This window comes from Orbicella franksi, chromosome 3 (genome assembly GCF_964199315.1).
Source record: "Orbicella franksi chromosome 3, jaOrbFran1.1, whole genome shotgun sequence".
NCBI classification, from domain to species: Eukaryota; Metazoa; Cnidaria; class Anthozoa; order Scleractinia; family Merulinidae; genus Orbicella; species Orbicella franksi.
Genome location: NC_138147.1, coordinates 6,215,845 through 6,327,459, shown reverse-complemented (window position 1 = coordinate 6,327,459; position 111,615 = coordinate 6,215,845). Strand labels below are relative to the sequence as shown.

General features: G+C 39.6%; 11 protein-coding genes and 2 pseudogenes across 12 annotated transcripts; 6 read left to right on the top strand and 7 right to left on the bottom strand.

Moving 5' to 3' along the window:
* The first annotated feature begins 3,134 nt into the window (after positions 1 to 3,134).
* On the top strand, positions 3,135 to 8,352 carry LOC145480928 (peroxisomal membrane protein PEX16-like). The gene has a single exon (XM_081459271.1). The coding sequence runs from the start codon at positions 3,745 to 3,747 to the stop codon at positions 4,915 to 4,917; it is 1,173 nt and encodes a 390-aa protein (XP_081315397.1). The 5' UTR covers positions 3,135 to 3,744; the 3' UTR covers positions 4,918 to 8,352.
* A 3,959-nt stretch (positions 8,353 to 12,311) lies between these two features.
* On the top strand, positions 12,312 to 15,600 carry LOC145480927 (prostaglandin E2 receptor EP2 subtype-like). The gene is made up of 3 exons (XM_081459269.1): positions 12,312 to 13,292; positions 14,032 to 14,532; positions 15,105 to 15,600. The coding sequence occupies exons 1-3, from the start codon at positions 12,993 to 12,995 to the stop codon at positions 15,459 to 15,461; spliced, it is 1,158 nt and encodes a 385-aa protein (XP_081315395.1). The 5' UTR covers positions 12,312 to 12,992; the 3' UTR covers positions 15,462 to 15,600.
* Position 15,601: 1 nt separating this feature from the next.
* LOC145480925 (5-cytosine rRNA methyltransferase NSUN4-like) lies at positions 15,602 to 20,728 on the bottom strand. The gene is made up of 3 exons (XM_081459267.1): positions 20,528 to 20,728; positions 18,730 to 19,233; positions 15,602 to 18,378 (listed from the first exon to the last, which is right to left on the bottom strand). The coding sequence occupies exons 1-3, from the start codon at positions 20,726 to 20,728 to the stop codon at positions 17,857 to 17,859; spliced, it is 1,227 nt and encodes a 408-aa protein (XP_081315393.1). The 3' UTR covers positions 15,602 to 17,856.
* Positions 20,729 to 20,820: 92 nt separating this feature from the next.
* On the top strand, positions 20,821 to 26,189 carry LOC145480926 (uncharacterized). The gene is made up of 5 exons (XM_081459268.1): positions 20,821 to 21,064; positions 21,171 to 21,254; positions 22,047 to 22,217; positions 22,704 to 22,859; positions 23,064 to 26,189. The coding sequence occupies exons 1-5, from the start codon at positions 20,821 to 20,823 to the stop codon at positions 23,624 to 23,626; spliced, it is 1,218 nt and encodes a 405-aa protein (XP_081315394.1). The 3' UTR covers positions 23,627 to 26,189.
* A 467-nt stretch (positions 26,190 to 26,656) lies between these two features.
* Positions 26,657 to 39,296, top strand: LOC145480922 (tyrosine--tRNA ligase, cytoplasmic-like). Its single transcript, XM_081459265.1, has 21 exons — positions 26,657 to 26,930; positions 27,298 to 27,444; positions 27,940 to 28,041; positions 28,873 to 28,946; positions 29,150 to 29,195; positions 29,746 to 29,829; positions 30,630 to 30,710; positions 31,026 to 31,077; positions 31,188 to 31,228; positions 32,090 to 32,146; positions 32,654 to 32,747; positions 33,076 to 33,161; positions 33,368 to 33,418; positions 34,101 to 34,185; positions 34,461 to 34,555; positions 35,264 to 35,315; positions 35,662 to 35,766; positions 36,535 to 36,577; positions 36,942 to 37,042; positions 37,366 to 37,415; positions 37,739 to 39,296. The coding sequence occupies exons 1-21, from the start codon at positions 26,766 to 26,768 to the stop codon at positions 37,844 to 37,846; spliced, it is 1,719 nt and encodes a 572-aa protein (XP_081315391.1). The 5' UTR covers positions 26,657 to 26,765; the 3' UTR covers positions 37,847 to 39,296.
* Positions 39,297 to 40,146: 850 nt separating this feature from the next.
* Positions 40,147 to 41,723, bottom strand: LOC145480923 (tropomyosin-2-like). The gene has a single exon (XM_081459266.1). It carries the CDS (start codon positions 41,314 to 41,316, stop codon positions 40,411 to 40,413), a length of 906 nt encoding a protein of 301 aa, XP_081315392.1. The 5' UTR covers positions 41,317 to 41,723; the 3' UTR covers positions 40,147 to 40,410.
* Positions 41,724 to 42,245: 522 nt separating this feature from the next.
* On the bottom strand, positions 42,246 to 48,685 carry LOC145480921 (monocarboxylate transporter 8-like). The gene is made up of 3 exons (XM_081459264.1): positions 48,092 to 48,685; positions 44,735 to 45,300; positions 42,246 to 44,618 (listed from the first exon to the last, which is right to left on the bottom strand). Exons 1-3 carry the CDS (start codon positions 48,309 to 48,311, stop codon positions 44,043 to 44,045), a joined length of 1,362 nt encoding a protein of 453 aa, XP_081315390.1. The 5' UTR covers positions 48,312 to 48,685; the 3' UTR covers positions 42,246 to 44,042.
* Positions 48,686 to 49,447: 762 nt separating this feature from the next.
* Positions 49,448 to 54,505, bottom strand: LOC145480946 (uncharacterized). Its single transcript, XM_081459295.1, has 3 exons — positions 54,141 to 54,505; positions 51,273 to 53,117; positions 49,448 to 50,316 (listed from the first exon to the last, which is right to left on the bottom strand). The coding sequence occupies exons 1-3, from the start codon at positions 54,150 to 54,152 to the stop codon at positions 50,116 to 50,118; spliced, it is 2,058 nt and encodes a 685-aa protein (XP_081315421.1). The 5' UTR covers positions 54,153 to 54,505; the 3' UTR covers positions 49,448 to 50,115.
* A 1,332-nt stretch (positions 54,506 to 55,837) lies between these two features.
* Positions 55,838 to 64,101, bottom strand: LOC145480962 (uncharacterized; annotated as a pseudogene). Its single transcript, XR_014048573.1, has 4 exons — positions 64,025 to 64,101; positions 60,146 to 61,383; positions 57,155 to 57,353; positions 55,838 to 56,641 (listed from the first exon to the last, which is right to left on the bottom strand). The product of XR_014048573.1 is annotated as an uncharacterized LOC145480962 (transcript).
* LOC145480948 (uncharacterized) lies at positions 57,334 to 59,665 on the top strand (annotated as a pseudogene).
* A 1,563-nt stretch (positions 64,102 to 65,664) lies between the features above and the next one.
* On the bottom strand, positions 65,665 to 76,293 carry LOC145480941 (uncharacterized). Its single transcript, XM_081459286.1, has 12 exons — positions 75,997 to 76,293; positions 74,610 to 75,215; positions 74,135 to 74,314; positions 73,298 to 73,340; positions 72,539 to 72,603; positions 71,768 to 71,882; positions 70,834 to 70,913; positions 70,089 to 70,132; positions 69,777 to 69,916; positions 69,093 to 69,142; positions 67,148 to 68,833; positions 65,665 to 66,661 (listed from the first exon to the last, which is right to left on the bottom strand). Exons 1-12 carry the CDS (start codon positions 76,291 to 76,293, stop codon positions 66,410 to 66,412), a joined length of 3,558 nt encoding a protein of 1,185 aa, XP_081315412.1. The 3' UTR covers positions 65,665 to 66,409.
* Positions 76,252 to 99,474, top strand: LOC145480944 (uncharacterized). Its single transcript, XM_081459290.1, has 26 exons — positions 76,252 to 76,337; positions 76,460 to 76,532; positions 77,117 to 77,222; positions 77,892 to 78,231; positions 79,243 to 79,853; positions 80,183 to 80,207; positions 81,059 to 81,124; positions 81,585 to 81,623; positions 82,153 to 82,313; positions 82,521 to 82,652; positions 82,993 to 83,029; positions 88,254 to 88,306; positions 88,970 to 89,084; positions 89,577 to 89,653; positions 90,004 to 90,041; positions 90,146 to 90,213; positions 90,670 to 90,766; positions 90,855 to 90,971; positions 91,520 to 91,636; positions 92,380 to 92,472; positions 92,917 to 93,010; positions 94,602 to 94,765; positions 95,128 to 95,193; positions 95,661 to 95,748; positions 96,420 to 96,488; positions 96,790 to 99,474. Exons 1-26 carry the CDS (start codon positions 76,316 to 76,318, stop codon positions 96,919 to 96,921), a joined length of 3,000 nt encoding a protein of 999 aa, XP_081315416.1. The 5' UTR covers positions 76,252 to 76,315; the 3' UTR covers positions 96,922 to 99,474.
* A 2,424-nt stretch (positions 99,475 to 101,898) lies between these two features.
* LOC145480920 (uncharacterized) lies at positions 101,899 to 108,245 on the bottom strand. Its single transcript, XM_081459263.1, has 2 exons — positions 107,442 to 108,245; positions 101,899 to 104,074 (listed from the first exon to the last, which is right to left on the bottom strand). The coding sequence occupies exons 1-2, from the start codon at positions 107,496 to 107,498 to the stop codon at positions 103,799 to 103,801; spliced, it is 333 nt and encodes a 110-aa protein (XP_081315389.1). The 5' UTR covers positions 107,499 to 108,245; the 3' UTR covers positions 101,899 to 103,798.
* Positions 108,246 to 111,615: the final 3,370 nt, after the last annotated feature.

Sequence of the window (111,615 nt, the reverse complement as noted above, 5' to 3'; positions counted from 1 at the left end):
TTTTATTAACCATCCTTATGACACTTTTTTCTTATTGTACGGCATGTTTTCTAGTGTTTGTATTGCTTTGGGCCATTAAATTGTCCCAAACGAATAAATAAATAAATAAATAAATAAATAATAAATAAATAAATAAATAATAAATAAATAAATAAAACACGTCACTCGTGGAAGCTCCACTCGCGAACCGAACTTAACAGCAGCCCTTGTAAAGGCTCCTTGGTTATTTTAAGTGAAGTACATTACTTCAGACTACATGTTATACGAGCCTGAATTTGTAAAAACTAACTGACGTTCATAGAAAACGAGGGCCAGCAGTGCCATTGTTTCAGTTGACACACTAAGGAATTTCAGTTAAAAACCTCCGTATTTTATGTATTTCTAAGCTAAACCGTTAACTCGAGAAAGATGTTCCCTTTGAAGGGAAAATGGACAACAGTGGAATAACTTACTTACAAGTTACCAAGCAGATTCGCGTATTTCCCAAAGAAAACTCATTACCATTGCATTTTATTTTTGCAAGAAAGGATAATGTAACTGGGTGCTTCCTTTAGTCTCTTCTTATGATCTTTGTTCGGCTATTTTTAGAAAGATGCTTGACTCGTTAAACAACTTCACGCATTACGTCAGACAATGCCAGAATCCTGTCTTTTGCTTGATATTTTACTGTGAAGTCGCAGAACAGCGATAAGAAAAAAGTCTGGATGTTGCCATGGGCTACAAGGTCACGAATACGTGATATATATAGCATGTACCACATGTTACTAAAGTAATAATAAATTTCAGAAAATTATCACAGGGCCCTGGGAACATGTCTGTGGAAGATTTCTATGAAGATAGTACTTATGGATAAAGTTTAACATTGTTATCAGCTGTTGACAGGTGTTGCTTATTATGCGAATCTGACCTGGATTAAAGTTGCTAATTGACTTAAACAGACGAATCGAAAGACCTATTATACTTTGTTAATTAGCATGATACCAATTACATTACGCATGCTGTTAAGTCCTCTTGAGACTAAAATTTAATTCGTGATCATCGACTCTTAGTAACATTGGGTGGGCAGTAATATATCAATGTAACAGTGTGTAATAAGTCTTTAAGTGCAGTCTTCATATCAGAAAAAACAAAAAGTAATTTTAACGATTTTGGCTCTTGGTTCCGATTGAATTCATCGATCTGTTTGTTAGAGCGGTTTTCAATTGAATGTCGTAGAACCAAAACCAAACCAATTACTTTTCAATTAAACTACTCGGCAAAATCTCAAACCTTAGTAAAACCAAAACCAAAACCAAAGTAATTGCCTGATTACTTTCGACGCTGAACTGAAAAAACTGCTGTATTTTCAGCTTAGTTTGTCGTTTTGATAGAACGAAGCTCGCATTGGTAGAACAAGCCCATGATGGTCACTTGGTTTCAAGAATGGATTAGAATCTTATTTTAAATGCAGTCTTTGAACTCGTAGAGAAAAGACTGAAATAAGTGCTACGTGTAAAACATATTTTGAGTAGAGCTTACGCAGGTTCAGCAGTTTTCCGGACGTAATTAGATTTTTTTCCAAATAGTTGTTTATAAAGTATCGAGAGTCGAGAAAGTGTTAATAGTTAGTTCGTTCAAAATCAGTCACGATGTGAAATAAATCTAAAAAGCCTTGGCAAACAGCTGTTCCTGCAAGATAATAATGCAATTGTAAGAACTGAGAGAAAAGTTAATGGCGTGTTGTGTTGTTTTCTGATATTTATACGGAATTTGTACCATAAAGAAAGCGCATATTGCACGTTTGACGTGACTTATTTTTGTTAAAAAAAGGATTCATTGGGGGGAGGGTTTCATTGGGCGGGGGATTGCAGTTACACCCTTATTTTTATAAAAACTCTTTTTGTAAAAATTTATTTTGCGAGAATGCTGATTAAGTATAGTAAATAAAGAAGAATAGCTATATGAAGCCCGGCAAACTTCAAACGAAGTAACAGAGATGACAAGATGTGTGTTGGGAGATCCACAACCGCGCGTGCGCAAACTTTTGTTTTCGGCTGACGTAATATGCATGACAAACGTAACCGAAACCGTTCTATCGGTTAGTGGCTCTCGCGGGCATGCATTGTCCATTGTGTTTTGTGCACGGTCATGGCCACAAGAAGCGAACAAAAACATACAACAAAAAACTTTTTCTGGTTTCATCACAAAACCAATCCCCTCTGTCACTGAACTATGATCAAAGTTTTCAAGAACATGCTAAGAAATCATTCAAGTTAAGACAGCCAAGAGCTATTAAAAAATACTTCAATTAAATTTTCCTTTCGAAAAATATGTAAAGCAAAAGTTAACATTTACACAAAAGTAGATATATACCCAGGTCAGCTGAGCCCTAATTGTTTAAATGCATATTTGATAATAGTAACCACGCAGAACTTCAATTTCAATATATTTACATTGTTAAAATTAGCAAGCAAGTTTTCAAATATTGTGGGACGTAAGAGCATGTTAAGAATATTTTGAGGCTCAAATCGGAAAAAAAAAAAATAAAACATAAAAACCTCGCTTTCTCTCGAAATTGGTTATTTCGAACTCCAAGCTATCGACTTCGTCTGACCCCAATATCTTGAATAATATCAGAGTTGACAAATTACTCCTAAATCAGTTTTTTTCTCCTAAATGAGAAATTTCAGCGCTAATTTGCAATTTCACATGTGAAATTACAAAATTGCCATGCCAACGTTTGGCGCGAAATTTCTCAATACAATAAACAAGTCGCAGCAATCATTTGCCAGGATTGTAAGTGTAATTTGTCATAATAATAATGATAACACACATAATAACACACTTCATAACACACACTTATTACACACACACTTATTACCAAAATAGACTGAAATAAAACAAGTTTAGGACATTCTTTTCTACAGTATCTGTAAATGTTTGTTGGTTCAGTTCAGGATATTACAAGATCATCAACTAGTATACTCGTGAAATTATTTCCTAATTTCACTCGTTACCATTGATTAACCTTTCCGGCTAATTTTTATTTCTCTTAAGAGCTCGAGATAGCGGTGTTCTATTGTATTTAATCTTTTTTGGCCCATCGTCAGCTGTCATTTTTCGTTACCTCTTCAATGTCTTAGCAGATGTTCTGCTTGCCGTTTGTGAATGTAACACTATAACTTCATAACACACACTTATTACCAAAATAGACTGAAATAAAACAAGTTTAGGACATTCTTTTCTACAGTATCTGTAAATGTTTGTTGGTTCAGTTCAGATAATCAGTCGCCTAGATAGCCAAAGAAAGTTTCAGATGTTTGCATTATTTAATTTTCCGGCCGCCATATTGGTGGAGCACAGAGCTCCACCAACATGGCGACTCCGTACTGGGCTCTAGCCTGCGAACAGGTTCCCGGTGAGCCCGAACGAAGCCCCGATCGCTTTGCTCTCCGAATTCTTCTGTTTCGTCCTCGCCGAAATTTTTTTCCGTCCTCGCCGGTAGCCTGTTCGCATGCTAACTGGGCTTTGTAAATTTGCGCAAAACATTTCGACGAATATCCGAAGTTTGGGAAAACGCGAAGACCCAAAACTTGGAGAAATGTCTTCTTTACCTATCTCCTATAACATTACAATTTCTTGACTTTATCCACTGAATAGTTTTCGATTTATTTTTTCGTTTCGTGACAGTGGAAACCATCTATTCGTGGACTTCGGTCGGATTCGTACCCAGGTTCCAGATGGTTTACAAGAAAATCATCCGTCATGCGCAGAAGGTCACTCAAAATCGAAAGTAAAATGGCGGACGGAAATGTGAGTCTTTCGAATTTGCTCCAAAAAACGCAAGAATTGATAACGCTGGGAACATCACAAGCAATCGTTCTTCAGAAGAAGTATCGAAGATTTGTTCTACACAATCCAGAGACCATTTCGAAGATCGAGTCTGTTTTGCGTGCGCTGTCGTACATTCTTTCCGGACGGTTTGGAGCTTCAGAAGCATTGTCGGAGCTCGTGTTTTCAGCCTCACAGCTTCTTACTCTGTTAAACGATGGGATATTTCGTGAAGGGAAAAGCAAGGTTACCTGTGATGTGACTTGTGTTAAACGACACCGCATCTTGTTATGGTTGACTGTGGTTGAATATTTAGAAGTGTTTATTGAGTTGGGTGCAAGCCGCTTGTGGGGAGAAGCAGGCAAATGGATCATTGTCGTCATCTTGCAGATCGCAAAGGCAGCTTTGAGATTCGTCCTGCTCTTCAAATATAAATCGGGCGTTCAGAGGACGCCTCTCATTCCTCCCCTTGACCGATCTAGCCTCTTGAAGCGCGAGGAAGCAGTTGACGAAGATTCAACAAATGCCGGAAGTGGGGAAGAGTTAGAAGAAGCACAACCCGAAGAAGAAGACGAACAAACCGACGTTGTTCCCGCGGAGTCAGTTTGGAGAGGTGCTCGGTCAGGAAGACTTGTAAGGTCCCTAAGTGCCACATCGAGTGGCTCCTCGCGTTCTTGGAAGCTCCCAAAGGAAACTTCTGAATCAAAAAGAGTATTTCAACCAACAGATCTGTCCAACAGAAGACTGTTCGCAGAAAGTCTGTACATCTGCAGACCTCTGATCCACATCACAAGTATGTTTGTGTTTGGACAAGCTTCATGGAAACCTTGGTTGCTTTCTTGCGGAGTTGATGTGACATCATTAGCAGCTATGGGTGACTCAAGCGACTTCAGTGAAGAGGAAAGATCAGAGCTGTCAAGAAGAACACTTCTTCTTCTGTTTTATCTTTTGAGGTCTCCATTTTATGATACCTACTCAAAAACAAGGATTCTTGGTTTCCTGAAGTTCATGAGTGACACTGTTCCAGGATTATCTTTTGCACTCAATCCACTGTTAGACTACCTTCCAACATGGCAGAAGATTTATTTCTACAACTGGAGTTCCTAGAATTCTTAAGAGGTTTGACTTGGAGATGGAGCAAAGGCAAGTTTGCATGTACATTTTCCAACTGTTATGTATGACTGGGCCCAAATTTGTTGAGAAAATGACTTTGTGGATAAACATTGGCCTGTTTTGTAATAATCTGTTAGAGTAATGTTTATGTTTTTGGTACTACTAAGGCAAAGAAAAGTCAGCCAATTGATTGGAATGACAAATTGTATCATGTTAATCTACATGTACCATAAACCATTGTGATTTAGATCACAGCATTTCAACTGTATACTGCTACCCTCACTAGACAATGAGGTTAAGTGTTTACCTGTCACAGTGGAAGCCTGTTAATCTGGTCACCAATGGGCCACAAAAATTCGGCCATATTAACAGGGTGGCTGTATTAAGGGGTTCTTGAAATATGAAAATGACTGACTGAGCTTTTGCTCTGACTGGAATAAAGTGGCCATAATAATGAGGTGGTCGTATTGATGAGGTGGCCGTAAGACGGGGTTCCACTGTATCCACCAAGAACTGGTTGGTTTTCAACAGCTCTGATTGGTGCCTTTAGATCCTCTCTGTTTCAGTGAGTCGTTCCCTCAACAAGGGAACCACAATTAGCCTCTTAATTCGTGGAAAAACATGCTAATGATTAAATGGAAGAACAGAGAAACTGAAGCAGTAATATTTTTATGCTCTATGTTAGTTATAAGAATTAGAAACAGATTAGTATATTTTAATCAGGAATTACTTGGCTGATACATGTATATGATTACAGATGAATTTTCTCAAGAATAAGTATGTTGCTGACTTCTTAGTTCAAGTGACTGCCTGGCTTGGGATTCAGTGAAGAAATTTTTCACTGATTTAATTCTTGAATCATGGATAAGACAGAATTTGTGTTTAGTTTTCGAAATAGATGCAGTGGCCTGACCAGGTACATGTACATGTGCTAGCTGGGTCACTGTTCAAGATTATGTGTTCTTCAGCATACAACTTCACACTTGCAATGCTACTCTCCATGCAGAAGCAGAAATGGGTACCGGCAAACTTTTACGGCAAACTAACAAAATGCTGAGGTTTCTCATCCAGGAGGAGTATCATCTCTCCCAGGCACTTTATGCTATGGATTACCTTCACTTTTCCAAGCAGTACTCTGAAATAATACGATCCAGATGAGCCTTGCTTTGATGGAATATGCCCTGAGAATGTCTACATGTACATGTATTGGAAATTAATTAAGTGAGCCGTAATTCTGATAAATACGGGAATACCTTCTGAAAGATTCTTTCAGAGCCCAGTGGCAAGAGAAAGTGGTGTTTACTGACTGTCCAGGAGTACTCTGTCTGGATGGGGTACTGGTCTACTCTAAGGAATTTCCCAACTTGGGTTCATTAGCTACTCTTAAATCAAGGACAGAAAGGACCTTTAAATTGATACAGTAAATTATTGAGCTTTATTGTTTAATACAACTCAGAAGCTGCCATGTAAATTAACAACATTCATAGGAAGTTATAAATAGAGCACTTGTTTATGCAGCTAATTATAATGTGATTGCTTTTAAACCTTAGTCATTATGGTGGCTTTTGTGTTAAATATCTGTTGTATTGAATAGTCAACTGCTACTTATAAACAGACACTTTCAATTAGTGGACTCTCAGTTATGCTCCTGGCCACAGGAATTAAAGGAGTCTGAGCTGAGCTTTTAGTAGTCTTTGGCGTGTCCGCTTATTGCAGGTTTTGTGCAACAAAATGGCATAATATTGGTGTCTGTGTCCGCTTAACAGAGGTGTCCACTAAATGCAGGTTTATTTTACAGTAAATGGGAGAAGGACATTTAGGGACTCAAGCTGGTGTCCAGTTAATAGAGGTTGTCCATTTAATATGGGGTCTGCTAATTACTATAGGTTTCACTGTAGTTTTAAATACAGCACAGCCAAGTTGGCTGTTAATCTAGTTTTTGATAGGTACAGTGTACCATAATGTTTTATAGCAACTGCAAATTTGAAATGAAAATTCTAAAAGGAGGCAGTCTACTAATCACCCCTGTTAGTACTATTGTGATTTCCCTTGGAATTGTGTGTCAGGGATGGGGGAAAGGGGATTAATTTAGAGTAACAGACTATAGGTAGTAAATATATACAATAAGTAAAGCTTATAAAAGGCATCACCAGTCGTTAGAATAGTTACAAATAATATTTATTAAACTTAATTACATTTTATTTACTCCGTCCTGAATGTGTATGATGAAGGTCTTGTTAACATCCTTAATATAGTAGTGCTTTGATTCTCACAGCTTCATTATGTCCTCTCTATAACCAAAACTTGACATCCACAGTACATTATTCCATTTGTTATCCAAAGTTTTGGAGGTGAATAATGTTAGAAATATTTGTATGTGGAGAGGTCAAAAGCTTCTCCGATATCTAGTGCCATATTTAATATTGAACAGCAGCCATCATTAACTGAGGAGCTCGATAAAATCATGTTGCCAGAAATGCACTTTCTTCTTTGTTGCATCATGCCATTGGCATCCATTCCCATTTCCTTCAAAGATTAGTTCCCTGTTATTTGAAAATTTGATTGACACGGATCTAGGATTTATGAATTAAATTAAATAAATTTAAAGTGCTTTCCATTGCTAATGTTTTAGTTAATATAAAAACTGGAGGATAGGTAATATAAACCGCAAACCTCTGAAAAGTTATAAAAACTGAAATCCCAATTCTGGGATTAGCTTCATCTTGATGGCCCTTAAATCTTTACCCTTCCCCAGAATGAGCCCAAGACGAATAAAGGCTCTCTCCTCTCTAAAAGAGGGTTGAAACCTTCGCTTTAGAAAGCCGCCGTGCGAGGTGAGTGCAGGCGCAAAGTCGAATGGGTCTGTCCTCCACGTAACCCTGCGCCTGCACTCAAGTTGTTCAGCGGATTCTTGCCACCCGAGGATACCCTTGAGCCTCAGCAGAGGAAGGAGTTATACTGGGACAAGTAGAGAGCTCCTGGGGGAGGGTGTCAAGAGGATGCCCTCAGGGCTCAGCATTTGGCCCATTATTATGGAACATTTTCCAGAGTGATTTAACTTGTCACATTAGTACACACCTTAGCATGTATGCAGATGATCACCAGTTCTATGATATGGGTAGTAAATACCTCTTGCTAACCGAGTTCGAGGTCCGTACTGTAAGTTACGGACCGAGTTTTTTCCCTTTCGATTTATGTCCCAAGCGCGAAGCGCGCGGGTCATAAATCGAAGGGGAAAAAACGAGGACCCGTAACTTACAGTACGGACCGAGATGACAAGGTTAGTTAGACATTTATTATATCTCTACTGTGATCTTGACGGGTTCGGAAACGATTTCTATTCACGCGGACTCGGAAAGGCTTCAAATTTCTGACGCACCTCGAAAGCAAAACGAGTCAGTTTGACACTGTTTTTAAGTCGTTAGCACGCTTTATTACATAATTTAGAGTATAAGAAAGTTCTAAACTTTCACTCGCTATAAAAGTTAAGAACACTTATTGATAAATCGCGAAACAGTTTGGCAACAAAACCAACTTTAAATTTTAGCGGACCGTACAGAAGAGTACGGCCTGCTAAATTGACCAATCACAGCGCGCGTACTAACTGAGAGATATAATAATATAGAAGATGTTCAAGCTAATCTGACAGTAAGTGCTAAGTGGCTTCCAACCTTAACACTTGGTAGAAAACGCAACTTAACTCTATAGAATTTTCATTGATGAAGAAGAAGTTCAATCCACCGATTGCCCGAAACTGCTTGGGGTATCAATAGACAAAGATTATTAACACTATTTGCAGGAAAGGCAGCCAACGTGTAGGAGTTCTAAGACTTCTAATGAGACTGAGGAACTTAATACCCACTAGCACTAAGCTGAACCTGTTCAAAGCTGCCATTCTACCTTATTTAACTTACTGTCACCTTGTCTGGCATTTCTGTCGTGCTAATGACAGAAGAAAATTGGAAAGAACAAAGGAAAGGCACTCTATTGCTATTTACCGTGACAATATGTCCAGCTATCACAGATTACTAGATATAGCAGATCTATGCACTCTACAAAACAGAAGGCTGCAGGACTTAGCTATTCTCATGACATGTACAAGGTTAAGAACAAAATATGCCCCAAGTATATCGCTGGCCTATTTCGAATATCCGAGAAGGAATACGCCTCGGGAAATAATGAATATTTTACCCCTAGATTTAGTACGTAATAACATATGGGAAGCACACTATCAGATATACTGCGACTAAGTTATGGATCTTGTACCAAGGAGTATTAGAAGTTCACCGACATTGTCAGCTTTTAAGAAAAGCATTCGCAAACTTGACTAGGATAGTTTGACTTGTAGTTGTGTTAGTAATTGCACTTTATCCGCTTCATCTTCTTAATGGCTTTTATGTAATTTTACTGATCTTAGTTATGCATTTTTATCTTATTTATATTTTTATATTGTAAAGATCTTTGATCAGTTTTTTAAACATAATATTAGATCTTGTTATTTTAATCTTTTATGTCAGTTTAAGTTTCCCCATTTAGTGGTTTTAAAACTGCTATTTTAGCCTGACACTTTTATAAAGAGAATTTTAAAAAGGAGGTGAACCTCAGACCCAAAAATCCTGCCATTAACAGATCTTATTAAGCCCTCGCGCACATAAACCCATTGGCTTATATTTAGTTTTAGCTCTTAAAAATATTATGAATTAAAGTACTTTTGACTATTAAGACCTCCACTGATCTCTACTGTTGGGTTGTTTGCTACTAGATGTCTTATTTTGACGGGTTAATTGCCGGAAGAACATTTGGCCAGTTATGACGTCGCATTCTTCTGCACAAGGAGTATCGCAATAGCTTCCGCGTGTCTCTTGTTTATCGTTCCTTTGCTCAAAAGTCGGTCTCTGTCCAAACAAACAGAGGTTGTTCAGTTGTTGGAACGCTCCATGTGCGACAAGGAAACAGTCGTGGGTTATATAGGTATGTGCGGCACCAAACTGGCCCAAAGGGTATGGTTTTTCAGCCGTTTTGGTCATAAATAGGGTATCGATTTTGGCCATTTTGGTCTTAAATAGGGTAAAGTTTTAGCACTCTGGTCTTGAATTGGGTATGTTTGTTAGAAGACGCTACTTTTTCATCATTATCAATAGGACCGTTAACAAAAGCCCTTCATAACTTATGCTTAGGGCAACTGTGCCAGCCGCAGTGGTCATAAATAAGGTATCAAATTTTTGGCCAGGTCATAAATAGGGAAGCAAAAATCGCAGATTTTGGTCATAAATAGGGTAAGGGTTTTGAAAAGTGGGCCGCACACCCCAACCCAACTTTTCTGGGAGTACCTCCGGGGTTTTTAGGGAAACTGGACATAAGATCAAGCAACTCGCGGTTTTCATTGCGTTGAATTGGTACGGTTTTTTTTTCCAATTAAAAGTTTGACTTCTTGTAAGTGCTACACGATAAAGCAGTTAAAACGCTTGCTATTTGTATAAGTCGCGACCATGAGCTCCTGTAGCGACATATTACTGTATAGAGAGTTAAGATTTTAAGAAAAACTATTAGTTAAGGATTTTTCCCGTATAACATTATAATAAATTATTTCTAACTCGGGGGTGAAATAAAAGTTTTTGTTGTCGTTGTCGTGTCGTCATACTGCTATGGGCATTTTTAAAAAAATTTGGTCATTAGTTAACCGGCTTTCACTGAGCTACATACCATAGTGCTCCAATCTAGTGCCTTAGTGACTGTAAGAGGCCTCCTAAATTAAACACCACTCAGTCAAGAGATTTTTTATAAAATCGTAATGAGTTGATTAGGGCTCTCTTACCAATAAACACCTTGTAATGAGCGCTGCAACTTTAATGTCGTAAGTTTTAATTATCGCTCCTAGTCCAATAGGCGCCTCCTACAAATAGACTGATTAGACAAGTGAATTATGTATATTCGGCTTTCTCAACGGAACATTAAACATATTGATTTGGAATTAACGAGACTGATTCTGATTATGAGAATCCCTATTGTTACGGTATGACGGTCTTTAGAGGTTAATCGAGTCATTTGGGTAACGGCCCCCATTCTAATAAACGCCCCCTAATTCTAATAACATTACTAATGCTGGGAGCAATCTCTCTTTAGCTCAAAAACCGCGGATTTTGGAGCTAAAGAAAGACTGCTCGCAGGCTACCAGTGTAGCAAATTTAGTTTAGTTATGGACGGAACACGATTTGTTTTGTTATTTTACGCATTATTTTTGTTATTTTGTCCATTCAAGCAGATTTACCCGAATTCACAGCTTGAAGCTGAACACTTTGGAGATCGATTTCAATGATAAAAATAATAAGCTCCCTGCATGTGCCGGCGAAATAAGCTCTGTGTCTGCAATGAACGGCTTCCCTTGGGATGCTAAAACTTCATTAATAAGGGCTTCACTTGATGTTTACGATAACTTAAATGTTGGCCACTACTAATTTCTCGGTTTCTTATAGTAAACTAAGGCACAAAACTTCGTTTAGCCCTAAGGGGTGTATATGTACTCCCGTAAATGGCGTATATGGGGAGGTGCTATCGGATAGTATAGTTTTTGGCCTCTCTGTCCTAAACAGGCTATATAATTTTACTCCGTTCTGAGCCCGGTCTAAACAGGATATTGTTACGCAATTGTCTTCGCCGACTAAATCCAATTGTTTATACTGTGTAATAGTAGTCCGAAAATGTTGTCGATTTATCATTGACGAAAACCCTGCGGGAAAAAGAAAAGAAAAATAAATAGCATGACAAGTAATTAAAACATCCGGCGCTAATTGAAAAGTGAATTTGCATGCCAACTATCAATTGAACACGCTAAAAACCTTTCTTGGCTTGGATTGTTTGAGGGAATTTGGTATTGAAACTGTGTGTATGTATACTTAAATATGTATACTAAAACTACCCAATATTACTTTGAAAAAGCTTTGAAATATCAGCAAAATCTTGTATTTTTTTTTCCTTATTTTTCCTCGTCTTGTCTTGAATTAATTCTTAATTGTTTACTTTACATTCCTAGAAACAAATACGAAAGCTCGAATCAATTATTGAGCACAACCCATTAAGCAGAAAAGTAGTATCTCTACCCAGATTCGGTGCAATTATGTTTTACGAACGAAAGGTTCACAAAACAATAGCCTTCAAGACTTTAATACGCAACTAACACGTCAGAAGATGTAGGTCGTTAGTGCTGTCATCTAATGATTTATGAGCTGCCAAAGCGTGCCAGTCAAATAAATTCCTTGTGTTTTAATAGCAATGTAAAAGTTACCACCATTGTATATATATCTATATACCCACTCTTTAAAGTGAGGTTGTGATCACCGGCAGGTGCTTTTTATATCAAATAACACCGTGCTGACTCTGAAAATGACTTGGGTCTGTATTTAGATATTGTTCGCTGATTTGCTTAAACTTATTAGTTGAACCGAAGCGGAAGATCGTTTCAGCTTAGAACACAAACGTGACGTATTGACAATATCGGGCTGATATGATTGGACGAAAGGACCACAGCTGCAAGTCCTTTATTTGCTTTAAAAAGTGAAATGTGTTATAGTTGGTTATATCTCCTTACATGCCTTTTTGGTCCTAAAACTCTCACTGAGGTGTGAATTGAGATAAAGTTGTCCGCCTTGGTGGCAAATTCAGTAATCAAGGCGAGGATTTAATAGCCGGCACACCTCGGTCTCTCTAAAAGGTCTGACTTTGTTGTAGTTTTTTCTTCGTTTGTAATTTTAAGGATCATTTAATTTTGTACCATGGCTGGATCATGGACATGTATATTTGTATGCGGATCGAAAAAATCTAAAGATGGCCCTGAAGACTTCCATTTCAGATAATGGGCATAGATGAGTGAACTTAAAAGAATCAAGGAAAGGAAAAAGCTTCAAGTGATAGTGGACGTTACTCGCACGAAACGGACAATAGCACAAGAACTTTCAAGTATTTTCAAGCAGTTTTAAGAAAAGCACTAGAGCACTGCTTATTTTATTTTATTTTATTTTACTATTTTTTTTTTTTTTCAATTGTGGTTGGAAAAAAAAAAGTCAATAACAGGAATGGCAAATTTAACCGTATCTCAAGACCTACCAACAAATGAATCAGCTGAGCAAACACAAGAGAATTCAGCCAACTTCATCGTCGGAATTGTGCTGCTTGTAAGCGCGTTCGTCGGCTGCAGTTTGGCCGTGCTAGCCCTTGGAAGAGACTTCTTTATCGGCAAAAATCCTCCGGTGGTTTTTGTGGGCGCTTTAGTATGGGTCGATTTTATTGGATTGCTGTCAACGGTAGTCCTTGTTTTCCAAGGCTTTGTAAAAGGAGGAGAATGGATAGCGAAGTCACCACAATGTAGCTTACAGGTTTGTAAATATGATAAAAGAGCGCATTTTGTTTTTGCTTTGTTTCGTTGTTTTTTATTCTTTTTTCAAAGTTTTCTTTTTTTCTACTGGTTCTTCCTTTTTTCCTTTTGTGTTTCAGCGGTGCTCCCCGTGCTGTTGGTAAAAGATGCAAAATTCTTAGTATTTGTTTTTTTCTCGGTACTGATCTACAATAAACAAAATATAATAATTTCAAGGGGCTACTCAAAGGGATTCGTAATTACACTTGCTTTGTTTTAGATCCGTACTCGTTATACTTTTTATACTTCAATCAGCGGGCATTTTTCACCATATTCAAAACAATTCAGTCGCCTCTAGGTCAATTTGCAGGAGCGTTCAAGCATAGTTAGTAGAGGAGAGGTTCAAGTTACAGATGTTAGCTGACCTCGATTCACAGCGCGGAAAAAATGACAAGACCCGGAGAGACGTTACTGAGGGTACCTCCTTTATACGAATTCTAGAGTTAATTCGAAGGCTGATACAGTGGAACCCCGCCTTACAGTCAACCTGCTGATACCATCACCTCGTTATTATATATGGCCACTTTATTCTGGCTCGAACAAAAGCTCAGTCAGTCATTTTCTTATTCAAAGAACCCCTTTAATACGGCCAGTCCGTTAAGACGGCCGTGTTTTTGTGGCCCGTTGGTGACTGTATTTGATTCGAAATTTTCCAGTGAAGTATGAAGTTAATTGGAATCATTTTTATTTTCCCTTCACAGGCGTTCTTTACCACTTCGTTTGGTTTATCGTCAGGCGCTGTAGTCACCCTCATGTCTTTAGACCGTGTGGTGTCGCTTTACAAACCTTTCTTCTATAAACGACACGCTACTCCTTGCCTTACGCGGACACTTTGTATAATTCCCACGCTGTTTTGTATGACATTGGCAGCCCTCCCCTTCGCTGGTATTGGGCAATATAAGTTTAATCAAACTTCTAGATCTTTTTGTAATTTTGACTGGTTCCCCACCACTCTCGCAGACACAGTTTACATCCTCGCTATAGCTGCATGTGGAGTACTTCTTATATCGCTCATGACGTTATCGAATATCGTCGTGTTTGTCATTGTAGTAAGGATACGAATGCGAATGGCTGCGGTTTTACCATCGGAAATAAATGCCCGGCGCCGAGCGCGGAGGATTACTTTCTGCCAAGAGGAGCGCATGGCAAAGTTTGTGGCTCTGGTATCCATTGTTTTTCTCGTTACTTGGTTACCATTAACGGTAAGTTCATGTGCAATATGTTGTCTTGGAAACCATTTTCATACATTCTCGTCCCCAGAGCCTCCGTTTCTTTTGGTCACGTGGTCGACGAAACGGAGTAACGAAATTGTAAAACGAGTAGCACTGGTATGGAGACGAGAATTGTCGCTAGACTTGTGACTGCAAGATTATGCCTAACTCGTGTCTTGATTCAAAACCTTCATCGCATGCTCTACCTGCTCGAGGAATCCGAAGCCACGAGTAGTAATAAGGTATCGTTCATAAAATGCAGTGGGGGATCTTTAATTCGTCGCAGCTCCAGGACTTTTTCCTATATCTAATGTAGGGAACGTGGCTACGAAGGTTAGTTGATTGGCTAACTATTCGGTTAGTCAAAGGGGCCGGGGTGGAGGGGAGGTAATGGGGAGGTGAGATTTTACATCGCAGTGACGTTGAAAGCCCTCTGGTCATATTTTTGAAAAATGATGTGCCTTTAACTTGCTTGAGTCCACAACTTCCACTCCAATCAGCTATTTTTTACTGAAAAATAATAAATGTAATTTTGCATCCTTTTTACCATCTTTCCTTGACAGCTTCGCCTCTTCTGTAATGTATTCCGAGCGTATCCTAGCAACTGGCTAGACAATTTCTGCCTCAGACTCATTATAGTCAGTTTCTTTCTGGATCCGTTTACTTATGTACTTTTCAAGAAGAATTTCAAAAGGAATTTAAAGCGTTCCATCACTGACTTGGCAGACTTCCTCAGCGATGTTGGATTTAATAAGAGCCTCAAGAGACAGATCACACGAGGGGATAGTGAGGCCGGAACTGAAATGCCGGCCAACATGTCTGGGTTTGGACTCGGAAAGATTGGAGAAGCAACGGTGATTGAAGCTGATCAGCCTCGCATTTTAGAGACTGAAACTCCTGTCTCTAAATCAACAAGTTGAAAGATCTAATAGAAATAATAATTTAAAAAAACGTGCGACGGACTCATTAATTAGCACGTTCAATGCAAAGCAGTTTTTAATTTGAAAGAGAGAAAAGAATAGTATCGTTCACGTTTAAAATTTTGAAATTTAAAAAAAAAATTAATAATAATGTTTATCTTAATAATTATATGTATTTTAGCTTTTTATCTTAGGAACTAGCTTATAGTGTAGGACAGATGAAGCTTAGAGTAGGTGTAGGTGTCATATATTAGTACGGACTTTTAGTCGAGCTAGAATACTATGACACGTGAATAAAGTTGGATTGATTGATTGATTGATTGATTGATTGATTGACTGATTGATTGATTGATTGGATGATTGATTGAATGATTGATTGGATGATTGATTGACGTTCTATAACCTTCTTGTACTCCTCCGCAAGTAACTCTTCCCAGAAAAGGATTCATCTCAATATCAGTCATACAAAGTCTATTGATAATTAAAATAACCTAGTCTTCAACGGGCCTCCATCTCCGCGTACTAGCACTGGAAAGAGGAGGAGGAGAGAGGGCCTGAATTCCTTCATTTCCCTTTCCAGTCAGCATCTGCACATAGGCTCATAGGCTCACCGGTACAGTGCTCTACCAACTGAGCTATCAGCCCAACTGGTTGTAAAGATGTCGGTGAAATATGTATGGGAACAGGGCTGTAGCTAGTAACAAGCAAACTGAGGCAGTCATCATAAACCATGCCTCAATCATAATTTTTCATGGACCTTCCCTCAGTGATAATTTTTCATGGACCTTGCCTCAGCCAAATTTTTTTCTGGCATCGGTCCTGTGGGAAATAACAAAATTAGCTGTTATGGTAAATGCAATTTCTGACAATTGAGCGACGAATTAGTCAGAAATCATTATTCTGACGGCGCGATGGAGAGGCACGCAGGGTGTCATGGGGCGTTTAGGGACTATTTAGACCATTTAACAATTAGACCCATAGCCCGCAATAGCCCATGAGGCGAAGCTGAATGGGCTATTGACCCATGGCCCTTGAGGGTGAAGGGTCTAATTGTTTTAGTATCACCCAACTAGTCGGACAGAAAAGGCAACAATAAAGTTAGCAAGTGCAAGTTGAAGAAATATTTATTTGGGAACAAAGCGAAAGAAAGCGTCACGCTTGATTGCGCCAATTTTGCTACTCGAGGACTATTACTAATAGTCCTTTGGTAGCGCAGCTAATTAAAATGCAGGATTTGCATTAGTCCACTAGTTGGGTGATACTAATCTAGGTTAGTCAGTCTTTGTGTTCGTCCTCTTCTTTTATTAAGCTTTTGTTATAACAGCCTGTATGTATAATTGTAAAATTCTAGACTATTGAGTTTGTACTCTTTCCTCGGGGTCTCGTGCTACTGCATTAGACGAGGAATACGTTTCCACGTATTGTTTGGCCACATCTAAAGTGCCTAAAGGGTGTTTTTTTTTATTGGGTTTTCGTTACTGGCGTAGCATAAGTTCCACCGATAATTTTTAGAACCGATAGTTGTGATTTCCAAGGATACAGACTATCTTACAAGACGGAATACATCTACATCAGATGACTGACTGATGCATCCTCAATAAACTATTTACATTGAACGTCTCCGGTCTTAGTGTAGTCAGAATGTTGGGTTTTACATTAATTGTTTTGGTGCGGTTTCTGTGGTTACTTAGTTATCGGTTGTGCAAGCAAGATAGTACGCAACTTTTCGGAAGTTTTCGGAGCAATCTCGTGAGACCGAAATATCACAGTGACTACTTTTTACACGACAGGGAATTTTCAGAAAATGAAGAGAATTTCTATGGAAAATATTGCTGGAGAGAAAGGTCTTGTTCCCCAGCAACTTTTTCCTTGCAAGTCTCTTTAATTTTTAAAAATTCAAGCCATAATATAAAATCTCATTCTTTAAGCCTCAAAGTTAACCATTTTGATATTTCCAACTAGCTTTTTTCCATTTCTGGCATTCTTAAAGTTACAGCCCATAATTTTATGAAAAGTAAATCACATGATGGCCCAGCTGCAAAGGGCCTATTTCTTAGTCAACATCCTATAAGATTGTGCACGCTCAAAGCCGTCATTCCATTTAACAATTGGATTATGAGTTCGAGATTTCTATGTGGATGAAGGCCTCATCAACAATCACCTCATAGAAATCATGAGCGAATAATCTAATTGTTTAAATAGCAGAATTCTAACTGAAATTAATGCAAATTAACCAGCAATAAAATGAGGAGTTAAACTGGACTCTGTCCAATGCAAATTAGTTTAGGGTACAAGTTTTTTGAACTTTCAAGGAGAAATTTATTGCTTATAAAAAGATTCAGAAGACAACTAAAATGCTACAGAAGAAGAACTACTGTGGAACTTAGACTTTGAACTATAAATCATATTCAGATTCCAAACCAACCCGTTGCAGCTTACAAAAATACATTGGGCCCCAGTTCTTTGCCTTTGAAGGTAGTACCAGAACACCGTTCTTCGTCGTTCTGTAATTGAACATTTCTGCCAACACATGATTTGTAAACTGTGAATTCACTACTTCAACGTTGAGCTGACTGTTCTCAGAACATTTTGACAAAACCTCATCTACAACTCCGTCATTTTCTAATGGTGACATTGAACAAGTAGAATAAACCACTATTCCACCAGGAATAAGTGTTTGTAATGCAGACATGAGCAGTTTCTTCTGCACATTGGCATTTGCCTTGGAGTGTTCAACTGACCAGAAGCTGAATTCAAAGTTTGTTTGTAAATTGTGCCTTTCAGATGAACATGGTACATCAAGAAGGACTCTGTCATAAGTGCATGCTTCATATTCGCCATATTTGAAGCCAGTCAGGTTTCTAACTTGCACCAAGTCCTTGGTTTTGGAAATCTTTGGTATGTAGTCTTTAATTACCTAGCAGATGACAAGTGTTAATACAAAAGATGGTCAAAATACACACCAAGACAATGAATACCGGAATGAAGGTTATTTTGGGGTCCTGAGTGGCAAAATAATCTTGTTTAAATAATTAACTCAAGCATATTTAAATTCTCATGGTTGAGTGCCTGAGAATAAATTGAGTACAGCCTTGACAAAGGCCTTTGTGTACATAGCTTGTTTCCCTTTCAAGAGGTCTTAACTCATGCAGAATTTGCCAGGCGCACTCCCTTGAGTAAATTAAAATCCTTGGGGTTTATCTTGGGGAAAGCATGTTCACCTTGCTGTAATCACGGTGATATTTCAATCAAATCTGGTCAAACCTACCTTAATGAGATTTGCCCTTCTGTGGTTTGCAACTTCACTAGCAACAAGACAACCTTTGGTTGACAGGAACTGTGATATGAGGACACTTTTACCTCCAGGAGCAGCACACATGTCTAGTACTGTGCTTTTAGGAAAAACGTCAAGAGCTAAGACAGGCAGGAGAGAGGAAGCATCCAGAAGATAATAATCAAAATATCTGTTATTTGTTTCTCCTTGTTTTGGAAATCCAACATTTTCTGAACTTGGAAAGTAACAAGGCAACTGGAACTGATTTTGGCTATCTTCAAGTATAGGTGTTTTGTTAAAAGATGATACGTAATGAAGCTTTGCTGCCACTGAAGAGAGCTTTTCGTGAGCTTCCTTATGGGCAGAAAACTTGTTTACTACCGCACAATGCTGGGTTGGTAGCTTCAGTGACTCAAAAATTAATGGCCAGTCTTCACGAAATTGCTCTGAATAAAAGGTTTGGAAGTTCTCCAAAGATGATGCCTTTTTTCTTTGCATCTGTCAATCAATGAAAAATACTCAGAGTCAGTTATGAGTATAAATTGCTAGAGGTGGTGTGGGTTTGTGGTTTAGCACTGGATTTGAAATCTGGAGGCCCATGGTTCAAAGCCTCTGTTTTCAAGTCACAATGTCACAAATAACAGTGTTCTCTCTTAATAATAATAATAATAATAAACAATAACTTTATTTAAGTATCGAATGTATTTAGCACCACTGTGCTAATTGGGGACACTGTAAAATAAGTAACCAAATATTGCAAATAGAAAAACTATTAAGAATCCCAACTGGTGCAAGGCTCACCAGTTGGCTATTTACACAACACAGTCAAGGAATTGAACTCGGGACTACCTACAACAAATCCAGACAGCAGTAGGGTAGAGGATTTGAACCAGGGACCTCCAGATTTCAAATCCAGTGCCCTAAACCACCGGGCCATGCCACCTCCCTTGATGTCTTCTAGAGCTTCACTATGATTTCCCAGTAACTTTTTCATATGTCCTCTACCCCTCCTACATGTTGTCAAATTCTCACACAAGTAAGAACCCCGGAGGGAGGACACCCATGTAAAAAGGACAGGGGTGCTCATCAGAAATTTTGAAAAGAACCTCTAAGGTACCAAGATCCTGTTTTGTGGACGTGTGGCTTGAAATTTTTCACCCCTAAGAGGTACCAACTCTAGAACAAAACATCATCTCCTGTCATATTTGTTCCTCTCGATACTCTAGAAGGTACCGCAAAAGCTCCCGCTCTGGTTCCTATGAGGCTGAACAACCTAAGACATATTGAAACCACTATTTAAACCCCTAAAAGGTACAACAAGCACCCCCATCCTTTTCATATGGGAGTCTCCCCCCCCACCCTCCCCCCCCCCAGTAACAACCTCTAACATCAAATTTATGAATATAGCAAAGTTAAAATACTAAACAAAGGATTACACCAAATTTGAGGTTTGTAGCTACTCTGAAAAGCGCCCAGTCGCGTTCTTTAATTTTCCAATTACTTGTCTATAATTTTTTTCTGCCAATTTGTAAGCCATGCTACTTCGCTGGAAAAAAAAAACAGCAACCATAAGCAAAATGTATGGAAAACTAACCAAGCGACTGGACCAGCACAGTCAGTTCCTTCAAATTTGTTTACTTCAATTTTTTTGTCTAGTATCTTCACCTTGAAATTTATAAATTGTCCAGAATTCGATTTTAAGAAAATTACCGGTATTTTTTCATTGGATTCCCATTCGAGGGACCCGGGATTACTGTACAAAAAAAAAACTTTATAAGGTCTATTGTCTCACCTTCCATGATTTCTTCTTGTAATACCTCTTAATGAAAGTCCGGCAGGGAGTTACAAAACTATTTTGTGAAGAAATTCGTCGAAACATCCTCTTGTAAAGGTGGTCGATAGCAGAAATAACAAGGCGTTCTTTGAACTGCGTGAGGACTAAGCACTGTTTTTTCACGGTGCTCGTTTGAAGACTGGAAGCGAATGAAGTCATTCCCAAACTGGAAGAAGCACGTATTGAAAAATTTTCGGTAAGGATCTAGAACAGGGAAATAATTCTCTGCTTCAAGATTTCATCATCCAAAAATGAATTACACTCCAGAAACGTTCTCTATTGGTGTACCTGGAAATAGAGGGGTGAATTTTGTAGGTGGGAATGTGGATCTCAGTGGAACCCTTATAATCAAAGCTCGTTTAGGTGATGATATACGATGCATACCAATTCACAACGAAGATCTGACTTATGATGACTTGCTGTTGATGATGCAGAGAGTATACCGTGGCAAACTTAGTAACACGGATGATATCACAATTAAATACAAGGATGAAGGTACCTATTCGGATGGTTTGTAGCTTATAAAGTAATATTCTTTATGAGGTTGCCCTTTAACAAGTTTCTAGGTCATTGAGCTAATCCAGCTTTGTACTTGTTTCAGATGGCGATCTTATAACGATTTTCGATAGTTCTGACCTTGCCTTTGCAAGAACCGTTTGCAGAATATTAAGGATAACTTTGTTTGGTAAGTTTGATTAAAGCAGTGTAACGTAATGTAATCTCTTATCATAAAACATGTCTTCAGTTGTTACTGCACAATTAAGTTAATTAAGCCAAAGTTAAAGCTTAATTAGGTAAGTTCTGAAAACTGTGTTTATTATCAATCATGTCTGCTAGAACTAAATGCTGTACTTTGGTTGTAAGAATTTTTGTTCAATACGTGGGACTAAATGTAGTATGTACATGTCGTCCTGTTACTTGAGAAACTGATGACAAGAAGGTAAGTGAGTGAGTGTAACCCAGCAATGGTCTAGCATCCCATCTAGGATGGAGTGAAAATACTCCTACTCACTTCATGCTAAAGAAACGGAACAAGCTCCAGCCTGATGAGCCACTTGGCTCACGTGCAGACTTTACCAGTAGATATCAAGAGACCATCATCTGGTTGATAGACAGTGTCACTCTGTGTAGCCAGTCAGATTTTGAGTTTGCCAATAGTCAGCCATGAGTAATGCTCAAGGGTGATAAATAAACAATAAACTTGTTACAAGTCAAGTACAGGTTATTGTGATCCTTCAGTTATTAACTATACATCACCTCTTTTGCAAGCTCGTTAATGTTGATACATGTAGTTCAGCATTAAAAAATATTTAAACCTACTCTGTAACATCACTTGAGCGAGGTAACTACCAGCCACATTCACCTTCTCTTGACCTTGTTTAGTCAAATGGTAGTATGATTATTATGATTATTTATTTTAATGATATTTGACCTGTCCTATTCTGTTGGCATAATATATAAATTGAATGTTTTTCAGTTAATGGAGTACCTCGACCTCCTGAACACACCCTTGTTGCAGAGTTTAGAAGAGAATTGACACAGATTAGGGATAGGATAAATTATCTCCTAAATAGATTGGAGATAAATGATGAAAGTGACCAGCCCAAAGGTGGACAGCAGCAACCAATTGATAAGCAACCTACACAAGGTTTGTGGGTTACTTGCAGTGTCATAGTATAACTTTAAGAAATATCTAGTACAGTACACAGTATAAAGTAAAAAGTATGAAGATTTACTTTAAAAAGCTGTACTTAAGGAAGTGATCTATGCTACTATCCAAATAGTGTTCTTCATCTTCTAAAAAGATGCACTGAGAAAAATATATTTTATGAAAATCTGATAGATTATAAGATGGTAATAGCTGCATGCATGTGGAAACTAGTTGGTGAATCATCCTGGGTCAACTTGTATAATTGTAAAATGACCTCATTTTCTTTGCACCCTTCCCTGCCTTAGAAGATTTCTTTGAGTAATACTATTAGCATACAGAAATACCATCTGCTATGATAATTACACATTTACAAGATCTCTGTTTACTTCTTTTTATGTGCACATTTAGTTCAAAAAGGCTGCTTATCATGTTATCAGAACAAGAAGTAAATAAGTGTAATATATTATCAATGGTATTCTTTAGTTTCTACTCAGGAGGGATTGCCATCTATACCCGTTCCTCCCAAGCCCACCCCAGAGGTGACCATGTTTGATCCCCTTGCCAAGGATAAACAGCAGCCAGACAGCTCCACTGCGAGCATCTCTCGACAGCTATACCCCAGCAGCCCTGCTGATGGAGGTCAGATTATTTTGCATTTTAAACTGTCAAAAGTGATATAAAGCTGCAGTGCAATCTGGCAGTATATCAAGATCTTATCGAAAGTATTGTTAACTATTCAAAATTACACTTGATCCAACGATTGAATATTGATCACATCTCACAAAGATATTTAACAGGATGTAGGTACAAACCGAAATTGTTCCAAATATTTTGCACCTGCAGGTTTAAAGAACCAAGATCCAAGTTCCCAAGGGTATCCCCAACAGTCCAACCCTGCGTCACAGCAGATGCAGCTTCCAGGACAACAGAACATTGCGCCGTCACCACTAGCAAACAAAGCACCTTCAGCAGCTTCATATGCACAGCAGACCCAGTATCCTCAGCAGGCTACCCAAGCTGGTCAAGCATCTTCACAAGCTTATGCTCCCACTTCCACTCAGACCCAGTCAACCTACCCTGGTATGACCAGCTCATCTTCAGCATATCCCGTGAGCCAAGCTCAACAAGCCTATAGTCAAACTAGTCAACAAAGTTACACTCCGCAAAGCCAAAGTTACTCAGCTACTGGGGTCGCACCTTATTCTGGAACAGGACAGGCCCAGACACAGTATCCAGCGGCTTATCCACAGCAGCAGCAGCAGCCGCAATCCCAACAGCAACCTGCTGCACAGGGTGGTTATGGTAGCACTCAAGGGTATCCAAGTGGTCAGTATCCACAGCAACAGGGGTACAACCAATATAGCTATAACTATCAACAGCAGCAACAACCATATCCAAGTTACTGAGGTGTACCTTCAGCCTTGTTAAGGTACATTTGTAATCGGCTGGGACAGAACTCAATGTACAAGCAGGATTGTGCACAGTTTTGCATTTTCTAACTGCATAATGTGCTATCTCAGTACCAACAGAGCTTGTTTCAGTATGGCTTAGTTAAAAATTTTCTTCATGATTTGTGTTAGCAGCTAAGGACAATTTGTTTTTTTAAACAGGGGTTTCATTAACCTTTTCAGTAGGAGGGCAACTGGTTTTCACAGGCCAGCAAAATTATTTGAATGGAAAGTCTTCTTTAAGAAAAACTTTCCACTAGATGGTCAAACCAGGTGGGCAGCCAGCCAATTTGTTCAGCACCCAGCCCTTATAATGAAACCCTTGGTAAACATTGTGGTAGGGTGACGTGTTTGTAAGAAAAAAGTAAACAAAACCATTATTGTACAGCTTTCTACTTGCCAACCATTGCACTGAACAGTTTTTCAGCTTTAAGGTGGTTAGCTTGCGAGTTTGCAGCATTGGCTACAATGGATCCTGGGCAATAGTCATTAGAGGGCCATGGCACTGATTAACTTCTCTAGACTGGTCACAGCCTCTCAATTTTTCAACGCATACAAAAGAAAAAGCAAGTGAATTGAGCGTGAAGCATGCGGTGGTGGGGGTGAGGAGTTGAGCAAAGCGAGCCCCCTACCCTGTCAAGTCTCCCATTTTGTGCTGGCATCCAGTTCTCTCGTGATTCTATCCGCGCATAAAACCATCAAATAAAAATACAGGAAAATAGAGAGCAGTGAACAGTCTATAACTTCTCCCAAGACTATGAGTAAGAAACTTCATGATGCATATTTTACTTTCAGGGCTATAGCCAGAGGAAAATTATGACTGGGCTAATGCCGATGATTAAATTCTCTTCCTTTTTATTTAGCGTGCCTATGATAACTATAAACAACTAAAACGAAAAAATGACTGAGACAAGTGCTTGGGTTTGTCTGTTATAGCTATAGCCCTGACTTTGTTAAAAATGTATATATGTTTTTAAAAATTTGGTTCTTTTTGTTGGCTAATGTTAGCATTTAGTGTCGATGGCTTAGAGATTATAAAATTTGTCAGTTCATTGTACAAAGCTAAGCGTCGGGGCTCATAAAAAGGCCAAAATAAAATCAAGCTGTAGTCTGGGTACCAGCAAGAACGAGAGAAAAGTTATGCTGATGCCATTAATCAGTGAATCACAGGAGAAAACTTTTTCTTAAAGAAAAAAAAACTTGTTTCTGTTAGTAGAGAAAGTAACAACTTTTGTAATTCACAATTAACGTGTATTTTGCCAATAAACACTCGGGTGAGATTTAGTTGTCAGGCAGATAAATGATAAGAGTTTAGCAGATAATTGTCCTGATTTACATGTAGCATGAGAATTGTATGAATTAGAATTGTATGCATTCGGTAAGAAGAAGTTACTCGTTATAGTAGGACTAGTAACAAGGTCGCAAACACTGGGTGCAAAAATGTGGCAATGAGACATTGCTTCCGGGGGTACTGCCTTTTAATATGTGGCTAGCTCCGTGAGTGGATACAAGGAACCAAGTCTGGCCTTGTGATTGGCTATCCAAGCGGGCAAATTCAGGCAAACGAGATTACCAGCTGTGTTTCGCAAGATAAGTGTGTTTGACCCGAGGTGGCTCGATGTTAACCTCGTCCTTTTTTGCGCGTTTGTGGACCTCGGTCACAACGTTCAACTACAGCAACAACTTCACTCTACTACCACAACTAAGGACGGGTAGCACGGGAACCCCTGTTTGTGGGGTCACTGCTCCTGCCGCTCAACGGATGTCTTGTGATTTGTTGGCTGTTTTGTTAAATAAAGGAGAAGGACGCTTTCATCTGAGAACTTAAGCAAGCAATCGGAATCGCTAAGTCGTGACACCTGCGTGTCTACCCTTAAGGGCCTCTTTACACCACTATGTTTACACTAAACGGGATTTTTGATACCACTCGGATAAAATCGGTACTCTGATTTTTCGTGAAATAATAAATTACATTTTGAGAGGAACGTTCTTGAAACGTTGTTTCAAAGTAGTGAACCAAAAATTTCTCTCCGTTGTCTCTACAATGTGCCATGATAGATCCCTGCTGCTAAATTTCGCGTTGGCTAAGTGTATGAAATAAAGAGACCAATTTTTATGTAAAAAAGTCGGAACTTTTCATGTTTTCATGGAATAGTGAATTCTAGCTAAAGAACACACACTGAAGATAAACATCACAGAGGTAAGGTACACAATTTTATTCATCATAATTCGTTCTTTAATCGCTAAACACTCTTAATTTCCATAGCAACCCGTATGCCGTTAATTTCCAAAAGTAACGACCCTCCTGAACTTTGCTGGTTTAGCAGCCTTGCTACTTTTTGTGTGAGATACCCGTGGTATCCCACACTATGGTCATCGGCTTGTGTCCGTTAATGCAAATGAGGTATCTCACACATGTACCATTTGAGTACCTATTTTTGATACCTAGTCGGCGGGTCGCAACTGTTTGGCTTCTGTAGATCCTAAAATTGGCACGACTTGGGCACGACGTCTGAATCATAGTCTTGTTGTTTTTTTTTTTTTTCCACAAGGGGCGAAAGGGACCCACCACCGACACCACCACCCCACTGAACTACAGAAGGAATTGAACAGATTGCCTTTCATGGTTATGCAGTGTCTATTACGTAATGACGGTGTCGCAAATAATAGAAAACATAATCAGAATAAGGGTTCACGGCGAATGAGACGTTTATTTCTCATTTCATTTTGAAAAATCAGGGTTCACAGCCTGAGGAGCGCATATCATGGGCTCCCATTCACAGCCCAGTTAAGTTACGAACGAAATCCTAATTCACGAGAAAAAAGCCTAACCATTTCACATCTAACGGGAAGAAAGGCCATCCACATATCACGAACCTTCTTCTCGAGGATATATTTTGGTCACATAATATTTTTATTCAGAAATAGCCAGGCATTAGGAGTTAATTCTCCCCAGGCCCAAGATTCTTCTAGAAAAGGCCAGGCTTCTAAGTGATGTCCATGTTTTGTGTGGCTATTGCGTGAGAAAAGTGTATAAAACTTGTAATACACGTGCAAGGTGGGGTGAAAAGTACACCATCTCTTGTTGTCGAGTTCTATGCTACAGCGGCTGTTTATCTCAAGGCAACGCTTTAGCAAGTTTGGCTTGATTCAACCAATAAACAGTGCTGTAAGACTCTATCGAAAGGATACCGGAAATATGGCTTCGAATGCATCGTCTTCTGCCGACGACAAATTCAATTTGATCACAAGAAATTTACAGGTGAGGACTTGACACTTTCAGTTTAAATCAGCGTACTTACGAGGTCAATCCTTGAACTATTTTTTATGCTTATATATAAAAATGTAGTGTTTGATGGTTGAAATTAGTTATACCCCGGCCCTTTTATATCTTGTGACGTCACATAAGCTTACATTTCTTTTGTTCTGTAGTTGGGCCAAACTTAAATTTTTACTTAACTGTAAAATTTGTGCCTTAATTACTGGTTGAAGCGTCATCCATTTTGATTTAATTACTAAACTGTTATGGCACCTGAATGATTTGTTAATTACTTACAAATTTGTTCAGAATCTTTTTAAAAGCTTATTAATTGGCTGGGTACTGCTAATTAGATAATGCCATCTTACAGGAAGTGATTGGTGAAGATCGTTTGAGAGCAATACTTCAGGAAAAACATCTCTCTTTGTACTGGGGTACAGCAACCACAGGGAGACCACATGTTGCCTACTTTGTGCCAATGACAAAAATTGCTGACTTTTTGAAAGCAGATTGTGAGGTATGTATATAAAATAAACCCCTTGTTGTAACATGAGGTGTGGAGTATACGAATTTTAGTTTTAATTTCTGATCATTTCTGTTCTCTTGGACTCGTAAGTTTGCCTGAGTGCACCCAAGATGTCAAAAAATCCCTTTCACTAATTCAGGATGATTTTAACACTCGTGGAGGTTGTCTTGACATATTCTGCTGCATGATCTATTCCACAAACATCTGTCAAAAAATAAAGCCTTGGAGCAAGTCTTTAAAGCGCAGTTAATGGAGCATGATGCTCTAGGCCCTACTGGGTCAATTTTACCGTTATTATAAGTGCAATATATAGTTAAATGTGACACAACAGATTCTTTTGCCTTTATTTTCTTGAAGAAACAATGAACACTTACCCTTTCATGAATACATGTTGCAGCACTGTAGTAAGAGTTACTTTGTACACCATGTTCTGGTCAAGTCTGTAGTAAGAAAATTACTACTGACAGTAACGGTGTATTTCTTTAGGTGACAGTTTTGCTAGCTGACCTTCATGCCTATCTGGATAATCTGAAAGCTCCTTGGGACCTTTTAGCTCACAGAGTCAAATATTATGAGGAAGTGATCAAGGTCGGTCATAAATACAAGTAATATTATTGTTAACAATTATTACTGGATGAGGGTGAGCAAAATATTGTGATTTTTCAGTGGCAAGCAGATCAATTATTTGCTGAAGCCAAAGGCTGAGGCAAATAATTGATCTGTACGACACTATCAAATCACAATAGTTTGTGAGTTCAATAAGAATCATATTATCATTCAATCACCAACTGAAGTTTGTTTTCCATATGTAAATCACTCTCTGACGGCTCAAGGAAGTGATCTGCCATTTTTCACACAAGAGCATTATAATTGCACATTATTTGCAGCAAAACACATTTAGACAGTATTACACATGAGCAGACCATTATTTTTAGGCGGTTATTTTCAGGTCACATGGTGGGCTCTCAGCCAATGGAAAGGAAGGAAAAAACTGTATCCAGTGATAATGCTTGTTGTTTCTGCAGAGTAGCCTGCAGCTAATCTCTCAGCCAATAATTCTCAATAAATCTCCAACTTTATGTTTTTGTGCTGTTAATGTCCAGTACAACTAGCATCAATACTTGGAGAACTTCCTTGGGAAACAAAACTTACAATCATATGATGAATGATCCAGAGGGATTATTTAAATTGTTTCCCTAAACATTGTTTCTAAAGTAAAAACATTGTGACTCTATTAAGGATAGATCTAGCTGATTTTGAGAGATCAGTGATAATTAATATAAATACAAATGATATAATAATTGATAGAAGTACAGATTTACAGCTGCCGTTAGTAGATTTCCCCTTTTCAATCAAAAGTTGTTACTTTTGCAGCAGCCATGCTTTATTTAGCTTGACTTGTTTTATTCTGTTGGACAGGCAATGCTGGAATCAATAGATGTACCCCTGGGTAAATTGAAGTTTGTCCGAGGAACAGATTATCAGCTGAACAAGTAACTTAAATTATATAAAGCATGTTCATCTTCATTTTCTAGATGTTTTACCAATAATTGATTACTACAGTTATTGTCAAGTTTGGTGTAGCTGTTATTTCAGCATGTTTGTTGAGTGTCAGTCCTGTTATCAAAGAATTTGATTTGAACAACCCTTTTGGTAACAACCTTTTTTCTCGTACTGTTTCTTTTTATTCCCCCAGAGACTATGTTTTGGATATATTCAAAATGACTACAGTGGCTACTGAGGTAATTTGTGCCGATGTTGGCCAACCTAACCTGATATGCATCAGAAACTTATTTGTTTGATGGTTCAACTAATTGGTTGTTGCAAATTTTTCTTGTTGCTCTTTGAAGTTTAACCTACATACAGTCCATAAATTACCAATATAAAAGGCATAATTTGAGTGCCCTTGAGTTTCTACTTCAAGAGTCAACTAGGAGACCACAAGCAATTAAAATATATACTTGGGTATTGGGTATTCAGGCATCCTATAGTTTTCGTGGCAGTGGGATAGAGGGAAAATAAGGAATGTCCTGTATACAGTTATTAGATGGGTTATCTGCTGCTCCCAAATTAAGGTTTAAATACCTGCAAAGTCATGTGTTAAGTGAATCTGGACTTGAATCTTCCTTGGATTTCAACCTTTATTAAAAGCTGTCATAATGCTATGAGCTGAGGGCTGATTTTTCCTTCCTCCCACTACCATGAGAAAATTAGTACACCAATTGCAGGTTATACCAAAGTACAGGAAAATATATTAAAAATTATTGTATGTACACTATTATTCATCATTAGCATGATGCCAAGAAAGCGGGAGCTGAGGTTGTTAAGCAAGTTCAGCATCCTCTTCTTAGTGGTCTTTTGTACCCAGGCTTGCAGGTTAGTACTTTATTATGCATTTACTTCGTACTTAATTAGTTCTAGAGTGTTGTAGAAGTGTAACGAGGACATGTAGCTAGCTTCAGTACTGCTCAGAGATGCCCAAACTATTGAATGTGTTTTAAACTTGGCGTAAACTTGTTTGTGTTTAGAACTAAACTCGTTTAAAGGTTTTCACATTTACTTTGGTAGTCAAACACAAACACAGGAAAACATGTTCATGATTCTCATTAGCACAGGGTTGCCACAGGTCAGGAAATATGGTTAGGGAAAAAAATTCTTCAAGGTCAGGGAAAAGTCAGGGAATTTTATTTTGAGTGAGGAAAAATTGACATTTTGAAGAAAAGTCACTACAGGGAAAATTGAAATAATTTGACACAGCTGATTTAATATGTACCTGGAAGAAACATTTGGGGTCACTGTGATCTTAACGATATTTTTCCTTAATGAAGAAAGAAAATTTGTTGAAAACTTATCCATCTCAATGAACAAGTAGAAAGGATGGCTGTAAGTTCACACTAGAAGCTGCTACCAGATCTGAAATTTTGTATTTTTTTGGTCAGGGAAATGCTATTTTTATCAGGGAAAAGTCAGGGAATTTTGAAAAATGATGTCTGGGGCAACCATGTAACAGATCACCCAACAAAGTCAGTTTGTATAACAAAAGACTTAATACATAAGGCAGGCTTTATCCAAGAGATCTGAATGGCCATTGATTAGTACCTACCTAAAAGCAGTAAACACGTAGGGAATGAGGCCGGCAGGAATTTACCAGCTGCTAATAATCACTTGTATTGTAGGCCCTTGATGAGGAATACCTCAAGGTAGACGCACAGTTTGGAGGAGTAGATCAGCGCAAAATATTCACTTTTGCTGAAAAGGTTAGATTTTTGGTTTACTTCATCCTGCCCCAATTATCTGCTGGTGGGTCTCTAGCAATGATACTGCTTAACATACACAATTTCAAAAAATAACAAATGACCGTACATTGTACAGTGTATGTGCTTTTCAAAAATAAAATGAGGCCAGTGCTTCAGGTAGCTACAGCCTTGAATAGGGTTAAAACATGACAATGTTACAAAAAGTACTACCTTGGCTTGCTTCAACCCCTCTGATCTTCCACCTCCTCCCAATCATCTTGAAAGTTGTGTAAGAAGACAACTGATGTTTTTCCCCTAACACCAAATATTCTTCAGTACCTGCCTTCCCTAGGTTATGCCAAGAGAATCCATCTTATGAATCCCATGGGTGAGTTACCAATGAATGTATTGTTTTCAAGACATCTGTGCAGTCTTTGACATTTCTAACCTTTCCGCCACTGAAGAGTGTTGCTGAATATGAACGTTAATGATTCTTAGTTCCAGGTCTTACAGGCACAAAGATGAGTGCATCAGATGAGGTGAGCTGTTATGATGAACATAGCAGAGCAGTACTGTAGAACTGATTATCAGCTTGTCTACAGTATTCAAGTTTAGATATGTACAGGGAGACACAGTGGCCTCATGGCTAGTGTGTTCACATCCAGATTGAACGGTCCAGGTTCAAGCCCAGGCCAGGGACAATGTGTTGTGTTCTTGTGCAAGACACTTCACTCTCACAATGCCTCTTTCCACCCAGGTGTATAAATGGATACCAGTGAATTTAATGCTGGGAGGTAACCCTGCGATGGTCTAGTATCTGATTTAGGGTGGAAGTAGAAATACTCCTAGTCACTTCTTGCTACAGAAACCGGAGATAAGCACCTGCCTGATGGGCCACTTGGTTCGTATGCAGACTTACAGTATATTCACACACACTCCTAGTTCAGGACTCAAAGGCTTGTGACTGAGAAGTCTTAGTCAAGTTGATCATGTAATAAGTTGTTCACACAGCCAGTGGGAAACTGATGTACATGAATGTAGATGTACTGATCAATGTACATGTAGTCCATCACAAGGTTAGCCCTGGTTACCCCCATTTATACACCAGGTTGGAGAGAGGCACTGTGAGAGTAAATTGTCTGGGTCAAGAACACAACACAATGTCCCTGGCCAATGCTTGAACCTGGACAGCTCGATCCAGAGTCAAGTGCAATAACCATGAGGCCACTGTGCCTCCACATAGAGGCACGTATTTTGCCTGGGTATTGAGCACAAAAAGGATTCGATTTAAAAGTGTTTTTCAAAGTAATGGCAAACTGAAATGATTAAGCCTGGCCATACTTGGCCCAGTTAGGTGCTGAACTGTTGAACCTAATGTACTTTTGTTTTGGTTGCTCAAGGATTCAAAAATAGATCTTTTGGATGGTGCTTCTGCTGTTAAGAAAAAGTTGAATAAGGTCAGTTCTGAATCATGTGAAAACATGTCGTAGATCATTATCCCGTACTGTTGCATCAATCCTGCCACAAGGAGATTTTTATGTTTGTATTAAAAGTGATCAGCTAACTGTTAACTGACTAAGTGTTAAATATGTTCATTTCACGCTGATTTGACTTACTGTGCAAGGCTTTTGAAGTCATTTTGTGTACCCAGTAACTGAAATCGTGATGTAGTATCACTCAACCTTTAATTTTGGTCAAGGATAACAAGCAGCAAGCTGATACACGTTGTGGAATTTATGCAACACATCCAAATTAGGTACCCCTCCCACCCCTTCCATATGGCACTTACATTCCCAAGTCCTCCCATGTGGTGATGAAATTCCCCACCCCACCAGTCATCATCAATGTCTAATTCCTGGCTTAAATCTGAGTACTGTACTTGCACATCTTACTACATGTGGTTTCCCATTCAGTAGATTGCTTAATGTTGTTGGTGTTGTTTTGTTTTGTTTTGTTGTCAACAGGCATTCTGTGAAGAAGGAAATATTGAGGAAAACGGAATTCTCGCTTTTGCGAAGTTTGTTATTTTCTCAGTTTTGGAAACTAGACATCAAACAGGTTAGTAAGAGTCAGACCATTGCAAACATGTTTATATGCACAAAAAATCTACATTGTCTAACTTCGTACTACAGTGGAAACCCTTCATATGGTCACTCTGTTATTACAGCCACCTTGATGTTGCAACCTCTTTATTCTTTATTCTGGCCCGAACAAAAGCTCAGTCAGTCATTTAATACACAGTGGGCTACCCCATTAATACAGCCAGATTTCTGTGGTGCACTGGTGACTGGATTAACGGAGTTCTACAGTAGCTCTGTTTGTCTTCTTGCAGAGAGTAAACAATTTATGCAATGAAAAATTTAATTTTTATCTTCCTCTGTTGTAGAATTTGTAATCGAAAGAGCAGAAGAAAATGGCGGGAGAATATCTTTTAAGGACTATGCATCTCTTGAGCAGACATTTGCCAAAAAGGTGACAGAGTTGAACTAAAGCTGATCACAACATATTTTCTCCTCATTTTGATAGTTATATCAATGTGGTGATACTTGTATGGAGAGTTTCTGCATTCTTATGACCTGTCTGTGTGTAAATGTTCTGTTGATGTAAGAGGAAATAAGATTCTGATCACTCTTGGTTATATACAGCGTCAGTGATCTGTAATTCTTTTGGCTCATCAGGAACTTCATCCACTGGATCTGAAAAACGGAGTTGCAAACTTCATAAACGAGGTATGTTTGTGCATGTTTTAGTTTTTCCTGTGCCTTCTAAGTTTGCAAAGTTCAAAACTGAAAATATTATAAAGGCCTAGTTCATACTAGCGACATAACGACACAAACGACATAGTGGCTTATGTCGCAGTGTGAACATCGACATAAATTTATACATAAGGAAAAGTTCAGTTTGTCTTTTTAAGTTCATGCTGTTATGTTGCCATTATGCCATTACGTCAGGATGTTCACACTGCAAACATGACGACACAACGTCCTTCTTATGCGGTTATGTGGCCAGTGTGAACTAGGCCTGACACTTCTATGTTGGAAAGAAACGAAAAATGAACGACTTAGTAGAGGTCATACGCTTGGGTGATTTGCGCAATTCAAGTTAGAGCAATCAGCGTAGTAAACAACACCATGTGAAAGTGCTGAGAGCACTCAGTAGCTGTCATCATCCACAGATTTGAAAATCGGACCCACTTTCTGCAAAAAACAATACCACGTGAAAGTGCTGGTCAATAGCTTTCATCTGAATAGGCACACACTGAGCTGGGCTTTCACCCACAAGCTAACGAAAATCACAATCATCGTGTACAATGTGATTAACTGTACCGCGTCAAAATCCAATGATACAATATGTGTACTGAGGTGCAAAGCTAGAACTGCAGAAATCAGTAACTTTCTTTTTTCTCCAAAGCTTCTTGAACCCATAAGAAAGAAGTTCCAAACTCCAGAACTGCAGAAGTTAACAAAACTTGCCTATCCTGAGCCCAAGAAAGCAAGTAAGTGTGTAGTTCATAGGCATTTTAAAATGTCTGGCATTCTCGTGGGCATGTGTGTAGAGCTGATTCAAACTATCCTTACAGTGTATGTTGTTACCGCGTCATTTCCGCCCACGCATCATTTTGATTGGTCAAATTAAACGGAACCAATCAGAAAGTTGTAAGATACTTTCTATCCTTGCTGCGAGTAGATGCAGTAAACAGATGGATTGTCGAGTTTGAACTGAAGTTTCAAGCAAGGAAGGTTTTGATGATCTGCTATTTTTGTCTTCTAGAGGGTGGCAAAGGAGGCGCAGCAGCTGTAGCTGAGAGAGCCGTTGATCCGTCAAGATTAGACTTGAGAATTGGAAAAATACTGGCAGCAAAAAAGGTGAGCGTGTTGAGGCGTTTGAATTTTGCCAGTGGGAAAATCATCTCGAGAATTGATTTCCTTTGTAAATCGCAGTTGAAGTGTGCTGCAAAGATTTTATCCCAGCACTCTTTATTACATTTAAGACTTAATTTATCGAAACTTATTTCCTATTAGTCGAAGTGAGGGAGCCGTAGCATGAGAATATGGCTTGCGACAGTGCCTTGGGCTACAGAAACGTTCAGCTCCGAATATTAACCAATCATAGCGCGTGTACAGCTCTAGTAATATAATGATCAGAGATATAACCAACTAGAAGGCTTGAAAGTCGTTCCATATCTGCTGAAATGCGGCGCTCGAATTGTTCGCCCTTCACCCCTTCTCAGGAGCATCGGCCATCAACAGTCTCTTTCCATAGCGTCCTGTCCTGTACATCGTTCTCTGAGTCCTCTCTAGCGGATACCAACTCTTGCCTATGGACTTGACCTCTGCCTCTAGTGAACGTCTCCAGGTGTTCCGTGGACGACATCTCTTTCGCCTCCCTTGAGGATTCCAGGTCAAAGCTTGCCTGGTGATGCTACAAGTAGGCTTCCGCAGGGTGTGACCGAGCCATGTCCATTTCCTTCTCCGGCGCTCAAAGTGAAAGAAATCAAAATGTTGGCAAAGTACTTTGAACCGTTGCAAATGCACCGAGTGATTTTCAGTAATTCTTCTTTTTTTCTGTTACAGCATCCCGATGCAGATTCCTTGTATGTTGAAGAGATTGACGTCGGAGAAGAAAGTATGTGATGTAGTTAACACTACAACGTTCATTTAAATAATTGCCTTCCAACGTAAAGATGAATTAAGTCATATAAAGCGTTGGTATCTGAAACTAATTTTTCTTCTAAAAATTGTTCTTGTTGTTGTAGAAGATTTTCCAGTAACAAAGTCTGACCAGAAAAAATCTTATGTCTATACTTACAGCTTGGATTGATACAAATTTTGTATTCGACTGCTTGGCTAAACGTTTTTCACCACGTAACGATGCAGGATTCTCATTGGATCTATGTTAAGCTTCTCTGTAATAAACCAGTACATGTACTTATATGGGTAAAATTTACTATAGTTTGCATATTTTTTTTCAGAACCGAGGACAGTAGTGAGTGGTTTAGCTGAGTTTGTGCCATTGGATGAACTTCAAGACAGGCTTGTTGTAATGATGTGTAACTTGAAACCTGTCAACATGAGAGGTGTGTATTGTACATACCAGAAGATGTTGACAAGATTTAATGGAAAGTGTTTGGCAGCGCTGTCCACACTACGCCGGAGAAATTTGAAAACGTAGCTCTATTTTTACGGTTAGGCCTACCGTCCAAACTAATCCGTCACGAAAACGGAGCTTTTCGAAAACGCTCTTCAAACCGGAGGAATTTGAAAACGCCGGCTTTTCGTTTTCGTGTGGATGGAAAACATTTTGAAAACGGAGATTTTCGAAAACGGTGGCGTCACGATAATCAAATAATTTCCCTGTTCGAACTTTCCTCAAACACAAATCCAAAATGGCTGGTTGTTGCGTTTTTAAACTCCTTCAGCATAGTGTGAAAGTGAAACATTTGATGCGTTTTCAGAGTGAAACCTCCGTTTTCAAATTCCTTCAGCGTAGTGTGGACGTAAAAACGTAGCTGCAAAATTTAGCTGCAACAATTAATGGGGTTTCCAGTCAAATGCCAGAATGCAGACTGTTCATTACTACCTGTTATTCCTTACTACTGTCCCTTCCCTGGCATTCCAAGCACACCAGCTCCATGCCCCTTCCCCCACCTTTAGCAGGAGTGCACGAGCAACAGAAATTGTTTCTTAGTCAAGATAGCTTCCCTTCTGTCTCAACTCCCTCCCTATCGTTTCACTACGTGTAGACCCCAAGACTGTGTAGGTCTGATGATTCATGATTAAATGTTTTGTGTTACCTCCGTTAGCCTCTGTTGATGTAGTAAACAGTATTTTGTTGTCTATTTTAGGCATCAAGTCAGAAGCGATGCTAATGGCAGCATCTGTAACGGGGTGAGTTAAAGTAGATCTTGGTTTCATTCATTCGGCGTGTACGTTTTGATCAAATATATTAATTGTTAAGACAAAACTTTAAAGATGAACTCCGATTTACACGCTGAATTCTACACAATGTACAATGAGGACTTAGCCAGTAATGGTTTGTTTCAACCAGAGGCTTATAATCCAAGAAAGCAAAGTACAGTATGGTTTACAGTAAACTTTTTATGGAGAAAAGCAACAAAAGCAAGTAGCTAACGGTGGCCGCGAACTCGGACGCCAAGGATTTCTTTAGCACGAAACCCTTTTGGACATGTTTTATCATGATATAGCGTAGAAGCAAACGAAACTGATGGAGACGTGTGTTTCTGTTTTATAGTTCTGATGGAAAGCGACAAGTTGTCCCTCTGTGTCCACCGGAAGACTGTAAACCCGGTGACAGAGTGGTAGTACAAGGATATGAGCATGAAACAGCCGGAGGTGAGACAGCACAACACCGATCTTAATCTTCTCACAATTGTTCTTCGTAGCAAAATAACACTGTTTTTGTTGAAGCAGGTGACAGTTTCTTAAAGGAGTCGTGGTTTGCGCATCTTAAAAGTTCAGCCTAAGTGTTTCAAGTTTGTTCCCCGTAATTCGTGTTAAACTCCTCCATCCTTAACCATCCTTGTTCCTTTATGGTTTATTATTATCTCGGTGGTGTTTTTTTGCTTCATAACCATTCCTTCGCTCTAATAACTGTGATCCAGCTGAGATATGGAATTAAATAAAATAATGATTCTTGTCGTCTTGTTCTCATTCAGCTCCAGATGACCAACTAAATCCGAAGAAAAAGATTTTTGAAACAATGAAGGTTTGTTTGATTTTACTTTGCATTCTTTCAGCCTTTCAAACCAAACAATTTGTTTTCCTTTTAGTTGAAAAGTGGAGGTTGAAGAAGAGTTGTACGATTAGAACGTGGAATGTTTTCGCGGTCACGATCAACGAACTAGTGATTTTAACTTCTACGTTGAGAAATTAACTGGAAAAGTTCCTAGAAAACCTTCCTTGTAGAACAATGTCAGTGAGCTAACATAAATTGTGCGAAACTTGTCAATTCCAATTCTCATTTATCTACTTCAACAACAGCAATCGTTCTCAAGTAACTCGTATCTATATTTTCTCTGTTTCTTTCAGCCTGACCTTTGCACCTCCGAGGAAGGTGTAGCTGAATACAAAGGAAGCCCTTTTGTGACATCTGCTGGCCACATCACTAGCTCTCTCAAGAATGCCCAAATTAGTTGACGACTGTTGTAAATCCAATGAAATGTTGAAATCGTTTATCACAGTCAATAGACAGCAAGAATTGCCGTCTAAATTTAATTGCAACTCAATGCCTAGTTAGCGAGTTATATATATATTTTCTTCAGATCTCATGTGACGAATTTTACGTTTGAGATTTTCCTCTTTTCACGAAACTTTTAAATTGCTGTTTACTTAAAAAATAGGAACACATAACCTGCCTTGCCATATGTCTGGAATCATGTAGAACGAAGAACTGAGAAAACTGTGCAAGACACATAAAAAGTAAACAAGTAGGAAACCGTCTTTTCCACTCCCTCTGCTCGCAGTTTTTTATATGGTAGGTCGCCGTTTATTTGTTGTTGTTTTGTTTTGTTCTTGTTTTTTTGTATTTTTGTTTGCCTGCTTTAAACTTGGATAAATTTCCTAGAAATATAATACATTGTTCCGGTAAGGTCAATAGAAATCGTCACAATCTTCAGACCCGAACTCTCAAAGTACTGGAATTAAAGCTGAGTCAAGAGATACTTCACCTCAAGTGACAAATTATTTTATCCTAACAATCTCTTGCACCAAACAATTGAAAGATTGGAGAAGAAATCATATGCCGATAAAAACATCAATAAAACGAAAAAGACATACAAATCAACAGGTAGTGACCACTGCATCAAGTGGCACGTTTCCATCAATGAAAGTATCAACGAAGAGACATTGGAGGGGCGCTGCAACTGGTATTCTTAAAGTCTTTTAAAGATAAGGCAAAAAAACTGGGGGTGGCTAACCCTTCGGATTTCACCAAGCCGTTCCAAGTCAGGAGGCCCGCTAGGTATCTCCCATTCGCTACGGCTTTAGTATGCGGGATCGGGGATCCCAATAGCCCTTTTTTCGACGCGCTATATTAATGTTTCCGTTTACTCAGCGTCATCCATATGGGATGTGGCAAATAATTACTCAATGACTTGACTTCTTAGGGAGGTGTGTGAAGGTTTTTGATACTGGTGGTCAATTTGGAATACGTTGTTTTTAAACATCCCTGCAGTGGGAGCTAGCGATAATCAAAAGTTAAAAAGAAATGGTTTTTTCGCGGATACGCATGCGCGTTGTGGGTCAATAAGGCGGTCTTAGCTAATTAATTATGCAGAGAGTTTTAACTTCCTAAACCTCAAAGTAAAGCTCACTTTTAATTTTCTTGCACTAAATTTGTTTTGGGGTTGAAGATTTTTCTCCGCAGACAAAATTATTACGCGAAACATTCCCATTAACGTTGCCTCTTAACATATGGGATTTACCGGTCGGGAGCCCTGTATTCATGGAAGTCTAGCACTCTTAAACTAGGAATCCAAAGTGTCTCACGTATAAAGGAAAAATAATGTATGAAGAAAACAGTTAGTTACATCCTGTGCTGTCCTCACTTGTCATGCAAACGAAACTATTGCCGTCAACTTTCTCAAAATTGTCACAAGTCATTATCGACTTGTTGCTCTTTACTTACTACGAATAAATTGACTTTTTCCTGTTATTGAAGCGTTTTTGTTCGAAGCGAGCCTTGAACCTAGTTTGCTTTTCACGAAACATAAGTTGTTTGGCTGCAAAGACTTGTAACTATAAAAAGTGATTATGATGGCACGGATTGGGAAACTCATCCTATCCAGAAAACTACAACTGATGCTAATAGTGGCCGTGACAGCACGGCCGTTCATTGGGTAATGGGCTAGTTTATATATTTTTCTCAGAGCAAGGTCACCTCCAGCCTTGCTTGCATTCATAAGCCAAGTAACTGAGGACACAACTGTAAAATGGCCTATTGCGGTATAACCTCACTTTAGTGAGGTCAGAAGAAATATTTGCGTATCGCCTGATAGAACATTCCATACATTGCATAGCTTAAAACGCCCCATTGCTTTTATGCTACGCAAAGATGCCGCAAGATTTTAAAGCTTTCTGTTTTGTAAATAACAACAACTTGAGTAGGATCGAGACTTTGGAAATTAAGATTTTGAACAAATGCTAGCAAGAAAAATTGCGAAGCTTCGAAACTTTGTAACTTCGTGATTTTCGCAAGCAGAACGTTGTTCGTGTCTGGCCGTGTTACGCTTCGGTGATCTTGTTATTACTCATCACGCAAAGAAAATAAACTATCCTTTCCATTGCATCGTTGAACGGTCAATCACAAAGGATTTAAACCACTTGATCCTATAAAAATGTAGAATTTTATTCCAAAAATATTGACTAAACGAGAAGTATTAGTTAATAACAGGTAACATTAATTGATCTGACAGACAATCAAAAACACACTGTTAGCTAATTTAATTCGACACCTACTGGGCTTTTGTGCCCGCCTTGAAATCTTAAAAATCTAGTTAATGAAAAGTGAAATAATCTAACTGCAAAATGGAAATTTGAACTGCTCAAAAAATGAGTTCATCGAAGATGGAAAACTAGCTAACGATTAAAGAAATTTGAAATAAAAACATTCAAAAGTGGTGAAAATCGATTTTCTGTAAAACAGCCCGCATTGTCAGAAACTGTCAGACTTACGTAACAAAGTCACTGAGAGTAAAATGTGTTTAATCTTCCTCTCCTTCGCTGGCCGATCGGTCGTCTCGCTCTGCCTCTGGCTCTGGTTCGGGATCAGCTGGTTCGGGCTCCGCGGGTTCGGGTTCGGGCTCTTCCTGATAAGCGTGGTAGCGGTCTGTCACCTTTTTAGGCTCATGGACTTCAACGTCGTCTATGGATTGCTCCACCATTTCCTCCATATCCTTCATCTCTTGTCGGATATGTGCGATTTTTTCCTTAATCATGTCGTGTTCTTGTGTTAGGTCGTCGATGACGCCCTCTTGTGGCTGTACCTTACGTGCAGCTTCTTCGAGGCGCGCCACAGCTTCCTTTAGCTGTTCTTGTAAAAACTCCAACATCTCGTTTTTCTCTGTTTCGTTCTCAGCGTACTGGGCATCTTCGGTTTCCATTTCTCTCAATTTGGTACTATTTGCGCTAATTGTTTCTTCCAGCTCAGTGGCTCTGCTTTCCAATTTTTCAACGCGTTCCCTGGCCTTTTCTACCTCAGCTAAAGTGACTTTCAACTTTTGCTTGGACTCCTGTAGCCGCTCGTCCGACTCCTTTGCAGTTTGCGTGGCTTCGGACACGTCTAGTTCCAACTGCATCAAGCGTTCGTCGCTTTCGCGATCGTCTCCCTCCAGTTGTTTGCAAGCGCATTCGTGCTCCATTGAAAGCGCCTGAACTTCGGCCAATCTTTCCTCCTTCTCCTTTACATGTTCGTCACATTTTGCTAGTTCATCTCGTACGAGGGTAATTCTTCGCCTGAATGAATCTGCCTCATTTTCATTTTTGTCGCAATCTTCTTCCATCTCACGATGTTTGGCTTTGGCCGTGATCTCCCTCTCTTCTGCGCTCTCGATCTTATCCTTCAAGCCTTGCAGCTTTCCTTTAACTTTACCCATTTTAATGTCGGCCATGATGTACCCTTGTACTTGCTCGTGAGAACAGAGATTGCAACCCACCGGCGTACAGCTGCACTGTAGAGAATAAAGCAAAATGTGATCTATGGAACGCTGTCTGTGTTGTTTTAGTAAATGCAAATTATCAAAAGCTCCTGAGGTGTGGGCCTCTTTCACGAGCGCAGATTGGTGGCCGCTCGGCACCTTATCAGTTCAGGTTTAATTTACGTCCACCTTATACCTGTTGAAGACCCAGGAAAAAGTAATTTTAATTCATGTTCAATTTTTCACGCGTTCGGTGAAGAATCTACGCAGCAGTTGAACTGTCTAGTTTTTCCGGTGGATTCATTTTGTTGTAAGAGTTTTTCAACCCGCAGATGTTTCAGCCCCTTTGTCCGCAATGAATTGAACTTGATCTGATCAAAGCTAGCATTGTTGCAGACAGCCCGACATAACACTTGACTTCTGAGTTGCGTGACTCATCTCGGTCACCCGTTACGCCCTTTCCCAGATTTGAGTTTACGCCTTCATGTTTAATTAAAGAAATGTATATCTTTCTTTTGCGCAATAAAACTATTTGATCTGTCCGACAAATTTTATTTGAATTCGAAAACGTTTAATTGTTTTTCTTCCAAATGAAAACGAAACAGCTATGTTGTCCCTTTTCAATTTAAAAATGTTCATGGGTCAATAATATAATAATTAAAAGCATCGCACACACTGTAGTCTGCCTATGATTTTCGATTTTCTTTTTGCTTAAAACATAAACTAACCACAGATTGGATTTTACAAGAGCTTAGTAGTGGTACACCCAGACTTCTCTATTTCTACTGTTCATGAATAAATGCATCTCAAATGAACAGAAATCTTGAATATGGTTTTAAATGCATGGCTCGAATGTTTTCTGCGGTCGAACAAATCTTCCTGGTATGTCAGTAGAGGGGGGAGGGGTAAGGGGAGGGGAAGGGGGAGGGGGAGGGGGAGGAATGAACCTTTCAATGTCCTAGAGGAACTTCTCTTTTAATACTAGAGTCACGTGACTTACGGCCGGACATTGACAGCTGTTTGTATTTCATCCGACCGTCCATTCGTTCGTTGGTTCGTTGGTTCGTTGGTTCGGTTAGACAGTCAGTCAGTCAGTCAGTCAGTTGGTCAGTCAGTCCCCCCTCCACTCCGCCACTCCTTCCTCGCTTTTATGAAGAAAACAAGTCTGTCAAAAAAATACCAAAATAAAATCCCCAGATAACTTAAAGCAGGGTTGAGCAGGGTATAAATCTGTTCATTACGGAATTAAATACTTGCCAGGTCTGATTCCGTTGGCAAATAGATTGTCAGGGTAACAGAAAATATGAAATGAGGAGCGGGTGACATCGAGGAAAGACTCCCATTCTATAGAGTATTTTACATAACGCACGGAGATACAAATTTTATCTTTAAAGATGGTATCTCTCATGGTATTCCCAAGTGGCCATTTAATCTTCTGGATATCTAATATTTAATCTTCTCGAAATCTAAGACATCTCCGTATTTGCACCGAAAACAGTGGTCACTTCAACTGAGGTCGGGAATATAATTCGCATCCCCGCGCGGTCATGTAATATCCTCTATGTAAGATGTGAGAATGTTTTCATCTCATTGTTCCTAACTGCCAACGTTGCAATCTGTTGGGCTGAGCTATCAAACGCTATTGTAACAATAGATTTTTTTCTGTCGAGGTTCCATGTAAACAATAGCCTCCATTTCGTACGAAAATATGCTCGGATATTTGTCTGCGGACATAATCTGTTCAGAGAACCGAAAACTGAAAGCTCTGAGGTACAGATAATGTCAAAGGACAAATATCCGATCATATTTTCGCGCCAACTCACGGTGGCTATTTTGTTTAATTTATTGACCTACAAATATTTTTCAAGCCCTCCCCCCTCCGGGGGAGAGACTCCCATATGAAAAGGACAGAGGTGTTCGTCATACCTTTTAGCGGTTCAAAGGGCAGAGATAATGTTTTGTTTTAGAATTGATACCTCTTAGGGATGAATAAAAATTCAAGTGACGCCCACAAAACAGGATCTTAGAACCTCTTAGGGGTTCTTTTCAAAATTTCTCACGAAATTTTCCACGAGCATCCCGGCCTTTCCAACACGCGTGGTTTGGGAAATTGGGGAATATCACTCAACAGTTTTAGCTGAGGAATATTCAGTCATGTGACGCGTTTAGACCAATCGCGTCCGAATGATAGTATTTGATGGATTATAAGGGCAGATCGTGTCTCTCCGCCAATACTAAGAATCGGAGAAAATTAAATGGTGAGCTATAATGTCTGAAAGCAACCCATAGATGGACACTCTATAAGGTAATTGAGCATACCACGTGATGAGTTTTTGTCAGGGACGAGAAAGGTAACATTTGGTAGTGAACTATAACTGCCAAGGGGTTGGAGGTCGTCCGCATAATTCCCCGGCCGGGGACGATGCTTCGGGGCACATTAAGAATGGACATTTTTACAAGGTAATTCACTTCCCCGGAAGTTTCAAAGAACAATTCAATCCACACGCGACTTTCGACTTGAAGAAGTTTAAAACTACTATTGTAGAAAGAATTAGCAACCGTTCTTTGAAGATAGTTTAATTAGTGCTCCAATAATTAACAATAAGATTGTGAGCTCAAAAAGAACGTATAATTGTGCTCTCTGACAATATTGACTCTATGTTATTGCAACAGGTGACGTCTCTTCAGTATAACTGTAACTACAAACAGGTTTCTTTCCCTATGATCTCTTCGTTGTTGCACTCGGAACGTACCACGAGATGAACAAGCTCTTTACTTCTGGAGAATGAATTAATATTCGTTCTAAACAGTGGAACCATTAACAAAATACACGTAGAAACCATCGCAAATCCCCCTGCGCAAAAAAACGCCACGGCATAACTGTCAAATGTGTCGTATATCCAGCCCGCGATCGAGGGGCCAGCGGTTTTAGGGATAGAAAGAAGGCAGTACAAGGTACCCAGGGCAGACGCCAATTTGCTGTCTCCAACTAAGTCTTGTACAATTAACGGCAAGGAAATTAAAAAACATCCCTCTAGGAGACCATACATAAATGCATAGGTTGCTAGCCATTCGTAATTGGTTGCTATGGGAACAAGAGTCGTGAAAACACTGATTAAGAGAAGTGTGATCTGTAGAGTGGTTAAGCGACTGACTCGAGGCAGGTCCAGGAATTTGCCAAAGAAAGGACGAATTGTTAACGAACCAAACCCTAAACAGCTAACCAAAAACACTGCTCTGTTGGAGGTTTCACCGGAATCCTTAGCAAGTCGAACCTGATAAAAGAAATAATCAATTAGTCAGTAATAAATTGTGAGCTGAAAAGAAGAGCAGAAGGGAAGGAGGGAGGATGAATGAAAGGACGAAAACAAAGAAGGATATGTTAACTTACTAAATGCACATAAGGAACCAAGTAACCAGGCATAAACATGCACAGGGACGCCACAAAAACCATGAAGCTTTTGTTCTTGAATATCGACCAATCAAAACTAGATTTCTTGATATTTTTCAACTCAATTTGGTCAAACCCAAGTGAAAGAATCGATCTTGTAATAAATCCACAAAGCACTAAAACCAGCTGCACTCCAGCTAAAATTCGAAAGGTCTTTGCCAATCCCAAGTAATTGAAAAGTTTCTGCATAACTGCACTATAAACCAGAGTAGCAACTGGAGCTCCAAAAAATACGATCCCATTGGCTAAGCCGAGTCGCGCCCGGAAAAACTGAGGAAGCAGAAACAAAGCGGAACAGTAACAAAGACAAGAGCCCAAGCCCCACACCAAACCATAAGTTAAGTAAAGTAAGTAGATATTTGTGGCGAACGATGACGTAAACATCCCAACAGCACATGCGAGTCCACCCAACACAATGACGTTAGCGAATCCAAGCCGGTTACCAAGGAGAGCGGAAACCATTCCAAACGCATGCATGCTTCCCGCTGCCATGGCGGTCACCCAAGCTGAGGAGATATAAAATCAAAGCAATGCCTTTTAAAATAGAAACTACCTCATAAAGTTTCATGGTTATTGTTCAAAAGATCTGAATTGGAAAAGAGTCCTTATGACAGATGACGCTGTTGAAATCAACTTAAATAAATGGAAATAAAGGAGGCCTGAGAGAGATTGGCAGGTGAATCGAAAAACTGAAGGAGGCGAAAAAAGCGGGGAAGTGATAAAAAGACAAAACGATCTAGAACGCTAGCAGTGCAAACTCCTTTACAAACCACTATGAATTCTCGGGTAAGAGCATGACGTCAGTCCCTCGCGTCACGCACTTGTCACGCTGCTTCTTTTTCGTTCCGACAACGACATAACAATAGGGCCATGGCCAGAAAAAAAAATATGACTGAGGCAATGTATATGGCTTAATTCTCTTGCTAGGTATTTAGGGTGTTTGTGATGACTACAAACAACGAAAAATAAAAAGTGTCTCAGTTTGCCTGTCATTAGCCGCGCCCTGACGCTAGAGTACTGTCGCGGTCTTTTTGCGAGAGGACAGGTAAAAGTAAACCTGTGGAACAAGAAGAAAAAAAAGAGAGCTACCAACCCCCTCATAAGAGAAAACCTACAAAGCTACCACGCTCGCTTTTCCGAGCCGTCGTCTGACTATCGCCCCTAGCCTGTCTGTTACATACACAGGTATTCTGGCAAAACTGCTATTTCTTACTATTTCCAAGCAAAATGTAATATTGACATAAATTAATATTTTGCCGACATCGAACAGAGAACTGGGTGCGAGCAGGTGCGAGCATAGTACGCAAAGGCTCATGGTTAGCATGCACGTTTGTAAAAAGAGACGGTTGAGAAACTTGTGACATTCTACGGTCAGCCTTGCCACTGGCACTTTCGCATAAGGTTTATTCAGTTTTATTTTGTAAATAACGTTATCTGATTTATCTTTCATGATTCTGTTGTTTACATATGCGACCTAACTAATGTGGGAGTGCTTAGCCCCAGCACTAGAAGTTACGGTGCTTTCTTGTAGACAGGACCTATAACATAAATGGTACTGCATAGAAACAAGCAAACAAGTACACAAAAGAATAACAGCTTAAATTTTGCAATCTAACTAGCGAAAACAACAAATTTTGCCCTCACTACACAACCGAACACGCTCAAAGGTTGAGGCATGGGCGCTTTGGTCAGCCAGGCCTAAGATATGTTTTAATTGTGACAATAAGATTACAACAAAGTGGATAGGAGATAGATCAAATAACATCCTACACACGCCAAAGCCGGACACGTAAGCACAAGAAACCTCTTATTAGGAAAAATAGGAACCGTGTAGCCCCGACCAAATGTAGTGGCGGCACCTTTGGGGTTTTAAGGTTGATATGGTTAGCAGTTATATAGTCTACATACTGTGTTTGCTTGCCGTTAACATTTATTTACTGCTCTTTGCTTGCGGTTAGCATTCAAGGGGTGAAGGAGAAGGCGACTAAATGTGTCCTACCATGAATTATATGCCGTAGGGTAACCCTGGCACTAGATAGCCAGAGCTGAGCAATAGGGTTACCCTAGCGCCAGGGTAGCTGCCTTGTTAACGCTCTGCTAAGAGACAACTCGCCTACCCGGGACGACTTTGTTCGGGCTCCAAGAAACAATGATGGAAATACCGGCAAATCAAATTCACATTTTGTTTCAATTTTGCTAATTCGAATACTGGCACCTTTTTGCGACGAACTTGTCGCTAAATATTCGATTGCAGAACTGTTTATAATTTTTCCGTCAAGTTCATCCCAAACTAAAGAAAAGTAACCGTCTGGAAATTTAAGTGAATTGAAATGATTTCATTGGAACTGATAAACCACGTAGTTCAAATGAAATAAAAAGAAAATAGGGGCTAGAAAGATGGCAAACAAAAAAACCTACAAAGTCCAGTACAGCGGAATGGTGGGAGGTCATGATGTACATACAATAAAACGGAAAAACGAAAGAAACATGGTTATTTGAGTGAAACTGAAACTGAAAGTATTAATGTGGGTAAGCTTTTAGCCCAGTGTTAACATGAAAGAATTGAAGACATTTCAACCCTTCTAGCCGGTTCCATAAGGGTTACCCGGCCAGGGGGCTATAAACCGGCTCGACTCAGCAGCAGCAGTCACGCGATTTTGGCGGGACCGAACATCCTCACTGTCCACTTTTTCTTCGATGTCATAACAGTTTTCAGAGCTACTCTGACTGATCATAGTTTTCTTACAGCTCCTACATGTCGTTTCCTACGAGGGTTTTCCTCTCTTGCTAACGACGTTCTTTGTCAGACAAAGAGCTTTCGTCTCTTCCGGTGCACAAGTCGCTCTCAACGACGCTGAAGGGCGCCATATTGAAGAATCGCATTTTCAATATATCAGCATAAATGTTCCATAATGTAAAGATTAAATTCAACACGGCAGAAATGCCACGTTTGACAAACGGCCCGCTTCGTGACGTTTACTCTTGGACAAATAAAAATTATCAGCCATATGGAAAACTGAGCTTTCTGTGTCAAGATTTGAAAACGGAATTAAAAGTGAAAGCAAAATGGTCACCTGTAACATTTTTTTTTTTTTTTTTCATTACCTTCACACTGATGCCGAATTCTTACAAGGACTAAGGGAGTCCGAGCTGAGATTATACACATGAGATTATACACTGCACGCGATCCACGATGTATCAGTTATCTGATGCCTGTTTGGTTCTCTTCGGTATATATATATAGCGATAACCTGAGCCCAAACATTTTCGATCCAAAACAAAACAACGACTTCTTACCGGTCTGGCCGCGGTTGGTGTTGAATTCATCCAGCAACACAGTGAATATTATTCCTGAACTGTTATTCTGCCCACCAATGATAAACATCACAATAAAACCGACCGCACAAGCCGTCCACGAACAGCCTTCATCCAAACGAGCTTTCGCTGAGTACGTTTTCCTCAAACCCGAGCTCGCTGGAATTTTTATTTTCTCTTTTTCGCGTTCCGAGTCAGCCATCAGGTAAATCTAGACGATAAATATATGCGAAAATCACTCTGGGGTTCTTAAATAAGCATTTAGGCACGAGGTCAATGGGTGGCTTGTCACGATTTGAACTGTCAAATGTAACGATTTTAATTTTGCTGGGTCGCAAAGCAAAATAATCAGAGTACATTGTATGTTATGTATGACTGCGTTATTTTTTATAAAAGCACGTTTTTGTATGAACGATGGGGCTGAAAAAGGACAAAATCATCACCCGTTATGGTTCAATTTTACTCGTGGTATAATCTAATGTTTGCCGGGTGTTTTCCTGAGTTCTGGGATATGATAATAAACTGTAGGTAAATACTACACGAATATAAATGCGTTCATGACAGGTGATGTGATGTCTTGTGACATGTTTTGACATTCACCAGCTAGAAAAAATGTTTCTGATTGGAGAATGTAACAAAAAAATACTATATTGTAAGCAGAACATGGATCTTTTTCAAGACGAACAATAGACTGTTTTCGACATATCAAAATTCAACTTGATAGTGAGTCCTAGAGGACACAAACAGAGGGAATTGAATGACACGTTTGTTCATTTCTTTTGTTTGTGTCCTCTAGGCCTCACTTTAATATGTAGAAAGTGACCTATTGCCCTAAACCACTCTGCAATGAGGGTCGTACAGGGGTATTCTCATGACGCATGATTAGCTGATTTTATTTTCCGTGGAACGTGAATTTAGGGACTCGGAATTACTCTTCGTGATCCGTTACCTGAGGGGTTTTCGTGACCCGTGAAGAACTTGAATTATTATACCGACATTCGTGGTTTTACCACTCTATTCTATTCTAGTCCTCCGAATGGTTAGAGTCGTCTATCCAGAGTGATAAGGAGCCTTTACTTAGCCTTTCGCGATTTTGTTTTCCTCAAACACTCTTTCTAGTGTAAGGACAGGTTATTAAAAAGAGTATCTTACTTGCTTATTTTCGTGATTCGGGAAAATATATCCGTGATCCGTGATCCTCTATTTTTTTCCGTTCGTGAACTGTGCTAGAGATTCCCCCCCCCCCCCCCCCACCGTATTACCCCGCTTATTAAGGGAGGCGAAATTGTATCTAAAATAATCATTCCCTATCCACAATTTCAATTGTTTTATTCTGGTCTAAGTGGTTGAGGTGAGGTGGTCAGTGCCACAAGAGCTGGTACACAACATGTATAAACCAGCTTTACGACTTCAGAACATCGCGCATACAGTTTGAAACCTGAAATCTACGTTTTTTACCAAAAATTGTGGTTTGTTAGCGATACTAAATCAAGGGTCGTGGATGAGCTCATGTGAGCGCTTGGGCCATGTGATGACCACGAGTTGAAGATCCAAATTCAAAACTCTGATCCCCGTCAATCATTCTTATGCCGGAATGGCTGGCTTATGAATGGCTAGCGGCCTTGCAGTCCTATATTGAAGAAAGTAGATCCGCCATTGTTGTAACTGTGTAGACAGTCTTGCTTAATTAAAGGAGCTAAGTCACGGTTTGCGCATTTTGAAAAGTTTAGCCTAAATTTTTTAAGTTCGTCGTTTGTCACCATCCTTGAACCTTTTTGGTTTATTATTATTTCTAACCAGTTTATAAAACAAAACTTTCACAGTCTTCTTCAACTGATCCCTAAGTCATTCCCTTATACATAAAAGATTTAGTCTTTCACAAGCATGTCATTATTCCAAAGCTTGAGCAAAATCAATTAATAATGTAACAGTATCTGTATAACTAAACAGCTCATCAGGGTTTCAAGATATTCACCAAGTCACCATGGTAACATCATTGTATGAAGTCACATGGTCATCGGCTCTAACACAGTAATGACGTCACTCATTGTAGAGCGCCTGGAGGGATCCTTTGTAATACACTGCTCTGTTAAATCTCGCAGATTTTTGTTCCACATCAATGCAATCTGTCGCTCTCTTTCATCAGGATTGGGTGTTTGGTTTATGCAAAGCTCACAAAGAAGTACACCGAAACTGTAAACATCGATCTGTTTGGGAGACAATTAAAGAAAGAGTTCAAAATGTTCAAATCTTACTGTTTAAAGTGGTCAATGCACTTAGCTACACCTAGCTAGTTTACTGGCATGTCACTTAAACTGAAAGAAACAAATATATCAACTGAACATAACACGGGCTTGAAAATCCCAACTGGGGGGAAGCAAACCAGTTGGCTATTTACAAGCATGTCCGAGGAGTTGAACTAGGGTCTATACCGAGAAATATCTCCAGCTTAGTGGTCAGAGCGGGACCTGAAACCGCTACCTCCGGATTTCAAGTCCGGCGCCCTAACCACTCGGCCACGCTCGCCTCGTCCTAGTTACCAAAGGAAAAAAGGTTTATCATCATGAAGTCAGACACCGCAAGGACGATATTTTCTAAACACTGACAAAAGGCAGATCCAGGGTCAATGAAAATTTTGATTTCCGTTTTATCTCGTCAACAAAAGCTTGATCAAGCTCTAATCCAGGAATACTGCCTATCCGGACTTTTGAACAAGCCGACCGAGGCACTGATTTCTCTTTCAGTCATTGCCATTGATTTAATCGTTTGAAATTAGTCAGGTCAGAAATGAACAGCAAAAACTGGAAAAAGCAGACCTTACTAAAAGGTACAAAAGTGAACCAAAATTCAAATTATTTAAAGTTACAAACTCAAAAGTGGATCAAAACTTACAGTAATCTTGAGTGGCCTTAACCTTGCTTTGAACAACCCGGTCCTGGTTAGAAAGGCCGGCACAGTGAGAGCGAAATATGTCCCAGGAAAAAAATTAAATAGCGTACACAATGACCCCAGGTATGGTTCTAATCTCGACCTATTGGTTTGAAATCCAGCGCACGGAAACTTACGACTACAAAGTTAGGGAGCTTCTTCAGTGTTTCATTAATAACCAGATAACAGAGATAACAGTTCAGTAAATGAAAAGATATAAATGTGAGTGCCCTACCTTGGGAGATTGGCTCGAGTTGCTTGCCTCAGGAGCTGAGTAAAACGGATTGCCCGGATTCTCTGACATTTTGCTGCCCATGAACTCCGCTGACCCAAAATCACAGAGTTTCCCGCGCCACTTGTCACCTTGGCGCCAAACCATGACGTTACCACTGTTGACGTCACGATGAAGAATGGGATTGGGCCGAAAGCAGTGAAGATAGTTGAGTCCGTAAGCCACGTCAAGCGCCAGAATTCGGATGAATCGATTGCCCAGAGATTTTTCATCCCTTACTAATTGCGAGAGAGACATATCCATGAGCTCTGCAACTAACAGTGGCTTACTAGTGCGGTATTCGGCCACAGCCAAGAACTGTAAAATACAGGGATGTCTCACTAAGGTAGCAAAAGTGATTTCGCGATCAAACAGAAGCCTGTTGTGTGCTGACTGAATGATTTCGTGGATTTCTTTCACAGCCACTTTCGTACCTCGAAAATTCCCTTCCACAACTCTTCCCCACGCCCCAGTACCCAGGACCTTGTCGGAGAGTTTGATTTCATCTCTCGAGATCATCCACGGCTGATCCCCGCGGAAGATGTCGGTGGTTTGACGAGCTCTTTCCATCTCGTGTTCTAGGACGCGAATGCGTCTTTGATACGTTTCCACGTCCGTTTCAGCACGTTGCAAACGTTCTTCGCAAGCACGCTTCTCGTCACGTAACGTATCGTACGCACTTCGTTGCGCTCTTCTCTCGTCCTGCCATTGTTTCTCTAGTCGATCCAAGCGGTCAGTTGTACCTTTCCTTGAGTTCTCCAGAGTCTCCAAAGTTCTGTCTTTCTCCAAAAGGAGAGTTTCTTTCCGCCTCAGTTGATCTCGCAGTTCAGCACGTTCATTGCTCGCCTGCCTCAAGGCCTGTTCTTTTTCTGTTAATCTTATCTCTAGTTGCCCAAGATAAGCCAGGCCTCTCTCTTTCTCTCTGTTTAACCTGTCCACCGAAAACTTTCGTTCAAGGCTGATCTTTTCACTCTCTCTTTTCTCTTGCTGCATAGTTTCTTTTTCTCGCTTGAGTGAATTAATCTCTTGCTCCCTCTCTCTCAGGGTGCTGATTTTTTCTTGTATTTGAAGTTTGAATCGTTCGTTCTCTCTTCTGAGCGATTCAAGTTCAACTCTGGTGTCTAAATCAGCTCTGAGCGCACTTTGCGATTGACGGGTATGGTTTGTATTTTTGTTGCTCAAACTCTCCATCGCGCTCTGCATTTCTTTCACGATCCCCTCTTGCTCAGCAAGTTGCTTTTGCAGTAGTTCGACATTTTCGTTTGCCTCTCTCAACAAGCGTTCTTTTTCTCTCAACTCGGACTCCTTCTCTTCGATCCGTTGTGTGAAAACCTGCATTTTCTCATGAAAAGACTGAATGACGAACTCTTTGCCTTCAATCACTTTTTCTTTCTCCTCTATACGTTCCAAATGGCGCTCTCTCTCATTCGTCAAGCGATCAAGAATTGGCTTGCCTTTAGAAAGAATTTCATTTTTACCGTGTAACTCAATCAATACGTTTTTCAACTTTGTTTTCATGGCCTTCTTGTTACGAGGAATTTGTTTGTCCAAATAATCTTCCGAAAGTTCATCGTCATTTTTGTTGGGACTCTCCTGTTTGAATTTTTCACGTTTTTTCTCCTTCTTTCCTTTGGCTTTTGCAATCGGCTTTTCACTTGACTCTTCAACATCCTGAATCCCTGAAGAGGTTGGAGGTGCCGTGTTTTCTTCATTCTCGTTCTCCACAATTTGAAAAGATCTTTCAACATCTAAAGAATCTTGTGAGTTAAATTCGGATACTTGTCCTATTCTTTCTAGCTCTTTTATACTCTGAAAAATATGCACCAGATCAGTTGATGGTGATTATAGGCTTCAACAGATTGAACAAAGTTAAACTCCCAGTCTCCTGGCGACATTAATTAAATGGATGCGAAGTGTACAAGAAAAACACCATAGACAGCTCATCTCCCTTTTTAATTAACCACTGAATTATAATGCAGGATTAATAAATGACACACAAAAACATCTTAACAAAACTCGCGAAAAAGTGCGAAGTAAAACGCAGTTAAACGGGTCGGGTAGATGCTGTCTTAAGTTCTCACATGAATGGCTTGATACCCTTTGTGAGGACAAAGGAACAAACAACAGAAACAATGTCCCTTGCCCCAAAACAATGACAGCTGCTAACAAGCAAAAAACCTTCAAGCTTACGAGAGCTACTACACTTTTGAGTTAAACGCAAGCACTATGAATGAAACAATTGCCATTTTCTTGCGTTTTTCTTTCATTTACTTTTGCATTCTGTAGTATAAAACACGTGTTATACAAGCGCGAAAAGTGGCACCAGTGCTGCCTACTGCGTCCGAAATTTATTACTCGGATAAGTCTCTATGGCGTACTGCGAGATAATCCTTGCAAATTTTAACTTTCAACACCAAAAGAGTTACTAATAGGTGAAATGCAAGTCAGTAAACGAAGAAGTGATTAAACTCTCGCATACTGACTGAAAATAACATCATTGCTAACGGTGTGAAGCTATTTTGGTCAGCGGATGGATATTACAGAGCTACAAATAACCATGAAATGAAGATTAGGTTCATGCAATCTCCGGGTCTAATACTCAATAACTGTTTTAGCCAGAAATCTCAGATTTCTACTGGCGTATACATGTAAACATAAGACTATGCTGAGATGTTATTACCATTGTTACAGTGGATCGTAAAGCAAATTTTTAACTGGCCAACAGTGAGTTAAAACTCCAGCAGGGAAGGCGATTTTAGAACTCATTATCAAATCGATCCATCGATCGATATTGAGAAAGAGTGCGGTGAAACAAGGTTAGCACTAACTTACCGTATTACCCATGGCTGAATCTTCGTAGCTGTGGTAAAGTAATAAGACTCAAGTTCTTTATAAACACAAAAGATTTCAGTCGGCCAAGGCTTACGACGTAGTTCAATTCAGTTTAGGGACGCACAAACTTCTTCAGTTGACTCTACCGAGAGAAACAAAGTTAAATGCACTTTTCTTCGAGGAAGTAGTTGTATAACTGACCGGAGTATACTATGTTACTTGAAACAAACAGGCGGACACCCATCTACGTTCGAAGCCTGCTTATAATTCAACGGCCAAACAACTTGATATTAGCTGATGTCAATTATGCGTTGTGAAGCTCTTTCATGCCCAAAATACACGCTACGTAATGACTATAGACAATGAATAATAAATAACTGTGAAAACAAAAGCACTCGAGCGGCAAGGCATAAGATTGCCTACGTACTTCCTTTTTGTCACTCTGTTCATATTTACCGCCTACTTTCGCGCGTATACCTTTTCAGCAAATTGTATTCTGTTGCAAGTCTTCCTATTGAAAAATGAAGAATCGACAGTACATTTTTTTCCGCATTTAAGCAAGTCCCTGTTAGGATTTGCCCGAGGGAAAACTCCCATATATAAAGGACGGGGGTGCTCGTCGTACTTTTAAGGGGTTAAAAAAAAATGGTTTTGGTAGCTCTTATGGTGTTCAGCCTCAAAAGGTCAACAGGCGGAGCTTTTGCTGTACCTTTTATGGTATTGAGACGAAAAAATATGACAGGAGATAATGTTTTGTTTTAGAGTTGGTACCTCTTAGGGTGAAAAAATTTCAAGCCATGCCCACAAAACAGGATCTTCGTACATCTTAGGGGTTCTTTTCAGAATTTTCCGACGAGCACCCCAGTCCTTTCTATATGGAAGTCTCTCCCCCACCCCCTCCCCCGTCGGGAGGATTTCTTCTGTACAGTCGAACCTCCACTATCTGCCACCTCTCTAAAACGGCCACTTTTTTACGTCCCGGCGGACGGTCCATACATTCGCTTAATTGAACCTCTCTACAAAGGCCACCTCTCCTCAAGACCACAACGGCAATGGCTACTAAAACTCGTCGCAACTGCCAAAATACTCTCGACAATGGCCAGTAAATCAACGAATGACGACTGGTGGAAACAAACCCCACTTTTCATCGGAAAAAGTAATGAAACTTGATCCCTTCTTGGCGTTATTTCTGTTTCATTGACATATCTTGATTGCGTTACTTATTTACATCCTACAGTAGGTGTCATATTACAGCCCTGCCTCCCCATAACTGCCACCTCTCTACAATGGCCACTTTCCTCTGTCCCCAAGGTGGCCGTTGAGGAGAGGTTCGACTGTATATCTATGGCGAAGAAACAAACCTGAGAAACTGAAAACAGGCTTGCTAATAAGAAGGCTTTGACTCGACCAGGGCTCGTAGTTTTCGAAGCACTGCTGTGACATCTTCAAGCGTCCCTACTAAAGTAAAACGCCGCTCTATTTCTACGGTTAGGCCTACCGTCCACACTAATCCGTCACGAAAACGGTGCTTTTCGAAAACGCCCTTCACACAGGAGCAATTTGAAAACGCTGACATTTCGTTTTCGTGTGGACGGAAAACATTTTGAAAACGGAGCTTTTCGAAGTCGCTGGTGTCACGACAATCATGTGATTTTGCTGACCGAGTTTTCCTCAAACCATGGATAGTAGAAGACTGTACTATCCATGCTCAAACACAACTCCAAAATGGCCAGTGATTCTTGGGTTTTAAATTTCTCCGGCGTAGTGTGGACGGAAAACATTTGATGCGTTTTCAGAGTGAAACCTCTGTTTTCAAATTTCTCCGGCGTAGTGTGATCGGGGCCCTAGTTCCTACATACAAAATAACGAGTTTATTAGTCATAGATGATGCGTCCCGCCCCACTGCACTCCATGGATTAGTCATCTCCTTTTGCCGAGTTAAACAAAGCGTATTTCCCTAGTGGACGGCACACGCTTTACCCAGGTTCTCGGATACTTGGGTAGCGGCTGACAGCGCTCGATTTCCCTACAGTCCAAGTAACTAAGTGCTTCCCAAAGACATACAATACCAAGTGTCACAGACATAACATGACTATTATATTTATTGCATTGTAAAGCATAAAAACACAAATAAGCGCGACGATAAAACATCTTATCGAACGGCATAAAAGTCTATAAAGAGAACTTGGACGTTTAAAAAGAGTCTCAAATCTCGAGATAAAGACAAATAAAGATTGAGGGATAAGATTCTACAAGGTAGCCGTCCTTCCATTGATTGTCACCAGTCCCTGTGCTCGTTAAGACTCCGCTTGCTGCGTCAACACTGCTATGACGTCACTTATAGTGGGACGGGCTTCGGGATGCCACTCGACACAACGCATAATGAGCTCTCGAAGGACACCGTTAGTTACCAGGACTATTTGTTGGTCGATCTGCTGAGGGTCTGGAAGCTCTCTGATGCACATCTCGCACAACAATAAACCGAAACTGTAAACGTCCGCCTAGAAGAAAACAAGAGACAAGTTTGTGAGGAAAATAGTACAATAAGTAAAGAATATTCGTTAAAAGTCTTCGTCATCGGTCAGTGTCGACCTCCATCGGTCAGTATGCGCTGGGTCATCGTTTGGTGCTGTGGTGACGTCACGTTTGGAATAGCGTCGGCTGTGACAGGTCCGTCCGATTCTGGAGTGACAGTCTCTACCACATCGAGTACAGGTATGGGTGTTCGCAGGGTTGTCTCCACAGGAGCGCGCCTTTAAAAGCACGATAGCCTGACTAGCAGACGATTCCTTTCTATCTTCTAGGCGAAGAGATTGAGAAAGCGAGCAAGCAAACGAGCGCGCCTGGGGTGAGAAAAAATGGGGAGAAGTGGAGAGGGGGTGAGCAAAAAAAGGAGGAGGTGTGGAGGTAAGGAATCATTTGTTGCCCCACCTCCTCCCCTCGTTCCTTATAAAATAGAAATGTGTCGGGCCAAAAGAATTCAGAAATTTCCTCACTACTAAATTTCTTCTCACCTTTGGAGACTGTTGAGAAGTGAGAGCCTCTGGCGCTGCATAAATCCTTGCTCCGGGATTCTCCGTCATGTACTGACGCATGAAATTTGCCGCTCCGTAGTCTGATAACTTGGCCCTCCAACTGTTATCCCGTCTCCATAGCAACACGTTGGAACTACTTATGTCTCTGTGCATGATGGGAAAAGGTTTATTAAGGTGGTCTTATACCCTAAAAATCGCATTTTTTGCGTACAAGGTCGATTTTTTGAAAACGTCATAAATAGACTCTTTAACCATCCCTTTGCATTATTCCAGGGTGTTTTTGACCAGAAAAAGTCATTTGTACGAAAAATGTATCAAAAACTACTGATATGTCTAATTTTTGGCCATAGCAACGCCCCTAACAACGACTGTTTACAGTTGTTGGTTCAAAATCGTGAAGAAACCATTTTGCCCCTGGGACCGCTCTCTAGAGGAAATGATTTGGTAGCTCTTATAGTGTTTACCGCTGGCCATATTTTTCGTACGGACTAAAACTTTTGGCTTTCGATCGACGAATGTGTCATTCGCTTTTCTTCGAGTAAAGTTTTAGCTTTCTTTTGTGGTTTCAAAAGAGATTTGGATATAAGATGGCTAGAACTGGCAATAGACCCCGTAAACGTAAGTTCCACGGAAATCAGCATATGCAGAGAAGTCCTAAATCGGCGAAAATCGAAAAACCTATCGACGAAAATGTAACTATCCAGTCTGCCTCAGAAAGGAAGATCAAGGCCAAGCTTGAGGTTAAAGAAGAAAAAGAAGAAATAATCAGCAGCAGTCTGAGTGGATATCGTCTAATGGATGTGGAAATCTTGGCTGATGTATTGAGGCTTTTGTGTTGCCAAGAGTGTGGTGAGTCAAATATTCAGTTAACAGAGGTATCCTTTAAAAGGCATGGTTGTGCATCATGTCTTCGATTATTATGCTTGGACTGTGGGTGTAACCATTGTTTTTACACGTCTAAAAAGATATCAAGATATTATGAGGTGAACAGAAGACTTGTTTATGGGATGAGAACGATTGCGCAAGGGGAAGCATCAGCTAGGAGATTTTGTGGAATTATGAACATGCCACCCCCACCAAAACCAAAGGCATACAGTAAGCACAACAAAGCTTTGCTCAAAGCAGCAAAAGCTGTGGCCAATCAGACCATGAATGATGCCCAAAAAGAAATTCACCATTTGAAAGGTGAAGATGTCGAAGGATTTTCAAACTGTGGGGTTTCTTGCGATGGGACCTGGCAGAAAAGAGGCCACTCTTCATTGAATGGTTGTGTAGCAGTATTATCAATTGATACAGGGAAATGCCTTGATGTTGAACTGCTGAGCAAAGTCTGCCAGACCTGCCAAAGACATGAGACCAATAATGATCTCCAAGCAGAGCAGGAGTGGCAGATAAACCATGCCCCAAAATGCAAAGCAAATTTTAAAGGCTCAGCTCCATCAATGGAAACAGAAGGAGTGAAGCGAATCTTTGAGAGAAGTGAGGAAAAACACAAATTGCGTTACACTGAATATTATGGGGATGGAGATAGCAAGGGTTTCAATGGAGTAGAGAAGACTTACATAGACAAAGGACTTAAAGTTGTAAAGAAAGAATGTGTTGGACATGTCCAGAAGCGTGTGGGGACAGCTTTAAGAAAACTAAAGAAAGAGAAAAAAGGTATGGGCGGTAAAGGAAAGCTGACTGATAGAATGATAGACAGGCTGCAAAATTATAATGGGATTGCCATAAGAAGCAATGTTGGCAATCTATCGGAAATGAAGAAGGCAATTTATGCTAGCCTCATGCATTGTGCCTCTTCAAAGGATCGCAATTTACATTGTTATTGCCCTGAAGGAGCAGACAGCTGGTGTCGCTTCAACAGAGACATTGCAAATGGTACAAAGTTGTTCAACCAGGTCCTGGGCTCCCTGTTGAAATCATTGCTGAGCTTAAGCCAATTTACTTCAGGCTGAGTGAGGATGCTCTGCTGACCAGGTGCTTGGATGGAAAGACCCAGAATCAAAATGAAGCCATAAATGGGATGATATGGGACCGAGTGCCAAAAGATGTGTTTGTGGGAGCTGACACTTTAAAGCTTGGAGTGAATGATGCTGTTTCCCACTTCAATATTGGAAGCCAAGCAGCATTAAATACACTCACAAACAGTGGAATTGAACCTGGGGAGTTCTGTGTTGAGGAAATGAAAAGAAGTGACAAACTGAGGCTTGGCAAAGCAATTTACAAAGAAACAGATACCTCTAAGCGAAAAAGAAAGTTGCTTCGAGCCCGTCGAAAACAAAAAGGGGATCAAGCACAAGAAACAGAAGGAGTGACTTATGCCTCAGGATCCTTCTGAACTCTTATTTAATGCTATCAAGCAAAACTGTGGCTGAAAAAAGTTTAATTGAGGTTATTTCATTAAAAATGAGAAGAACATTATCTCATTAAATTATGTCTCAACTTTAGAACCATTTTTCTCAAATTATGAAAATTACCAAATTGCGACACTTCCAAGCAGGATATCTCTGTGGGGTTTTAACTAATTGACTTGAAACTTTCAGCATTATTTCCTGATGTTATTCCCTTGGTGACAAACCTCAAAAAAATTGGGAATGTTTAACACTGTACTTGCAGTAAAAATGTTTTTGAAGTATCTGTCATTGCTTTCCCTTTTTCATAGGAAAAATTATCAAAGCAATCATAGTTTCCTTGTTTTTTGAGGTTTAACACCTGGGTAATTTATTTTGAAATAGAATAAAGCTAATTTTACTTTTCTGTGACCATTCTAAGCGGAGTTATGCTGCTTATAATAGACCCACATTTTTCACCAGTGGGGGGCTGGTTAATCATTAACTATTAACATTCGCGAGGTGAAAACAGTTATTTTGGAGTCAGGAAGTGATAATCTATAAGATGGTATAAAAAGATATATTCAAAGATAGTTAATAAAAAATTTCATTTTTAGGGTATAAGACCACCTTAAGATGGAGATAGTTCAGTCCGCGAGAAACATCCAAAGCGAGGCAAACGATCTCCTCTTGATGTAACGCGCGCTGGTTCAAAATGTTCCTCAAGTCTGTGTCCAGCAACTCCGTCACAAACAATGGGCTTCCGTCGTCGTTTGTCGCGCCTATGAACTGAAGTAGATGCGGGTGTCGACAACGCGACGCAATGCTCATTTCGCGCTCAAACAATCTGCGATTATGAGGAGACAGGATAAGCTCGTGAATCTGCTTCACCGCAACTTTACACCCGCGGAATGAGCCTTCGTAGGCTTTGCCCCTGGCCCCTACACCTAAAATGTTTTCAGACAGGGTGACCTCGTCACGGCGGATGACTCAATCACGTGGCTCGAGTCGCCGATACTCGGCCAGGGTGTCTCGCGCACTAGATACCGCTGATTGTAATTCTCGAAGGCGGTGCTCGCTTTCGATCGCGTTTCTTTCGCTGTCGCGGATGCGTTGTTCGTAACGTTCGCGTTCTCGTTCAAGGTTCTCTCGATCTTGCTGCAAGGTCAATCTTTCCTCGGTAAGTTCTCTCTCAATAGAGATGCGCCTGTTCCTTTCTTGATCCATTTGAATCTGCATATTTCTTAATCTTTCCTGTAAGTCTGCTTTCTGTTCACGTTCCAGCTGCAAGAGACGCAGTTGTTCTGCCAGGCATCTCTCGTTCTCACTGTTTAACTGGTCGACATTTTCGTTTGCCTCTCTCAACAAGCGTTCTTTTTCTCTCAACTCGGACTCCTTCTCTTTGATCCGTTGTTTGAAAACCTGTATTTTCTCATCAAAAGACTGAATGACGAAGTCTTTGCCTTCAATCACTTTCTCTTTCTCCTCTATACGTTCCAAATGGCGCTCTCTCTCATTCGTCAAGCGATCAAGAATTTCATTTTTACGGTGTAACTCAATCAATACGTTTTCCAACTTTGTTTTCATGGCCTTCTTGTTACGAGGAATTTGTTTGTCCAAATATACTTCCAAAAGTTCATCGTCATTTTTGTTGGAACTCTCCTGTTTGAATTTTTCACGTTTTTTCTCCTTCTTTCCTTTGGCTTTTGCAATCGGCTTTTCACTTGACTCTTCAACATCCTGAATCCCTGAAGAGGCTGGAGGTGCCGTGTTTTCTTCATTCTCGTTCTCCACAATTTGAAAAGATCTTTCAACATCTAAAGAATCTTGTAAGTTAAATTCGGATACTTGTCCTATTCTTTCTAGCTCTTCTATACCCTGAAAAATATGCACCAGATCAGTTGATGGTGATTATAGGCTTCAACAGATTGAACAAAGTTAAACTCCCAGTCTCCTGGCGACATTAATTAAACGGACGCCAAGTGTACAAGAAAAACACCATAGACAGCTCATCTACCTTTTTAATTAACCACTGAATTATAACGCACGATTAATAAATGACACAAAAACATCTTAACAAAACTCGCGAAAAAGTGCAAAGTAAACCGCAGTTAAACGGGTCGGGTAGATGCTGTCTTAAGTTCTCACATGAATGGCTTGATACCCTTTGTGAGGACAAAGGAACAAACAACAGAAACAATGTCCCTTGCCCCAAAACAATGACAGCTGCTAACAAGCAAAAAACCTTCAAGCTTACGAGAGCTACTACACTTTTGAGTTAAACGCAAGCACTATGAATGAAACAATTGCCATTTTCTTGCGTTTTTCTTTCATTTACTTTTGCATTCTGTAGTGTAAAACACGTGTTATACAAGCGCGAAAAGTGGCACCAGTACTGCCTACTGCGTCCGAAATTTATTACTCGGATAAGTCTCTATGGCGTACTGCGAGATAATCCTTGCAAATTTTGACTTACATCACCAAAAGAGTTACTAACAGGTGAAATGCAAGCCAGTAAACGAAGAAGTCATTAAACTCTCGCATACTGACTGAAAATAACATCATTGCTAACGGTGTGAAGCTATTTTGGTCAGCGGATGGACATTACAGAGCTACAAATAACCATGAAATGAAGATTAGGTTCATACAATTTCCGGGTCTAATACTCAATAACTGTTTTAGCCAGAAATCTCAGATTTCTACTGGCGTATACCGTAGTTTCTCGGTTATAAGGCGCACTCGGCTATAAGACGCACCCCAAACTTGGCAACTTAATCATGCAAAGTTCCCAAACTGAAAATTATGTGAAAATACTCGGTTATAAGACGCACCAAGAAATGAAGAGTTCATAAAGATAAAATTTTATTCTCTTGGCACAATTAGCACGCGAACTCTCTGTAAACGTGAACAAATTTCAACAAAAGTGAAAAAGTCACACATTTAATGATATACACGAAAACAAAAGCTAAAAGTTCGCACCTCTAATGATAAACTTGCGTGTAAACAGACAACGCATACACGTTAATTTCAGCTTTCCTGCTCAGGAGACATATTTCGTTTTTTATAAAGATTCTAATAAATATTCAACGATCCGAGAACCAGAGATCCAGAACCTTGGAGTTCACCGGGAATAGAACAGTTCCAGTGTTGTCATGCGGTGCCGACAAGCAGAGTTTCACAGTTGCACTAACGGTGAAAGCGAACGGCGAGAAACTTCCCCCGAAGGTCATATTCAAAGGAGTTCGACAGCTGAAAATCAACGTGCCACCAAGGATGCAGGTCTCCGTTCACAAGAAGGGCTGGATGAACGAAGAAGGTAAGCTAAAACACTGTTTATTCTGAGCAGTATCTTTTCAACAAGCGAGCGAGACGAGTACACTTCTTGTTTCTCAGAAACGAGATTCGAATTTCATTGTTGACGTATCGTGTTACCTAGCACGTGCTGTTTAGCACGTACGCGCGTATGCAAATTTCAGTTTGTTAGCTTTTCTCGTGCAGTTGTTTAACACAATGCGGCCTTGATAATAAAGCTTTCTAGCATTCTAAGACTGTATTTCTTATTAATTTCTAGGAGTAATGGAGTGGATTCGACGCCATCTTCGGTACACCCCAGACCAAAGAGCTCTCCTCGTGTGGGATTCATTCCGTGGGCATTTGACAAACGCCGTGAGAGATCTTCTGGCGAGGCGAAACGTAGTAGTCGCAGTTATTCCGGGTGGACTTACGTCCGTGTTGCAGCCCCTGGACAAGTGTATCAACAAACCTTTTAAGACCAAGGTGCGATCCCAATACCAGACTTGGATGGTGAACGGTCCGTTCACTTACACTCCGTCGGGGAAGAAGCGTGCGCCGAGCAAAGAACTGGTTTTGCAGTGGATCCAAAAGGCATGGCAAGAGATACCCGCTGATTTGATCGCGAACTCATTCAAGTGCTGTGGAATATCAAATGCTCTGGACGGCACCGAGGACGAAGCTGTGTGGGACGAAGAAGAAGCTGGAGACGAGGAAGCAGATGATGAACTGGAGAACGAGTTTGACACGGATAGCGAGGAGGAAGACTAGACATCAATAAATTTCAAAACAACAACAACGGCTCTTTTCAGAGCCACCCGGTTCTTTTCAGAACCACCAAATCTTAAAAAAGTCAATGACCAATGTTTAGTGTCTTTTATTTGTCTAGTTTTAACTGTAAGTTCCGGTAAAATTGCTGTCGTTAGATTTTTTTGCGCGAAAATATTCGGCTATAAGGCGCACCCCAATTTTGGCAAAAACTTCCCAAGCAAAAACAGATTTTCCTCGAAAAAACCGTGCGCCTTATAACCGAGAAACTACGGTACATGTAAACATAAGACTATGCTGAGATGTTATTACCATTGTTACAGTGGATCGTAAAGCGAATTTTTAACTGGCCAACCGTGAGTTAAAACTCCAGCAGGAAAGGCGATTTTATAACTCATTATCAAATCGATCCATCGATATTGAGAAAGAGTGCGGTGAAACAAGGTTAGCACTAACTTACCGTATTACCCATGGCTGAATCTTCGTAGCAGTGGTAAAATCATGAGACTCACGTTCTTTAACACAAAAGATTTCAGTCGGCCAAGGCTTACGACGGAGTTCAATTCAGTTTAGAGGGACGCACAAACTTCTTCAGTTGACTCCCCGTACCGAGAAGAACAAAGTTAAATCTAATCTTCTTCGAGGACGTCGTTGTATAACTGATCGGAATATACTGTTACTTGAAACAAACAGGCGGACATCCGTCTGTGTTCGAAGTCTGCTTATAATTCAACGGCCAAACAACTTGATATTAGCTGATGTCAATTATGCATTGTGAAGCTCTTTTCATGCCCAAAATACACGCTACGTAATGACTATAGACAATGAATAATAAATAACTGTGAAAACAAAAGCACTCGAGCGGCAAGGCATAAGATTGCCTACGTACTTCTTTTTTGTCACTCTGTTCATATTTACCGCCTACTTTCGCACGTATACCTTTTCAGCAAATTGTATCCTGTTGCAAGTCTTCCTATTGAAAAATGAAGAATCGACAGTACATTTTTTTCCGCATTTAAGCAAGTCCCTGTTAGGATTTGCCCGAGGGAAAACTCCCATGTATAAAGGACGGGGGTGCTCGTCGTACTTTTAAGGGGTTAAAAAAAAATGGTTTTGGTACCTCTTAGGGTGTTCAGCCTCAAAAGGTCAACAGGCGGAGCTTTTGCTGTACCTTTTATGGTATTGAGACGAAAAAATATGACAGGAGATAATGTTTTGTCTTAGAGTTGGTACCTCTTAGGGTGAAAAAATTCAAGCCACGCCCACAAAACAGGATCTTCGTACATCTTAGAGGTTCTTTTCAGAATTTGCGACCAGCACCCCAGTCCTTTCTATATGGAAGTCTCTCCCCCACCCCTCCCCCCTCGGGAGGATTTCTTCTGTACAGGCGAACCTCCACTATCGGCCACCTCTCTAAAACGGCCACTTTTTTACGTCCCGGCGGACGGTCCATACATTCGCTTAATTTAACCTCTCTACAAAGGCCACCTCTCCTCAAGACCACAACGGCAATGGCTACTAAAACTCGTCGCAACTGCCAAAATACTCTCGACAATGGCCAGTAAATCACCGAATGACGAGAGGTGTAGACAAACCCCACTTTTCATCGGAAAAAGTAACGAAACTTGATCCCTTCTTAACGTTATTTCTGTTTTATCGACATATCTTGATTGCGTTTCTTGTTTATATGCTACAATAGGTGTCATATTACAGCCCTACCTCCCCATAACTGCCACCTCTCTACAACAGCCACTTTCCTCGTCCCCAAGGTGGCCTTTGTGGAGAGGTTCGACTGTATATCAATGGCGAAGAAACAAACCTGAGGAACTGAAAACAGGCTTGCTAATAAGGAGGTTTTGACTCGACCAGGACTCGTAGTTTTCGAAGCACTGCTGTGATATCTTCAAGCGTCCATAATAAACGCAGCTCTATTTCTACGGTTAGGCCTACCGTCCACACTAATCCGTCACGAAAACGGAGCTTTCCGCCCTTCACAAAGGACGAATTCGAAAACGCTGACCTTTCGTTTTCGTGTGGACGGAAAACATATACATTTTGAAAACGGAGCTTTTCGAAAACGCCCTTCACACAGGAGGAATTTGAAAACGATGACCTTTCGTTTTCGTGTGGACGGAAAACATATACATTTTGAAAACGGAGCTTTTCGAAAACGCCCTTCACACAGGAGGAATTTGAAAACGCTGACCTTTCGTTTTCGTGTGGACGGAAAACATTTTGAAAACGGAGCTTTTCGAAGTCGATGGTGTCACGACAATCATGTGATTTTGCTGACCGAGTTTTCCTCAAACACAAATCCAAAACGACCAGTGATTCCTGGGTTTTAAATTTCTCCGGCGTAGTGTGGGCGAAAAACATTTGATGCGTTTTCAGAGTGAAACCTCCGTTTTCAAATTTCTCCGGCGTAGTGTGATCGGAGCCTTAGTTCCTACATACAAAATAACGAGTTTATTAGTCATAGAGTGATGCGTCCCGCCCCACTGCACTCCATGGAATAGTCATCTCCTTTTGCCGAGTTGAACAAAGCGTATTTCACTAGTGGACGGCACACGCTTTACCCAGGTTGTCAGATACTTGGGTAGCGGCTGACAGCGCTCGATTTCCCTACAGTTCAAGCAACTAAGTGCTTCCCAAAGACATACAATACCAAGTGCCACAGATATAACATAACTATTGTATTTATTGTATTGTAAAGCATAAAAACACAAATAAGCGCGACGATAAAACATCTTATCGAACGACATAAAAGTCTATAAAGAGAGCTTGGACGTTTAAAAAGAGTCCCAAATCTCGAGATAAAGACAAATAAAGATTGAAAGATAAGATTCTACAAGGTAGCCGTTCGTCCATTGATTGTCACCAGTCCCTGTGCTCGTAAAGACTCAGCTTGCTGCGTCAACACTGCTATGACGTCACTTATAGCGGGACGGGCTTCGGGATCCCTCGCGACACAACGCATAATGAGCTCTCGAAGGACACCGTTAGTTACCAGGCCTATTTGTTGGTGGATCTGCTGGGGGACTGGAAGCTCTCTGATGCACATCTCGCACAACAATAAACCGAAACTGTAAACGTCCGCCTAGAAGAAAACAAGAGAGACAAGTCTGTAAGGAAAATAGTACAAAAAATAACAATATTCGTTAAATCGTCAATTCCATTGGGTAGATGTCGAACATAGGTTATCCTCTGGGTCGTCGTTTGGTACCGTGGTGACAACAGCGTCGGCTGTGGCAGGTCAGTCCGATGCTGGAGTGACAGTCGGCTACCACATCGAGTGCAGGTATGGGTGGTCGCAGGGTTGTCTCCACAGGAGCGCGCCTTTAAAAGTACGATAGCTTGCGTAGCAGATGTTTTCCATTTTCTAGGCGAAGAGATTGAGAAAGCGAGCAAGCAAACGAGCGCGCCTGGATTGAACCAAAATGGAGAGAAGTGGATATGGGGTGAGCAAAAAAAGGACGGCGGTGGGGAGAGGTGGAGAGGGAAGGAATCATTTTCTGCCCCACCTCCTCCCCTCGTTCCTTATTTTTTCGCACTCGCTCGCACTCAGTACTAAATTTCTTCTTACCTTTGGAGACTGTTGAGAAGTGAGAGCCTCTGGCGCAGCATAAATCCTTGCTCCTGGATTCTCCGTCATGTACTGACGCATGAAATTTGCCGCTCCGTAGTCTGATAACTTGGCTCTCCAACTGTTATCTCGTCTCCAAAGCAACACGTTGGAACTACTAATGTCTCTGTGCATGATGGGAAATGGTTTATTGAGATGGAGATAGTTGAGCCCGCGAGAGACATCCAAAGCGAGGCAAATGATCTCCTCTTGATGTAACGCGCGCTGGGTCAAAATGTTCCTCAAGTCTGTGTCCAGCAACTCCGTCACAAACAAAGGGCTTCCGTCGTCGTTTGTCGCGCCTATGAATTGAAGTAGATGCGGGTGTCGACAACGCGACGCAATGCTCATTTCTCGCTCAAACAATCTGCGATTATGAGGAGACAGGATAAGCTCGTGAATCTGCTTCACCGCAACTTTACACCCGCGGAATGAACCTTCGTAGACTTTGCCCCAGGCCCCTACACCTAAACTGTTTTCAGACAGGGTGACCTCGTCACGGCGGATGATCCAATCACGTGGCTCGAGTCGCCGATACTCGGCCAGGGTGTCTTGCGCACTAGATACCGCTGATTGTAATTCTCGAAGGCGGTGCTCGCTTTCGATCGCGTTTCTTTCGCTGTCGCGGATGCGTTGTTCGTAACGTTCGCGTTCTCGTTCAAGGTTCTCTCGATCTTGCTGCAAGGTCAATCTTTCCTCGGTAAGTTCTCTCTCAATAGAGATGCGCCTGTTCCTTTCTTGATCCATTTGAATCTGCATATTTCTTAATCTTTCCTGTAAGTCTGCTTTCTGTTCACGTTCCAGCTGCAAGAGACGCAGTTGTTCTGCTATAGTATCGTCCTTCGCTTGGATATCTTCCCGCCTGGACTGACTTGACAGCCGTTCATTTTCCAGCCTTCTCTCTAACTCACTGCAAGCACTCCTAGCTTGGCGTAGTTCTTCTTCTAATCTCAATCTCACTTGTTGTTCTTCACCCAAAGTTCCTTGTAAACCATGGTAGCTTGTTTCTTTCTCTTTAAGCTGTTGTTCCCTCATGTTACGTACAGTTTTCTCTTCATCCAGAGCTAGGCGAACCCGCACAAGATCGCTCTGAACTTTACGCAAATGCGAATTGGCTTCACGTTCTTGTTCGAGTTCGCTTCGAAGCTGCCGTACAGAAACTCGTTCTTGCTCCAATTCACTAGTTAAAAAGGTCATATTAACAGCTTGTTGAGTTAACGAGTGATCTTTATCCGCCAAAGCGTTTTCTAAAACTCGGATTCTTTCACACAGACGTTCTTTATCTGTAGAATAACTAATCTCCAAATCCATCATCCGTCCAAGTTGGCGTTCTTTCTCCTCTTCCATCTCTTGCAGCTTTCCTCTTTCTATTTCCAGAAGTTTCTGATGTTGTTGTAAGTTCTCCCTTTGTTCCTTGCTGTGCTGATCGAGTAAGGTGATGTGCGACTCCATTTCTTTATGATGGAGAAGAATATCTGGTTTAACGGGTTCCGAGGTGCTTGTAACTGGTTGGTCACTGTTCGTTGTGATAGCCGAGGCTTTTCGTCGTCTGCTTCGTGTTTGTATTGTGGCATTTACTGGGTCATCTTTCTCCTTTGTTTGCTCAGTGTTTTCTACAGTGTCAGAAGGAGCAGCGGACATTTTGGACTGCAAACATAGAAATGAATTTGCTTTGGTTCAACTGTATCCATGGACCTCAGAGTCTGAATTAAACAACAGTGTTCCTGTCTTGGGAACTTAACAGCAGCAGTTACAAAGTTCCAAGTCAAATTTGCTATTTTTTCGTAGCAAATCGTGTTGGTCAACTACGTAAATGTATGATTGAGTAAATGTTGCAAGATAATTCCACTAAGCATCGCTTTAAAGCGTGCCTCATCTAAGGAAAACTAAATTGAGAATTCCTTACCGGAGCAGACTTGGATCCGTCTGAGAAGAGTTCCCTGCGAGCATGTTTTCCTGTAGAAACAAACAATCATCGTTTGTTACTGACAAAAGTGAATGATTTAAACCTAGACAGTGCAGGAACGCTATAAAAACTCTGACATTTGTGACGCAAATGTAAGTGTATCGTTATGTTCAATTTTCTCTGACCAATACTAGCACAGGTGATGTCGATGGAAGGCAAACAAAGATTCAAGGAGGTCAAACCTTGACTCCTTAATCCTTACTACGGACGCTATCTCGAAGATGTTTGTTGCAGTTTTACGTGAGAATTCGACGTTGGCAATAACATAAAAGGGCGATTCCACAACGCTCTTGTATCACAAATGTGAGTTAAAAAAAAAACTAGCAAAACGCGCACAAAAAATCGTAGGCTTTTAGGAAAGTCCTTCGTCTTCGCACAGCAAAAGTTCGGGGCTCGCTTCGCTATTCTACCCTGAAACTCACGAGGTCGACTTGTGGCAAGTTTCAAAACACCGCTAACGCGTCGAAAAATCGTTAATACCCCCTAATACATGGAGAAAAGCATTTTAGCAGTTTCTGCGTAAAACCGGATGATGTTACACTGTTCACACTTAGGAAGAGGCCTAGTGTTGATGTAGATAGTTTAGCTTTTATAAGAGACTAAGAGACATCATAAAAAACCTACCTTTAGGCGTTAATATTTTTCTGTGTTCGATATTCACTGGGCCTGTAGGCGGCGGTGACTGTGTTGTCTTTGACTCTTCAACAGATCTGGAGCCGCAAGCTTCCTCCTTCTTGTCCAGTATGTCCTGGGCTTCCTTTACACTTATCACCGAAACAAAAAGAAAAAAAATATAAGAGAATACAAAGCTTAAGAAAAAAACTGGGTTTCCTAACAATTAGGAAACCCAGTGAATAATTATTAATTATTATTATTTAAGGACATTGGACTCACATCTAGTTTGAGTTAAAATTGTTTAGTCATAAGTAGGTGTACCTCAGCTCACTCCATGTCAACTGTTCTGTGAAACGGTTCTGAAACTAAATAAAAAATATATGTACATACATGACTAGATCTGTGAAAAGTGCACTCTTTTGCATTTAGTGAGCTACACACTTTTATGACTCCTAATGGGCCAAAAATCACACCAATTGATTAAAAAAAAAAAAATACTAGAAGAAGGCAAAGAGGACGATGAAAGAAAGATATTCCTTTGAATTTTTTTTTTATCGTGACAATTTTCTAATACCTGTTACCAATTAGGCAAAACTTTAAGAAAATTTGATCACCATAAACATCGGTTAACCGTCTTGATAAAATTAAATATTTTAACAGTTGAGTGTGTTAAAATGTGACCAAGATGTATGGGAAAAGGAATCTATTCAAATACTTCTGCCCAAGAAAGAATGCGTAAAGGGATGCGTATTGTCCAATGAAACTGTCCAATTGCAAACATTGCACCGTCCGATAGCCCAATTTCGATATACTAAAATTCAGCCTGAAACAATAGACCTCAGCACGAGGCTCTGAGGAATAAACCCCATAATTACTGTAGTTATTCCCCGGAACAATTTTAATATTTTAACATCGAAATTGGTCTATTACACCATTCCAATTACACGTATGGCATGCATACTGTGCTATTTCTGTGCTAAAAATCAGGCTTGCTAATAGCCAATCAGATAGATACATGTACATGAACTGAGTTATAGTGATTACCATCATTCAACTCAATACCTACCAACTCAGTTAAATCAGCTTTGATATCTCTTGGAACCACTTTGTAATTCATCACCAGCACAATATATCGCTTCTTCATGTCTGTGGTGTAAATAATAAATCATTAAACATAAGTAGGTAGGGAGGTAGGCGGGAGGCCAGGTAGGCGGCAAGGCAGGTGTACAGACTGACATTTTCACTTTTGGAGCTCAGCTTTCACAGCTCAACTTTGGGACAAGTCTAACATAACTCCAACCACCTCTCAGGGCAGGAAAAAACCCAGGTCTGATTGCCCAGGGCAAGTAAATTTTGCTCTTAAAGGTAAAAGGTAAAGTCTGCATGCGAGCCAAGTGGCCCATCAGGCCGGAGCTTATCCCGGTTTCCGTAGCATGAAGCGACTAGGAGTATTTCTACTCCCCCCTGGATGGGATGCTAGTCCATCGCAGGGTTACCCCCAGCATTAAGTTCGCCGGTACCCATTTATACACCTGGGTGGACAGAGGCCCTGTGAGAGTAAAGTGTCTTGCCCAGGAACACAACACAATGACCCCGGCCAGGGCTCGAACCCGGACCGCTCGATCTGGAGACGAGCGCACTAACCATGAGGCCACCGCTCTTGGGCAAGTGAAAATGGAAGGTTGGTGGTCTAGTGGGCAAGTGATAAGGAATGAATTTCACAGCTATTGGGCAAGTACTATCTTACTGGGGGCAGCTGAAAACTGAAATGTACTGGCCCACTGAGCCACATGATTTCAATATTTTTTCCTGCCCTGACTCTATTTTGATCAGTACCCACATTGATCTTCTGGCTGATTTACAACTTTCTCATGCTAAACAATCAAACACCCTCATTCCATGAAAGACAGTCAAATAACTGTTTCATGAAGCAGCAAGTGAAAGTATCTAATGCATACAATGTAATTTTATAACATTTGGTAAATGATATGTACCCTTACCTTTACTATCAGGATCCAGAAACTGCCCTCTTTCTTTACACTTCTCTTGAATGGCAGTCGCCCCAGCAGCAGTTGGTTTTACAACAAAAAGTAATGGTGCACCACCAAAATTTACCTTCCAAGGAACAAAGAGGAAATGCAAAAACTTTGTTAGGTAAGTGAATGAAAGACTCGGAATGACAACTATAGCTCCAGAACAATTGTTATGCCAAAGTGAATTTAAAGTGTAATTAAACATTACATTAATTATTATTATTGTCAGTGGTAACTTTTAATTCTTTACTGCCTGCTGTACCAGCTGACACTACAGAGGTTTGCATGAAGTATACCGTTATGGAAGAGTGTGATCATTTGGGTCACAGCAGTCTCAAGAAAGGCCGTGCTTGATAACCAAATGTTTTGACAACCTGAACAGAAGTCAACTCTAAAGTCAAGTGTTTAGTTAGAATCAAGTTACACTATGTTGGGCACCCGGCTTTCTGCCAAAAGCAGATTCAAAATAAAACTACACCAAGGCTTATTTTCTGTCAGCTGAATATTTAAGTTCTCTTTCAACCAGTGAAATTAGCTGGCAGCCAACCCTTAGCAACAATTCTGCTGACCAGTTTAGTATTTAATTCATGGCATTTCTAGTGTCATGCAAGTCGGCCTTGACTTCTTGATACTTACAAAAAGCATTCATACTAAAAATTAAATTTAAGCCATTTACACAAAGTCTGCCCTTATTTGACTGTGTAAATAGGTGCACGTGGCTGTTACCAACAACATTACCTTGCATTCTAACAAATCTTTACATGGTATTCTGAAATGGTAGGACACAGTTTGGCTACCTATGCCTGAAATAAATATTAGTATTTAGTAAAAAGTTCAAGATGCAACATTATCATCAGTCATAGTTGTGGTGAGTGAAACACACATTACACTCACTGCATGTAAGCTGTAACTTTATGAAATGTAAGATGTCTGATTTTAAATAAGCTTTTTCTCCTTGCTCTAGTCAATGTTTCAGTCACAAAAAAATTACTCTGGGGGCAATAGGATTTCCAAAGACTGCCTTCTTCGTCAGTTACTGAACCCTAACGAATGCATACTGTTAAGTCATTGATGGTGGTTGAGTCATTGATGGTGGTTGAGAGCAATATTGTTTCTAATCTTTGATTTCTACAACTTCACATCATCTGTGTCTTAAATTGAGGTTATCTAAATTTTTTGAAAGTAAGTCAGTTAGTGCTGTACTAGCTCAACAAACATTTCACATGGTGTTTAGTTGGTTTTGATTTAGAGGGTATGTGAAATGGAGCATGAGTGAAGTTTTTGATCCACACATATGAAAAATTACACCTGTATGCCTAATTAAGGCACGCGAGTTGGAAGACATCAAAATGTTTCAGCTATTTAATTAAAGTGCTCATTTTAGACATCATTTTTGGCACATGTAACAACTTGGTGACTCAGCAAAAAGCAAACCAGACCAAACCAAAACCAAAGTAAATCAAATCAAATCAAATTACTATATTGTGCATGTTTTACCTTCATTAGTATCCATTTCTATGAACATTTTCTCTGCATATATCTGTAAAAAGGAATTATTTAATATAACTTACAAAATTGGTTATTAATTTTAATTCTTTCTGCAAGTACTGATTTACATGTAGATACTACAATAGTTGCTTAGGTAATGTGTAAATTGACAAGTGCAATGTCACCAGTGTGAATCAAATTGACAATGATCATAATAATAGGTCATGTTTGATATACATGTATCAATACTCTAACAGGGCTCCGTGGCTTTTGGGTCAAAATTGTAATTTGTCTAAGTTTCTTGTTTCTCAGTTCCCAAAAGAGACTTGGATACAAAGAAAACAACACCAAAATTAGAAGTTTGTCCTGAAAGCTTCAGAACAATGCTAGATTACATTGATATATCAAATATGGCCTATTTCATGCATGCTCATGTGCAAGTTGTACATTGGGATCAATGTTGTGTCCTTAAAGTTTTCACAAGCAGCACATCTGTGCAAACATTGAAGTGCCTAAATCAGTCCTAAGTTAGTCATTTATATCAGGAACTCTTAGGCAAATAAAGTAGATCTATATATTTACAATGTGCAGTTCCAGAAAACATCTAGATACTCCCCCCTAGAAGGAATTAGAATTTCCTGGGGGTTGGGGGGTTCTGCGAGACCAACACATTTTAAATAAATGTATGAAGCTTAATTGGAATTTCCAGAGGGGGTGGGAGATCTCAGAAAAAATCCCTTCTGTGCCAGGGGAAGTATAGATATTTTCTGGAACCACACAGTGTACTTTTAGAAAATATCACAATCAAGAACCATCACTAAGTAAAAATTATATAAACTGCTTCACCTTTACAGGAGCAGAGGCCTTTCCAATCAACTCTCCAATCCGTATAGTGCTGACATGAAGAACTATGTAAATGGCTCTTTTTTTGTTTGATAAAGTAGTCGAAGTAGTTTTCGATAATTGCGGCTTCTGTTCATTCACTTCCTTCTTGCGATTTGCAACTAGGATTTCCCTTTTTGGTTCCTGTCCAGGAAACAAATAATAAACAAAAAACTTTTAAGAAATAATAGTCCAGTTACAGTGTTACTCCTTCTTCTGTCCCCCTCGACACTATACTAGTCACAATTCTTAGTAATTGTTACAATTCGCAAAGATTATATAGATTTATAATTCTGGGTGACTAGAAGCACTACACTTTTAATGGTACACAGAAGCAGCAGCCCCACATACCCCACATTCAGAAGGCTTCTAATCCAAATAGTCAAGACATTTGTCACTTAACTTTATACTACTTGAATGTATTAATTTATTGCTGTACCTTTGAGCTAACATCCGAAGAAAGAGTGTTGTTTTCTCCTCCAGAGAGGCTCTTCTCTTCTGAGGCTCCTGGCTCAGATGAATTACCTTCTTCAGGACAAGCAGCGTCATCATTAACTTCTTGATGATCAATATCCATGGCTTCTTCTACATCTAACTCTTGACTAGTGTGACTAGTGATTGATGAAAAGAGTCCAGCGTTAAACTTTGCAACACTAGAGTCACACAGAAACTCATTAGAATTAAGCTGCATTCCTGGAAGGGAATTCCCAAAGCTGCTTCCAGTTCTGTAGTGCCCCAGGGGTATTTTCTCTGGGCTTGCATTCCCAGGTGATAACTGGCTTCCTAGGTCAGGGGTGCTTGGCCATGATAAACTGATCAAGCTACCATTCAAGTTGCGGGCTCCACCATAAGATTTTGTGGCTCGATTTTTGCTGTGTCTTGGAGAACCTGAACTTTTTGACGATCTTGCTCTAAGGCCATGAGTACTGGAGCTGCTTGAAGCTACAATGACTTTCTTTGCTCCCTCTCCCTTGTCATGAGCAAAGGGCTCCATGAATAAAACAGGCAAAACCTTGCATCTATTGACTAATTCAATAAAGGCGTCCTGATGGATACAAATGGACAAAAATTAGTTATAAATAGCAAATGTTGAAAATTGGGGTTTGAAATTTATGGTGTAAGGTATCTCTTAGGGAATGTCCTTGAATACATACATATTTTGCAGGTACCCAAGTTTGTGAAGTATATTGCATCACATGAGAAGGGGTTATAGAAGGTTATTTTGTTGCACACATATTTTCCAATTAGTTATCGAATACCTTGACTATAATGTATGCAAAGTAGTTACAAAAGGGCAATTAAGCTTATATAATCGATCTTCCACTTGAATTAAATGGTGTTACAATAGCGTTGATAGTACGGCCAGATTTCAGTATAACCCCGTTATATATTATGCATACAGTTGTTTTAAATAAACAACAGCAAAAAAGAATAGATTCCCTTTGAGACTCCCCGCTTTGTATCATTACTACTACTCAATAGCTTTTGGGAAAAGGAGTTCACGACCGGATAATGTCGACGTGTACATGAACACTGATTAACGAAGTAACACAATTTGAATATTTGGGATTTCTTTTCAGTAACAGAGCATCAAACTGTAGAAAATTCACCAAAAATAAGCAATGGATTTAAAGACAAAATTTAGATAGTCGGCGGAAACAAGAAAGGTCTTCCAGAAAATGATAAAAGAAAGTAAAAGGTGTAACAACGGGGTACATGGGGATCAGTTTGTACGCACGTCCTTCTTATAGAGAACTGATGACTTAATTCTGATGAACACCTTCAATAAACAATCCTATATCTTCACGTAGCTACGTTCGAATTACCTTGCATGCTAAAGTGTAGATCCACGGGTTAATGACAAAGATTCCTTTCAACTTGTCGCATTTTATTTCTGGACGACCCAGTTCTTTGTTTACATCGCGAAGCTCAGGAAATAGCGCATACAGTTTTGATCGAGTCCGCTGTTTCGTCCGCTGTACTTTTGAGAGGAGCACCAAAACGAGGCCGAGAGCGCGCTTCGTAATATTCAAAATGGCGGGTAAATGACGCGAAGACAAGGAAGAGAATACGCTCTCTCTATAACCGATTTTTCTGTAAATCTTGGACTTATATTGTGCCATTGTAATGAGGTAGAGAAAGAAAATGAGTCGAGGCCTTTTATCAGGTAACATATTTCCTATTTAGAAGTTTATGAAGTGAAAAGTCATGTGAAAATTTTCAATGATTTGATCTTCAAGCTTCTCGAGAGAGATGAATATTCTGACGTGGTGGATTTTCCATTTTTAGGCCTGGATAAAGCTGAGAAAAGTCCTTACACAGGTTGGGTTGTCAGTGGGCCAAGTTTTTCTCCAGAGAATGAGTATGTCTAAGTTGTCCTCATATCTGCCATAAGAAATTGAAATTGATTTCTGTTTCAGATCAGTGTAACGTAAGTCTTCGGCATCTCTGATTTTCTTTGAAGCAAGCTTGGTGAACAGTAAATTGGAAACTGTGACATGCAATGCGTTTTTGTTAATTTAGTTCACTGATGATTTAGATCAAGTAAAAGAGAATTTGTTGTTAAATTTGGCAAGATAATGACAAGATTTTTTCCAATGGCAAATACTTAGTGCCAGTTCACTGCAACAGAACTAAAGCTTGAAAATCTACATAATGTAAATCATTTAGCCCCCCAGGTTGATTAGCCCCTAGCCCCCAACCAGAAGTCAAAGAGCCCCCACAATTCACACTTTAAAGAATGAGAAATAGAAAGTGTTTTCAACTTCTGTTTGGGAGCTTATCAACTTGAGGGCTTAACGACCAGATACCAATCTACAATAATGAATTACCTAAAAACATCACTGGATGGAGGGTTTTATTTGTCATTTATTAGGTGATCATATTTACAAAACTTTTATTTATTCTTTTGGAGGGTCATTAATATCACATCATTTGTTTTCCCAGTGAGGTGTGTTTACTTGAGGATGATCAATGTGATAGTGAACAGCAAGGTTCATCCTATTCCAGTGACTCCAAGAAATGTCTGTCAGATGGACACAGAAGTCCCAATGTAAGTTTGCATTATGACTTCAGGGCCAAGTTGTTTCAAAGGCTGTTAACACTAACCCAAGATAAAATGTTAACCAAACTATCAATTTTTTTTAGTAAAAAATGTTTTTCCCTGCTTACAGTTGGTGCGATTTGAGATTATTCAAACTCAACTGTAGCTGAAGGATAATCAATATAAACAGAAAACCTCACCAAAAAGTTTCAAAACTGAAATCAAAATCCTCATCAATCCTGGGTTAGCTTAATTGGGCTTTGAACAACCTTACTTGGGAAGTAGAGAACCCTGGAGGTTCACTGGTTTCTGCATTTACCCTGATGTGTCCATAGCATGAAGTGAATCTTAGGTTCAAGTCACACTCTGACTATCGAGTCACACTGCCGCAAACTATTGTGGGAAGGTTGGGCTATTGATAGTTGAACACAGGCTAATAGAGAGTGTTGCGCAGTGATAGAGCTGGTTTTCTGAAATTGTATTGAAATGCCTCTCAGCGTCTCAAATTTGATCAGTAACCCTTACATATACTATACATCTTAGGTATAGTCTTCATGTCATCTCTGTTCAATTGACCACCAAGTTATATCATAAATTATGTTGACTGATGGATGTATTTTTAAATCTATAATTTTATTGTGTATCTACAATGGACATGAACTGTCTGGTTTTTTTTAGGACTTCAATGCAAAAAATTCATCATTCAAGATTCCTAAAAAAAAACCTGGCTCTCCTGATGGCAAAGACAAGAAAGGCAATTCATGGATTGTTTCTTCATTTGATGAAGAAGAGGAGAATAGAGGCTGTCTAACAAGGGACTCACATAATCAGAAGCAAAGAAACAATGCAAACTATTCTGGTAAAAGAAAATCAGAAGATATTGGATATCGTCTTCGAAGACAAGGACTTTGTGTTCCCAGAACACGTCGATGGAAACATGCTGATCCCCCTGGGACGCCATCTTCTGGGTGGAATTCAAAGCTGACTTCTTTAGGAACAGAACCTTCGTTAAGTCATGGTTTGTTATCAAGAAAATTGTTGTTTTACAGAGCTTGATCACAATCGTTCTGGGTACTCTTTCCTATCCTCATCCCTTGTACTTGTGTAGCCTCTATATGCTATTAAATATTTTGATGTCCTACAAAAGATCTACACTTCCCCAAAATAAGAAACAACATCTGCTTTGAATTGCTTTGAAGATGTACCAAAGCAGAATTTTAACTGTTCAGTAAAAGTTTTTTTGAAATAGTCCAGGGCTTGAAAAAAACTTGAATTCCAGCTTGCCCCTCAGACTAGCAGCTCTCAAATGCTACTTGCCCTGGGCAAGTGTTAGTTTTCCTTTTTTAATTTAATTGGCAGATGACTTGGCTGGGCCCTTGTCCATTGGGCAAGTGAGAATGAAAAGTTACTTGCCTGTCACGCAAATCTACTTGTCCCGGATGACAGGACGGCACTTTTTTCAAGCCCTGAATACTGGAAACACTTGGTCTTCAGGAAAGTCTCTTAGTAGTCAATTCTCCCCTTGTGCACTTCATTTTCATTTTTTTTTTTTTTTTTTTTTTTGGGTGGGAGGGGGGATGCACTTAATGTTAACTTTTCCTATATACAGGGCGGGCACTCACTCAAAGTGGGTGCTTTTTTGAGGTTGGGTGCATAATCAAATAAATATGGTATTTACATTGTTCATTTCTTTACTTCTTTTGGCATTCTATCCCTCTTAACTGACTTTGGTCCCACCATGTGACCTCTTAGTTTGACTGGTTGTTCATTGTGCCAGTAACACAGAGATCATGAATTCAAAGAGAAATGCCATGGAAGCCTTGAAATTGTAACCAAGTTTAGTTTGTCAAATAAAGTATATCTACATGTTTTGCTGTCTTCTGTTCTGTCCTGTTTATTTTGCCTGTGTTCACCCCATCATCAAAGTCCACCATTAAATGAATCACTATCTGCAAAATTAACTCTTAACTACTTTGTTTGCCATGAAATATAATGTAATAATGTTATTTTGTTTGGTCTAATTTTGCAGTTTCAAATGCTCATACAGCTGAGAGATGTAATGGTTCTGTGTCTGCAGACACTACAAAAACTATTGTACAAAGAAGTTGTAGTGTTCTAGACAAAGAGCAAAGAGAGAGTCGTTCAGTATTAGATCGTATCCTGGAAGGAGAACATGTGGGTGTTTCACTCAATACAGACTCTGATAACGGTGTGGCAAAGAGTGTGGACACTAATTCAGATAGCAACTTCAGAAAAAAATCAAGACTTAGTGAGAATCCAGCTTCGTCAAAGGAGGTTCTTTCCGATGACAACTATGATGACTGTTTTGATTCGAATTATTGTAATACCTGTAACCAGAAGTTGTCACTGGACAAAAAGTGCCCACATTGCAGCAAAGATGTTTTCCCTTCACAAGCTGCAACACCAAGAAGACCTCTTTCACCGGACAGATTTTATCCTCTGGCTGATGACAGAAAGCCAAAAGTTCAACGGACATACAATAATAATAGATTGCATAGAAATGGAGTTCCCAAGTTGTTAGAGCCAGGATCAGTGGCAAAGATGTCAGATGTTAAAAAATCAAATAATGAAAGAAGCCAGACAAACTTCACGTTAAAGAAAAGAAAGAATCAAACAAAAGTAAGTTGAACTGAGCTTTCCTTAATTAAATGTTTGTGAGTCTGGTGAACACTACACATGTATGCTGTTGCAGCAAGAGAAGCAGTCAATACATGTACAATAACCACTAGAGTACACCTGTTGTACCTGTAGACATGGGTATGATAGAGAGACTCCAGTTTAAGAATAAATGCACATCTGTGATTGTTAACTGGGTCAGAATGAAAAGCCTGACAATAATATTTTTAGCTGCACATGTAAATGGTAGAACTGCTTTAAATGTCTCAGTTTATAAAAAGAGTTTTAAGGTCTTAAAGGTCATTGTTTCCTTTTGTTTCATATCATTAAAGTCAAACAGTGAAGACTCCGATACAGGTACAGTTCTTGTTCATTGTACTATTGTTGATAATATTTACATTATTAACAGGGCTCCAAAAGTTTTGATTCCAGCTTGTCCTTCAGACAATTAAGGTAAAGTCTGCATACAAGCCAAGTGGCCCATCAGGCTGGCGCTTATCCCGGTTTCCAAAGCATGAAGCGACTAGGAGTATTTCTACTCCCCTCTGGATGGGATGCTAGTCCATCGCAGGGTTACCCCCAACATTTAGTTCACCAGTACCCATTTATACACGTGGGCGGAGAGAGGCACTGTGAGAGTAAGGTGTCTTGCCCAATAACACAACACAATGTCCCTGGCCAGGGCTCTAACCCAGACCGCTCGATCCGGAGATGAGGGCACTAACCATGAGGCCACCCCGCCTCCTCCTTCGGACAAGTAGCTCTCAAATTTTGCCTGCCCTGGCAAGTCTTTGGTTACCTTGTTTGATTTAGCTGGCATAGGACGTACCTGAGCTCTTGCCCACTGGGCAAGTGAATATGAAAATTTACTTACTATAACTGCCAGTGGATAAAAGTTGACATACAAAAATGTGATGTTTGGCATCTTCAGTTAGACATACATGTATGCCATGCCAAAACGTGTCATTTAGTTAAAACGCTGTTATGATATTTTTTAAATGTTTTATTTCACTTTTTCCAACAAGAAAATATTGAAGTTTCATTGAATAGAAGAGCATATTGTATTTGTCAAATGACAACAAGAGGTCTTCTATTTATTCCAGACAAAGTCAAACAAATCATCTTCGTTGTTCATGGTTACCCAACATTAATGATGCATTTGTTATGTGAGAATGGTTAATTATGAGATTTCCTCCTTGAATTTGTAGAACAAAAGCCACAAGTAAAGAAGAAAAAGAACTTGAGACAAGCAAAGCTTGATGTTCCCAAAAAAGGTTAGTTTATCCATACAGGTGCATTTTTTTAGTATATTTAGTACCTTTAACGCACTGCACAATGGTTCAGATACACTTTAGAGAAGAGGTAGCACCAGAAATCTCATAGTTAATTCTTTTTTTTTTTTTGAGAACTTGCCCCCAACCAAAGCAATATATAAGTACTATATAGCTTTCATTTCTCTAACATGCAATTTAGGCATGAGGTTTGGACTCATTGCTACCTTGTCAACTAGATTTTTAATTGAAAAAGACATTACTAAGACATGAGTATGCACTGTACATGTACATGTACTGTTGTAACCCACAATAGCACAGCATTTTGTCCAGAGGGTGTAACAGAGCTCCTTATAAGTCACAGCATTCCAGGCAAAAGAAACAAGAACTGTAAGATCATAACATTTTGCCGTATTTTTGATACATCACTCTGATCTTATTTATATCAACTTGTTCATTTTAGTGGATGTTATAACTTTATCAGATGAAGAGGAGATCATAGGTGAGACAAAGCATTCTTATTGGTCAGCATTTGATTAAAAAAAAAATAAAAACATGTAGCATGTTTTCTCAGCCAATCGAGAGATACCAAACAAAGACCAATGATAATGCTGTTAATGCCAAAAATGTGAAAAAACTGCATATGATGGTAGTTTGGGAACCATAATATTTATGCAAGTGTTTTCCCATTTGACAGTAATTACAAGGTGTTAAAGATGTACATGCAGGTCAATGTGTGCTTTAGGTCAGAATGATTTCAACTAGACTGATTTGATTCAACCTAGGTTAAATTTTTCAAACCAATGTATTTTTTTCCACTTTTTTGGGGGGTTATTAAAAAGAATAACATGCACACCACCCACCCCCCTCAGTTTCTAACCCTACCCTACCCTACCAGGATCCTATATCATCCTATACTCTAGCCATATGAATATTGATGAGTTGGACATCTGTTTAAACTGACATGGTTTGAAATCTCTCATTGATTTTTGAGTATCATTATTTTCCTGGTTTTGCTGTGCATTTGGCAGAAGCAGAAAAGTCTGAGAATACTGCAACAGAACCTACAATCATCCCAGAATCACCAGTCAGTGAGGAAGTAGGTGCTAAAGAAAGGGTAGAGAAGGCCAGTTCTGCAGAGGGGAATGTTTGCAATGAGGCAGCGAGCAAACAGAAGTCACCCCAATCAAAGGTACTATTTTGTAAAATAACTTCCTATTGCTGCTTAGCCTCCCACATAGATGCTCTTAGGGCTGGTCACATGTTCTGTGGGGAAAGAACATGTGACGAGGCCTAAGAGCATCTGTGTGGGAGGTCAGTTATTGCTATGTAATTATGATAATCTTTTTTTTTTTTCTAGTTTTGTGGAGGTGACTATGGTTATTTTTCTTTGTTCTAGGAAGAGCAAAGTGTTGAGAAAAAATCTGACAATCTACATGGTTATACCAGAGATGATCTTGAAATAGAAATTATGCTTGGACAGGATGTGCGACTTGGGACCTTAGCTTGCACTGCTACAAAACCTCTGAGGGTAAGTTTTGTTTCTACCTCATAGATAAGTGCATGAATCCTTACTGGTATTTTATCAACATGTAAAAATCATGTGGTTTTTCCCTTTCATTGACTGGTCCATTTCTTGAGTCATCGAGTAAGATGTTAGCAGTCTCTGTTTGGAAGCTCATTGCAAATTTAAAATGTGCAAATAGGGACCTTTTTATTTTTATTAATCTTATTGAATTATTAAACAATAGCAATGATTCTCCATTTACTTTCTAGTTAGTCTAGCAACAAGTGTCAGAAAAGTTGTTAATTCTAGCGATGTTTTCTGTAATATCTTTCTTATGAACAGTATATTTTCTCGTTTTATACAGATTGACAATGATGAGATCAAACTTGATATTGATTATGGTGAGTACATAATCTGTGTTGTGTAACAGACTGAGCTGGCAGGTTACGCCTCAAAATCACTAGGCAACTGAACATGCCATTATAATTGAAAGGCCGCGTGCAAGAACGTCCCCTAGATTTTTTGGCCATTTTGAAAGTGTTCAAAAATAGCTGCATTTTGGCATGTAGGCTTCGTTGTACCTGAGAAACATTGCTCTGAATTTTTTTTGGCTGGGGCGCTCTTCGTTCTCGAGAAATAACGTATGCAAAAAGTTCAGTTTTCCAAGCGGCATCTTTTGGAGATCTTTTGTTGAACAAAAAACAAAAGAAACCTTATTATTTTGTTGAACAGCAAACAGGCAGACTGTTTATAGTGTATTCCACTGAATCTTAGCTGTCTTAAAGTCAAAGGAAAATAGTATATAGAGCAGAAATCTGGGAACAGATTGTTTACATCGGTTATTGTGACGTAAACACAACACGTGAATCGATCGAGCGGCAAACGAAATACCATCGAACGAAAAAGAGATGTGCCGCATTAGAGCTCTGTCAACTAATATCTTAAGCATAGTGTTAAAGTACCTTGTGTGCCTGCCTGGTGGTTGAGAGGCATCATAAAGCCTCAATAAACCCGTAAGTCATCAGCATGTTTTAAAGAATCAAAATGTGTTCTGAAACTTCGAAGGTAGCTGATATACCATAATCGTGTTATCGGCATTCGAAGTCAGATCGAGCCAGGCAGCAAAGTCCAAGAGCAGTTCTTGCCCAAGAAAAATACCCTCTCGTGAGTTGTGGCCCATTTGCCAAGCGTTGCTAGTGTCAAAGTTTGGAAAGCGAGAACTGGTTTTTGACTTATAAAATTTGTCTTGTATCGACCGCCATGTTTTCCCGCGCACGAGGTGTAAAGACCCTTCCCGGCATGCATTGCGATCACGTTCTGCTCGCATTTCTCGAACTGGTAACTAGATTGTTTCGGCTTTTTTCATTTAAAGGTAATAATGGCCAACAAGTAGCGATCGATTGTAACATAGATCTGTGATCCAGGTTGCATTGATTTTATTTCATATCGGCATGATTTGTAGTGTTTTGAACTTCTGGGATCAGCGGACATGCAGATGTATGGAGACCCGTGCGTTGCGCAGAAGGGTTCATTTGTTAATCTGTTAGGCGGTGCATGACATAAAGCTACGATCGTGTTTGTCAAAAAATATGTATTTATCTCGTGATTTTTAGCCATTTAAGACATTGCTGTATTTGGAAAAGTGCTAATTTGATGTTTATTTGTTCAGTGCAGATAATCATTGTCCCAGATAACCAAAGTAAGTTCCAGATGTTAACACTATTTTCCGGCCACCATATTTTACCTATTTAAACCTGAAATCAACATTTTTGAACTTATACGTTGCGTGAAATTAACATTTTGCTGTTTTCTAAGTGAAATCAACATCCTTTCCGTCACGAGTTACTTGAAATCAACATTTTTACCTATTTAGACCTGAAATCAACATTTTTGAGTTTATACGCTGCATGAAATTAACATTTTGCTGTTTTCTAAGTGAAATCAACATCCCTACCGTCTCGGGTTAACATGAAATCAACATTTAAACCTTTTTTTACCTAAAATCGACATTTTTGAGCTTTTACGTTGCGTAAAATTGACATTTTGCTGCTTTCTAAGAGAAATCAACATCCTTGCCGTCACGCGTTAACATGAGTCAACATTTTAACCACTTTTGACCTGAAATCAACAAATTTGAGCTTATATAAGCTGCGTGAAATTGACATTTTGCTGGTTTGTAAGTAAAATCAAAGTCCTTGCGGTCACAGCGGGCCAATCCTTTGTTATAATAAACCGAGGCGAGACTTCGACTTATAACAAAGGCTTGGCTTGGCTATTATAACAAAGGATCGGCTCTGTTTAACATAACAAAGGCCCGGCTTCGTTTATTTGAAGGACTCGGCGGGAAAAGGGTGTCAGGTATTTTAATCAAAGGTGAACTTTTTCGAAAACGCTCCAAATTTCACATGCAGTTTCATTCAGGTATGTTAAGCAATGTCCCGTAGTTTTCGCGCTAAAGTTCGCTTCGTTCTCGAGATATTGCGTATGCAATAAACCACTCGGTTTTTCCAACCTGTGTGCCTTTTTTGCATACTTTATTTCTCGAGAACAAAGAGCGCCCCAGCCAAAAAAAAATTCAGAGCAATGTTTCTCAGGTACAACAAAGCCTACATGCCAAAATTCAGCTATTTTTGAACACTTTCAAAATGGCCAAAAAATCTAGGGGACATTCTTTTATAAGTTGTTAATTATTAACAACTTTAAGAGTTACTGACAGTGAAGAATGATCATCACAGTTAATTTTCCAATTTAAGCAATTGGAAAGAAGAAGCCTGAAAAAAAAAAAAATCAGGGCTTCAACGGGATTCGAACCCGTGACCTCCGCGATACCGGTGCGATGCTCTACCAACTGAGCTATGAAGCCACACATTGGGAGCGAGGTCAATTAATTGAGTTCATATCTTCCCATGAGGAGTGAAATGATGTGAAGTTTATATGAAATAATTCATATATGAACTGCGGTTGTAGATGACAGTGAAGAATGATCATCACAGTTAATTTTCCAATTTAAGCAATTGGAAAGAAGAAGCCTGAAAAAAAAAAAAAAAAAAAATCAGGAGCCCTGATTTTTTTTTTTTTCAGGCTTCTTCTTTCCAATTGCTTAAATTGGAAAATTAACTGTGATGATCATTCTTCACTGTCATCTACAACCACAGTTCATATATGAATTATTTCATATAAACTTCACATCATTTCACTCCTCACGGGAAGATATGAACTCAATTAATTGACCTCGCTCCCAATGTGTGGCTTCATGGCTCAGTTGGTAGAGCATCGCACCGGTATCGCGGAGGTCACGGGTTCAAATCCCGTTGAAGCCCTGATTTTTTTTTTCAGGCTTCTTCTTTCCAATTGCTTAAATTGGAAAATTAACTGTGATGATCATTCTTCACTGTCATCTACAACTGCAGTTCATATATGAATTATTTCATCTAAACTTCACATCATTTCACTCCTCATGGGAAGATATGAACTCAATTAATTGACCTCGCTCCCAATGTGTGGCTTCATAGCTCAGTTGGTAGAGCATCGCACCGGTATCGCGGAGGTCACAGGTTCGAATCCCGTTGAAGCCCTGGTTTTTTGTTTTTTTTTCAGGCTTCTTCTTTCCAATTGCTTAAATTGGAAAATTAACTGTGATGATCATTCTTCACTGTCATCTACAACTGCAGTTCATATATGAATTATTTCATATAAACTTCACATCATTTCACTCCTCACAGGAAGATATGAACTCAATTAATTGACCTCGCTCCCAATGTGTGGCTTCATAGCTCAGTTGGTAGAGCATCGCACCGGTATCGCGGAGGTCACGGGTTCGAATCCCGTTGAAGCCCTGATTTTTTTTTTTTCAGGCTTCTTCTTTCCAATTGCTTAAATTGGAAAATTAACTGTGATGATCATTCTTCACTGTCATCTACAACCACAGTTCATATATGAATTATTTCATATAAACTTCACATCATTTCACTCCTCACGGGAAGATATGAACTCAATTAATTGACCTCGCTCCCAATGTGTGGCTTCATGGCTCAGTTGGTAGAGCATCGCACCGGTATCGCAGAGGTCACGGGTTCAAATCCCGTTGAAGCCCTGATTTTTTTTTTCCAGGCTTCTTCTTTCCAATTGCTTAAATTGGAAAATTAACTGTGATGATCATTCTTCACTGTCATCTACAACCGCAGTTCATATATGAATTTCATATAAACTTCACATCATTTAAGATTTACTGCTCCAAAATACTCATGCTATCGGTTGATTTGAAGATGATTCAAATAAGAAACTTCATGAGTGCCTTAACAAAGATTTGCAACAAAAACACTCCTTGACTGTTAAAAAGAAGATCTAGAATGGAATTGATTTGTTTGACTCAAACATGGAGTTACTCATTAAGGTTGGTTTGAAATGGGCAATAGGAATAATGACCTTTTTAAATTGGTCATTCCACAGTATTCCGCTGTTGCGGAGACTACATTCAGAGATTTATTATATATCTAAAAACGTAGACTACAAAGCAGACGCAGACTGCTGTTGTGTGGTAGATGTCCAGTAGAGCTATTCACAACAGTAGTGTAATTCACTCAGTATCAGATGAGTGGGATGCAACAGTAAGTTGCAGAGACCACTCAGAAATTCCATTACTTTTGTTCTACCAAACTTAAGTGAGAAGTTCTTTCAATCTTGGATAGATCAAAAATATCTGTCTGTTTTACTTGCAAGGACATATCATCTACTCACTATAACTGACAATACATTTAACTAATGTTGCATATTTTTCCATTTTAATTAACAATTCTAAGTGATGGTGCTGTTGTGGAGACTATGTTGCGGAGACTACATCAGGATACTGTGAATAAAAATGCTACAAAAAGTAAATAAAGGACAAATTTTGGCAAGTGATCAATGTAATGGAGTGTCAAACACTAGAATAGCTAAATTTTCTTACATGATTGAATTCTTCAAGCTCAGAAATTCACTAGTGCCAGTTCCCTTAACATTGGCCAAGTATAACCAAGCAGGGAATGGTAAAGAATGCAAAGAGGTTGAGGCCCCAAACAGTGGATTCTGAAGTAGATGCTTTGTTCTCATGATGAAAAATACTAATTTTAGAAGTTTGCTACACATATCCTATTACTGTGACTGAAATTTACTGGGAATTTTGTATTTCTTTTCTTTTTGTGTGATCTCCGCAACAGAAAACAAACTTTATTATAAGCTTATACAGGAAAATTCAGGGCAAACTGTTGTAGTACAATTTACTCTTTAGGGTAAATTAAATGTAGAACTTATCAAACTTGCATCAAGGAAGCTTCATTTCATCATTCACAAAGAAAATTTAACCTTGAAAAATGTTGTGGAAACTACATTTTGCCAATGGAAAGCAAATGTTGCATTGTTCTTATAATGAGGTCAGTTTGAATCAGCTGTTAATAGGAAAAAGGACCAGTAGTAGAGTCTATCTTGTGGTCTTGTTGAAAGTTCAGCTTTTACTTCTTCTTTTTTTAACAGACAGTTTATTTGTAGTCTCCACAAACTTTTTGAAAAGTTAAGGCTTTAATATCTTTTTGTGTCAAATTCATTCTTACTAATAACAATTATTGTTTTCTAATTCTACATTTGTTGTAGACAACAAAAACTGCTCACTGACCATCTTAGGAAAAGATCTTAATTCTTTTAAGGTAACAGCTACATGTATGTACTATAATTCTTAGGAAACAAGTATCTCTCAACAGTGTGCTGAGTTCTACAATGTCATCATTTCAAACCTGCCAACCCTTCAGTTTCTATAAACTGGAGAGATCCATTTGAAGTTCAGACAGTGGAGAGATTTTGCAATGTTTTTAGTGAGAAACCAGGGCATTTTGTGTAAGGTTTGGAGTAATTGTGGATTTCACCACTTTGAATTAAAAGGGATGGGATACTTGGTGAGAGCTTTTATGGGGGTCTTAAAAAGATGTTAAGTCATGTTGTCTGCACTAACAGTTTTACAAGCAACAGCAAGGTGAAACTTAGATTTCATCTTGAGGTATACTTTATGTGTACTGGTGCTTTTGCATTTTTGTCAGAAAACTTTTGAGATTTCAATACTGGGACTGGAAAAGAAAGTACTTTGTTTATAGGTACACGTCTATTTTTTAATTTTCCCTCGAGAGTTGAATTAATAATGTATTGTTTTAGAATTGTTAGGAACGTAAATGTTAGTGGGCTGTTATGTCTTTTGGACTATATAAAGTCTGTTAAAGTTCTACAAATACTGACGTCTTCCACTCATACTCACTCTTCATCATACAACTGAAATAATCTCAATTGATCCATTTTTGTTGTTGTCGAATTGCTTGCAGATTTATACCGATTCACATCCTGGTATGATTGTCTTGGGAGTGACTCCAGGCTATGCTCTGAAACTGAGACAAAGGATTTCCAACAAGGGAAGTTTCATTAACCCTGGAAGTGCTGGTGAGTTGTGTGCCTTTTAGTATTTAGGCAATCCCTGGATATGAGCAAGTGCAAACTTCATAATAATTTATTAGGTCCTTTCAAATAGCTCCTAGGTGTATCCTATGAGTGGAAAGGAAGCATAAGACACGTGACAAAAATATATGCTTCTCCTCTCAGCTAATAAGCAAGCAGGTTCCAGTGTCTAGATTTCCTATTCAAGCCCTGCTTTCTACATGTAGCTTTTCACTTTGATGTGCAAGTGAGAACAACATGGAGGGGTGGGCTTAGGTCTCTCACAGCTTTGCTGCTCGCACCTCAGCCCAAATACGAGAGCCTGCTGCAGGGTACTTCACAGTTGCAGTGAATGACACTATTACCAATATTGCTCCTAATCCAGATGTTGTATTTATATAAAAAAACAGCTGGTACCATGCCCCTCTCAGCCTCTTTGTTGTGAGTACAGTGTATGTTTTGTGGCTCACTTTCCACTTTTTTGTGTTTGCTTGACAGTGGCAGCAGAAAGGGACATTGTTCTGGAAGTCAGTGAACACATTAAGCCGGAAGTAAAGGCTGATTTGTTGGAATGGGTGTGTGCATAATGTACATAATGTATGAATCTGAAAATGTCTAAAAATATTGCTGTGCGCTCAAAATGTTGTTGTTAGTTTTAAAAATCATTACTGAGAAAAACCAACTACATTGCACAGTTATTCATGAAGTCACAACTTAGATGCAGCAATAAATAAGCAGTACTACAGTATACTCAGCCTTAACACCATTCCACACTATTCTTGAACTGTTTAAATGTTCAGATGACATGATGAACGTTTAGCATACATAAATGATGCAGTTACTGCTCATTGAAACCACTTTACTGAGTCACTTTTGTTTTTTATTTCTAATATTATTGCATGTGTTTACATGTCTTTTTCCACAGGTCACAGACAAGTTATCCAAAGATTTTGCTGAGTTAAGGTGGGTTTTACTATTCAGAGTAAAATATGAACAGAAAGAACCTGATATTAACAAACAATGTAGTCCATTTGTCCGTTAATGCACGTCTTTTTTGTATGTTGCAGCATAAAAGAAGTGGAAAGAATTATGTCATATAAAACCCCTAGCCCATCTGTCAGCAAGCAGAATCAATGTAAGAATGTAGGATTACTAGTCTTAGTACTTCATTTACTCTCAAGTTTATTGTGTAGCGTGTGGTAGTGTGTGTGGAGGCATGGTGCCCTCATGGTTAGTGTGCTTGCCTCCGGATGGAGCAGTCCATGTTCAAACCATGGCTGGGAAAATTGTGTTGTGTTCTTAGGCAGGGCACTTCATTCTCACAGTGCCTCTCTCCACCCAGGTGTAAATAAATGGGTACTGGTGAATTAAATGCTGGGGGTAACCCTGTGAAGGACTAATATCCCATTCAGGGGGGAGTAGAAATACTCCTAGTCGCCTCATGCTATAGAAACCAGAGATAAGCGCCGGCCTGATGGCCTAGTTGGCTGGTATGCAGACTTTACCTTTTACCTTAAAATTGTATATGCAGCATACTTTAGTCTTATAGTATATGACTTTTTGTTGATACTGCCTTCACATTTTCTTCTAGCATCTGAAGAGGTGTCTTCTCCACCCATGACAACTCGTTCCAGAACTTACAGTACAAGAACAAACAGCAGCAAGCAGTCTGTCATAGTGTCAAAAAAGTACAGTATAGCTTATGTCGTTTGTAGCTTTTGTACACGTTTGGAGTTCAGGCGATACTTACAGATCTCAATTCTTTTGTCTTTCTAGACTTATTGTTTATCCTCCTCCTCCTCAAACTGGTGGAATCACAGTTACTACCGAGGATATCGCTTGTCTTGATTCTGGCGAATTCCTTAATGATGTCATCATTGATTTCTACCTAAAGTGAGTTTAACAACAAAACGTTTCCACTAGTTATCAGACATCCACTGTCAGCTAGCATTATTGTCAGAGCATAATGGCAAGACCAACACTTGTCATAGTATATTTAGGTTCTTAACCAGTCAGGGCTCCAAGAGAAAACCTTTGTATTTGTAAATTTTACCCTCTAACTGAGTGAAGAGCACTGCACCAATTTTCTAAACCCGTTCCAAAGCTAACTGTCAAACGTATTTTAGAAAACACCCTGTATAAAGAAGCGCACGCTAACGTGCGTACTTCAATTTTACAATTAGACTATGGGCTCGAGATTTCCACAGTGTAAATGAAAAAATAATGAAACATTTTCTTTATTTCTATCTAGTTATAGAAACATTCGTTGGAGGTTTGGGTGAACTCCCAAACTTCCAGTAGTGTTTCTCCACGTATAACTCGATTGAAACATAGAAAATGTTAACTATTTCTAAAATAAAATAAGTAAAACTTTATTTCCCACAGTCTGTGCCATTCAGAGGTCGTTGAAAAACTTGCCTCCGATAAAATCTCATTTGCAGGTTTGTTTTCTTTGAGAAGCTTAAGCCTGAGGACCGAGCACGCACGCATATTTTAAGCTCATTCTTCTACAAGCGGCTCACACAGAGAAATAACAGCAATAACGACACTTTCACCAGGTTAGTGCCGTCAGATATGCTTCATGGAGTTGTTTCTAATTCTCACAATATTGTTAGACCCCTCTTTATGAAGAACCGACAGTGGTTTGGGTCTGTGAGTTGTCCATGTACTGGTGAAAAACACTTTACAACCCATTCATACACACCAATATAATATTATAGAAAAGTTCAAAACTTCATGTATGTACACTGTAAGACTGGGTTAGGCTATGTAGTGTCGAATACCCTTACACAAAACTATAAAGTATGAAAATAATGAAATTTTCTATGGGTCTTATCTCATCTCGAGGTAGCACTAAACCTCCACCTCTCAATTTTGGAAGAAAATATTTCAGCTTTCTTTAAACTTTTAGGTCTATTTTTCCTCGCGATAAATGGAAGAGCAGTTTAAACAAACATGTTTTTAGCAGCTTGAACAAATGTGTCCCAAAAAAAGGCCGAAATTCATTTAGAGGGGTTTTCAATGCCTCTACTGCCTCTACTCTTCGCTACACTACGCTACTGCACTGTACTCTGCTGTACTATACTATACTGATGGAACCGATTTAAGATAAGGAAAAAGACTCCTTTGAATATTACGCAATAGAGAGCGTACAGGAGCTCAAAAACCCTACGAGAAATTTCCAGCCAATTTTGTGCAAGTTGTATATATAAACTACAGTAAACTTGTTGAACTTCATCTCTTTCTGCCCCCGCACCATTCCGTCATGCACGTGTTTGACTGGACTCCTTTCTTTCCCCAGCACTCCGGACCGAATGCACTCTCAGGTGCGAACATGGACGAAGAATGTAGACATATTTGAGAAAGATTTTGTAATTGTACCAATTAACGAAAGGTATGTTATACAGAGCTGGAGTGAGTACTATACTGAAAGGGTATGGTGAGTGAGTATGATAACAAACTTGGCTTGAGCAAGCAGACCGACCTTGGTTACAGCATACATTTGTGCATCTTTGATATTAGATTCCATGTTGTGATCAAATAACACCTGTCAAAACAAAGTCTCCGCTGATCAGCATCATGTGGCCATATCGCGCGCTCAAGTTTATAGCTCGTCGAAGTCACGTGTTTTTTAGAGTTCACCGCTGCCCAGGTACTGGTTTTTGATTGGATCGCAGGCTCAAGCCAGGTGAACTTATTGTAATCAGGACCTCCGCTTTTAGGCTCGGCTAAATTTATATATTACGTTGACTGGTGTTGAGCGAGATCTGCTAGATACTCTATGACTGATGTGCTTATCTAGCGAAACATGACAGTTTGTTTTGTTTTACCCCGTCAGCTCTCACTGGTATCTGGCTGTCATCTGTTTCGCTGGGCAGGAGAATCCAGCTTATGTTAACGAAATCAATGATGATGAGGAAACCGACACCAAGGTACACTTTGCCTCTGATAACCTGAAGACTTTAAAATTGTATACAGTGCAACCCTCACTGACGGCCACCTCGTTATTACGACATCTTTATTATCCAACTGCAGCGAACACCGTCCAAATAACAGTACAAATATACAGCGATATTGTACAGTTATTTGTACAGTGACAAACCTGTTTGCCGTACAGGTCGGCGCGCGCACACAAAACTGTCGCACTCTCCTTTTTTTCATTGATAAATTTATTGACTACAGCAGTTGGATAATAAATCTCTTATCAGATGTTTTAGTGTGTAGTATCGCTTTATATTTTTACTCGTTTGTATTTTGACTCGCCCTACGAGCTCGTCGAAATACGGCACAACTCGTAAAAATTGCTGGTTTTCAGTGTCACGCAATTCAAAATAGATCAAAATAAAAATCAAAACCGGTCAATAGATAAAGTCCAGAATCTGGGAAATAAAAGAAGGTAAATATGCAAAGACTCTCGCCAAAATTCTGGTTACAGCAATTTTTCTTGTGCGAGATATGCGGAGAAATGTTTTACCCAAATTTATAGAGATTTGTATGGAGACGCCATGTTGGTGCCCATCCGTATGGGCACCAGCATGGCGGCCGGAAACCAGCAGAAACATCTGTCACTGAGTTTTGCTACAAAAGCGTGAATTTATCCCCCGAGGAACTCTAAAACATTAAAATAAGACTTTTTCTAAGACATGAACTGTTCAGATAGCCAAGTTCCCCGAAATAAGTCACTTTTTTAACCATCATGACAGCTCTCTAGACCGTCATGTAAATTCCGCGTCACGCAAAAGCTTAGAAATTCAAGCGTAGTGTATCACAAAACCAAGAACCCATTCGGAGCGAAAATTTGTATGAATATTAGTTTTCAGCTGCTCTTACACATCATTTAAGTAAAATCTCAGGAAGATCAATAGTTTTGTAGTTCGAATTTTGGTGACGTCATGTGAAAACCAGCTATATATAGCGATACTACACACCAAAACATCTAATAAGATATATTTATTCTGGCCCGAACAAAAGCTCAGTCAGTCATTTTCTCAATACGTTAATACGGCCAGATTTTTGGTGGCCCGTTGGTGACTATCATGCGATAGAAATCTCGAGCTCATAATCTAATTGTTAATTAGTGTGCAGTAGCTGGAGGTCGTCTATGGAAATGGCGACGTTCTTATTTTCGTTTTTCCAAAGTTTTGGAGGAACATTTTGATGCAATTGGATAAATAAATTAATATGAAGACTAAACGAAGGACATTTACGCTTGGCTTGTCGTCAATAATCTTGAAATTATTGAGAAAAAGGATACGCGCACACACAACTGCAAATGATAATTCAATCCTAGCAATGTAATTCTGAGACACGACGGTTAGTGATACGTCGAGAAATAATGGGAAACTGTTATTTGAAGTAAATTTACTCAGAGTTAGAATTCTACTAAAATAATTAGATTATTCGCTTTCGATTTCTATGAGGTGATAGTTGATTCGGCCTTCGGCCTCATCAACTAACACCTCATAGATATCTCGAGTTCATAACCTAATTGTTAGTTATTTTCTATAAAAACCTCAACAACAGGGTGAAGCCACAGATACGGAGACTGGAACCGAGGAAGAACTTGAACGTGGTGATTACGATGACGATGAAGAGGATTTTGATTTCTCTCCGCTGGCAGCATTGCGAAAGAAACCAGTTAAACGTCAATCCAAGAAAAGCTTGTCCAAACAAATCATCAAATCTCAGTAAGGAGTATTATGGAAATTCTGCTCGTCTTGAAGTAGTTGGCCCATATTTCCAAGTTTGCTGATTCGAAAACTATTTTTGTAAGGTTTCTTTACAATCTGAAGGCAATTACAATTGTGTACGTCAAAAAATGACTTAGATATCATATCATGACCGACCTCCCTTGGCTGCGGGCTTCTGTCTAACCCTTCACGTGGTCAGATTGAAAAGCTATCGGTTCAGTGAAACAAAGTCATTAACCGTCAAAAGAGTTTAGGTGATTGAGTTTGTAAGTTGCATTGTTATTTATTGTAATGTTGATTATATAGTGGCAAGGAAGATCTCAGTCATTGGCGTAATGAAATAACGTTCTCTTTTGCAGACCGTGCATTTTAGTGTTTGACTCTCTGGGAGGTTCGAGAACAAGGTGTATGCTCAATCTAAGAAAGTAAGTTCATCAAGTTCTCCTTATCATGATTTCGACCGGCAGACAAGGACAGCATTTAGTGTCAAGCTGTCCTTTCTCAGTTTTCTTCTGTTGTAAGGTATGGGACAAATGCTGTTTTCTGGGGGACTGTATTCAAGGTGTCACAGTTTAGAGAAAGGTCTTAACTCAAAAACGTATTACAGAAACAAAATCTGATGATTTGGTAAGCCCCGTGGCTGTTGATCCCTTCAATTACCGTGCAAAGTTTTTGGCGGGAAACAGATGTGGACGCGGCACATGGCGGGAAAACGTCATTGCCTGCATACGTCATGTGAGTTAGCACGTCACCAGCCTTCTGATTGGCTAAATCCAACAACTTTAAGACACTGCATATCATCGTGTGAATCAGCTGTTTAGAGGACATTTTCGCTCGCTACGTAAACTTTTGACGACACTGCTCTTAGTTTACAATTTTCGTGTTTCGTTAGCTACCTCAAGTGCGAATGGAGAGAACGAAAGAAAGAACCTGCCTCGAGAATCTTTGACAAGGACACAATCAAAGGCAACCATCCCAAGGTTTGTTTTTCCATTTGCTGGTCATATTCATGATCGTATAGTTTGGAAATCTGGAAAAGTCTGAACTCTAAAATTTCTGGAAATTTGTCCAAGCTTAAATAATTATTAGATAAGGAAAACGAAGAAAATATACATTTGGGAAAGAGTACGTGAAGATATTCTTTCATTCAAAAATTTGCGCGAGTCTTGACTATAAAGTCTGCAGAGTTAGTTAATCTTAGTTGATAGTGTTAAATAAATCCTAATTTTTATGAGACTTGGAATTTTAACCATTTACCCAAAAGTTCTGGAGATTTCGGTCTGAATGTAAATGGTACTTAAGACAATTTTGCTTCGACCGACCGGAAAATTTCCGAATTGAACGGAACGTCTTGAAAGTTAGTCCAAAATTTCCAACCGAAATATCCGAATGGAAAATGTGTTTACCATTTGCAATTCTTCACCAGTTCCAGCCGCCATCTTGGAATTATGATCAGGTCGAACTCATCCTAGTCTTCTTCATTAAATTGGGGATTGTTGAGTAAATGGTATTAAATGGCCAATCCGGACGGAACTTGCCATCGGGGATTTTTACTCACCATTTGCAAAAAAAAAAACGTTGACGAACCGGTTTCACCGCGTAAATGGTCAACAATCTCAGTGTCAGGGTTTTGTTTCCATCCCATTCTCAGGTTCCTCAGCAGGACAACTTTTGCGACTGTGGCGTGTACGTGTTACAGTACATGGAGAGCTTCTTTGAGGTAAATTCTAATTCGTACAACACAACCAAAGGGCTCTGTATTTTGAAATATTAAAATCGTTGTAAATTTATTTATTGGGGGCTAACTAGAAAAACAAATGGTTTACTTGACCCCCATACTCTGTAACAGTAACTTTAATATTTATAAAGTGACAAGGCATATCAGTTGTAATCATGAAAAAGTTGTAATTTTTCCAATAATTGTAATTTGTGAGAAATAAAGTATGATTTTGTTCTTGTTGTTAAACCTTAAAGGAACCATTGCTGCCACTAACAGCATTTTATTGTGATTGTCTTTGCAGGATCCAATCACAGACTTCACACTGCCCATAAGGAAACCCAACTGGTTTTCATCGATCACACAAAAGCGAACTGACATACGGCAACTTATTTATACCTTGAAAGCAAGTGCTGAGATAGATGGTGTCTCATAGAAGGTTTTGGCAGACGAGTGAAGATTTATTTAAAGTATTGGCCTGCTGATGCGGGCCATAAATTCCGTATTTACCTGCAAGCTTCACATTTGGTCTGAAACTCTATATCGGGCCCATTCTCCATTCTTGGCCTTAAGTGCCCGGTTTGTTCCCAAACAGCCCTCGTGAATTGCCTTTTTGTTTCTTCTAGTTTCAATTTACTGGTGCATTTTAATGGCCATAGTCTGAAATCTCCAGCTCTCAGGACTGGCACTCAATTTATAATAACCAATGATATTTTAGAGTGAGAGAGAAAAAATTTAAGCATAAGACCACTGGAACAAAGCATTTGAATTTTCGATTTTTAGACTGCCGTGTTTCACTGTGTAGCGTGGTTGTTTGTTGGTTGCATAAGTGGATACAGAGGCTTACAGTAAATAAACCGATTACCGTGTTGAAATTGATTAGCCTCTGTTAATGTTGTATTGTAAATAATTCAAGAAGCGCGGGCGAGCTGTGAAGAGAATGGTGGAGAGAAATATGGGCTAAACTAATCGAAATTTGTTATAGTTTCGAGCTTTCACACAAAAACGAAAGTTTCTTGTGTGTCCAAACTGTCGGGGAAAATACAACATTAAAAAAAAATGGCGGACATTTGTATTTCCTCGAAGTATTTTTTATCTTCCAGATTAAGCTCACGAAAGGCGTACGATTAGAACTTTAAAATAATGAACAATTCATTTGGGATGTTACCGCAAAGAAGAGTTATCGATCCATTTTGCTCTGTGGCGGTTCTTTTGTTTAAATTATAGAAACTCACTTTACGCAATATAGAGGCCCTGTCCACACTACGACGGAGAAATTTGAAAACGGCGTTTTCACTCTGAAAACGCATCAAATGTTTTCCGTCCACATTTGAAAATGCAACAATCACTAGTCATTTGCATTTGTGGCTGAGGAAAACTCGGGCAGTGAAATCACTTGATTATTGTGACGTCGTCGTTTTCGAAAAGCTCCGTTTTCAAAATGTTTGCCGTCCACACTAAAACGCAAATTCCTCCTGTTTAAAGAGAGTTTTCGAAAAGCTCTGTTTTCGTGACGGATTAGCGTGGACGGGCAGGCCTAAGCCAAATAAAGCTGCCTTTTCAAATTTCTCCGGCGCAGTGTGGACGGGAGCCAGAGTCGTTTGGCAAAACCAGTTATATCACCGTCAGTGCGCATGTCAAAAGTAAGGCACAGTATGTCTGAATTCATTCTCGTCCCCGGAGCTCATGATCCTTCTGGCCCGCGGCAGGGATCGAGAGCTCTGGGCTGGTCCAACACCGGAAGTCCGCGATTCACGGACTTCCCGTCAAATCTGGCAAATCTGATTGGCTGAGAATACAAAACGAATACTCTGCGCATGCTCAGAAAATCGGCGTCCGGCCAGAGCTCTCGATCCCTGCCGCAGGCCTGAAGGATCGTGGGCTCTGGGGACGAGAATGGTCTGAATTATTCAAGTCAGCCTTGTGTGTTTACTATAGCACATGTCATTCATCTCAATCATATTGATCGTGGTATGTAAAAAGAAAATTAGTTTATGCAAGTCAAAGGTAGTCAGTTTTGTTAAGACACTGAAATGTAAGTGTTTGTCATGGCTTCAAATTACATTAAGATTTTATATTGTAGATATTTATTGGCCAACACTGGTTATACTGACTATTAAAAAAACCAAATGTTGATCGTTCTTCTTTTGTTCTTCCTTCTGTTTGTTCCAAAGCCGACGATTAACAAATTTCAAGCCCGATTTTATCCACGGTAAAAGAGTTTCGACTGAAGCGTAAACCAAAGGATTCGTATATAACTTCTTCCGATTGCAAGAGCTATTACAATATTTTCTTCTGGAACCTTGCAAATCCTTTGCCTCTCCTGGTTTCCCTCCAAAAATATGTTTTGTTCGTTTGCAACCCCTCATAAACCGGTACAATACCTGAAGTGGCCGAAGTATTTACCGGCAGCGATCATGAGTGATTAGAGGTAGTAAAAAAATTGTTTTCTTGTGCCAAGTGTGCCAAGATTTCCGGGTCCTGGGGTGGGGCGGGGAGGTACTCCCTTATATGGGCTATATAGGTATGTGCGGGCCCAAAGAGTATGGGTTTTAGCCTTTTTGGTTATAATCAGGATATCGATTTTGGTCATTTGGGTCTCAAATAGGGTATGGTTTTTGCCCTCTTTCATCATCGATAAGACCATCAACAAAAAGCCCTTCGTCTTCACAATGCCTTTAACATCGGTCTGATCTTGGAAGCGAACGCACGCCCCCACCCCAGGGTCAAGATCGACTCACGAAATTACACAAACGCAATCATCTGTTTGATTCATTAAGCGGCAGCTTAACTTATCGCCATGTTATATTTAAATATACTTCCTCCAACGGCCCGAAAAGTAAGCCGACATAAACCACAATTACCCCCATCATCGTTGTCAAAGCTGGCAACAGAATGGCGGTTGACAAGTGTGGTGGTTGTTTTGTTGACGGGAGATCAACAGCGCTATTACCAACAAAAATCTTTCCCACGCATGTTGTGGTAATAATCACGAAAACAAAGCAATCTATTTTAGAGCCACTTTGATCCACTTCAAACGTTTGATATTGCTCGGACAGCACTTTAAGGGGGCGGTCGAGTTAAGAGTAGCTGGAATTTTATTTGTTTTCCACGGTGTGTATTTTCAAACATTTACTTCGCTCGATAGCTTGTCGTGTAACTTATCATTTGTTGGTCGCTTAAGGCTAAACTCTAATCTAGCATCGTATATTTTGTTGTGGCATTAGACCTGATGACTTGTCCTCGTCCAACTCTTACGACAATCAAAACTTCGACGTGTTTCAGAGGTCAGAGAAAACACGGACCACGTGACTGAAGCTCTCTGTTAAAGTGAGCGTTAGGCCTACTGCACGTGCCAGTAATTTTCTGTGATGTCAAGTCTGCTAAGCCGTTTTGAAGTCATGTTACAAAACTCGGGTATCGCGCACGTGCCGCTAAAAGATTATTAAACCTTCGGTCTGTTTCTACTTAATTATTCTTACTTGTTTTGTTCGAATATTTGCCTTACACGCCCAAACAAGAGCTGAAACTAGCAAGTGAATTCATAAAGAGAGAAACCAAAAAGTGAAAATATCGTAGACGTATAAAATTAAACATCGAGTCGTTCTTGGGCAAAATTTTGTACGATACTCGGCATATTTGCTTGTTGTTGTTCTCGAGAGCAGTCTATTTATTACGGCCAACCTGCGTCAAAACAAATAGATCCTATCTTAAAATATTTTGTTCATCATGATAAGGATGAATAAAGTGGAGGGTACTTCTTAAGCCATACAGAATAAATACAAGACAGGAAAGTGCGTAAATGCATAAAATTAGGAATATAAAAAGGACATGACATCAGGAAAGTGGGAGGTGCCAATATAAAAATATACCCTAATTTAGCGCGCCATAAATATCAGCTGATATCAGCAAAATAAGGTTATACCGTGTTTTCTCGATTAAACGCCCCTGGTATTTATTTCAAACCTGGTGTCGTGGATCCGGCGTTTATTTTTGACTTTCGCAGTTTATTCGAGCCCGGAGTTTATCAGAGTATTTATTCATTATCTTTGAGAGTTAAATATCTAAATATTACGCCTAAAACATCTTAAACTTAGATGGAATTAAAATATATTCCTTGATTGAGGGTCTTATTTACAAATGTACCTTGGAGACCAGGCGTTTAATGGAGTTTATTTCCAAAAAACAAGAGCATTAAAAGTATTCGCAGTTTCGATTCTCGCTATCTCTTGGAAAAGATACAAAAACAGTTTTGTCGACTGTTTTGTTTTTTTATTTCCGCGGCTTCGATCTCTATCATTGAGTTGATTCTTTGCTTGTTCAGAAAAAGAACGGAGAGAGCAAGGATACAGAGAGAGGAAATCTCTCTGCAGTTCAGATTTAACTCCCTTCCTTGCAACGTAACCTTCAAACTAGTAGCTGAAAAATAAAACGAAAACAATCAAAACGTCGTTAAAATAATACCAGACTGAATCCAGAAGCCAAAAACAAGTCCCGGTTACAATGCAAACAGTAAACAGATGATGGTTTCCTAGTCGCGGCAAAACATTGCTCTTAGTTAATAAAAGAAGTACATTGTCAGTAAATATGGCCTCAAAACCAGTCAGCCAAAAACACATCTACTTTTGAGCTATGCCGATTACCACGGAAATAATATTGCGAGGTCTACCTCGGATCCACCGGTCGGGTAGGGTTGGTGCAGATCGTATCCATACGATTGTTGCCGAAGATGAAACTTCCAAACATTCATAAAAATGATGCAAGGGACCGTAAACGAAAATGCTGCTGGGATACGTAGGATCTGTAAATTAAAGATCTGATCAGCCAAAAATAGAAACATAACAATGAAGCAAGGCTGATTACTACGTGGAAAGCTTAACGGTGCAACGACATGATAGAGTCCAAACCTGAAAGCTAAGAACTGCAACCGTGGAGAGCTGTTTCGACCACGGTTTTGTCAAGGCGGAAGAAGCTTGTCCTACATTGGTAATAGTTTTGTACTTAGAGTGCAGATTCCACCAGCCGTGAGGTATACACAAGACAGAAGCCACAGATGGTGATGATGATGATGACGACGACGACGACGACAATGATGATGTTGATGATGATGATGATAATTATAATAATTATAATAATTATAATAACAATAATAAGTTCCAACTTGGACAGAACTTTAGTCCCTAGGTTCATGATTTGGACCCTGCCCTTGTGGTAGAATTGTAGAAATACCCATCATGAACTGAACAATTTCTATAGTAATAGTGAATAATAATAGTAATGATAGTAAGGTCATAAAACTTATTATAATAATAATAATAAAATGATAATAATAAGTAATAACAATAAATAGGCTCTTAAAAACGCATTATACATGAAAATCGGCTTCCAATAATGCTCTCCTGTGCGTGTGCGCAAGAATGTGGGGAGAGGGAAAACTACTGAATTGAAAACCACGGACGCACGCTACGCAGGGCGCGGCATTTTTTTGTCTCAAAAAATAACCTTGTTTTGGGTTCAGCGGAAATAGTGCGAAAGAACATCAATAAAACTGATCTTCATGACGCACACTGGCTATTTGTACCATGTTGTTTCGTCAGTTTTGTGACCTCAATTTTACAGATTATCGATTATAGATAGGCGAGTCGCCCCCGGCCGAAAACCTCAAACTGACCTGTACCTATACTGTCAGGCTACATGGCACATCGCCTCATCACAAGTGTCCACGATCGTTGTCCGGTACACAGCCCCTACGCCAGATTATCGATTCAACTAAGGCTGTGAATGTCCGACTAAATGTGCAACCAGTTAATGCTTTAATTATTCAAATGCTAAATTGTTGCAAGGTTTTAAAAGTGCATTTTGAGTAGCTGCACAAGTGTTTCTTGACCTCCTGTGTAGAGCGCACTTTTCTGATATAGTGTATTGTTGTCATAAGTTCTTTTCATAAATCACGGCCAGAAGTTAGGCTGTTAAGACTAGCATGAAAAGAACGGAAGCCTGCCAACTTCTTAGAACAGTAATTGTCTTTTCGAGAAACAATGATCCCTGGCAAGGAGATTTAAAGAGGAAACCAAACACGAAAATATGCGTGAGTTTGATTTTGATAGCCACCCCATTAGCCACAATATCTCGGCGTACTTTGAAACGGAAGGCGTTATCAAAGTTCAATATTTCCGACTCTGCAGACAATGTGCTGTGCGATGAAGCGTCACAAATGACTTTTTTTTAAATGTCTATTGTTGTGTTCTTGAGTATCATTAGAATGTGTCGTTTATTCTTTTGTGCCCCTCACATGCGGCGTTGAAAAAACTATTCGCAAGTTTCACTGAAGTTTTTCCTCCAGAACAAGAATTTTTGGCCCTAAGTGAGCGCGAAAACTGACTAAATACCTGCCAGATAAAGATTTCATAGCACAATCGAAAATCACTTTCATGAAAAATCAGTTCTCAGTGATCGTGCTGGGGGTACATAATAAGGTGAAACTTTGCACGTAAACTGGTCATTGATCTAAGTGTTCGCTTCTTTTTGACCTTTTCTTTTCCTCTGCCTGAAAATTCAGCTTTAAAAGATGGTCCAAATAATTGAACGACGATTACAAGCGCCTTGTCATGAGATCTTTCACGTTCTTCTTACAGTGTTAGCGTTACAATAGATGGCAGCTGCATCGAGTTCAGTTTTATGCAAATCTCTCTTTTTTTATTATTCTAATTCGACTGTTACAAGACGTACTTACGCAAATTTACATCTGTAAATAGTTTTTTCTCTTTGTCACGCACACGCTAACCAAGTGAAATAAATTTTTTCAAGCGTATTCTCTTCTTCATATCGTCTTATTTCAAGGCTATAAAAAATACTGTCTTTAAATTAAGTGATTTTTTTTCTGTACTGTATTTACATTGCGACAACTCTTGCCCGCTTTTCATTGCAGAAGAAAAACACAAGCTTCCACAGATATCTATAATTCGTTGTGTTTTAATCTAAGCGATATTTGAATATTGCAAACAGAGTCACTATTGTCCCTTCTGTGGTTTTGTCTGTGAATATTATTTTAGAGATTTGAAAAATTTATTTTCAAAACTGGTCACAGAACTCAGTGTCTCATTTCACTGTTTTTGGCTTGGAAAAAAATATCCTGCTTCCAATACAGAATAAAGTCTCGGCAGTTAGAGCTGAACAGTCCTGCTGTCGTCCAGTTGCCTTATATTTTTCAATATAAATATTCTTCTTTCTATTTACAAGCGTTTCGTCCGCGACCAAATATGCGGAGGTCATTTTGTGGTATTCACGAGACTTCTAACGACGATCGTGACATGTCAAGCATGCATGGGCCATGGTTTCGATCCATGAACAGGGGACGAATATTGCTGTTGAATGCGGTAAGCTTGTATCCTCCCGTACTGCGACGCAACGTAGTTCTTCTGCTGTTGCTTTCTTCTGAAGAAAAGCGTGCGAAGGTCCGGCAAATCTTGTAACGTGTTCAACTGCATTTCAACTATGAGTCTTGCCAATGCTCCTTCGTCAACACGGTCCATTGAGTCAAAAAATTCTTTCCCCAAGGGTGCACAGCTCTCTCGAGTGTATTCAGGCATCTGAGGAAAGCAACGAAAAAGTCGATCAGTATGATAAATTTCAAATCAAAAATGAAATCATCAACATTGAATAGAAGGTTGGTCAATTGTTCTCGAATGGGCTCGATGCAGTACCGCGCACATGCTCTCCGTTCATAAGCTCGATTGCGCTAATGCTTGTTTTTCGATCCCGCATAATCTACAACTCAAACCGTCGAAAAAGATTTCGAACTAAAGGTACACGGAAGGCAATGTTCACCTCTGTCGAATCTTTCTTGGAGTTCTTCGCCTCTTTGCGTGTCAAGTTAGCAAACTTCTTTCTCAAAGCTCAACCCTTGTTGACCACAGACTGCGACTGACTGAAATGTCCGTTGAAGTCGAAAACGTAAAATAATGTTTGCATTACACCCTTGAGTAACTATTTACGGTAACCACCGCTGAGAACAACAGCTGAATTCATCTCCACACAATTGATATTGCCCGATCTTTTGTGTCGTCATCGCTAGTGACGTCATATCACCGCGCCGCCATCTTGTATTACGCACTTAGCATTAGTCGCAGGACGTGGGACGCGCAGAGCATAAAAAAAGAACAATTTCGTCATCGACCCAAAAAAGTGTTTTTTCCTTAGTTACAAAACAGAACATAAAACATTATATAATGCTGCGTAGTTTAGCAAGAACGCAGTTTGAGATAAGTAAGATATGCTTGTAACGCAGAAGACATGACCTTTATCATCATTTTTGTCATCATAGTCTTATAGGGCATATAATAACCAAGATATGATCGTGTTATGATAAGTTAGCGACGCTCACGCGATGTGATCGATCGCGCGAGAAGTCCAAAGTTTGGGTGTGTCGAAATTCTTCATGGGCTCTTTCGGAATGACCAAATCCTGTTTATAAGTGTCAGTTTTACCCCATGTTTTGAATTCCACAGAGGTTGTAGCTGTTTTACGAGCAAAAGAAAGTAATTAAAACTGAGCGGCAATTCCTTAAATGGTGTACAATGTTTAAAATATCGGTGGACATTTGTCTACTACTATAAAGCGTATATGCTGCAATTTCTTCGCACGAAAAAGTTCGCTAGTTCAAGCAACAGCCTTTACTAAACGGAAACAACATATTACTCATATCACAGCTATAAAATTCCTTATCGACTTCCTCAAAGGCCAGCTAGGTACTTGCCTATCGCGTAATCATATTAATTCCGGAGCGAAATTAGGACAAATATTTATAAGGATAGTTCTTCATCTGCGTTTTTTAATGATTAAACTATTGTTCTTTCCAGAACTATGACAAAGTATTAAAAAATATCACGAAAACGTGACAAGGCTATCGATAACTAATTTTATACTCTATTTTATAAAAATTAAGTCCATTAAGTTTTTTTTTTTTTTTTTTTCTTGAATAGACTGACAGATGCCCTTTGTTAGTCGGACAAAAACAATTTTGATTCGACCGATCGATATTGGTAACAAAATATGTGTCAGCTGGTGAATGGAAAAACAGTCCTGCTTTCGATTTCTAGAACAGGCCGGAAGTCGTGTCAAGGTTATTCTTCACCCCCGGATTGATCCAGCAGCTGAGCTCATTACATGTCAAGCTGACACTCGATCAAACCTCAAATTATTTACTAATTTACAAATGTAAAATGACTGTTAATTTACTTTTTCATCTCCACGGTTGATATTGCGCTAAGGGTTTCAACAACACCGTTTCTACAGAACTTTTTCACTCCCCGCATCTATGTTTATGCTGTGGTTATAATTTTCATCCACAGTGACGCAAATGAATCATTGCGGCGGAAGGTGCAATGTTATTTGATTTAGCTTTAGCTTCTCTGACTTCTCTGCCCAAGGCTGCCCAATTTTGTTGCCACAACTGACGAACAGGAAATTCGGCACTTTCAGATTCATTATTTTAATGAATGGTAAAAAGGCCTTGATCTCACACTTTTGTGAATTACTTTTAAAGATTTCCGTTTGATTTTTGATATGAAAGCATTGTGGTTGAAGTAATAATTCAAAACATAGAAATGTCGATGTCTCCGTGGTATTTAAAAGAACGCCCCACCCACCCCTCCTGTGTTGCATGATGTGCACTTCACTAGGCCGCTGTGATTGATCTCCAACTTCTCTTAACATCTTTATAACAAATTCAAATAAGCTAGTCACGGGATTAGAAAAAAGTGATCGTCTGAGCAAGATCTGCTGATCGAGAGCACAATTCTCTCGAGTAAATTACCAAAAGGTGGCTCGAAATACAAGGAGATTATAATAAAATTGATTGGACCCCTAAGGGAGGTACCCAAGTCACGCTTCGCTTCATAACGCTTGATTGTGCAATGCATGTTTATCTCTGAATATTAGCACCTCTGCGGCATTTGCCTTTAGCCTAAATTGAACTAGTTTAAACAAAGGAATTTTTGGCAATCAAAATATGAGCAAATATCTGCCTAGATCGCCGGATCTCAAACGACGTGCTGTTAAACTGATTTTTTTACCTGCAATTAAGAATAGGTAGCTTTAACTGTTGGTTGAAGGGCACTTATCTAACTATAACATCAGCAAAATAGTTTTATAGTTAACACATCCTTTGCCCTCCCATTCAGCTCGCAGCTGACGAGAATTACGCAATCAGGCAGCAACATACATTTTGGCCCCTCAAAAGTACGCATCTGAGAAAATACTGTAGTCAAGCTCACCCTTGAACTAAATTTGTCGTTACAAACCTTGTTCAGCTGTTACTGTGAAAAATATAACCAGTTTGCTTGCCAATCCTTGAACTTCTTAATACGTCTTTCCCTCAACAAGCTTTTCCTGCCCTTGTCACGAGATTATAATGCAGATCATTATAAACACTGTATTATGAACTCGTGCATTGGGGCGTGTCATTAACGCATGATTGTCACGGAACGCTCTGCTTTCGGTTCTCGAATGTATTTTGTTCTTTCCGTCGTAACAAGTAACCCTATCATCAAGACTAGTACTGAGGGGAGGACCCTGCATTTAGAACTTGCCGCGTTCTTTGTAACTATACTAGGAAAAATCTTTTTTTATTATTCATTAAGACATTTTTGTCGCACAAAGAAGTCAATGACGGAAAGCTCTCTTATTCAATGTTCGTATTTTCAGAATACCCCTCCCCCCCCCCCCCCCCACCACGAAAATTGAAAAATTCGCTATCTCAGGCCACCTTCAGTTCAGCTAGGCACGCCAGCTTTTGCAAACAACTTTTGACCAACGTTGATTACTAACTCGTCATGAAATTTTCACCTGCAATTAGTTTGTGATTACAGAAACTATAAATCTATAACTTGCTATTAAAGCTCCCAGACTTTTAACGCTTATTATAAACAAAATCGTGGCTAAAGGCAATAAACGTACCTGCCAAGATGGGCTGACAATCGACGAGTTTTCCATAATGAAGTATGTTTGCTCCATTAGCTTTAGAACCTCTCTGGCATGCAGAAAAATGTCGTAACTGTTTATTGCTTTGGTCGGTCTTTCTCAAGACAATTTTACTAAATAACTTTCAGCGCCGGCTTAAATACGGGGCAACGCCAACATTTCCCGGTTTGAAATCCCCGTTTCCTGTTTAGAGTCAGGTCACGATTCTCAGGTCACGATTTAGGTTGATTTTGTTTAAAATATCTTTGTATATTTACCTTTCGTCGTTCCACCGATTCTTTTAAGTCATAGTTATTGGTGGTTTTCGTAATTTAGAGCCTAAATTCCTAACTATCTTTTTGCTTTTCCGAAATCACCCGTAATCGCTGTCGTTGTGAAATCATAAAATTTATTTCCGGTTCCTCCCGACTGACAAATGTACTTGCGTAAGTTCTGTACTTGTATTCGCTCAGTGCGCTTGTCATGTATCGTGATGTGTGGTTAACATTTGCATAATATAGAACTGCCTTCTTTGGACAATCGTTGTAAGTTTTGTTTTCTTTTCCACATCAGGTTTTTAACCATCACGAGGATTTCAAATGATTTCTTGAAAATTCACTGAATGTCAGTAGTCAGTGTCATATTGTCGCGCGCCGATTTCACATGTCCAGACAAATCCGTTCTGCACGGAGCTGCTTTGTTTGCTTTTTTTTGTCTCTTAGATGTTTTCAGTGCATGCCTCTTGACTTCATTAAGTGACGAAAAAGGAGTAAAATTCATTAAAATAATACTATAGGCATTAGCACCTTTTGTTTACAAGTTCGTCATTTACGCGTCAACTCGTGGCCTGTCACGTAACAGAGTAGTCCTCTGCGCGTGTTACACTTCCGGTCTTATCGTACTTTATGTTTTAGATCTGACAGATAGGTTTAAGATTTGCGTTATAAGCTTGAAAGAAGCTTATTATTGAGGTTTTGGTCCCTTTTATAAACACACTGTATGTGGTTAGTCTTTAAAATTAGACAATCAAGAAAAATCTTCGTACTTACGGATTTAAAAGTTGCGTAATCGGATTACTATAAAAGAGTCACGCAATTGAGTTTGATGGCTCTTGGTTTGATGCATTCTTTCATAAAGCGTTTTTTTATTTTTTTGCAAATCAGTGAAGGAAATGATCTATCACTTTTAACACCCGTATTCTTGAAAATGTTTCCTTCATCCTGCAGAAAAATTAATTCTTAAGACACAAATTAGAGAACGTGCTTCTTCGAAATAGGTGGAATTTATTTGCGATATACAGTTGCCACTCCTGGGGCCACACCAGACAGGGCGGAACTTCTGCGCGCATTTTATTATTTTCATTTTCGATCTTTCAGTAGTCGAATGACAGGTGCAAGGACTAGTTGTCATTAGGTTTTATTTGGTTCGAGAACTGTCCAAAGCAAAATAATGTAAAAGCGTTAAACTCTATCACGCGCCAGTAATTCTGAAAATAAATCATGATATAAAATGTACTGTCATGGCTTGCTTGTGATAGACCACCGTTCGTGATTAGAATTAACAAGAATTACAAGAATGATGAAATTGTAATTTCTGCAGAATAAATACAATGTTGAGTAAACATTTGAAGACAGTAAAGTGAACCGCGAAATTTGCAGTGGGAAATAAAAGTTAATCTATTAGCAAATTATCAAAACTAGCATGGATCATTATGTGTGGCTACCGTTTAGGAGAATTTTGCTCCCCAGATGTTACCATAATAAGTGACAAAGCTGGCGCGTCGAACTACGTGCCATGACGTTGGTTTGTTTGTTGGTCACGCAATCTTTGCACGTTTGTACTAATCAAAAATGCGTCCGAATCCGAGATAATCAGAAAACGCCTTTCGTAAACGGTTTAGTATTTTTTTCATGTCTTTTGCTCGGAAGAATTCAGAAGCGCAAACTGTCAACTGGAAATGAAAACATGTGTGTCTTGGCTCGAGCTGTCTAGAAGGGCTATTTAGGCTTACCGTATTGTTGATAGCTGAACAAATGCTCAAAAATATTACTTGACAAATCATTGCTTGACCTCAAACCCCCTGGCTTCCTAAACAAACGTCGAAAGATTGCACTACGATCCAAATAGCGTCCGCGTCACGTGCTCCGGGTCATAAGCCCGTCGAACCACAAAACTAAAGTAGCCTGGAGAGTAGGTAGGTAGCTTATCAGCCCACCCCCTCCCCCTGCTGAAAATGCCCTGGTCATGCCACCCTGGTCACGCTTTCTAGACCATTTGCAGCCGACGTCGCCTTGTTCATAATAAAATTGCTTGCCAGAACTTATCCGAGCCACGAGGAGTCCTCATCGCTGACTGATTTCCGTTTCGTAAACGGTCGATGCCATCATTGGTAACCAAGCCTTTCAGAATGGACGATGCCATATCTGCTTTAGTTTAGGCCTGGGGAAGGTAGAATTGACGGTGTAAAACGCACTCACCAAATGCTTATTTGTTCATATTCACACTGGTTTGCTTGCGGTTAACTTTTATTTGATGATTGGGGTAACTCTATCACTAATATTCAAGAAAGTCACGTTTCAGTATAATTAAATTCTGACGAGATTTGGCGGATCAACCTGGTAGCGTAGTGGTATGAGAGGGATGTTAGGAGACAGATGGTCCGGGTTCGTTACTTACAAATATTCTTTTCTTTAATTTAGTAGAGAAAAATTCGCGAGTGTTGCGAAAATGGAATCGACCGTTTACGAAATGGATAACTGCGTCACTCATAAAAAGGCGATGAAGGGCTGTGTGTGCCCCAAAGAGTATGGTTTTTCAGCCGTTTTTGGTCATAAACTAGGGTATCGATTCTCGACATTTTGGTCTCAAATAGGGTATATTATTGTACTCTAGTCTTGACTGAGTATGTTTTTTAGAAGAAGCTACTTTTTCATCATTACCGATGAGACCATCAACAAACATTTTTCACAAATTATGTTTACGGTAACTGTGTCATGTCATAAATAGGGTATCGATTTGTCGGTCAGCAGGTCATAAATAGCGTAGACGACCTAGGGAAATCGCAAATTTTTGTCATAAATAGGGTAAGGGTCTCTGGAAAGCGGACCGCACACCCCCACACAATTTTTCTGGGAGTACCTCCCCCCCCCCCCCCCCACACACACACACACACACACACTCGCACACACACACACACCCAGGAAGCAAGAAACGTGGAAGAAATTGTTATATTATTGTGGAGGGGCTACATGGCACCGGGAATCCTGGAGCCCAGACGATTAGGGCTATAAATCATGATTGGGGCTCTGATTTTGTTTAAATAGTTTGTATTAAGGATAAATTTTGCCGCCGATTCTTTCTTTTCACAATGCCTGCGAATCCCTTGAAGCCCAGATTATTCCAAGCGTGTACGTATGTGAAGGATAAGCCGATTATACGCCTACGTTCAGTAAATAATACTGATTATCAATCTGTCAATGTTGTTGGTGAACGCCATTAAATTTTACACAGTTCGAATTTTATGAAGAAATGTGCAGAGTGAAAAGAAATTAATAATACCAAGTTGAGGACACAGGAAATTGCGTGAGAGCTGGGGGGTTAAGGCCCTTCAAAGGCCCGCTGTGCTCGATATAATCACCTACTATTGCCAGCTGACTTATTTTCCTTGAAAACTATTTTAAATATTGTAGGATTATTGAAAGATCAAATGACTCTTCCTTCTCTTAATGCCTAGAGTAAATTCGCAAGTAAATTTATTTGATTCAAACTTAATTGATGTAAGACTGTGAATGAAACTTAGTCTGATGTCAATATAGTTCAAGAGAACTGACTTGGCGCGAATTTTCGTGTGGTCCTTAGTTTCTCGATATTTTGCAAAAACGTTTTGCCTTAAAAAAAACGTTGAAAGTCAAATCTCTTGTGAACTCTTATGCTTATTAAATTAATTGGATCAGGAAATTTGTTCCCATCATCTTTCACCTTTGCAAGTGATATTCCAAAAAATAATTCACCTTTGGAATTTTTTACAGATTTAGAACTTGGCAACTCTATTGAGAGACACTTAATTACACAAAAATAATTAGAGTCTGGAAATTCGCCTCTGTTGTATTTGCCGATTATTGAGAGTATTTTTGGAGCCTTGAGAGTATTGATAAGAATTTTAATTTCCGCA

Excerpts from the sequence above, each read along its gene's own strand:
- LOC145480926 (XM_081459268.1), top strand. The coding sequence starts at position 20,821 with ATGAATTACACTCCAGAAACGTTCTCTATTGGTGTACCTGGAAATAGA. Across the intron at positions 21,065-21,170 it reads AATTAAATACAAGGATGAAG|ATGGCGATCTTATAACGATT; the intron begins GTACCTATTCGG and ends TACTTGTTTCAG. Across the intron at positions 22,218-22,703 it reads TGATAAGCAACCTACACAAG|TTTCTACTCAGGAGGGATTG; the intron begins GTTTGTGGGTTA and ends GGTATTCTTTAG.
- LOC145480944 (XM_081459290.1), top strand. The coding sequence starts at position 76,316 with ATGAGTCGAGGCCTTTTATCAG. Across the intron at positions 83,030-88,253 it reads CAAACTTGATATTGATTATG|ACAACAAAAACTGCTCACTG; the intron begins GTGAGTACATAA and ends CATTTGTTGTAG. Across the intron at positions 90,214-90,669 it reads TGTCAGCAAGCAGAATCAAT|CATCTGAAGAGGTGTCTTCT; the intron begins GTAAGAATGTAG and ends ATTTTCTTCTAG.
- LOC145480920 (XM_081459263.1), bottom strand. The coding sequence starts at position 107,498 with ATGGAGCAAACATACTTCATTATGGAAAACTCGTCGATTGTCAGCCCA. Across the intron at positions 104,075-107,441 it reads TTGTCAGCCCATCTTGGCAG|ATGCCTGAATACACTCGAGA; the intron begins GTACGTTTATTG and ends TGCTTTCCTCAG.
- LOC145480928 (XM_081459271.1), top strand. The coding sequence starts at position 3,745 with ATGCGCAGAAGGTCACTCAAAATCGAAAGTAAAATGGCGGACGGAAAT.
- LOC145480922 (XM_081459265.1), top strand. The coding sequence starts at position 26,766 with ATGCTACAGCGGCTGTTTATCTCAAGGCAACGCTTTAGCAAGTTTGGC. Across the intron at positions 28,947-29,149 it reads ACAGATTATCAGCTGAACAA|AGACTATGTTTTGGATATAT; the intron begins GTAACTTAAATT and ends TTATTCCCCCAG. Across the intron at positions 31,078-31,187 it reads CCATCTTATGAATCCCATGG|TTCCAGGTCTTACAGGCACA; the intron begins GTGAGTTACCAA and ends AATGATTCTTAG.
- LOC145480925 (XM_081459267.1), bottom strand. The coding sequence starts at position 20,728 with ATGACTTCATTCGCTTCCAGTCTTCAAACGAGCACCGTGAAAAAACAG. Across the intron at positions 19,234-20,527 it reads ACAAGAAGAAATCATGGAAG|ATGCAAAGAAAAAAGGCATC; the intron begins GTGAGACAATAG and ends ATTGATTGACAG. Across the intron at positions 18,379-18,729 it reads GAAGGGCAAATCTCATTAAG|GTAATTAAAGACTACATACC; the intron begins GTAGGTTTGACC and ends GTCATCTGCTAG.
- LOC145480941 (XM_081459286.1), bottom strand. The coding sequence starts at position 76,293 with ATGGCACAATATAAGTCCAAGATTTACAGAAAAATCGGTTATAGAGAG. Across the intron at positions 71,883-72,538 it reads AAGATTTGTTAGAATGCAAG|GTAAATTTTGGTGGTGCACC; the intron begins GTAATGTTGTTG and ends GTTCCTTGGAAG. Across the intron at positions 66,662-67,147 it reads CTTCTCAACAGTCTCCAAAG|GCGGACGTTTACAGTTTCGG; the intron begins GTAAGAAGAAAT and ends GTTTTCTTCTAG.
- LOC145480946 (XM_081459295.1), bottom strand. Across the intron at positions 50,317-51,272 it reads ACTCGAGCCAATCTCCCAAG|ATCGATGTTTACAGTTTCGG; the intron begins GTAGGGCACTCA and ends TCTCCCAAACAG.
- LOC145480927 (XM_081459269.1), top strand. The coding sequence starts at position 12,993 with ATGGCAAATTTAACCGTATCTCAAGACCTACCAACAAATGAATCAGCT. Across the intron at positions 13,293-14,031 it reads CACCACAATGTAGCTTACAG|GCGTTCTTTACCACTTCGTT; the intron begins GTTTGTAAATAT and ends TTCCCTTCACAG. Across the intron at positions 14,533-15,104 it reads TTACTTGGTTACCATTAACG|CTTCGCCTCTTCTGTAATGT; the intron begins GTAAGTTCATGT and ends TTTCCTTGACAG.
- LOC145480923 (XM_081459266.1), bottom strand. The coding sequence starts at position 41,316 with ATGGCCGACATTAAAATGGGTAAAGTTAAAGGAAAGCTGCAAGGCTTG.
- LOC145480921 (XM_081459264.1), bottom strand. The coding sequence starts at position 48,311 with ATGGCTGACTCGGAACGCGAAAAAGAGAAAATAAAAATTCCAGCGAGC. Across the intron at positions 45,301-48,091 it reads CACCAACCGCGGCCAGACCG|CTTGGGTGACCGCCATGGCA; the intron begins GTAAGAAGTCGT and ends ATATCTCCTCAG. Across the intron at positions 44,619-44,734 it reads TGGTTCCTTATGTGCATTTA|GTTCGACTTGCTAAGGATTC; the intron begins GTAAGTTAACAT and ends TTCTTTTATCAG.